This window comes from Nicotiana tabacum, chromosome 21 (genome assembly GCF_000715075.1).
Source record: "Nicotiana tabacum cultivar K326 chromosome 21, ASM71507v2, whole genome shotgun sequence".
Classification (NCBI taxonomy): Eukaryota; Viridiplantae; Streptophyta; class Magnoliopsida; order Solanales; family Solanaceae; genus Nicotiana; species Nicotiana tabacum.
This window is the reverse complement of record NC_134100.1, coordinates 95,893,710-96,031,525: the sequence shown is the minus strand read 5'-3', so window position 1 is coordinate 96,031,525 and position 137,816 is coordinate 95,893,710. Positions and strand designations below refer to the sequence as shown.

The 137,816-nt window shown below is 36.2% G+C and overlaps 7 protein-coding genes, 1 long non-coding RNA gene and 2 pseudogenes across 12 annotated transcripts; 3 read left to right on the top strand and 7 right to left on the bottom strand.

The window, feature by feature from the left end:
- The first annotated feature begins 16,787 nt into the window (after positions 1-16,787).
- Positions 16,788-18,630, top strand: LOC107784066 (uncharacterized). Its single transcript, XR_012704564.1, has 2 exons — positions 16,788-16,958; positions 18,361-18,630. It is a non-coding gene; the product is annotated as an uncharacterized LOC107784066 (long non-coding RNA).
- A 9,032-nt stretch (positions 18,631-27,662) lies between these two features.
- LOC107784067 (putative late blight resistance protein homolog R1B-16) lies at positions 27,663-37,485 on the bottom strand (annotated as a pseudogene).
- A 4,960-nt stretch (positions 37,486-42,445) lies between these two features.
- LOC107784068 (putative late blight resistance protein homolog R1B-17) lies at positions 42,446-73,255 on the bottom strand. 3 transcript variants are annotated; one of them, XM_075241529.1, is made up of 8 exons: positions 72,901-73,253; positions 71,318-71,367; positions 57,795-57,835; positions 54,759-57,642; positions 47,650-47,706; positions 47,237-47,334; positions 42,628-42,720; positions 42,446-42,492 (listed from the first exon to the last, which is right to left on the bottom strand). In XM_075241529.1, the coding sequence occupies exons 4-5, from the start codon at positions 57,610-57,612 to the stop codon at positions 47,696-47,698; spliced, it is 2,865 nt and encodes a 954-aa protein (XP_075097630.1). In that variant the 5' UTR covers positions 57,613-57,642; positions 57,795-57,835; positions 71,318-71,367; positions 72,901-73,253; the 3' UTR covers positions 42,446-42,492; positions 42,628-42,720; positions 47,237-47,334; positions 47,650-47,695. The 3 variants fall into 3 exon arrangements, with proteins under 3 accessions (XP_075097630.1, XP_016460618.1, XP_075097631.1); XM_016605132.2 differs by lacking the exon at positions 47,650-47,706 and having other exon boundaries at positions 72,901-73,252; XM_075241530.1 differs by lacking the exons at positions 42,446-42,492; positions 42,628-42,720; positions 47,237-47,334; positions 47,650-47,706 and having other exon boundaries at positions 55,000-55,184; positions 55,430-57,642; positions 72,901-73,255.
- Positions 73,256-76,204: 2,949 nt separating this feature from the next.
- Positions 76,205-85,515, bottom strand: LOC107784070 (putative late blight resistance protein homolog R1A-3). The gene is made up of 4 exons (XM_016605134.2): positions 85,224-85,515; positions 84,043-84,088; positions 77,889-80,699; positions 76,205-76,490 (listed from the first exon to the last, which is right to left on the bottom strand). The coding sequence occupies exons 3-4, from the start codon at positions 80,657-80,659 to the stop codon at positions 76,478-76,480; spliced, it is 2,784 nt and encodes a 927-aa protein (XP_016460620.2). The 5' UTR covers positions 80,660-80,699; positions 84,043-84,088; positions 85,224-85,515; the 3' UTR covers positions 76,205-76,477.
- Positions 85,516-87,271: 1,756 nt separating this feature from the next.
- LOC107784071 (protein BUNDLE SHEATH DEFECTIVE 2, chloroplastic) lies at positions 87,272-90,293 on the bottom strand. Its single transcript, XM_016605135.2, has 5 exons — positions 90,066-90,293; positions 89,210-89,310; positions 88,332-88,395; positions 87,630-87,726; positions 87,272-87,508 (listed from the first exon to the last, which is right to left on the bottom strand). Exons 1-5 carry the CDS (start codon positions 90,121-90,123, stop codon positions 87,430-87,432), a joined length of 399 nt encoding a protein of 132 aa, XP_016460621.1. The 5' UTR covers positions 90,124-90,293; the 3' UTR covers positions 87,272-87,429.
- Positions 90,294-95,468: 5,175 nt separating this feature from the next.
- LOC107784072 (protein BUNDLE SHEATH DEFECTIVE 2, chloroplastic) lies at positions 95,469-100,608 on the bottom strand. Of its 3 annotated transcripts, none has more exons than XM_016605137.2 (5): positions 100,398-100,608; positions 98,813-98,907; positions 96,694-96,757; positions 96,059-96,155; positions 95,469-95,920 (listed from the first exon to the last, which is right to left on the bottom strand). In XM_016605137.2, exons 1-5 carry the CDS (start codon positions 100,453-100,455, stop codon positions 95,842-95,844), a joined length of 393 nt encoding a protein of 130 aa, XP_016460623.1. In that variant the 5' UTR covers positions 100,456-100,608; the 3' UTR covers positions 95,469-95,841. The 3 variants fall into 3 exon arrangements, with proteins under 3 accessions (XP_016460623.1, XP_016460625.1, XP_016460624.1); XM_016605139.2 differs by having other exon boundaries at positions 96,032-96,155; positions 100,398-100,603; XM_016605138.2 differs by having other exon boundaries at positions 96,056-96,155; positions 100,398-100,603.
- A 3,419-nt stretch (positions 100,609-104,027) lies between these two features.
- LOC107784073 (uncharacterized) lies at positions 104,028-106,916 on the bottom strand. Its single transcript, XM_016605140.2, has 2 exons — positions 106,181-106,916; positions 104,028-104,768 (listed from the first exon to the last, which is right to left on the bottom strand). Exons 1-2 carry the CDS (start codon positions 106,787-106,789, stop codon positions 104,409-104,411), a joined length of 969 nt encoding a protein of 322 aa, XP_016460626.1. The 5' UTR covers positions 106,790-106,916; the 3' UTR covers positions 104,028-104,408.
- A 1,960-nt stretch (positions 106,917-108,876) lies between these two features.
- On the top strand, positions 108,877-114,249 carry LOC107784064 (polygalacturonase QRT2-like). Its single transcript, XM_016605127.2, has 11 exons — positions 108,877-108,918; positions 109,558-109,607; positions 109,815-109,949; positions 110,061-110,198; positions 110,645-110,815; positions 111,586-111,612; positions 111,793-112,000; positions 112,084-112,165; positions 112,897-113,005; positions 113,333-113,449; positions 113,645-114,249. Exons 2-11 carry the CDS (start codon positions 109,578-109,580, stop codon positions 113,888-113,890), a joined length of 1,263 nt encoding a protein of 420 aa, XP_016460613.1. The 5' UTR covers positions 108,877-108,918; positions 109,558-109,577; the 3' UTR covers positions 113,891-114,249.
- Positions 114,250-121,212: 6,963 nt separating this feature from the next.
- LOC107810633 (putative late blight resistance protein homolog R1A-3) lies at positions 121,213-124,730 on the bottom strand. The gene has a single exon (XM_016635426.2). The coding sequence runs from the start codon at positions 124,479-124,481 to the stop codon at positions 121,728-121,730; it is 2,754 nt and encodes a 917-aa protein (XP_016490912.2). The 5' UTR covers positions 124,482-124,730; the 3' UTR covers positions 121,213-121,727.
- A 6,666-nt stretch (positions 124,731-131,396) lies between these two features.
- LOC107810560 (putative late blight resistance protein homolog R1B-16) lies at positions 131,397-134,353 on the top strand (annotated as a pseudogene).
- The last annotated feature ends 3,463 nt before the right edge of the window (positions 134,354-137,816 follow it).

Below are 137,816 nucleotides of genomic sequence, written 5' to 3'. Positions count from 1 at the left end.
CGGCCGTCTAGATAGAGACCGCCTGAACAAGGCCAGTACACGCTGTTAGAATTTGAGTTAGGGCCTCCTGAAGGCCTGGAATCACAATAGGAATAGGTGGTGCCTGAGCTAGTGCATCAACAACTGGAATCTGGTCCTGATCTGGGCAACTGGTAGATCTGCAGGTACTGCCACAGCTGCGGTGCGGGCTGCACCTCTGCCCCTACTACGGCCTCTACCGCGGCCTCGGCCTCTCGCGGCCCTATCTGGTGGTACTGGTGACTGGCCCTCCTGACCGGTAGTACGAGTCCTCACCATCTGTGAGAGAATGAAACAACAGATGTTTAGTTACTAGGATCAACAGATTCGCATGACAAAGAATTCAAGAATGTGGAGTTTCCTAAGGGTTATGCAGCCTCTCGAAGATAAGTAGAGACATCTCCGTACCGATCCGCAAGACTCTACTAAACCCGCTCATGACTCGAGAGACCTATGTAACCTAGGCTCTGCTACCAACTTGTCATGGCCCAAACTAACCCTGTCGTGATGACGTCTATCGTGAAACTAGGCAAGCCGACGCATTTCCAAACAAACCGATATTTTTATTTCAAAGAAAGATTTCAAGGCTATTTAACATAAAAACCTTTGTAAAGGAGTTCAAATCAAAACAAAAGTGCGGAAAAGAAAAGCCCGACATCGGGATGTCACTAGTCATGAGCATCTACTACAATTTGTCTGACAATATCGTGACTAACATAGTTTGGAAAATAGCTAAATACAACTAAAGGAAGATAAGAGGGAGAAGAGCAGGGTTGCGATCGCCATGCAGCTACCTTGCTATCCCCGAGAAAATCTGCAACCGGAATGGTCAACAGCCTTTACCGTGTCCAGCTACACTTGGATCTACACACAAGGTGCAGGGAGTAATGTGAGTACGCCAACCCAGTAAGCAACAACAGTAAATAAAGACTGAGAAGTTGTGACGAGCAGTAATGCAAGTAAAGTTCATATCACAAAAATTAATTAAAATACAACATGCTTTTAAAACCATGGTTTGGATCAAATCAGCTCTTTTAAATCCAGTTCCAGTAAAATCATTTAAAGATATTTTCCAACAGTTTCAAACGCAGGCTCAATGCAAAGGTGAGCAAAAATGATAAAATCATAATCAACCCCTCGGGCAACATCACTCGTATACAGCCCCTCGGGCATACCTCATAATCACTCGTATACAGCCTCTCGGGCATACCTCACAATCACTTATGCCTCCCAGTCACTCAGCACTCGACACTCGGCACTCACACTCAGTAGGTACATGTGTTCACTAGGGGTGTGTACAGACTCCGGAGGGGCTCCTTCAGCCCAAGCGCTATATCAAGCCAAATCATGGCATAAATCAATCAGGCCCTCGGCCTATATCAAACATATTGCGGCGTGCAGGCCGATCCCATAAATATCCTCACAAATCAGGCCCTCGGCCTCACTCAATCATAAACCTCTCAAGACACTCGGGCTCTCAGTAAAAATAGGGTAACTCAACCCAAAACAACATTTATATGCATCAAAACAGAGTAATAAAACTGAGTTATGCAGTAAACAGGTATAACCATGACTGAGTATAGATTTTTAATCGAAATCAGTGAGAGGATAGTAAGAAAAAGGTCCCTAAGGGTCCAAACAGCACTGGCACAAGGCCCAAACATGGTATTCCGCCCAATTTACAGAAACGCATTTCTAAAACTCATAAGTATCATATAGTTTCAACAAAATATGGAACTTTACAGTTGCTACGGGACGGACCAAGTCACAATCCCCAATGGTTCACGCCCACACGCCTGTCACCTATCATGTGCGTCACCTAAAAATTGTAAAATGATACAAAATTCGGGGTTTCATACCCTCAGAACTAGATTTACCATCGTTACTTACCTTAAACCTATCAAATCCCTACTCCGCGATGCTCTTGCCCCTCGATTTGGCCTTCAAATGATCCGCATCTATTCACAATCAGTACAATATTATCAATTTATTCTAAAGGAGTGAATTCCACAAGAAAAACTATAAATTTAGACCAAAAACCCGAAATTTGGCTCAAACCCGACCCCCGGGCCCACGTCTCGAAACCCGACAAAATTTACAAAACTAGAAAGCTCATCCACTTACGAGTCCATACATACAAAATTTTTCAAAATCCAACATCATTTGGTCCCTCAAATCCTTAAATTAAACTCTCCAAAATCCCAAGCCCTAACCCCTCATTTTCACCCCTAATTTCCACTGCCGACCGAAATCGCCAAATTTCCAACTTTCGCCAATTCAAGCCTAATTCTACTACGGACCTCCAAATCATATTGCGGATGCACTCCTAAGTCCAAAATCACCTAACGGAACTAACGGAATCATAAAAATTCAAATCCGAGATCATTTACACATAGGTCAACATCCGGTTGAATTTTCCAACTTAAACTTCGAAATATGAGACTAAGTGTCTCATTCCACCCCGAAACTACTCCGGACCCGAACCATTGGCTCATTTATAGCCTCCGTAATTGCCATGTACTCTGCCTCAGTAGTAGAACAAGCAACTGTTGACTGCCAAGTAGACTTCCAACTAACTGGTTCATTTGCAAAAGTGAAAACATAACCAGTAGTTGATCTATGCTTGTCCAAATCACCCGCATAATCTGAGTGACAATATCCAACCATATACTGACTATCTTCCTGCTCAAAAATCAATCTAACATCTACAGTATTACGAATATACCGTAGAATCCATTTCACAGCTTGCCAATGCTCCTTTCCTGGATCATGCATATACCTGCTTACAACTCTGATAGCATGTGAAATATCAGGTCTTGTGCAAACTATTGCATACATTAAGCTACCAATGACATTCTCATATGGTACTCTTGACATGTACTCTCGTTCAACTTCATTGTTTGGCGACATAGTCACTAATATTAAAGTGAGGAGCAAGCAGAGTGCTAACCGACTTCGTGTTCTCATTCATGCCAAATCGGTCTATTACTCTTTTCAAGTATTCTTTCTGAGATAAATAGAGTTTCTTTGAATGCATATCTCTTTTTATCTCCATGCCAAGAATTTTCTTCGCCTCACCCAAATCCTTCATCTCAAACTCCTTTCTTAGTTAAATTTTCAACTTCTCAATTTCCTCTTAACTTTTGGAAGCTATCAATATATCATCAATGTATATGAGAAGATATATGAAGAATCCGTCTTCAAACTTTCACAAATATACAGAATGATCGTATTTGCTTCTTCGATACTTCTGCCGCAACATAAACTTGTCAAATCATTTGTAAGATTTTTTCAATCCGTACAACGATTTTTCAAGTTTGCACACCATATTTTCCTTTCCAACAACTTTGAATCCTTCTGGCTGAGTCATATAGATTTTCTCTTCTAAGTCTCCATATAAAAATGCAGTTTTTACATCAACTGAACTAGTTCCAAATTCAATTGTGCTACCAAAGCCAACAAAACGCTAATGGAGGAGTGTTTCATGACTGGAAAAAATACCTCATTGTAATCGATTCCCTCCCTTTGAGTGTGCCCTTTGGCTATCAATCTTTCTTTGTAACGAACATCTTCTTGGTTAGGAAATACTTCTTTCTTTGCAAATACCCATTTGCACCCAATTGCTTTCTTTCCCTTTGGGAGATTGGCCAGTGTGCGATTCTGATGAAGGGATTGCATTTCTTTATTCATGGCAATCCTCCACTTATCTTCTTCTGAACTTTGGATTATTCCTTTATAAAGGGTAGGAACACCATCAACTACAATTGAGGGTGCACAAGCCACTGTCTCTATGAGACCAACAAGTTTCTTTATTGTTCTTTTTGGCTTGCTGGTTACTATTGATTCAAGTTGTTTTTGGGGTTCCTGAGTTAGAATCTCCCCTTCCACTGACTCTTCTTCCAGGGGAAAATCTTCTATTGTTTTCTCGTTTTCTCTCTGTGTTAGAAAAATTAATTTTCCCTCAAACTCCACCTGGTTTGAAGCACCATCAGTTTGTTTGACATCTTCAACTGTCACTTTATCTGCTATTGCAGATTTATCAAAGGTAACATCTCTGCTGAGTATAATTTTTATTATCTCTGGACACCATAAGCAATATCCTTTAACTCCAGAAGTAAACCCCATAAATATAACTTTCTTTGCTCTCGAATCCAATTTTGACTCTTTCACATGATAGTATGCAATTGAGCCAAATACATGCAAAAACTTATAATCTTCAGCAGGTTTTCCATACCATTTTTCAAATGGTGTCTTGCCACCAGTAGCGACAGATGGTAATGAGGTGGCATGCATATTGATGTTAAGCCAAAATAATATACTTTTAGTATATTACTCGCCTTACATGTTGTTAGTTTAGTGGTTAATTGTGTGACATTTGAGTTAATTATGTTGTTTTATGTGAGGAGAGGAAGACAAAGATGAGTGAAGGTTACACAAAAAGAGGACGAAAATGAAAGAAAAGAGCACAAAAATGACAAGTACCCAAACTGTGCTACAGACCAGGTTTCGCGAGGTTTATAGCCTGGTTGACCGCGCTATAGACCAGGTTTCGCGAGGTCTATAGCCAGCTTGACCGTGCTTCAGACCAGGCTTCGCGAGGTCTATAGCCAGCTTGACCGTGCTTTAGACCAGGCTTCGCGAGGTCTATATCCATGTAATTAAAAATCGCTGGTTAAATGACTCCGACCCGGATTTGAACTCAAGGACTTCAACCCTAGCCTGTAAATACTCCCTAAACATGTCTGAATGAAGAGAGCCATTTTTAGGGCAGATTCAACCAAAGGAGACGTTTCTGGAGATGGGATTTCGACCTAAGGAGGCAAGAACACACCAGGAGAAAGGCAAAGAATTCTTCTATGAGTTTTTCACTTCCTTCTTCCTATTTTCATTGTTGGTTATGAATTCTAGTATTGTAGTTTTGCATACTATTATGAATAGCTAATGTGTTATCTAGAGTTTTGATAGAACCATGTTGTCACGACCCAAAATCTACCACGGGTCATGATGGCGCTTAACGTCGTCATCAGGCAAGCAAACGGTGATTTACCAATTTAATTACCCGTTTTAGTATTATTTTTTTTTAAATAAAAAAATTTCCTTAATTAGACAGTGTAAAGTAGAATTTACGGGGTAAATGAAAGTAGCTTCACGATCCACGATAATAAATAACCTGAAAGAACCCCCAAAATCTGGTGTCACAAGTGCATGAGCATCTACTAGGAAATATGATAAATTCAAAATCTATCTGAAATACAAATTAGACATGAGTATGTAAATGGCTCTGATGGAGACTCTGTATGTTGTGGATTCGTAACATGAAATGCAGCTCACCGTAAGTCCCCGCGATAGCTGCGCTTCTACGCCCAAAAGATCACTAGACATACATGTACCTGCACAAAAATGTGCAGCAAGTGTAGCATGAGTACATAAATCAACGTGTACCCAGTAAGTATCAAGCCTAACCTCGAAAAAGTAGTGATGAGAGGTCGATATCGACACTTACTAAAGGTTCGATAAAACAAAATAACAAAAGTGTAAGCAGATATGAAGTGTCCGAAAATAGTGGAATAAATCTGTAAGGTTTAAAATCATCCAATTATTTCTTTTAAAACATAAATTTCTCCATCTTGTATTTTACATTAATATCTCATAAAAATGCAAAGTGTCAATACCAACTAAGTAAGAAATACCATAATATGCCGGTCATCATTGGAAGGTTATCTTGTGAATATTCGAACTATTAACGATAACGCATGATTCTGCCGAGGTTTTTCGGCCTGATCCAGAGTATCGTGTATACTGTCGAGGGACGTGCAGCACGATCCATAGATGCATCTATACTGCCGAGGCGTTCGGCCCACTCCACAAGAAAGGAGGACATTTTCTAATGAACCTCCGGAATGAGTAGTTACCACAAGGCTAACACATAAGGATGTACAATTTCTATTAACGGTCAAGTAATTTACACAAAAATTCAAGTATGTGAAATTTCGGTCTTTTACTATTTCCTATAACAATTTCCAATATAATTCTAGTACTTTAATTAATAAAGGAAGCAACCATTATAAGTAATTCATGATTTGAGTTCTAAACTACCCGGACATAGCATAATTAGTAGCCACGCACGGACTCTCATCACCTCGTGCGTACGTAGCCCCCACAATTAGTAACAATTATTAATTTAAATCACCTATAGGTAACTTCCCTCTTACAAGGTTAGACAAGAGACTTACCTTGTTCAGAAGCTCCATAGCCAGCTCCAACGCCACTCTGACACCTCAAACCAATGCTTGTTGATCCAAAACTATGCAAACGAGGTGTGAACCAATCAAAATATGTTATAATACCCGCAATTAATCAATTTAAACAATTTCCAACTCCGCTCGAAAATTCGATAAAAGTCACCCTCCGGCCCACGTGACCGGATTCCGAAATTGTTTGGAGATAAACTTTACCCATAACACCACGAACTCAAATATATAATTTATTCCAAATTCCATATCCAATTTCGTGGTCAAAATCCAAAAATACCAATTTCTAGTTGTTTCTTCAAAACCCCAAATTTTTACTAATTTCCATGAATTTACAAGCCTAAATTCGTATATAAACCAAGTATTTAACTTGCAATAGGCGGGAATCACTTACCTTGCATTAGATGATGAAAATACTCCCTTGAAGAGCTCCAAATATCGCTCAAGCCGTGTGGAAAATGGGTGAAATGAACCCAAATCCTATTTAAAACCAGTCTGCCCAGCACAGTCACCCCTTTTCTTCACGAACGCGGTACTGTCCTCGCGTTCGTGAAGCACAACCAACTTCAGCTTCAAATCCTCCTTCGCGAAAACGAAGAGGGGCTCGCGAACGCGATGCCTTTCCAGGCCTGACCATCGCGAACGCAGCACCACTCCCGCGAATGCTTAGGTCAACATTTTCCAGGTCCAGTTTACCTTACGCGAACACGAGACATGGCTCGCGAACGCGAAGCTTAACTACCCAGCCCTTTGCGAACACGACTCCCCGATCGCGAACGCGTAGAGAAAAATGGTCCAGTCAAAACTCCTTCTTCGCGAACGTAGGACTCCCTTAGCATTCGCGAAGGACAAAACCAGTACCAGCAACAACAGTAGCATAACAGCCAAACTTGGTCCGAAACCACCCCGAATCATACCCCGAGGCCCCCGGGACCCCATCCACTCTCACTAACAAGTCACAATACATAACACGAACCTGCTTGAGGCCTCAAATCATATCAAATAACATCATAACCATGAATCGCACCCCAATTCAAGTTTTATGAACTTTAGAACTTCAAACTTCTACATTCAATGTTGAAACCTATCAAATCAAATCCGATTGACCTCAAATTTTGCACACAAGTCATAATTGGCATTACGGACCTACTTCCACTTCCGGAATCGGAATCCGACCCTGATATCAAAAAGTCCACTCCCAGTCAAACTTCCCAAAAACCTTCAAATTTCCATCTTTCGCCAAATGACTCTGAAAAGACCTACAAACCTCCAAATCCACATCCGGACACGACCCTAAGACCAGAATCACTATACAAAGCTATTCCCAGGCTCGAAATCCCAAACAGACATCAATAACATTAAAATCCACTCCAACCCAAACTTAGAAAATTCTTAAACTTTAAAAATGCTAACTTCACGTAATAAGCACCGAAATACTCCCTAGCTACCCGATTCTCGATCCGAACATACGCCCAGGTCCGAAATCATCATACGAACCTATTGGAACCTTAAATTTCTAATTCTGAGGTCATTTACTAAAAATCCAAACCATAGTCAATTTTCTAACTTAAAGCTTCCGAATTTAGAATTTTCTCCCCAAATCAACTCCAAACTTCCCGAAATTCAATTCCGACCACACGTACAAGTTATAATACCTGAAGTGAAGCTACTCAAGTCCTCAAACCACTGAATGACGCGCTAGAGCTCAAAACGACCGGTCGGATCATTACATTCTCTCCCACTTAAACATACGTTCGTCCTCGAACGAGCTAAGGACTGCTCCGGAGTTGTTTAAAATCACTGTATAATACCTTGTGCACCTACCCATGCCACCACATTCTGATTGGATACATTAGCTCGAGCCAGACCAAAGATTCTCCCTATAATCTTAGTTAACAAACTTTAGAAAAACCAAGTTCCCACTTCTGAATTCCTTTACAAGGCCTGACTCAAACACACAAACACCGTACCAATCACCACGCACTGTACCAAAATATGATTGTGCACTTGTGCCGAGATCACCCCATGTACCATATAAGTCCGCTGCCCATAATAACATCCTCCGACCCTAATAGCTTTAATTTCACGAATCTGTAGCCCATAATACACTCCATAACATATATAAGCCCTGCTCCAATACTCGTAATACTACCACGATGAAAGATATGCGTAGAAACTCATAACCGCTTGCCGAATTAACAAATCATGGAGTCTCTCCTCCTGACAAGGACCATTACCTCATTTTGAACTGAATAGCGATATTTGTTCTTTAATATACCTTATATAAATCTGATTGTACTGATTTCAGGTCCAATAGTCTCGTCTCACCCAGTATAAGCTACACAGGCAATAAGCCACCTCAAACACAGACCAAGATCTCGTATGACGCCAACAATGCGCCAACATGCTACAAATTCAAATGCGATACATAAAGAAAAGCTAACTCTGGAATGGAACTTCCCAGCCCGTGTAACGAATAAAAATGCTCGAACAGACGCTATAAACTCTTCTCAGAGAATGAGAAACAAAATACACAGAAACAAATATACGTAACTGTACTCAACATTTCACTGTTGCGGTGTGTAACCCGATCCAAATAGTATACCCATGGCAGCATGCCACCCAATCCGCACAAAATAATCAAGAAGAAAGCACACATATCCAGTCGTAACGCTTATACTTACGAAATGCCCAATATCGACCAGAAGCACGCCTAGTGCATAATACAAATCCTGGGGATACGAATAGTGCAATACGCCACAAACCCAAACACAACTACTACAACAACAACAACAACCCAGTATAATCCCACTAGTGGGGTATGGGGAGGGTAGTGTGTACGCAGACCTTACCCCTACCATGAGGTAGAGAGGCTATTTCCAATAGACTCTCGGCATCCTTCCCTTCCAAGAACTCCCCACCTTGCTCTTGGGGTGACTCGAACTCATAACCTCTTAGTTGGAAGTGGAGGTTGCTTACCATCAGAGCGCGATAAATGACCTGCATCTCGAGAGCCATCCTGCTCATATGACACCACAAGCCACACAGGACCTCAACACGTAGGCGAATAGTCAAGTCGTCTCAATCCGGAAGAACTCCCATAGTTCACGACCAAGGGAAATAGAGCGCCTTCCAGGGACAAACTCTCACATTAACGATAGTACCATAACCTCCGTACTTGGTTCCAATTATAACCATTAAATGACTAGTAGGTTACACTTATACAAATTTACTCGTGGGATACACTCCCACAACCTTCCGCACCAAGTGACAAGGTTTGCGCCTCCCTACCACCAACCGTACTAATTCTGTAAGGAAAACCGAAATCCACAAATCCATACACAATGCCTCTTTCAGAGAACACCATTCTCAGGAGACACTAAGATAACACCAGCTTACTCTAAACATCTAAATTTTCTTCCCTGCTCATCCAAGCTCATGACAATTTTATCAAAACCAAACCGCAACCTTGACCTTTAACTTCCAGTTCCCATGCCGATCACTGCACCTATCATGCTGCTACGCGATAACCCACATATTCACTATAACCCTTGAACTACTAGTGGAATAAGTCACTCTATTGGCTAGAAACCTTTCACTTAGCTCATTTCCGAGGAATCAATGTAACACGCAACTGAATTCCCAGACCGCGGAGATATACCAACCTCAAGTCGCGATCTAAACTGCCATGACTTCTCCGAAATCCGTTTACATAACAAGACGGTTTGAATTAAATATCTCTCGAATCAATCAAGTTATGGTGGTTGTCAAGCCCACGAGTACAACCACAAACCATATGTATAACTTCACGTTGAAGGAACTGATCACTGCCACAATCATGCTGATTTAACCATTACTAACCGACCAACTTCTTCAAATTCACTCTTGACTTGCCTTAAAAATACTAGCAGCTCCATTCAAACATAATGAACTAAATCCTCACTCATACCGACTGACCCGCATCACGAGACCACATCGTCTCAATACTCATAACTCGTCTCATACATTCCTCATGCGCACAATAGCATTCCCAACTGGCATACCTATTTCGCAAGACCTCTCGCAATTTCGAAGCTATTTCTTCCTTTCCTCCAATACTGCACCGCATACCCGATGATAATATAAAACACTCCAAGTCCCGTTTACAATCCCCTGCAAAAACTTGATCCTTAACCACACAACGGACTCGAAATCCTTAGGTACTGGACTTAAATTCTTGAACTTACTGGACCATTGTTAAGAGTCACCCTCTCTTACCCAGTCTCGAATGTAACCAAACTTCATTGCTCTGCTAGCACATGAATACCCTCTTAAAGAAGAAACCGGTTGAATTCTTTTCCTTGTACATTACACCCACAAGAAGCATAAACTCCGAGTCTTCCCAAAACATACACCTGAATCAATAAGACAAAGTTTGGCACACATTCATCAAGTTCCGTGCTCGAATTACTCCTGATGTTTTCTTTTCTTGGTCATGAATAGTTCACCAATGCACCGGTAGTCAGAACCCGCACAAGCAGACAACCACGCGATCAAATCGTAGATGGTGGGGCTCCCCCTCTTAGCTTTAAGCTACCATCACATAATATAGATCCCGCAATGATTCCTCCTTCTCAATTACCGTGATCTCACACCGTTAACCCGCTAAATTTCTTGAAGTGTTTTGTTAAATCTCTTCATGAACACTCTGAATCATCAGCCACGATCTCATATACGACCTCTTTCCACGATGTTGTATAGGTCTGTTCCTTCCTCATTAACATTAACTGAGAGTTCAACAATATCATCCAAACTCAAGTCATATCGCATCTGAAATGATAGTCAAATCTTCACACCCCTCTTCATTTCAAGCAACTTCTTACGGCCATATTAAACCTTTCTCCGTACAGTAACCATCATTACCAATAAGTTACGTAGACCAAATCACCTTCCATCATGATTTCCAAACCGTTCAACACTTTCTCAAGGTACGTGGCTATCCTACCACAGAATCCATATGCTACTCTGCCTCTCCCACTTCGGTCAAACCATTTCCTTTAAGCAACTTCCCGACTTTCGCTTCTCATACTTGACCTACTAGTAAATTAACCACCGCAAGACACCTCCCACATGTCCTTCCTCATTCTGCGTTACCCGTGTTACATCAAATAAAAATCCATCTCTGTAAACCTGAGCTAATGAATTATTGTCGGCTTTACGCCTCCTGGAAGATCATCTTCCTCGAGCTGTCACATTAGAAATACCAATTCGACCCTGAACCGCTGCACACCGCAGCTCAGGCACCATTTCATAACACCCCGTCCTGAAGGCAAATCAAAAAGAACCTAGCACGGGCAAACCGAAAATGCATTCAAATAAGGACGCCTCTTCCGCATTACAATGAAAATTCCACCATGCTCGAAAATACCAAGTCTCGTTACTCCATCAGCCCAAACCTGAACATTCATAGTCCGATCGCTTTTTCTTTGTTGGAATTAAATATTGAACCTTCAAATCATGCACTGAGATATCCTCATTTCAAGTCATTAACTAGCTTGACACGTAGACAGGCACCCTACCATTACACCAACACCGTGCATAGCCTCAAAACTGTAGGAATTACCGATACTGAGATGAAATGACAGAACCTCCTTTTGCAAGAAGACAATAATAACTTGTTTGAATACACATGGAGAAATATCCTGCTCCACGTCTATAGTACCACTAAAACTCCTTGATGCCCAATTGACACGAGCGCTCAACATTGTTTAAGAATGAGTATGCTCCACGTTTATAGTACCACTAAAACTCCTCGATTCCCAATTGACATGAGCGCTCAACATCGTATAAGAATGAGTAGGAAGGAAATAAAGGCACAAGCCTTAATGGAATCAAACTGCACGATAAAGGAATCAAGAAGGGAAATTCTCCTAACAACCCTGTAGCCTCTCGAAGATAAGTACAGACGTCTCCGTACCGATCCGCAAGACTCTACTAGACGTGCTCGTGACTCGTGAGACATAAGTGAACCTAGTGCTCTGATACTATGTTGTCACGATCCAAAATCCACCATGGATCATGATGGCGCCTAACGCCTTCATCAGGCAAGCCAACGGTGATTTACCAATTTAATTACCCGTTTTAGTAATTTTTTTTTTAAATCAAAATTTTTCCTTAATTAGACAATGTAAAGTAGAATTTACGTGGTAAATGAAAGTAGCTGCACGATCCACGATAATAAATAACCTGACAGAACCCCTAAAATCCGGTGTCACAAGTGCATGAGCATCTACTAGGAAATATGATAAATGCAACATCTATCTGAAATATAAATTAGACATGAGTATGTAAATGGATCTGATGGAGACTCTATATGCTACGGATTTGTAACATGAAATGCAGCTCACAGTAAGTCCCCGCGATAGCTGCGCCTCTACGCCCAAAAGATCTCTAGACATACATGTACCTGCACAAAATTGTGCAGCAAGTGTAGCATGAGTACGTAAATCAACGCGTATCCAGTAAGTATCAAGCCTAACCTCAAAGAAGTAGTGACGAGAGGTCGAAAAAGACACTTACTAAAGGTCCAATAAAACAATATAACAAAAGTGTAAGCAGATATGAAGTACACGACAATAGTGGAATAAATCTGTAAGGTTTAAATCATTCAATTATTTCTTTTAAAACATAAATTTCTTCTACATTAATATCTTAGAAAAACGCCAAGTGTCAATACCAATTAAGTAAGAAATACCATAATATGTCGGGCATCAGTGGAAGGTTATCTTGTGAATATTCGAACTATTAACGATAACACATGATTCTGCCAAGGTCATTCCGGCCCGATCCAGAGTGTCGTGTATACTGTCGAGGGACATGCGACACGATCCATATATGAATCTATACTGTTGAGGTGTCCGGTCCGCTTCACAAGAAAGGAGGACATTTTCTTATGAACCTCCGGAATGAGAAGTTATCACAAGGCTAACACATAAGGATGTACAATTTATATTAACGGTCAAGTAATTTGCACAAAAATTCAAGTATGTGAAATTTCGGTCTTTTACTATTTCCTCTAACAATTTCCAATATAATTATAGTACTTTAATTAATAAAGGATGCAATCATTATAAGTAATTTATAATTTGAGTCCTAAACTACCCGGACATAGCATAATTAGTAGCTACGCATGGACTCTCATCACCTCGTGCGTACGTAGCCCCCACAATTAGCAACAATTATTAATTTAAATCACCTATGGGGTAAGTTCCCTCTTACAAGATTAGACAAGAGACTTACCTCGCTCAGAAGCTCCATAGCCGGCTCCAACGTCACTCTGACACCTCAAACCGATGCTTGTTGATCCAAAACTATACAAACAAGGTGCGAACCAATCAAAATATGTTATAATACCCGTAATTAATCAATTTAAACAATTTCCAACTCCGCTCAAAAATTCGATAAAAGTCACCCTCTGGCCCACGTGACCGGATTCCAAAATAGTTTGGAGATAAACTTTACCCATAACACCACGAACTCAAATATATCATTTATTCCAAATTCTATGTCCGGTTTCATGGTCAAAATCCAAAAATATCAATTTCTAGGTTTTTCTTCAAAACCCCAAATTTCTACTAATTTTCATGAATTTACAAGCCTAAATTCGTATATAAACCAAGTATTTAACTTGCAATAGGTGGGAATCACTTACCTTGCATTAGATGATGAACATACTCCCTTGAAGAGCTCCAAAAATCGCCCAAGCCATGTGAAAAATGGGTGAAATGAACCCAAATCCCGTTTAAAACTAGTATGCCCAACACAATCACCCCTCTTCTTCGTGAACGCGGCAATGCCCTCGCATTCGTGAAGCACAACCAGCTTCAGCTCGAAATCCTCTTTCGCAAACGTGAAGTGGGGCTCGCGAACGCGATGCCTTTCCAGGCCTGACTATCGCGAACGCAGCACCACTCTCGCGAACACGTAGGTCAACACTTCCCAGGTCCAGTTTACCTTACGCGAACACAAGACAGGGCTCATGAACGCGTAGAGCATAATGGTCCTGTCCAAACTCCTTCTTCGCGAACGCAGGACTCCCTTCGCGTTGGCGAAGGATAAAACCAGTACCAGCAACAACAACAGCAATAGGATAACAACCAAACTTGGTCTGAAACTACCCCGAATCACACCCGAGGTCCCTAGGACCCCGTCCAATCACACTAACAAGTCCCAATACATAACACAAACTTGCTCAAGGCCTCAAATCACATCAAACAATATCAAAACAACGAATCGCACCCCAATTCAAGCTTTATGAACTTTAAAACTTCAAACTTCTACATTCGATGTCGAAACCTATCAAATCAAATCCGATTGACCTCAAATTTTGCACACAAGTCATAATTGACATTACGGACCTACTCTCACTTCCAGAATCGGAATCCGACCCCAATATCAAAAATCCCACTCCCGGACAAACTTCCCAAAAATCTTTAAATTTCCATCTTTCGCCAAATGACTCTGAAATAACCTACAGACCTCCAAATCTACATCCGGACACGCCCCTAAGACCAGAATCACCATACGGAGCTATTCCTAGGCTCGGTATCCCAAACGGATATCGATAACATCAAAAACTACTCCAACCCAAACTTAAGAAATTCTTAAACTTTAAAAATGCCAACTTTACGTAATAAGCATCGAAATACTCCCTAGCTGCCCGATTCTCGACCTGAACATACGCCCAGGTCCGAAATCACCATATGAACCTATTGGAACCTTAAATTCCTGATTCTGAGGTCATTTACTAAAAATCCAAACCTTAGTCAGTTTTCCAACTTAAAGCTTCTGAATTTAGAATTTTCTCCCCAAATCAATTCCAAACTTTCCGAAATTCGATTCCGACCACACGTAAAAGTCATAATACCTGAAGTGAAGCTACTCAAGTCCTCAAATCACTGAATGACGTGCTAGAGCTCAAAACGACCGGTCGGGTCGTTATACTTTTGTAGGACATTCTTGTTATGTTTTTATATAATTGAGCCTTTGTATTTCTCTACTTGTTCAACTACATATTTATTATTGTTGATTGAATTACCATCAATTAATTGTGCCTACTTAGTATGTATTACTTGGAAAAGGGTACATATTTAGGTAGTTGTTGAACAACATCACTCCTAACGTATGTGAGAAATCAATACGGAGGGTTTAAAGGTGAGATTAGGAATAACGAAACCTTGGTGAGATCTTAGTGAGCGGCGAACAACTAGCGTAGTTTGAAAGAATATGCCTAGTAAATTGTGGTAGTTGCTTCGAAGAGAAATACGACACCCGAAGTACTAACGATCGGTAGAGACTACTTAGGCGAAATTATAGAAAATATAGCGGGAAGGATTCTGACAATTGGGGGAATCACAACTCTAGACCTCTTTAGTCTTGTCGCAAATTCTATCCTTTAATTTTACTGCTTTATAATAGTTGTTAATTAATTAGTTAGAAATAAACATTATAATCTTTATAATTAGGAAATCGTTTGGACTTGTGTTTCTTAGCAATACTGAACAATTGTAGCTAAGCCTTAGTTCTCTGTGGGATTCGACTCTGGACTTGTAAACCGACTTATATTTGTAACAACCTCTTAGTCCTTTTTATATGGCATAATTAGGCATGATCAAATTTTTGGCACCGTTGCAGGAAAACTAACGGTGTAGCCGTATGTGTACATATTGCTAGGTTTCAAGTTTGAACTTTTATTTTTTTTTCTTGTATTTGATTTTTAAAATTTTTGTTTTACTTGTTAATTTGAGAAATATGGCATCGTGGAATTATGGGAGTTTTGATATTGGTAATTCTACCGTTGATCTTCCTTGTGTGTATTGTGGAAGAAACCACCTGTGACAAAATTGTCAAAATATTCCTGAGAGCGAGTTATGTGCACCAACTCAATCTTATGTATGGAATGTATGTGATATGTGTTGTGGTCAAGATGATCACTTTTGTGGTTGTGCTTATATTTCTTATATTCCCCCAACCCCTTATTTTGATGGTTTTTCTTTTTCTTGTGAAGTTAATAATAACAAAGAACCCAGAGATGATGACCTGAAAGAGATCAAGGATACGCTAAGGTACCTTGTGGAACAAAATAATGAGAAACAACTGCACATATAAAGGCAAGATGCTACTATTCCCTAGGGGTAGACATAAAATCCGAAAATCAAATTCTAAACCGGGCCGAATTAATTCAGTATTTCGGTTTCAGTTTTTTTGGTATTTTGGTATAATTTGGTACGGTATTTCGGTATAACGGTATGGTCCTCGGTATTAAGATTTTGATATTTCGGTATATCGAAATACCGAATTTATAACGTATTCCATGTGCTTCCTAATTCCTATCCTAGTCCTACACTGCCCTAGCCCAGTCCAAAATTTTAAGTTTATTTCTAGCCCAATAACTCAAGACAAATCCCAAGTCCATTACTCTCTTAGTCTCTTTCCCTTGTTTCTAAGGATTGAAATTAGAATTAGGTTTCTTTCAATTCTCAAGAAAGAAGTGAAGATCAGATCGGCTGTGAGCTTGTGGCTGCGACTGCGAGTACTGCGATAGAGATGGCGTCACGGCGACTTCACGACCTCGGCACCGAAGACTTTCAAGTGTGACGGCTTGTTTCCTCATTTTTGATCTCCATTCTTCAATCTTCAACTCTTCAACAGGTTCACAACTTCTCCATTCTTCAATCTTCAGTTTGTAACTTTGTATTCTGTAACCAATAGCTTATTTTTTGGGTGCAAAAGGCTATATATACTGTAAACAAATTTCGTCCCAACTTGCTAAGAAATTAAGCCGAATGCAGAAACTTAGAATGCCTTTTTAGTTAGAGCAGAACATTTGATGAAATATTCTTGTGTTGATCCTTTTAGATAAGCCTAAGAGCTAAGGTATGTGATAAACAATTGAATATCTGAAATTGTTGTACTTTGAAAGTTATTAAGGACCTCTTCTATATCATTCCAAGCAAATTGCAACCAGGCAGGATGTGTGAGGCAAATATAAATAAATTCTTTTATGCTTTGCTTTGAACGCAATGTTAAAAAGATCGAAAAATTGGCCAAACCAAAATCAGATTCTAAAGCTTTTATGCGAATCACTTTGCAAGTACCATTAAAAAAATAAATTGTATACATGGAATACTGGAATCTCTGGTTTCTTCCCTTTTCATTTTCATGCATATAACACACAGGAAGAACTGGCAGTAATTGTTGAGACATGATTCGAAACTAAGCCAATAGTATTACAGGTTGTGTCTCCATCTGCGCTTTAGTATAATTAAAGGTGCAATATTTACTGCTAAGAAAATAATTAATAAGGAGTATATCAGTATATCTAAACTCAAATCTAGTCTCAATTTGTGTTTTACTGTTTGTATTAGTTTTAATTTTGTATAGATTGTAGATGTAAGTAGAGTAAGTGATGCCGATTCAACTGAAAGATTACCTATTACGGAAGATAGCAACACCAACACAATTGATACTCAAGATTTCAAGAAAAGAAAAGCCATAGAACCTAGATCCGAAGTTTGGAAACATTTTGATAAATTTGAGTTGGTGAAAAATACATGCTCCTAGATTTCCTATTCTTTCAGAGTTGGCTCGTGATGTGTTGGCCATTCCAATTTCTAGTGTAGCGTCGGAATATGTGTTTAGCCTCGGTGGTCGTATTCTTGATTTATTTAGGAGTTCATTGACTCCTAAATGCGTGCAAGCTCTTGTTTGTGTTCAATATTGACTTAGAGAAGAGAAGAATCATATTAGTGTTGAAGAAGACTTGGAGTATCTTGAGGAACTCGAGCTTGGTAAGCTTTAATTTTTTTGTGTGTATTTTAGTTCAAAATAATATATTACACTTGTTTATTTATTTGACATATTTGGTCGAATTATCTTTAGATATGGAAAATAATGAAAGCACTACTACCATTGTTTGATCACTTTGATATATAGGTTCAACTTGAGTGGTGAGTTTAATACTCTATTTGTTTGATGATATACTTTTGTAGTTTTGATCTTTTATCATCAAAAAATAATATTCTAACTTATGATTTTATCTTCTTTTTTTTAGGTTCAAGTTCAATCATGCCCTGTGCTCCTAAAGTACGCTCTCATATTTGGGAACACTTTGAGGTGGTAGAAGATAACAGAGAAGTTCGCACTATGTTGATGTTGTTGTTGCTTGCCGGCTTATTAGTTAAACTTACAACTTTATGTTTGGCAGAATGGCAGTAGCCAGTAGGTTTGCAAACTTTGCATAATATTGCTGTTGTGACTTGTGAGCCTATGGAACTTTAGTTGTTATTACTTATTAGTATAAACTTAAATTCTGTTTGGCAGGTTTATGCCCTCTCTGTTTTTGTTGCATTGTGTTTAATGATGCTGCTACTCGTTAGTGGTTGTTGCATGATGCATCTATATTTTTGTTGCATCTGTGTAAAGCATAAATTTGAATTAAAAATTTTGTTGTTGGGTTAGAAATTCTGTTGCTCAGAGTTTTCAGTATGATTTTGTAGTCCATTTTTGGTTTTAGTGGTGCTGATGCCTCAGGATTTGATTCATTTCGGAAAGGTTTTCCTTTTAGTCAGAGTCTTTCCTTTCATATTAGTATTAAATTTAGTCATTAGCATTTTGCAGTCCAAAGGAAATATATTACTTATTAGTGGCGTTGAATGTTGATGCCTCTGAATTTCATTTCCTTTCAATCAGAAATGAAAGGAAAGATTTTCCTTAATTTGGAATGCAATGCAATTTTGTTTCTGCTTGCTAAGTCTCTTAGAACTTAGCAGTTAGCAGTACGTGACATATGAATATGTATCAAACCAAAACCGTACCGAACCAAAATAATAAATACCGAACCATACTGAATTACTTTGGTACGATATTTGGTATACACAATTGATAAATCGAATACCGAAATACCGAACCGAAATTCCTAATACCGAACTCAAATACCGAATGTCCACCCCTATTATTCGCAACCTGGAGGCACAAGTGAGTCAACTAGTTGAAGCATTTAATGGTCAACAAGCCTATAATATGGATAGTAGCCAAGAAAAGCATGAATTAGATACCCAAATTGAGGTTCTCATGGAAGAGGTCAGAGTAGAACACCAACAATCTAGCCAACTAGAATTTGAGGATGCCGATATTGAAGAAGTAATACTAGAGTCAACCAGGGACGTTGAAGATACAAATTTAGTTGACTCTAGTGTGATTGTTGTTGAGGAGGTTGAAAATCTTGAAGTTCATATATTTGAGTGCATTGGACCTCATTCCAAATACTTCTCTACATTATGTTCAGATGGTGAAATGGAAATTGAACCGTATGAGCCAATACAAGAGTCAAAGGACGAGGTAGATGAGCACTATATTCTGAAATTTTTAAGGTCGTCTAGGCAAAGTGACACTTCTCGGTTGAAAGCCAAAAAATGCATAAAGAATTATTTAATTTTTAGCTCGCAACAATTTGTATCGCCCCAAGAGCATGATCATAGAGCAGAATCAAAACTTGGGGTCCAATTCATAAGTTCGAAGTGGAGGCAGAAAGTGATTCACATCGTGCCGCGACGTTAAATCAAGCGCTTGTTGAGAGGCAATCCAGCTTTACTGCTTTTTTTATTTTATTATTTTTATTTTATTAATTATATTATTTTTGTAGTGTCGATTTTTATTTTTTTCTAGGAGTATAGAAAGTAAAGCTATTGAAAGGATGCAACAGCAAACCAGATGGTTGGAACTAAGTGTGAGGTACCCGCACGAAGGACCAGGCCTAGGAGAAGTCTAAGTATCTTATGAGCTGCTAGTGCTTCGGCCATTGGCCTACCAGGGAGTTTCTTTTATCCTCTTAATAAGTATGGTGTGCATTGGGGACAATGCATAATTTTAAGTGTAGGGTGAGGAGAATATCCTAGACTTTCTATACTATTTTAGCTGTGTTAGTTTAATTGAACAATATTTTTTTAGAAAAATGAAAAAAGATTGGACTTTTCCCGACGATGGATATCCTAGACAATTTTCTTGAGGGTTTAAAGTCTGACAAAAAAATAATTTTAAAAAAATGAAAAATAGAAAAATAAAAAAAACATATCTTTTTTTTTTAGGTAGTAATAATCCCCCGTGGTTTTTTTTTGTGCCTCGGTTCTTTTTCATGGGATGTAGTTTGAACCGTGTCATAGTTTTTAAATTTTTAGAGTAGAATAAAATTTAGAGAATAAAAGAAGGAAGATGAAATATCTAGGCGCCCTTTTGACTTGTTTGATGGTACCATATTTAGGCTCTAGCATGTGTATTACCTTCCCAATAGTTTGAAATGCTTATGATGCCTTGTTGAGTTAGATAGCATGTCTATTGACGCCTATGTCTCGTTTTCTTGGCTTGTGTCACTTTGTGCTTAATATTTAATATTTTGTGGCTCCGTGAATACTTCTATTATTTGAGAATCGAAATGGAACCGTCCTTAGTGAGTCATGTGCCATGTATGGTGAGAAATTGTATAGTCCGTGTCATTGCATTGGAGTCTAGAACTTGCCCGACATGTGAGTTGAAGCGAAATTTTAGGTTTTGCTTGGTTTAAAAAATAATTTTAGGCTTTCTTTGATCTTTTTGAGCTTAATGCCTACCACAAATAAAATTTATCCCTAGTCAATCCTTTTGAGCTTACAGACTTTTATTTGACAATCACATTACAAGCCTATCCCCCTTTGTTCTTAGTTGCCATTGTCTTGATCCTTTTACCTCTTAAAGCACGTTAATTGTAAAATGAGCGCTAGAATAAGTAAGGAGGGAACTTGGGTGGCTTTTGAGCGGAAGAGAAAAGGTGCACACGTTTTGCAAAAGAATACACTACTAGCGGGAATAGCAAAGGAGAGAAAAATTACAAAATAAAAATAAAAAATATATGTAGACGAATAAATTGATATATTATCCTTTCTAGTATGTGTGAAGTAAAGTAGTGCTTAAAGAAAAATAGGGAAAGCTCTTGGGATGATATTGTTTGTGAAATTGAAGTTGGGATTGAGGAATTTGTGCTTAAAGTTAATTTTGTGATGTATTAAAGTGCTTAGGAGGGCTAGCCAATATTCCAAAAATATATCCTACCCATCATATAACCCACATTACAGCCATGAAAAAGTCATAATTATTTTTAGATCGAGCAAGCCTACATTAGTAAAAGTTTACATAATGGGCATGCCTATAGTACTTTATGCATGCATGTGACGTCTTTGTGAGAATGAGGAATTTCTTTGATATATGTGAGTCCTTAAAATATATTTGAGCATTTGATCCGAATGTGTGGATTCAACTTACTCTCTTGTTCTTGTGGTGAGGGCACATGGTTTCGCAAGGGATATGTGATGTTATTAGATGTCTCTATGATGTTAAATGTTCAAGCCAAGAATGCATTGTGATATTGAGTCGGTTTATGAGGCTAGGTTTGTTATAGGCATGTTGTCTTGTTGTTAAATAAATTTTTGAAGTATGACACAGAGTAAAGGAAAGTGTGTGTAGAAGGCATATGCTAAAGTATAATTGTTGTAATCAACCATAGTCATAGGTATGGTGTACTTCGGATGTTTTAAAAGAAAATAAAGTGCTCAAGGTTAGTGTGAATTGGTGGTTGACTTGAGGACGAGCAATGTTTATGTTATTGCCTCAGTCCAAAATTCTTTTCCCAAGCTAGCATTGGACAACATACACCGAACTTTCTCCAGCAAAGTCTGGTTCATACGTTCTGCAACCTCATTCTGTTGTGGTGTATTACTGACGGTGAAATGTCTCAAAATGTCATCATATTCACAAATCTAATTGTAAAGATCATTTTTGTATTCTCCATCGTTGTCTGTGTGAAGACACTTTATCTTTCTGCCTGTTTGAGTCTCTATCATTGCCTTCCATTTGAGAAAAATTCCTAACATCTCATCTTTGGTTTTCATCGTATACACCCACACGCTCCGGAAAAAGTTATCAATAAAGGTTACAAAATAGTGTTTCCCACCTAACGAAGGTATTTTGGAAGCACCCCAAACATCACAGTGAACATAATCTAAAATACCTTTAGTATTATGGATTGTTGTTCCAAATTTAACTCTTGTCTATTTGCCCTTGACACAATGCTCACAAAACTCTAAATTGAAAGTCTTTACTCCTTTTAACAATCCTTGATCTGATAAAATTTTCAAGGATTTTCCTCCAGCATGTCCCAAACGCATGTGCCATAGCTTGGTTGCTTCTGCCTCCTTGTCATCATTGGATGTCACTGTTGCTGTCCCAATAACTGTACTACCTTGATAGTGGTACATGTTATTATTTCACTGAATTCCCTTCATTACCACTAGTGCACCAGAATATATTCTCATTACCCCATTTTCTGCAACGACTTTGAGCCCCTTTGACTCTAGGGCTCCTACAGAAATGAGATTTTTCTTCAATTCCGGCACGTATCGAACATCTGTTAATGTTCTGATCAATCCATCATGGTTTCTTAATCGGATTGAACCAATACCATATGCGGTAAGAGGATTGTTATTTGCATTGTGAATAACTCTACATTCTCCTTGTTGAAAATCAACGAACCAGTCCATGTTGGGACACATATGATAGCTACAAGCTAAATCCATCAGCCATATGTCAGATGGTTTGAATAGCTCAGTTGTAATTAGTGAGAAATTAGAGCCATCACAATCAGCTATATTTGAATCCATGACAGCCTTCCCATTGTTAGGTTTGGCCTTATTTTTTAACTTTGGATAATCTTTCTTCCAGTGTCCCTTTTCTCGGCAAAAGGCGCATTCATCTTTGTTGGGTCTGGATCTTGACTTCGATCTTCCTTTGTTTGTTCTTATCTGGTTTTTGATAACTACCTCTCACGACCAGTGCTTCTCCTTCTCCCCTCTTTTGCTTTTCTCTCTTTCATTGTTCATAAATGTACAAGGCAGAACAAACTTCTTTGAGAGATACTTCATCATTCCTATGAAGTAGAGTAGTTTCGAGATGCTCGTACTCATCGGAAAGTGAACTTAATAACATTAAAGTCATATCTCCATCACTAAAAGTCACGTCCATATTCTGCAAATTTGTCGCCAACTTATTAAAGCGGGTGATATGATCATGCATTATAGTACCAGGAATATATGTGAAGCGTAACCGTCTTTTTTTCATGTAAAGTTTATTTTGACTGTTTTTCTTCAAGAATTTATCCTCCAATACATTTCACAATTTACTTGCAGAAGTTGCTTTTGTGTATGGATACTGTTGTTCTCTTGCGAGGTAAGATCGAATGGTACCACAAGCAACGCGGTTGACCTTCCAATCTTCTTCTCTGGTATTGTCTGGGTTTTTTTCTTCTATGACAATATCTAGCCCTTGTTGAAAAATCACGTCAAGAACCTCAGCTTGCCACATCCCGAAATATCCCAACCCGTTAAAAATTTTAACTACAAATTTCGCATTTGACATAATTCTTGTCATAAGCAAAGGTGCCAACGACGTATTATTGACACTTGATGTGGACTCTTCATTTTTATTATCTCTTATTTTTTTCTATAGATACATTTATTTGCTGACAATACAGAACACCAAAGTAATTCTTTTCTGATGTGGAAGTTCAGACTATGCTGCAACCACAGAGCATACTCAGATAGAACCTTGGCTCTGACCAATTGTTGCGGAAGCCGAATATATAGAGAGTGATTAAATCACAACTACTATATTTAAAAGTATCTAATAAATAGTAAGTGAGACAATAATAAAAAAAATACCAGAAGTTTACGAGGTTCGGCAAAATTTAACTTTTGCCTAGTCCTCGAACTCAATCAACTCAAACTTTATTTCACTCCAAAACTACAAGTGAAATACTACAAGAGAGAAAGAAGATTCAAATGCCTTAGGAGATAATAAGGCAAGTGAGAGATATTTACAAATGAACAAAATTATTGTATTTATAGAAGGAAAATGGCCTTAATAATGTCATGCATGACATCACATTAAGTGTGATCATGCAATGTAAATGCATGAAAAAACTATCTACCAATTTTCTCCTAAAAGGAGGCTTCCAAATGTTCACACTAGTTCACATTAATCTTGTAAAATTCAACATGGGTTATCCAGCTTCTTGCTTTTGGCTTGTTTTAAGCAGTTTTAACTTATTTTAAGCATTTTTTAACATACCAAACACAAAAAAAAAAAGCTTTAAAAAAAAGAGCTTAAAAGCTTATTTGGCTAGTTTAAAAGCCAATCCAAACACCCTCTTAGTCCCAAAATCAACTTATAGCCTGTTTGGCCAAGCTTCTTCAAAGGCAAAATCACTTTTTTTTGAAGTACTTTTTTCAAAGTTGAAGCGTTTGTCCAAGCTTTCAGAAGGAAAAAAATGCTTTTGAGTAAAAGCAGAAGCAGTTTTGGAGAAGCAGAAAAAAATAACTTCTCTCCAAAAGCACTTTTGAGAAAAATACACTTAGAAGCAATTTTTAAGAGTTTGGCCAAATATTAATTGATGTTCAAAAGTACATTTCAAATTAATTAGTCAAACACAAACTGCTTCTCACCAAAAGTACTTTTCAGAAAAATACTTTCAAAAAATATTTCTCAAAATAAGTAGCTTGGCCAAACGTGTTATTAGTGTATTGAAATTATGATGTGAGAATTGTAACTATAGAGCAATGTGTGACCGGAAGTTGTTAGGTAACAAACACAACATTTTAAAGACAAAGATTCAAGGGACAAGGGCCAAATTTGCCCCTTTACTTTCTAAAATAGTCTACATTTAACCTCTGTTATACTTTGGGGACAAAAATATCCCTACCGTTAGCAAAGTTATTAAAAATACCCCTATTTTTAAATAGAACTCCAGTTAGGACGGAAAAAACTTAAAAACATATTTCTGCGACATGGCTACGTATGTAGCCATATATTTTATTTTTATTTAATATATCACTTGTCTTCTTCCCCAAATTCGATTTCCTCCATGGCTGGGCCTCAAGCTTCTTCTAGAACAATTTTAGAGAAAAAAGAAACTTAATAAAGCAGAGATTTAGCACAATAAAAATTGTAAGCAATAAAATGCAATAAAAATAAATGTCGAAAAGCATAGATACCGGTGAACTGCGATTTTCCTCTGGTATCTACCAAGTTGATAAACTTGTGCTTACTAGAAGAGAAAACAGAAGGCATACTTCCATCATTTCCATTGTTGAATGAGAAAATCTGACGTGGCACCTTCTTAGGAAGAGTTTCAATTCCCAAAATCTCCTCCTTAAGCTTTATGGTGGAAGAATCAGAGTATTTTTTGTAACAATATTTTGATTTAGAAATTTCTAGCCATTGAGTGTCTTACTGCTGGAGCTTTGGTCCTACGACAAAGGTCTCTTGAGGAACGAGAGCATTGATTTCTACCATTGTATTTCAAATTGATGAGGCTATAGAAGGAGAGAGAGAGAGAGAGAGAGAGAGAGAGAGAGAGAGAGAGAGAGAGAGAGAGAGAGAGAGAGAGAGAGAGAGAGAGAGAGAGAGAGCATAATTGGCGGGATAGGAACTTGTTATTTTTAATTTTAAAATATATGTAAATCTCTCAAAACTTGAGGCGAACTGAGTTGTGTATTTGATGTTTTTAATTTGTAATTTGATGCCTAATTTTGTTCTTTGTGAAGGCAGCAGACGTAATTGAAAAAAGAAAATATGCTTGAAAAGATTTTATCTGAAATTGTTGTAGAAGAAGCTTGGGGTCCAGCCATGGAGGAAGCCAAATTTGAGGAAGAAGACAAGTGGTATATTAAATAAAAATAAAATACATCAGCAAAAATATTTTTTTAAGTTTTTTTCTTTCGTCCCAGCTGGAGTTCTGTTAAAGATAGGGGTATTTTTAATATGAAAAAGGGTTTAATATGCCCCTCTACTATTACAAATTGTTTAAAGTTGTCCCCATTATACTATCGGACCATAAAACTCCTCATCGTCTTACTATCCGCACACAATTATCCTCAAGTGGACGGAGGGGACACATGGCACTCATCCGTACCTTTTTTACATCTGGTATGACTCGCCCGACCCATATTACCCGATACCCAAACCCTTAAAAACCAACACGCAAATCCGAGAATTTCAATGGGATCTGGCGAGGTTCTTTTTTCCGACGAAGTTCAAAAAATACGAAACTTCTGATTTTTTAGATCCAATAAATTGGAAAGAAGAAAAAGAAAATAAGTAGAAGAAAATGAAGGAAGGGGGTAAGGCAGTGGTGCTTTTTTATTTTTTTGAAAAGGATAACAAAAGTAGGTAGTAGTGTTTTGGCCAAGATTTGTAGTAGATCTCGCCGGTTTTCATAGAAGAAGGAAAACAGTGAGAGAGAGTTGAGATAGTCAGTGGTGTTGGCTTTGTGAATTTTTCGGCGAGTTTCACCGGTTCCGTTTGCTTATTTGGTGGAACAGGGTTGTTGTTTGGATGATGGAACACGAAGAAAAAGAAGAAGAGAAGAAGGGAGATGAAGAGGGGGGCAGTACAGTGGAGGTTAGTACTACCGGAGGAATTTTCCGATGAGCTGCCATGTTTTCGAGTGGTTTTGGTGTGAGGTGAGAGAAGAGAAGATTAATCATTTTTTGAGTTATATTTTACGGGTTAATTGGTTTGGGTAATATGGTATCGGGTCGAGTCTAATGATACTAGATGTAAAAAAGGCACGGATGAGTGCCACGTGTCCCCTCCGTCCAATTAAGGATAAATGTGTGTGGATAGTAAGACGGTAAAGAGTTTTATGGTCTAATAGTATAATGGGGGACAACTTTAAACAATTTGTAATAGTAGAGGGACATATCAGACTCTTTTCCGTTTTTAAGGATGTTTTTGTCCCCAAAGTATACGGAGATTAAATATAGATCATTTTAGAAAGTAGAGAGGCAAATTTGGCCCTTTTCCCAAGATTCAAATATATCTCATTCTAAAATCAGTGGTAAAATTGGTTAGAAGAGAATTAGCAGATGATAAATTGAGATCAAAAGAAATGTAAAATAAAGATAATCCAAAACTCTCAACAAAAAGTCCTCAGTTTGACAGGTGCTGTCTTCCAATTTCTCCTTTTTTTTACTCTGTATGAAGGCCAGTGACCTTTCTCAGCTGCTGTTAGGGGGAGAAGCTGAATAAAGTTGCAGAAGTAAAATCCTTGGCATCCTTTCTTTTACAAGTTTTCAACTTTTTAACTATAGTCATTCTTTGGAAGAGTGAAAGGGTCACCACTAATGAGGGTCCCCTAATCTTAGATAGGTCGTCTAAGGTTCGCCGTGGTTCATTGATGATTCAGCGTCAGAATCATCAGCATCAGCAGCTGCAGCATTAGCAATAGCTGTATGAAGTCACACTACTACAGAAATAAAGTATCTTGGGACCTTTTCTTTATACAGGCAAACACTATTTTTCTATCATAAATGTAGTAACATTATATTAATAGAAATAAACCACTCATTATAAAACTAGTGCTAATACTACTGGTGTCAGAATCAGATATGACACAAAGGTTCCCAAAGCAAGCTAGATTATTACAAATACTATCCGAATAAGTTTTTCAAAAGAGATATTGCTGCTTTAGATCCTTCTTTAGCCAAAATGCGTGCAAACTTGTTCCCTCCCCGTAATTATATCGGAGAATTGGGTGTCCCCATCTTCTACATTACCAACCTGCAGCCATGGACAATTAGTTTATATTAGTGAATTGTTTTGTAATAATTGCATAATTCCAATGGAGGGTGTTTCAATCTCCAAAGGTTGTAGATTGTGGGCGTAAGCAATCTCCAGTCCGTGTCTTAAAGCAAAGAGCTCAACATGAGTATGAGTTATAGCATAAATATGTTTGTACACACCGAGTGAATAAGAATGTTTGTACCCGTTCTCCTTACAATTTCGGAAGACATCTCCTATCCCTCCCTGATTGCTATCGCTATTGAAAGCACCATCTATGTTAAGTTTGTAGTAGCACGCAAGAGGAGGATGTCATTTAATATTAATGGTTCTATTATTTTCAGTACCAGTAGTATTCTGGGAGAGGGTAATATATTCAATGCAACGAGTGCATGGAAGCCTCAAAACAAGGGCATTCATGACCATTTTATTTTTAATTATCATATTTATCAAAAGAAATTTCACTAATCGAAATAGTTATTTGGTCATATTAGAAGAAAATACCTATTTTTGACAACTACGATTTGCTAATTGTTTTAATTAAATATTCAGCAAAATTTATATTCACGCAATAAAAATGAAAAGTCCACTTTTCTTGTTCATTCAGAATAAGAGCATTCAGAAAATACTTATTTACGACTACAACTTGAAGAAAGTCAAGCAAAAGCACTGCAATTGAACGAGTACAACTGTATAACGTAATGTAACCTTGTGGAAATGAGAAATGAGGGTAACCTTGATAAGTATATACTTACATGGATTGTATGTATCTGAGATACGAACATCCACAGGTTTGTTTCCGATGTCTTCTTGTTCTTGTTGAATACGTGCAGCAGAAGCCTCAAGTTGGGCTGTACAGTAACTTAACTCAATTAGTTGTAGTGAGTCCATATCTGCAAACTCAATGGGCATCTCTTCCAACTCAGTGCAATATGTAATCACGAGGCGCTCAAGGACAGGAAAATTGTCATTTGTGGCTTTCCAGTACTTGAGATGATAATTATGCTTAATTAGCAAAAGCTTCAACCGAGTAAAACCCCCTGCAATTGGATGCCACTCTTGGCCACAACAAGCATTTAACATTAGCTTCAGCACCTCAAGGTCGGGCAACTCACCTACGATATCCATGTCCTCCCACCTTAGACAAGTATTGTCCAGCTTCAACTTCTTGAGCGTTGCTGGAAAAGCTTTTGCACTTGGAATGGTCATTGGCACTTTATTAATCTTCGTCTGCAGCGGTACTGAAACTTTAAGACTCAATGTTTCAAGTTGATGTAGATTCGCAAGATTGTCAAAAAGTCTAGATCCATGAAATGTTTTAAACTCATATTCATCTGCATAGATTCCTAATTTTTTAACATTCCGAATCCCTGAAATAACCTCCTTTGTGCAACTACTTACACACAAACCAGAAACAGTGTGTATGTTTGAAAATTCCGAGCACCTCTCTTCGTCAACAGATATACTTGGAGGATTTAGCAAATCAAACTGATACACTCCGAGATGCCTTAATTGCCACAGTTCCCAAATTTGTTCAGGAAAGTGTATGTACGTCGGACGATACCCTTTAACAATGAATGTTCATAGACTCCATAATCTGCAAATTTCTGGAGGTATGTCAAACCTCCCACCACGGGTGGACAGTACTAGGTACCTCAAAAAACTGAGGCACAGTATCGGTGGAGGGAAAATATCAAGAGTTATGGGACTCAAGTCCAAAATTTTGAGAAAATTGCAATGAATAATATCTGGTTCGAGAATAAAAGTTGAATAAGTACTATACAAAGAGAAAATAGAACGAACTAGATTGCCCAAATTTTCGTTGTCACCATCTGTCTGCTGCGTTATCAATTGAGGGACAAAAAGGATCCTATAATGATCAGAGTAAATATAGTCCGGATTACCAGGTACCAGCTGTCTCAAGGAAAAAAATACTTCGTTTTGAACTTCTCTCAAGCAAAACTCATATACTAGATCATGAACCTTACATGATCTAATTTGTTTTTCATCCAAACTTTTCTTGCATACACGAACTAGACATCTGTCGATGAGATCTTGTAAACACTTCTCAGCCTCTCCTTGTGAGTCATTTTCCAACTTCAGGAACCCTTCAGCCATCCATAAACTCACTAGTTTCTTCACTGGAATCTCACTGTCTTCTGGAAAAATTCCAAAATACAGAAGACATGCTTTTAAATCACTGGTCAAGTGATTGTAACTCAACCCAAGCACATGTAAACATTGTTTATCAGGATCATCTGTGACAAATGACATTACATCTCTAGCAACGATTTTCCAATCTTCTAGTGTCCTCTTAGATTTGGACAGAAGCCCAGCAACCACGATAATAGATAGTGGCAGCCCTTGACATTTGTCTACAATATGCTTCCCAATAGTCACGAACTCATGTGGTAATGATACATCTGCAAAGCCCGTACATTTAAAAAGTTTCCAACTCTCATCTGGATTCATAAAATCCATCTGCAAAGAAAGATTTCCTGTACCAGCATAACAAGCTACTTCAGTGTTACGAGTAGTCAACAATATTCGACTGCCTTTATCTTCACTTGGAAAACATTGTCTCACATCATCCCATGCTTTACTGTTCCACATGTCATCCATGACAATTAAATATCTCTTACCCTTTAAACTTTTCTGTAGCATGTCTGCTAGCTTTGCCTCATCTTTCATGTGAACTCTCTCATCTTTTTTTTCTTTTGTAAAAAGCAGAAGGCTTACATAGATATCTTTCACATTGTATTGGCTAGATATAGTAGCCCAGGCACGAACATCAAAATGAGATCGAATGGATGCATCATTGAAAACTTCTTTAGCTAAAGTTGTTTTACCAATACCTCCCATCCCGACAATTGAGATGACCTTGGGTTCACCAGAGAAGCCTCTAGTCAGATTTTCTAACAACCTTTTCCTTTCATCATCACGCCCCACCATATTGTTCTTCAAATTCGGGATATCTTTTGTTGAACTATCTAGAACCAAGGATTCCTTTGATGCTATTTTGCCTTTATCTTGAATCTTTTTTGTTTCTTTCCGGACACGATCAATGTCCTCTGCTACTTGCTTTAGGCAATCACAAAGCCTCTCATGTGCCTTTTCTTTCTGCATTTCATCATTTGCCACTACAGCTTCAGTCAGTGTCATTTCAATTGTGTGTTCAACTTCTTCTGCAACATCTTTTATCTGTGCTTCCAAATCTGTCATTTCCCCAGAATCATTGCTTTTCTCAAAATTCTTGAGAAATACTCCCAAGGAACTAATATTTCCATGAAGAGCAAGAAGTTCTGCTATGTTGTCACGGATTAGAGATTGCGCTGGTGAATTGCTTGTAAGGAGCAGTTCTATTTTTCTCGTAAGAGAAGCAACACTAGCATAAGCCATATCTATCGTATTCCAATTATGACCTCAAAGCTGCAAGTTGAACGAAGTCAATGGTGCTATAAATAACATGATCAGTAAAGTTGTAAAAAGGGAGGCAAAAATAGAGATAAGAGCACACTGATCTGGGCCAGTAAAATTGGAAGTTTTTGGGTACCTTTTTCATAGACATTGCATCCATCTCTTATTCATATCATGAATGTTACCACACATGATTTTTTTTCCATATAATCATTGCTCTCTAATCCTTGAAATTCCGTTAAAGATTAAGTAAATAATACAATATACACATACGATAATTTTTATTTGTGAAGATCTCTTAAAAACTATTTATCCCCATCCCACTTAATTTAATAGTATTTACATTCACCCTCAAAATTTCAAGCACTTTTCTACTGTAAGGTTGCAGTGCAAATTCAGTTGCAACACCCCGATCCTCGAGCCAGTCTTTGTACACTTACTCCGTCAAAACAGGCTACTCCCACTTGAGCTCCAATAAAGAAATGATTGATCAATGGCCTTGGAAATTAATCTGGAGAACTAAGCTGCCACCAAAAGTTATTTGTTTTAGCTGGATCACTCTAAAGGGCTCTTGCTTAACACAAGACAATCTCATCAAGAGAAATTTTCGGCTACCTAATAGGTGTTACATGTGCCTCTGCAAGTCTGAGTCAATTAATCATTTGTTTCTTCACTGCTCAGTTGCAACAGACATTTGGAACATGTTCCTAGCTCTTTTTGGTGTGCAATGGTCTATGTCATGTAGTGTTAGGGAGGCTTTTGTGAGTTGGTGCTCATCGAAAGTTGATAAAACCATAAAAAGGATCTGGGCTATGGTTCCTGCTTGTATTTTGTGGTGTATATGTACCGAAAGGAATCGAAGATGTTTTGATGGGGTCTCAACTGCCAATCATTCTCTTAAAGCCAAATGTTTAGTTAATCTTTTTAGTTGGGTTAATCTTACCCCTGTTTATAACACTGAATCCTTTTGGAATTTATCAGCTCCTTAGTCTTATGATAGAGCTTTTATTTTGGGCTGATACTTTCTGTTTCTTTGTAACATCTGCATCTTCTTGATACCTTTTGATAATAATACTCACTTGCTTCATCGGAAAAAAAAAAATGACCCGACAGGTCGTTTGCGCTTTAGTGTTCCATTCGGTGGTTTGAAGTCTTGAGTAGCTTAATATGATGTATTATGACTTGTGTGAATCGTCGGTTTTGGTTTTCACGTTATTCGGAATTGATTTGTAAGAATGATTCTCAAATAGGAAGCTTTAAGTTGGAAGAGTTGACCAAGTTTGACTTTTTAGTACTTGACCTCGGATCGGAGTTTTGATGGTTCCGTTAGGTCCCGGATGGTGATTTTGGACTTGAACGTATGCCTGGATTTGCATTTGGATATTTATAGAAGGTTTCGACACTAAATCTAAAGGTTTGGAAATGTTCATAAGTTTGACCGAGAGTTGACTTTGATGATATCGAGTTCAAATTGTGGTTTCGTGAATTGGAATAGCTTCGTTATGTCATTTGGGACTTGTGTGCAAAATTTAAGTCCATTCCAAGTTGATTTGATAAGGTTTGGCATGAGTTTTGGAAGTTGAAAGAATCAAAATTCATTAAGTTCGATTTGAGGTGCGATTCGTGGTTTTGATGTTGTTATGCGTGATTTGAGGCCTGGAGTAGGTCCGTGCAGTGTTATCAAAGGCGAAAAGCGCAAAAAGCTCTAAGGTCCGTTGGGCTTTAAGTGCAAATAAAGCGTGGGCTTTGATGAAAAAAGGTGCAACAGGAGAAAAAGTAAAAATATGCATGTAGTCTAACAATATTCATTATAAGCATGAATAACAAATATATGGACAAAGAAATTTAAAAAGAAATTCACGATAAAGTAAAATATCAATTGTTTAAGGTCGCATTTTAAGGATTACACTCATTGACAAGGAAAAGTATGCCTTAGAGCTTTGATGCGACACTAAAGTGCCCACAAAACGAGGCGAAGCGCTCAACGTGTTTTGAGTCCCGCTTAAGCGCACTTTAAGCGCGCCTTTGACAACACTGGGTCCGTGTTATGTTATGGGACTTGTTGGTATATTCGGAGGGGGTCCCGAGAGGATCGGGTGAGTTTTGGATAGGTTTGGGTTGTGTTGCGCTCATTTTTTATGTTTCGGCGTCGTTTCTATAAGCATAAATGACACCACATTAAGTAAATGAGCTCCAATTTCTGTTTTGATTTAAGTATTAGATCTGTATCGTAATTTTGGAACCATAGCAACTGGAATCATCAAGTTTCGACATCGCATGAGTAATTATGGTCATTTTACTAAGAATTGGGTTGCCAGTTTTTTCAGATTAATTACGAAATTGGCACTGAATTCGTATTTAAAAATCTACGCTATTTCCAAATATTGAAACCGACATATCTCTTTCATTATAAGGTCAAATGGAGTGATTCAAAAGCTTAACTTGACTGGAATTTCCCAAGGAATCCATTGGAGGCATCAAAAGCGAGTTTCAGGATTATTTGGCACGAGAAACGAGGCAGAAAAGCTGGGCAAAACATATAATATCGAAGATTTGTTCATTTTGTCATATTTTGAGTTGGGGAGCTCGGATTTGGGAGATTTTGGAGGCGATTTTCACCACATGAATTGGAGCAAGTGTTCTATACTCGGTTTTGGTTATATTTCATGAATCCATCTTCATTTTTAGCATTTGATTGATGATTTCAAAGTAAAATTTGGGGGTTTTGTCTAAAATTTGATAAAGTGAATTTTTGAGTTTTGAACATCGATTCGGAGTCGGATTTGAATGAAACTAATATGGTTGGACTCGTAACTGAATGGGTTGTCAGATTTTGTGAGTTTTGTCTGAAGTGTGGACCCGGGTTTGATTTTTTGGTTGACCTTCGGCTTTTGATTAAAGATTCCACCTTTATCGATTGAGTTTGTTTGCTTTGGCATTATTTGATGTTCTTGAGCTGCTTTTGGCTAGTTTTGAGTCGTTCGGAGGTCGGTGCGCGCGGGATGGCATTTCTAGAGTATTGTTTGGCTTGCTCGGTATTGGATTCGGCTTGTTCGAGGTAAGTAACACTACTAAACTTAGTGCTGAGGGTATGAACCCCTGAATGTACATGTTATGTGTTTGGTGTTGAGGCGACCCACATTCTAGGTGACGGGCGTGTGAGCATGCACCATGTGAATTATGACTCAATTGATTATGTGGTACTGTGTAGTGACCTAATCTTCTTTCTATCCATGAACTTTCTACGTGCTAGAGTAATTGAGATGTGATCCATGTTAGAAACCATGTTTAGGCTATATGCGTATCCTGTTGGGACCCACTGAGGTCATTTCTGTTGTTGAGTTATTTGCTTAAATTGCAATTACATACTCAGTCATACTCATTCATTGCATATCATATCTCAGTCTTTGTTATCATTTGTCTCACATCATATTATCATTATTTGGGCCGATTGGCATGAGATTTGTGAGGCCGAGAGACTTGAGAGATTGATGATTGAGTGAGGTCGAGGGCCATATTGTGAAGATGTTTATGGGATCGGACTGCACGTCGCAGCAGGCTTTATTGATTCATGCCATGATTGGCTTATATTAGCGCTTGTGTAGGATCCGCCCCTCCGGAGTCTGACATACCAGCAGTGAGCGCAAATACCTACTGAGCGCGAGTGCGGGTGCCGAGCGCAAGTGCTGAGTCAGACTGAGCGAATTGATACTCCGAAAATATGCATATGATTTTATCACTGCGTTGCACTACAGTTGGCATGCATACTTGGCATGTAGGCATTGAGATGCATTTCCTCATACTGTACGACATTGTGACATTCATGACTTCACATGCACATCGACATGTAGGCATAGAGATGTACTATCCTCATGCCATCTGATAATGAAACATCTTATCTGTTGTTGAACGTTTTTGGGAAAAATCACAGTTTTCTGATATACTCACATTTTTAGTGATTTCGGTGAAAGATTTGGGTTTTACTGTTATACCTGAGAAGCATGCATATTTTCTGTAACTGTGAACGAGTTGAACATCATATCTTTGAGTATTATTTGTACGGTTTTAATTATATTATTACGTGTTGTTCCTGGATATTGGTGTTGGACTCTGACCATTGTCCAAGTTTGTCACTACTTTCAGCCTAATGTTAGGTTTGTTACTTATTGAGTACATGTGGCCGGTTGTACTCATACTACACAGATTTTGGAGCTGATGTTGATGTGTATCGCCGAAGCTGGCATTGAAGATGTACATGTGTTCCGGTTGTAGCTGCCTCTTGTTCATGGTAGCCTTAAATTTATAAAAATCTGTTTATATACATTTCAAACAGATGATGTATTTATTTCATACTAGTTTTGTAAACTCTAAATCTTAGAAGCTCATGATTTGTTCTATCAGTCCTTGGGAATTCTTTATATAAAAGTTCAGTTATATTATAATTATTTCTCTCAGTAACTCTAATTTGAATTGGATTGTTGTTAATTGGCTTACCTAGCGGGTTGGGGTAAGGTGGCATCACGACTTGTTGGATTTTGGGTCATGACAGTCTTAGATGAAAATTGAAGAATATCATGTCAAAATGGCCATGTGGGAATGTGTTTTTAACGCTTTAAGGAACGAACGAGAGCTTTGGAAACAAGGAAAGCTGGAAAAATAAAGCAATCGACAAGAGAATAAGAATGAATAAGACATGACTCAACTTCAAAAAGGTTTAACTCTTAGTGGGCGTTTGGACATAAGAATTGTAAAATTCAAAAAAAAAAGTGAATTGTTTTTTCAAGTGAAAATGGAGTTTGAAAATTAGAGTTATGTGTGGACATTAATATAATTTTGGGTTGTTTTTGAAGTTTTGTGAGTGATCTGAGTGAATTTTGAAAAATAACTTTTTGGAGTTTTTTAAATTTTCGAAAAATTCCAAATTTGATCTTCAAGTGAAAATTGGAAATTTTATGGCCAAACACTGATTTCGAAAAAAAGTGAAAAGTTTTCGAAAAAAATAAAAAGATTCTTATTTCCAAATGGGCTCTTAATCTAGAAAGAATTTATCATGACTTCTAAAACTTTAATTCAACTTTCCTATGGTTTGGTCATCAATACACAAAGTTATGGCCCATTCACTAAAGTTGCACGGTGTAGAAATGTATTGCACTTGCCTAGGATAAAAAATTAAGGGGAGAGGCGGTCTAGAGTGCCTAGTCAATAGCAGTACAGTTTTTCTTGTACTTTAAGATGAAAAACTTTCTAAAGTACATCAACAAGCAAATACTAGTATGTATATGTAATGGAAGAAACACCAAAGAAAACTTGCCACATATCGCAGCCTATGTTGTCTTTAAGTGGCTTTTCCAATCAATAAAATCTGGAAAGAGAACTATATATACTTGAATTTTGGATCAAATTATACATCCATATAGAATTCGAAGGCATTAAATTCCACGATGAATTCTTTTGTCCTAGGTACAAAAGTCGAAACTTTACTTCTAGAACTAGTGCCTAGTGAGGTAAACACTCTTACATCGACTAGGATATCTTTCTGATTCAAGAAGTTCTGCAAAAATTGATGTATAATTTCCAAGTACTCTTTAAAAAAAACAAAAAGGGGACCAAAACACATTTACAAATAGAAAACATATCGATGAACTAGCATCAGTAAGTCTATAAGACACAAATAGTATCGAGTCACAAATTTATAATTTTGTTTTTCTCATTACTTGTAAGTGCTAACACATTGATATAAGTTAGTCTGATCTCCACCTTAGATAGACTTTCCAAAAGTTTAGATCTATCCTAATATTAGATTTGCTCTTGTGCTAGGACCTAAAACCTAGATCAACCCCCTTGTACAAGGATGATATACAAAAGTTTCAAGTAATAGAAAGACAAGAAGGCTAACTAACCTTCAGATAAGGAAAACAGCAGTGCTGAAAGGCAACTGCGAAAGCAAACACATACTGTAACAAATACTTGGAGAAATCAATACAAGAAACACGAATATCAATTTATTTATTTTTTATAAGGAAGAAACACGAATATCAATAACAATCAACAAATGGACGAAGCACAAAAAATATAGGATAGTAACCTAGAAAAAGGATATGAGAAGACAAAGAAAAAGGGCATACCTCTAAAGGGCTGCAAGTGTAGGCAATCAAGTTACCAAGTGAATTCTATATAAAGAACAAAAGAGTTGACTGGATTAAAATGTACAACAACAACAACAACCCAGTATAATCCCACTAGTGGGGTCTGGGGAGGGTAGTGTGTACGCAGACCTTACCCCTACCCTAGGATAGAGAGGTTATTTCCGATAGACCCTCGGCTCCCTCCCTCCAAGAACTCCCAACCTTGCTCTTGGGGTGACTCGAACTCACAACCTTTTGGTTGAAAGTGGAGGGTGCTCACCACTAAAGCAACTCACTCTTGTCTTACATTATAAACCATTGTGGTTATATATTGAGTCAAATCCAGGATTTGAAGCTTATGGATTACTATAGCAACCTCAAGTTAATATACAATAATAACGGGTTGACAACCAAATATTTATGGATATTTTTTGTGGATTTCTTTATACATATATATGATCCGGGTAAAAACTACATGTGAACCCATTGGTTACACTTTAGGCCCGCCTCTGACTATATAGTCACATTCACATTAGCTGGTTTATGGAGACCGGAGATTAATAAATCAAAGAAAGAAGTGAAAGACAAAGGACGATGACATACCTCTAGTGACTGAAATGGTGTCTTCAATCATGTTACCAACAATTAAATTTAATATAACGAAAGAATGACTTTGACTTTAAAAAATGGGATGACAAGTTCATTGAGGAAATATAATATTATACCACATGGGTGTTAATATATATTATAAACCATATTGTTTACTCTCAAGTAGCTGATAGGCAAATTATATTAGCTAAGACATGTCTTATCTTGTAACCAAAACATTTTAGAGTGAACAGAAGAAAATTCAATATATAGAAAGAAACACTGGACTTCATAGAAATGGGGTTTCATCTGGGGAAGAGTGTTTATCTATATTATTTGAGGATTGTACAATATAATATAAGAAACCATGTTAGTTAGCAACCAACCACTGGCTTAATCAATTAGCTGGTTTATCAGAGAGTCCAATTCCTTTTTTTTTTATAAATTCCTTTTTTGATTCTCTTCCTTCAATCTCACCCTTACACTATGACAACTACGAAGCCAAGGATCGCAATTTGACTATATTTGGTAGAACAAATAGGTGTAATATTGAGATAAAATTGAGTAGTAATGGGAAATAAAGAGAAGGGAAAAAGTTCAAAATCACCTGAACTATTATATTTACTTTGAGCTCCATCAGGCACATTTTGTTCATTAAAATTGCACGTAAACTGACACTTTTCCGGCTAGAGTAAAACAGAGATATGAACAGGTCTGGGGTCAAATTCAAAAGCTTCTTATTAGTTTTTTTTTTTCGCAACCACCGCTGCCAGCTTGCCACCACTACCACCACCATCAAAAGTTTCTCCTCTTTTCTTGTTTCGGGTCTTATTGAAAAGCTCGTCCATTGCTCAAAAGATTCAATAGCTTCATTGGATTATTAACTCACGGGGTTAGGAGAAGAGTCCCACTTAAAATCTAGCTTGTGTATCAATTAAAACAGAATAGGGTGGAGGTGTGAGATTTGTTCGCCGGAGAGAGAGACTAGGACGGATGCGGAGGTGGAGACGGGGAAGTTGTTTTCCGGCGGGACCTCCGACCAGGTCAGTAGATCGGCGGTGGAGGTATGGGGCATTCGCACAGGTATTGCTCTCTCCATTTGAGTCTGGCTGGCAGCTGAAGAGTGTTGAGTTTTTCTATTTCTTTTTTTTTTTTGTTTTTTTTTCTGTTTTTCATATATTTTTATTTTATTACATTAAAGTTATTGAGTTTTTTATAAAGAGAAAACTAATTAATCTACTAAGTATTTTAGAAAGTCATTAATAGATTTTTGCAACCTAAAAATCACTTAACTTTGATTATATTACGAAAAAATCTCAAAGTAACTCGCAAATTTAGTATTGTCTATTATAATTAATAATATGTCTGGTCAAAGAGGTCAGAACTGCTTAATTTCAAAAAAATATATATATATATATATATGGAGAATACAGTGTTTAATCAAAATTTTAGATTAAAAAAATACTATTGTTATTGAGTAGTAGCAAAAATTAGTTTTCAGAAGCTAATATAAAGTAATAGTAGTAGTTTTTTTTTCCTAAAACACTTTTGAAACTTTGCCAACACAATTAGCAAAAGTATTTTTTAAATTGATTAGTCAAACAAAATTATTACTCTTCAAAATTATTATTTTTTTTGTGCAAATTACTTGGTACTTTTCAAATAAGCAGAGACTATTACATAAGAAAGGTAGTTTTCCAAGACACGGGATTTTGAAGCATAAATACAAAAAGTTTGCATAATCCTTAGGTAGCTCATTGATGATTACTTTGAGGGGTACTCCGCCTTACAAAACAAGCAAAACTTATTGGGTGAAATTTAAATATAGCAAGATTTATAACTGGTAATTGAAAAATAGTCATTGTTTCAAAATTAATCGAAATTTAGCCATTTTCATGTAAAGATAAATCTGAACAAAAATACTGTTCAAAATCCGAAAATATTCTACCATAATATTCTTGAGTTTGAATTGTTTACATGTTTCAAGTACCTTGGGTCAATTATTCAGGGGATGGGGAGATAGACGAGGATGTCACACAACGTATAGGAGTCGGGTGGATGAAATGGAGGTTAGCATCTGGAGTCCTGTGTGACAAGAAAGTGCCACAGAAACTTAAAGGCAGGTTCTATAGAGCGGTGGTTAGACCGGCCATGTTGTATGGGGTTGAGTGTTGGGCAGCCAAGAATTCTCATACCCAGAAGATGAAAGTGACAGAAATGAAGATGTTGAGATGGATGTGCGGGCACACTAGGCTGGATAAGATTATGAATGAAGATATTCGGGAGAAGGTGGGCGTGGCTCCCATGGACGACAAGATGCAGGAAGCGAGGCTTAGATGGTTCTAGCACGTGCGAAAGAGAAGCATAGATGCCCCGGTTAGGAAGTGTGAGCGATTGGCATTGGCAGGTACGAGGAGAGGTAGATGGCGGCCTAAGAAGTATTAGGGTGAGGTGATCAGGCAGGACATGGCGCGACTTCAGATCTCCGAGGACACGACTCTGGATAGGAAGGTGTGGAGGTCGAACATTAGGGTTGTAAGGTAGGAGGGAGTCGAGCATATTTCTATGTTGTTCCGGGGCGAAGCTAGCCTGATAATGTTTCGATGTGGTTTGTTAGTGGTTTACGTAGTTTCCTCACTATTTCCTATGGCATTATTGCTGCTTATTGTTATTGCTTTTACGTCTATTTTTCTGTTTCTTACTATGCTGATACTATTTTTCCGGCTTCTATTGTTGTCATTGATCTATTGTCTATTATTTATTTTTATTTTTCTTGAGCCAACGGTCTTTCAGAAACAGCCTTTCTACCATCCGGGATAGGGGTAAGGTCTGCGTACACTCTACCCTCCCCAAACCCCACTTGTGGAATTTTACTAGGTTGTTGTTGTTGAATTGTTTACATATGAACTTTCAGCATAATATGCTGGAATTTTATAATGTGCTGGAGTTCTATCATAATATACTGGAAGTTTATATGCAGGAGTTCCATAGTCCAGCATATTATGCTGGAACATTTCGTGTGCTGGAGTTCCAACATAATATGCTAAACGTTTATACGCATGAGCTCCATAGTACAACATATTAGGCTGGAACTTTTCGTGTTTCGGCAAAACAGTGATTATTTTTCAATGACTTTGCTAATGTTAATTATTTTCCAATTACCAATTCAAAAAGACTAGCCCTTGCTATTTTGACAAACTTATTGGTTTAGTTTGCTTTTAATGTTTGAGTAGATACTCTGTCAAAAGTAGCTCCTAAAGTTTTGTTAACTCCCAATTACGATTTGCCTCCAATTAGCCATTTTAAGTCTTACGTATTGCAGTCAACATAAATTAAAATTATTTGGGGATATTATTGAGAGTCACTTTTGTTATGGAATACTTTATTCTATTGTATGGTGCAAATTCGAGTTTAGTCGAACCCAAATACAATTATTGAATAGAGCTTAGATTACTATTAAGCTTTTTGCACCACATACATCTTAAAACAAACTTTTAAAAATAGAGGAATTTTAGTAGGCGTTTGTCCACAAAAATCTTGAACTTTTTAGTGAGTAATATCCAAATATTTTCTTACTAAAGTCAATTCATTGCCCGAACACCAATCCAAATATTTCCTACCAAGAGGTCAACTTCATTGCCCGAACACGATTGGTGCTGACCACAATAGGTGCTACAATATAGCAAGAGGGGGCGGGTATAATCTAGTATCTTCACAAGCTTATTGTCCCAAAAGAACATGCACCTCTGTAAAATCACTAACTTGCTTAAAATGCTGTGATTAGCAAATAGGGTGGCCAAAATGTAAGTCCTTTGTCATATAACAGTATTTTCTTAACGCAAAGCTTCTTTCACTTATTTCAGAGTAAAGCTTCTACAATATAAAGCTCAAGAAATCTTGAACATCTAAAACTGGAACGGAAATTGATATTGCAATCTATTTATCAAATACTTTATCGGAAACAGCCTTTCTACCTCTCACAAGATAGGGGTAATGTCTATGTATACCCCACTTTCTCCAAACCTTGTGAAATTTCACTGGGTATGTTGTTTGTTTATCAAATACGTCGTTGTGCTTCGCCTGGGATCAATGGTGTCAACCTACCTAAGGGCCGATGGACCACAACTTTTATGATTCAACTAAATCCAATATTTTAGATACGAAGCATGAATATGTATATGAAAAATCACAAACATTTCAATAAATATTAAATTCTGAATCCATAATCTCAAAGATATAATGAGTTCAATGCAAATTTTTTAAAGATTGAACCCATCAAAGTGTACATTCTGGATATGCCTCTGAACCTACCCGAGAATAGTGTATATGAAGTCTACTCATCGAACATACTCATAAATCCACCAAGAAATCCAGCACCGCTGCAGTCACCACATAACATATCTTTTTTACCTCTGAAGAAAAAAAAAAATTGCAAACATGAAGGATATGATTAATCAGACGGCATTGCAGCATTATTCGACTTGCTTAAGAACAAAATTACAATGTGAAACCATAATCATCAAAAGAACAAATGATAGTACAAGCACCTGCACAACCAACATAGTCCACCAGCTTTGAACCGTTGAAATGATCAACAGAGTTAACCCCTGTACCTTGACATTGTGAGCACAACACTGCACCTGAGAGCAATATAGCATTTAAGAAACAGAAAGTGCTGAGCTAAATCAAAGTCGAAATGGATGATTTCAGGTCTGTGTAACCAATATGTATATATCTATTTCTCAAATAATCATGAACATAAATAATAAGTATAAGCAAGAAAAATAACCATAAAGGCAAGTTTAAGTATGTAACACGGCAAAGAACCAGTAAGGCTGCAGCATCAACAAAAGTTCTCTGAACTAGGAAATTCTCACCTAGATACATTGTTATTGTCACATAAAATTTGATGTATAATTTGACAGAAGTTCATAAAAAGGCGGTTCTTCCATCTAGTTCTCAACATCAAGAGTCAAATTACACTACTCCACCAGATGCAAATATCATTTTAATAAAAGAAATTCAAAGCAGAGAGGAAAAAACAAACATTATGCTGATGTAATGCTTTCGCTAGTACCTGGAGCTTACAACAAGAAGTTGTTTGACGTAGGAGTTCTACAAAATGCTTGGTTTCCACTCACTCACTCTCACCAGAGGTGCAAATAAATGAATGATTTTTTAGAAAACCAGAATCTTTATGAACTTTCATTTGACTGCAGATGCTGAGTTCAGGAACACAGGATTAGAAAGGTCAGAAAGTTTAGCAAAGGATTATGCCAACCCAGAACCATCAACTCCCGGTCTCAACTATGCTCGTTACTTAGAGGAACTATCAGAAAAGGATTTGCAAGCATTTATTTGCCACTTCTTACAACACATACTTTGCGCATTCACCTGGAGATCGCGTAATAGGGAGAAAGGTCAGTAATGTGTTAATTTAGGCGAAATACATAGACAGCCCTTAAAGTTGGCTCCAATTTTCATTTTGATACCTCAACTAAGGTTAGTACCTATTACACAATTTAGCTATACTCAAGATGTGCCTATTAAACCCCCACGGCTGACATGATATTAACCCCCCCACAGCTGAAAGAGCCCTAAAAAATAAAAAATAATTGAGTTGTCAAAATGAAAACTAGAGCCAACTTTGAGAGGCTATCTATGAATTTGGCCCTTAATTAAGTTTTTATCTCAAGCTAGAATTTCATCTTGAAAATCTGGAATGAGCAGAAGTTTAGCTAATTCTTAAGTTATCATGTGAAGGGGCTCCGACGCCAAACTGTCACGTCGAGAACACATTATTTTGGTTCCCAATAAATTCAGTCATTGCTCCCGTTTATATAGATTCATATCCTCATCCCCTCTTCATATTTTTCTTTTCTCCACTGGAGGTGCGTTTAAACATGGATGCAAGTGGAAGTTGTACAGTAACAAACAAACTAAACAGTGTCGCATGCATGAAGAATTGAATAGATAACAACAAAAAACATGCACCATGGCACCTTCCCTTGGATGTGACGCGTCAGTACGTCTATCGCCCAGGCAAACAAAAAAGGGCTGAGTGACGCGTCAGTACGTCCATCATCCAGGCAAATAAAAAAGGGCTGAGTGCCGACCCCTGGTACAACCCCATCACGACTGGGAAATGATCTGAGTCCCCTCCCACTATGCTCACCCAAGTCTTAACTCCATCATACATATCCTTAATCACCCTAATGCATGCAACAGGTACTGACCTCTAGCCTCCAAACACGTCCACAGAACCTCCCTCGAGACTTTATTGTAAGTCTTTTCTAAGTCAAAAGAATTGAATTGTTCTCCTTAGAAAATAGTTGGCAGACATAAAATTTCCCTATTAAGCTGGAGATCAAATCCTTTCGATCTCCAGTCATTACAATCTCTTTCGCAAACTAAACACCGTTTCAAGGCCTGGTTGCCAGCTTGTTGTGCACACTATTGCAATGTTTCAAAGGTAAGAAGAAACAATGAATTCGTTGGGGCTTTCAGTGCAAAGCACAAATACAACACGAGCTTTAAGGAAGAAAGGCACAAATGAAATAAAAAAAGTATACATGTAATAAGTATAAGCACAAATAACAATTGTATGAACGATGGAACTAAAAGATACAATCAAGTTAAACAGTCATTGTTAAGTGATGCACTCCTCAAGACAGATTTCATGGGTAAAGAGACGCACCTTAACCTAAACCGAGGCACTACCTAACTGAGGTGCCTCAAACTTCTAGACTTTAGCGTGCCTCAAACGAACCTCTAACTATATTATTGTATCAATGTGATTTATCATGGAATATTTTCACTTTCAAATCGTTCAAATCATGCACCATAGAGATAATTGTATGCTTTAGTCAGCTTCTTGTGCATAACAAGATTTCATTACCTTACTCTCAGTCCAAATAGTTACGAGTAACCTGTTTGGTTTCTACCTATCACATCCCAAATGTAACATGAAAGGCACCCGATAGGCCTAAACTTCAGGTGAACCATAACATTTTAGACAGCCTTCAAGCAAGCATTACCAGTATCTAATGAAAAATCAGATGAAGTGTTCCCTGTAAGACTATCCATAATTTAAAGTCTCAGCTAAACACGTAACAACAACATGCATCAAGAGTTGCCCATTACACCATATAATATGTCCCAACATCAAATTTATAATATCAATAAACCATAGATGAGGCACAAAGTTTTGGATATGACCCCGATATATATAGCCGTAAGTGTCATGGGTAGTCAACAATATTCGGCTCTCATTGTTTTCACTTGGAAAGCATTGTCTCACGTCATCCCATGCTTTACTGCTCCACATGTCATCCAAGACTACCAAAATACCCCTTTCCCTTTAAACTTTTTTGTAGCATGTCGGCTACCTCTGCCTCATCTTCCTCTTCCATTTCAACTATGTCACAGCACATTGTAGAAAGCAGAAGGCTTAGCAATATTTCTTTTACATTGTATTGGCCAGATAGAGTAGCCCAGGCACGAACATCAAAATGAGAACGGATTGATAAATCATTGAAAACTTCTTTTGCTAAAGTTGTTTTACCTATGCCTCCCATCCCGGCGATAGGGATGACTTTGGGTTCACCAGAGAAGCCTCTAGTCAGATCTTCTAGAAACCTTTTCCTTTCATCATCACGTCCCACCATATTGTTCTTAACATTCAGGATATCTTTTGCCGAACTTGAATCTTGAACCAACGATTCCTTTAAATCTTGTTTGCCTTTATCTTGAATCTTTGATGACTCTTTCTGGACACGGTCAATGTCCTCTACTACTTGTTGCAGGCTATCACAAAGTCTCTCATGTGCCTTTTCTTTCTGTATTTCACCATTTGCCATGACAGATTCAGTTAGTCTTTGTTGAATTGTAAGTTCAACAACATCTGCAACTTCTTTTATCTGTGCTTCCATATCAGTCATCTCCCTAGAATAATTGCTTTTCTCGAAATTCTTGACAAATGCTCCCAGGGAACTAATTTTTTCATGAAGAGCTAGAAAATTATCTCTATGATCACAAATTAGAGAATTGGATGTCAAGAGCAGTTCTATTGTTCTTGTAAGAGAAGTAACACTAGCATAAGCCATATCTACTGTTTTCCAATTATAACCTGAAAGCTGCAAGTTGCAACAAGTCAATGGAGGCTAAAAATGAAAACCAGACCTAATGTAAGTGCAATAACAAAGCTTTAATCTCAACTATAGTTTATATTGTCTATATGAATCTTTATGTTCATAAGGTTCTATGCTTAGCTAAAATCAACGATAATTTCAAAATACTGTAGATCTTTTGATACAATATCTACCTACTGTCCACACGATTTTAGGTCTACCTAGTGTCATTTTAGAACCTCTAGTTACACCTATGTACTAGTGCACTGCATGGTCAAACTATCTCTGGCAACATTCTCTAGATTTACCTCTATATGTGTTGCTTGCATCCTTTTTCTGATATGGCCGTTCCTTATCTTGCCCAATCTATTTATGGTCTCACATCATCTTAGCATCGCCTTTTAGACAACGCTAGCTCATTTGTGGATATACCGGACCCTAGATGTCCAACATCACACCCATATAGAACTTGCCTTTCACATATCATTCTATCTTAAAACACTCCCATATTATTCCTCCCTTTCAACGATCATATTGTACTCTTACGTGTTACAACTTTATCTATTATGCCATTTTAAGGGAAGACTGAGCTTAAATATCTAAACATTCCACATTTAGGCAACGTACAGTCAACACGCTAGGCCCACTTCCTAGGCTCTATTTTTGTACTGTACAAATTAAACTTAGGACTTGGATGGAATCCAACATATTTATATTTCTTTATTTATTACCAGTTAAATACTCGATATGAATCTCTATCTCTATGCATTTTCCAAAAGCTAGAATCTATCCTAATTAAGAGTAAATTTCATAGGTGGTCATTCAGCTTTGTGTTATTACCCAAAGAACTTGTTTTTTCTACGGTGAAAGATACTCGAGAAAAGTAAAAGCACATTGTTGCATCAATGGATCACATAGTCAAAGATGAATACTCCAGTGAAACATAACTGCGAAAACTAAACCAATAGATCACCAATATAAATGCATATTTATTGTTTATAAGCATCTGTTACTGAAATGACTTTACCAGCTAGATTGAGTGTGATCGTGTCAACCATCGATCTCCTCCTCCTCCTCCTGCTCCTCCTTCTCCTTCTTCTTCTCCTTCTTATTCATAATCATCATCTGCAGAAAGGTTGGGAGAAACTGAATGAAGTCACATAAGTAAAATATAGTGGGGTCTTTTATTTATAAGACCCAAAACTACAATTGTCAGATTATAAATCCGTAAAAATAGTACGGGCCCCAAATCTTCAAAGGCAAATAGTCATCTACAACTACAATACATATTAACCACAGCTAACACCATTTTGATCTGTATTGCTTTCTAACTTTTTCTTATCAAATTAATTTATTTGGTCATTATAAAAGATACATACACTTTAAGTTTCCAAAGCAAATATTGGAAGTTCATTCTGGAATATGATATATTATACTCACCTGGATCATCGTACAAAAAACATCAACAGGTTCATTTCCAAGGTTTTCATGCTATTCCTGAAATTTCTCAGCAAAAGCCACGAGAGAAGAATCTTAAACTCTATAGGAATCTTAAAGTCCTTGGCTAATATTCTACTGAATTAGATTCAGTTATGCTTTTGTAGGAAAGAAACGTGACGGGTCAATTATAAATTTGAGAAGCCACAACCATCTACACCAGCCTTAAGGGGGGAGATAGGTGAGATCCATCAATTTCAGTTTAATTATGTACTTCTAAAAGATTTTTATTCTAAAAGATTTTTAACAGTGAATCAGAAAATTTATGTATATGTAGCATTATAATTTTTTACATAAACTACGATGACTCTGTGCGAGAAAGGAAACAACTGAAGTTTTTGGAAGCACAACTGAAGCCTCTAGAGGGAACTCAAGGTATAGAAGACATAAAATTAAGTGTGAACAGTTTGACTATAATACACAAAAGTACAAGTATTACTTAAGATGTACTACATACGTGATACAATGTGTGAAAAGATTGACTACAACACAAGCCTTTGTGTAAGAAACACATACTATATATAGATCCAAATGCAAGGGAAGCCCTTAAGCTTCAAAAGGCAAACACACAAGTACCCGACCGGTCATTTTGAGCAATTTGCATTTCGCTCGGTAGTTTGAGGGCATGAGTAGCTCCGTATGATGTATTATGACTTGGGTGAATCGTCGGTTTTGGTTTTCAAGTTATTCGGAATCGATTTGGAAGAATAAATTTCATGATTGAAGCTTTAAGTTTGAAGAGTTGACCAAGTTTGACTTTTTAGTATTTGACTTAGAGTTTTGATGGTTCCGTTAGGTCCGGATGGTGATTTCGGACTGGAGCGTATGCCCGGATTTGCATTTGGATATTTCTCGAAGGTTTCGGCGCTAATTGGCGAAAGTTGGAAATTTTGAAGGTTTGGAAAGTTCATAAGTTTGACCGAGAGTTGACTTTGATGATATCGGATTCGGATTGTGGTTCCGGGAATTGGAATAGCTTCGTTATGTCATTTGGGACTTGTGTGCAAAATTTGAGTTCATTCCGAGTTGATTTGATATGTTTCGGCGCGAGTTTTGGAAGTTGAAAGTTCAAAAGTTCATTAAGTTTGATTTGGGGTGCGATTCGTCGTTTCGATGTTGTTATACGTGATTTGAGGCCTCGAGTAGGTCCACGTTATGTTATAGAACTTGTTGGTATATTCGGACGGGGTCCCAAGTGGCTCGGAAGAGTTTCGAACGAGGTTCAGATCGTTTGGATCATTCTTGGTTAAGGCTGAGGGCAGGTCTGTTCTGGTGCGACTGCATCTGCGGAGGGCTGAACTCTGTTGGGGTACTTAAGAGGGAATTCAGCGGCTTAGGGGCCTTAGGGCGGTGTGGTTTATGCTAGGATCTCGTGGGGTGAGTTTTGGTTAAGGATCGTGGTGTTCTGGCAAGGAGAAGTGTCAACTTGAGGTAATTCGAAAGGAACTCGGAGAAATAGGACAGCTTGGTAGTAGGTTGGATCAGCACGGTAATGGATATGATCGGTTCTTTGGGTACTTATGATGTGGTGAATCCCTACAGATGTTTTATGGCAATAATCTTGGGTTTGGCAACCTGCGTGGCTTGGTTGAGTTAGAGATATTGAGTTCTGATGACTTGGTTATGTTCAAATGGGTTTCAAAGAGTTCTCGATGGTTTTTACCACGGTTTGAGATGGATATTTCCTACCGGCGTGAGGAGCATGTTGTGTATTGTGATTTTCTCCAGGATGGGATCAAATGGAAGGTTTTCGACTGACCGAGTATGTATTCTGCTTGTGACTCAGAGTTGATTGTGAGATTCTCGTACTTTTCATATGATGACATGATAGATGCGATGTCCTGTGTGGGATTGAGATTTGCGTGTGCAAGGTCACGGTTTAGTTTTGAAGGGAAGGTCATAAATTCTTAGACAACATGGATGGTTTCCGATGTTTAGATGAATGCTATAACTACTTGGTATTGCCTGAGAAGGGTGAGCATCCAGAAGTCGCACTGAGTTTTGACTTACGGATGCTTCATTGGTATTGTGGTACTCGCCTGGTTGATCGACTGCTGATATTCATATTTTGCTATGTGGCATGGAAGAATTATTGAAGTATTCCTCGTGGGATGATCGTTTATGAGAGATGTGCTAGACAATCGGGCAGTGGAGTTGGGATCAGATATGGCGATTCGTGTGTTCTATGAATTTGGAGACTGGGAGTTCTCAGAAACAGATTGTTTCGTGGTTGTGGACCGTGAAGATGTGGCCAAAGCTAGCCAGATAATAGCATGCGTTATGGTTAGGTCATTGTGGACTTTCGGAAGGTTAATTATCTATTTGTGGATGACCAGGATTGATTTGGAGGCTCATTGGTAGGCCTAATGAGGATGTGTACTTTGTACTGCTATTGTTGAAGGATGTGACATTCGGCTAGAATTGATCTCATTCGTATCTGGTATGTTCCATGTACTACTCTTCTATGCTACGAGGGTTTGTGATTTATTGGTTATATGCACACATTGTGCGGTTCTGTTTGGGGCCTTGTAGCGGAATCCGAGCGAAATGGTGATTGGGGTATGGAATGGTCGATTGCGCCTTGGTTTTGGCCTTTTTCCGGTTGTGATGTATTGTGTTGTTTGCTTCTCCGTAGTTATGGTCATGCACTTCGTGTACTAGATGTTGAATTGCGTGTGGTTGCTGATTTTGAGCATTGTGGCTTGAGGTATTTCATAGGACCGGTGTTTGGATGGGGTCACGCCTTGCAGCGGAGTTATATTGGGATATGATTCTTTGTGTCAGATTCGTGTGTCTTGGTTCTACTACGTATGATGGGTTCATAGCATTGCTATTGTGGTGGTACTTATTGAGCTTGCGGAACAGTTCTCTCATTTGAGTCATTTTTCATTTCTGGGTGCATGGATTGTTGCTTATTGGTGCACGGATTGCACGGTTTGTGGCTTTAGGTTGTATTGGTGTGGCATGTCGATAGAATGATTGTGTTTGATGAGCTGAGGTCATTAGGCCTAGAATGTGTACTATCGGACTTGATTACAGTATGTATGGAGGAATAATATCGGAAGTCGGCTTAGAAATTGGCTATAGTTCTGGTCGAAGGAGAGGGAACTCCATGACTTGTTGACCTGATGAGTGGTTATGAGTTTCTGCGTGTTTCTTTCATCATCGGCAGTGTACGAAGGTTTTCAATGAGGTTTTATTTGACATGAGGTTTATTACCGGTATTAGGTTTGTTTTTGGCAGCTACAGTGGTCAGAAGTTATTGCTATAAGCATCTGAGTTATGTGGTATATCGTGTGATGGCATCTTGGGCTTTGGTTAAGGCTTGATACAGCTAGTTCAGACTTATACAGTATGTAGATGAGAGATTCGGGTCTTGTAAGGAATTCCGAATCTTGGAAATTGGATTCCAAGGCTTATGGGCTAAGGTTGAAATAAAGATCTTCAGTTATGTTGTGAAGTCAGGGTTATATGGATTAGGGTGACGTGGGATCAACCCCGAGTACGTGCATGGTAAGGTTACACGACGATTTGATGGCTCTGGAACGACTCTGGGCATGATCGAGGACGAACGTATGTTTAAGTGGGGGAGAATGTAACGACCCGACCGGTCGTTTTGAGTAATTTGCACTTCGCACGGTAGTTTGAGGGCATGAGTAGCTCCGTATGATGTATTATGACTTGGGCGAATCGTCGGTTTTAGTTTTTAGGCTATTCGGAATCGATTTGGAAGAATGAATTTCATGATTGAAGCATTAAGTTGGAAAAGTTGACCAAGTTTGACTTTATAGTATTTGACCTAGGATTGGAGTTTTGATGGTTCCGTTAGGCCCGGATGGTGATTTTGGAGTCGAGCCTATGCCCGGATTTGCATTTGGATATTTTTAGAAGATTGCGGTACTAATTGGCGAAAATTGGAAATTTGAAGGTTTGGAAAGTTCATAAGTTTGACCGAGAGTTGACTTTGAGGATATCGGATTCGTATTGTGCTTCCAAGAATTGGAATAGCTTCGTTATGTCATTTGGGCCTTGTGTGCAAAATTTGAGTTCATTCCGAGTTGATTTGATATGTTTCGGCGCGAGTTTTGAAAGTTGAAAGTTCATTAAGTTTGATTTGAGGTGTGATTCATCATTTCGATGTTGTTATACGTGATTTGAGGCCTCGAGTAGGTCTGCGTTATGTTATAGGACTTGTTGGTATATTCGGCAGGTCCCGAGTGCCTCGGAAGAGTTTCAGACGAGGTTCAGATCGTTTGGATCATTCTTGGTAAAGGCTGAGGGCAGGTCTGTTTTGGTGCGACCGCATCTGCGGAGGGCTGATCGCAGATGTGACCCTTTGGTTGCAGAAGCAAAATCAGGCTAGAAGTGGCGAGCCGCAGAAGCGGAATGTGGGGCGCATCTGCGCGTCCGCAGAAGCGTAATTGCGAGCCGCACAAGCGGCGTGTGGCGCAGAAACGTGTGTGGTTGTCGCACCTGCATGTGCGCAGAAGCGGGGAAATTCTGCAGGTGCGATAGGCTAGTCTTCAGTGATTTCTCGCAGGTGCGAGTCGTTTGCCGCAGAAGCGGAGGTCACAGGTGCGACTACTTGTTCGCATCTGCGAAAGGTCTGAGCAGAAGCTATTAAATCGAGGGTTTGGTCATTTTATTCATATTTGGGCTATAGACCTCGAATTGAGACGATTTTGGAAGCGATTTTCACCATATGGATTGGGGTAAGTTTTCTCTACTCGGTTTTGATTTTATTTCATGAATCTATCTTCGTTTTTGGCATTTGATTGAGGATTTCAAGAGAGAAATTAGGGGGTTTTGTCTAAAGTTTCATAGAGTGAATTTTTGAGTTTTGGACATCGATTCGGAGTCGGATTTGAGTGAAACTAGTATGGTTGGACTCGTAATCGAATGGGTTATCGGATTTTTTAAGTTTTGTCGGGTTCTGAGTTGCGGGCCCGGGTTTGACGTTTTGGTTGACTTTGAGCTTTTGATTAAAGATTCGACCTTTATCATTTAGAATTGTTTCCTTAGGTATTATTTAATGTATTTGAGTTGCTTTTGGTTAGTTTCGAGCCGTTCGGAGGTCGGTACGCACGGGATGGCATTTTTAAAGTATTGTTTGGCTTGCTCGGTATTGGATTTGGTTTGTTCGAGGTAAGTAACACTTCTAAACTTGGTGCTGAGGGTATGAACCCCTGAATATACGTGATATGTGTTTGGTGTGGAGGTGACGCACATGCTAGGTAACGGGCATGTGGGCGTGGACCGTGTGACTTGTGACTCGGTTATTTCTATGGTACTATGTAGTTACCAAATCTTATTTGTATCTATGAAATCTCTATGTGCTAGAGTAATTGAGTTGTGATCCATGTTAGAAACCATGTCTAGGCTCTATGCTTATCCTGTTGGAACTCACTAAGGTCATTTCTGCTGTTGAGTTATTCGCGTACATTGCAATTACATACTCAGTCATACGCATTCATTTGCATATCATATCTCAGTCTTTGTTACCATTTATTGATACATCACATCATCATTTTGGGCTGATTTTCATGACATTGTGAGCCCGAGAGACTGGAGAGATTGATGACTGAGTGAGGCCGAGGGCCTGATTGTAAGGATGTTGATGGGATTGGGCTACATGCCACAGCAAGTATTATTGATTCATGATGGGATCGGGCAGCACGCCGCAACAGGTATTATTGATTCATGCCATGATTGGCTTATTATAGCGCTTGGGCTGGATTTGCCCCTCCGGAGTCTGCACACCCACAGTGAGCGCAAGTACCTACTGAGTGCGAGTGCCGAGCGCGAGTGTCGAGTGATTGGGAGGACTGAGTGACTGGGAGGACCGAGTGAATTGACACTTTGAGAGTATGCATATAGTTTTATCACTAAGTTGCATTGCATTCGACATGCACACTTGACATACTGGCATAGATATGTATTTTCCTCATGTTGTACGGTATTGCGTCATTCATGACTTCACATACCATTGACATATAGGCATAGAGATGTATTTTCCTCATGTCATTTGAAAATGAAACATTAACCTATTGAAAGTTTTGGGAAAAATCACATTTTTACAAACTCATATTTTAGTGATTTCGGTAAAAGATTTGGGTTTTCACTGATATACTTGAAAAGCATGCCTATTTTCCCGAACCGTGAATGAGCTGAGCATTTTATCTCCGAGTTACTTCTTTTATCACTTTATTATGTTATGAATTGGTGTTGGACTCCGACCTTTGTTCCAGCTCGTCACTACTTTCCACCTAAGGTTAGGTTTGTTACTTATTGAGTACATGGGGTCGGTTGTACTCATACTACACTTCTGCACCTTGCGTGCAGATGTTGAATGTTGATGTTGTTGTGTACGGCGGCAACTGGATTTGAATATGTACCTGCGTTCCAGTCATAGCTGCAACTTGATCTTGGTAGCTTTAGAATTTTAATCTATTCAAACAGATGATGTACTTTATTTCATACCAGCTTTGTAAATTATAAATCGTAGAAGCTCATGATTTGTACTACCAATCCTTGGGAAATGTATGAAGGTCTGTCTCAATAAATCTCATTAAATTAGATAGTTGTTAATTGGCTTACCTAGCGGGTTGGGTTAAGTGCCATCACAACTAGTTGAATTTTGGGTCGTGACAACACATCACCTGCAACTACTCAAAATAAGGACATTCAAGACCATTTGAATTATTTTACTACTCAAATTATCAGTTTTATTTAATTAACTTGGCTATTTATTATTTAGCCATAATAAAAGAAAATACTTATATTTTTTTAACTATGACTTGATAACTTTTTATTAACTAATCTGCAATAGTTTTATAATTTCACAATCAAAAAGATCGAAGCATTCTCCTATCCAAATGTTATGTGTATTAATCAAGAATAAAAAAGTATTTAAGAGAGAGAGAAGAAGAAGCAAGGTAGGAACTGCAATTGAACGACTATAACCTTGCGGAAATGAGAAATAAGTGTAACCTTTATAAATATATGCTAAGCAATTATGGGAAGCTCATGCTGGAATATAATGTTATACTCACCTAGATCATTATAGAAACGAACATCCACAGGTTTGTTTCCGAGGTCTTCTTGTTCTTGTTGAATCCGTGCAGCAGAAGCCTTGAGCTTGGGCTTGCAGTCTTTTAACACAACTAGTTGTAGTGAGTAAATCTCTGCAAACTCAATTGGTATCTCTTCCAAATATCTGCAATATTGAATCTGGAGGCGCTCCAGGACAGGAAAGCTGTCATTAGTGGCTTTCCAGTACTTGATTTTATGATGGTGAATTTGCAAAAGCTTCAACCGAGTAAATCCCCCAGGGCTTGGACACCATATTTCCCCTTTACAAGCATCTTCGTGCAGCTTCAGTCCCTCAAGGTTTGGCAGTTCACCTATGATGTTCAAGTCCTCCCACCGTAGATTAGTCCTCAGCAATGTTAACTTCTTGAGCGTTGCTGGAAAAACTTCTGCACTTGAAATGGTCATTGAAAAAACTTCATTCCAAGGTACATTAATTTCAAAACTCAGTGTTTCAAGTTGATGTAGATGGACAAGATTGTCGAAGAGTCTAGATTCTTGGCAAATTTGATATTCATCTTTCTCTCCAAAGATTCTTAATTTCTTAACATTCCGAATCCCTGAAATAACCTCCTCTGTGCAACTAGATGGACTCAAGCCGGAAATAGTTTGTATGTTTGAAAAACCCAAGTACCTCTCTTCATCAACAGATACACTTGGCGGATTCGGCAAATCAAGTGATTCCAGTTCGAGATGCCTTAATTCCGTTAGTTTCCAAATTTGCTCTGGCAAAGATGTGAAGAATGAAGCAATGAATGTTTGCAGATTCCATAACCTACAAAATTCTGGAGGTATATCAAAATACCCGGACAATGCTAGGTACCTCAACCAAATGAGGCATAGTATCTGTGCAGGGAAAATTGGAAGCTCTATGGGACTCAAGTCCAAGATTCTGAGTAAACTGAAATGAAAAAGCTTTGATGTGAGAGTAAAATATAGAGCAGATGAACTGTGAAAAAAGAAAATAGAACGAGTTTGTTTCAAGAGATTAATGTTGCCAGCATCATCTGTCTGCCTCCTTATCAAATGATGATGTCCTGGTGTAAGAAGGGCCTTGTAATAACCATAGTCACTTTCATCATCTTCAATCCGTCGCTTAAACGGCCCCATTATATGCTTCATCGGCCGGAATCTTTCGTTAGACAACATGTCACCATCTTCACCTTCATCCAAATCATTACCTTCATCCAAACCATTACCTTCATCCAAACAATCACCTTCATCCAAATCATCTTCCCATTCAGCATAATCATATTCATCTTTATCCAAATAATCATAATCATCCCAATTGTCATCTTCATCCAAATTATAATCTCCATTGTTATCAACATATACAATGTCATTCATGACAAAAACATTTTGGCTTTCAGCTAATTCTCTCAAACAAAGCTCATATATTAGATCATGAACCTTACATGATTTAATTTTTGATTCATCTAAACTTATATTGTTGACTAGAACTAGGCATCTGTCTATAAGATCGTGCAAACACTTCTCAGCCTCTCCTTCCAAGTCTTTTTCCAACTTCAGAAAGCCCCCAGCAGTCCATAATCTCACCAATCTCTTCACTGAAATCTCACTGTCTTCCGGGAAAATTCCAAAATACAGAAGGCATGCTTTTAGGTCACTAGTCAAGTGATTGTAACTCAACCCAAGCACATGTAAACATAGTTCATCTGGATCATTTTTGACAAATGACTTGACATCTTTTGCAACATTCTCCCAATCTTCTATTGTCCTTTCAGATTTGGACAGAATCCCAGCAACCACGACAATAGTTAGTGGTAACCCTTGACATTTGTCCACAATTTGCTTCCCAATAGCCTCAAATTCAGATGGTAATGCTTCGTTCGCAGACGCTGCACTTCTAAAAAGGTTCCAACTCTCATCTGGATGCATGAAATCCATCTGCAAAGAGAGATTCTCTGTACCAGCATAACAAGCTACTTCAGTGTCACGGGTAGTTAACAGTATTCGACTCCCATTGTTTTCACTTGGAAAGCATAGTCTCACATCATCCCATGCTTTACTCTTCCAAATGTCATCCAATACAATTAAATATCTCTTACCCTTTAAACTCTTTCGCAGCATGTCTGCTAGCTCTGGCTCATCTTCCTTGTAATATTTGTCATTCATTTCTTTTCTTGAACTCAGAAGGCTTAGCAAGATTTCCTTTACGTTGTGTTGGCTAGATACAGTAGCCCAGGAACGAACATCAAAATGAGACCGAATGGTGACATCATCGAAGACTTCTTTTGCTAAAGTTGTTTTACCAATACCCCCCATCCCGACGATCGGGATGACCTTGGGTTCACCAGAGAAGCCTCTAGTCAGATCTTCTAGCAACTGTTTCCTTTCATCATCACGTCCCAACATATTGTTCTCCACATTCGCTAAACTTGAATCTTGAACCAGCGATGGTTTGTTTGATGCTTGTTTGCCTTTGTCTTTAATCTTTGTTGACTCTTTTTGTACACGATCAATCTCCTGTGCTACTTGCTGCAGGCTATCACAAAGCCTCTCATGTGCCTTTTCTTTCTGCATTTCATCATATGCCTCTAAAGATTCAGTTAGTCTTAATTGAATTGTAAGTTCAACAAAATCTGCAACTTCTTTTATATGTGCTTCAAAATCTGTCATTTTTCCAGAAACATTGCTTTTCTCAAATTTCTTGGCACATACTTCCAGGGAACTAACTTTTTCATAAAGAGTGAGAAATTCTTCTCTGTGGTCACAAATTAGAGATTGCATTGGCGAATTGGATGTCAAGAGAAGTTCTATTGTTCTTGTAAGAGAAACAACACTAGCATAAGCCATATCTACTGTTTTCCAATTATGACCTGAAAGCTGCAAGTTGCAAGTTGCAAGAGGTCAATGGTATTAAAGATAACATGATTTGCAAAGTTGCAAACAGGGAGGCACGAACTAAATAAGATCAGGTAATTTAGTAGGCTTTGCCATCACAAGTTCAATCAAATGAAGAGTAAATGGAAACTAACCTTTCAATGGCAGATTGGCAAGTTGGAAGTAGCAATACCAGCTGCAAATTAAAAAGACAAAATATAATTAAGGAACAGACATATGACTTATGAGTATCAACAAACAAACAGGTAAAGCACAAAAGATAGAGTACACAACAAGATAAAATCAAAGAGAAAAATGGCATATATACCCCTGAGTGGCTGAAATGGTATGATCTGTAATCTATAGTTGCCAAGTAAGTTTATTAAAAATGGGATGAGAACTTCGATTAAGGTTTGCATATGGGGAAGCGGCGTTATTTGTTTTATCCGAGGAATGCATCACATCACATGCGCGGCAATTAATTATAGTACAAAATTTACTGCAAGACGGCCATGCATCTGACATCACACTAGGACCTAGGTATCTAACGACAAATTCTGCATTAACATTAGCTGTAAGTTTCGATGGGGAGTATTAATTAGTCAAGAAAATCTATATACCTATCTATATACTATCTATATAAAAGAGGGCACGAAAAAGATGACTTGGACCTCTCTTAAACCAAGAATTACATTTATCTTTTTTCTCAAATTTTTCAGTTTTTCCCTACTTTTTCTGCATATTCCCATCTATTATGTGATATTTAAAACAACCCAAAAGTCATGTCCCAGTCTCTTAATCACACCTCTACCGGAAAGTCACGTCCCACAATCTCCTCTACAATCCTAATTAACCATTCCATAGCTGTCTGTTTGCTTTCCGTTGCTGCCTGTCGTTTGCACTAGGCAATTTATTTAATTGAATTTATCAATTCATTATTGCTGACTGCCTTTCTAATAAACCCAAATAGCAGCAATTTATTTTTAGTAATCACCACAATTAATATTGCAAAACTCCTCAACTACTCTAAATATTGAATAATTAAGGGCATAAACTGATCCAACAACCAACATGGATGTGAAACAGAACACATGATCTAAAAATTTATAAAAACAAATACAGGTTCATATGCTTGAGGAGGCAATCAAACTGTAATCACCGAGAAGCAATTGCACTTCGCCTGCTAGCAAAACTCCATATTAAAGTTGGTTATTCGGAGGAAGCAACATTTTACTGAAGTTGGAATTATTCGGAGGAAGCAACATTTTACTACAAGGATTCAAGGAGGAGTGAAGATGTAGAACGGAGATCCAAATATCAAGTCTAAATGTTTGTGGGCAAACGTTATAAAGTTCCAAAGGCAATTAAAGATTGAAGAAAGGAAATGATATTCCAACGTTGGTAAAATGAAGAAGGACCTGGCGATATATATTAAGGAAAATGGAATATTGTGGTTCCGAAGAAGCGCTAGAGGAATACAGATCAAGAAATACACAAGCTATGGTCATTCCACAAATAGGTATTTGCTGAGTTTTGAAAAAATATCATTTCTTTCTTCTCATTTTTCTTATTTGGTTGTTGAGAAAATTGTCTAAGAAACTTGAAAAAAAAATGCAGGTTTTTTCTCGGTATATGAATAATTCTTATCCTTTGCAATATACCATTACTATGATTTTAAAAAAAAACAAATTATCTGCTTTTGGATGTTACACTTTTCATTTGTTTGGCGAAGAAATTTGTCGAGAAGAGTGGATATAATTATCGAATTGTTGATAACTTTGAAACTGGCTATTTGAATTGAAGAAGTTTCTCCACTTTGACACTGTAAATAATATCTTATATCAAAGAGCGCAAGTCTATTCGGGATGATAGTTAATGTGATAATTTTTAGTTTCCAAGATGTGAATAAAAGGGAGAAAGTTAAATTTAGAAATCATCCCCAAAGTTCTAGCAAGTTCAATTCTTGGAATGTCTCCAAGAACGGATAGGATGAAGTGACAACTATAAACAGTCATTTCTTCGAATCATTTCAGTTATATGCATAATATATTAGCATAATTCCATCCATTGAGTGAATATGTCCTCAACAAGTGCTATAAGGCTTCTCGCATATGAATTTTGGGATATCATCAATGTGAGGAAAAGCGATGCAGAAGCAGGCAATTTTTCTGCGTCCATACTAAAGTATGAGAAATATTGATTTTAATATCCATTTGTTACACGCATTATATATTGTGTTATTTTTCATGAATGTCTAATTTTTTTAAATATTTTTATAGGAAGAAGAATGGCTTTGAAAAAGCTAAGTTGAGACGTAGACCGTGACAGGTCATATGTGATTTTTGAACTATTAGATACCGTGGGATGAATTTGCCACCTGAAGTCCTGAATTGCTGATTGACGTAATCCAAAGAATAGAGGTCCGTGAGATCTCATGGCATGGTTTTTTGTTTTTCATTTCTTTTTTGTCTTCTTTCCTTTTTAGGTTGTTTTTTCTTTCCAAATTTTACTTTAGATAAATAAAAAATTATCAACCATATGAAAACAGAAGTTTCAACATTTTCTATAGATATTCTATGAAAAGAGCTTAGAGGAAGAAGAAAAAGAGTGGGCAATATGTCAGGTTTAAACCACCAAATATTATACGGGCAAGTTACACTATCTTTTCTCTATTTTATTGTTCTTAATTTTCAAGTTAAAAAGCACAATTTAAATGGATTGTCTTATATTTAAAATGAAATATTCCTCAGTAAAAGAGTCATGAAAAGTATAAAGTGACTTTTTCACAAAGTACAAAAGAATATTTGGACTCCTTTTATTTCCTTTTAAAACTTATGAAACTGATTTTTAGTCATATTTTATATCTATTATCATGATCGCGCGAAGCGCGGATAAATATACTAGTATACTATAAAAGAGGGGCAAAAAGTGCTGACATGGCACCTCTCAAAATCCTGGATTCATATTTATCTTTTTTCAGATTCTTTTGCTTTTTTATTCGTTTTTTTCATTTATCTGCTACTCCCTCCGTCTCAAATTATCGGTCATATTTCTCTTTTACACGACCCTTAAGAAACATTAATTAGAAGAGGTTTTGACTATTTAACTCTTATTTATGTCTTAATATATAATCTATCTTTATTGAATATTTATTCTATAATTACTATTAAGGGTAAAATGAGAAAAAAATAATTAATTTTGTCTTGAACTTCTAAAATGATAAATCATTTGAGACAACTATTTTTAGAAACTACACCATATAATTTGAGAAAGAGGGAGTACATAAATAATAAACTGAAAAGTTGTCACAATTAATTCTTATGCGTTATGACGTTTCCATCTTCTTGTAGCGGTTATCATTCCATGGAAGAGTCTTGGTGATTCAGAGGCCAGTTGGGCCAAACCACCTTAAGTGAACCCATCTGAAGTAGTATTCTTCATTCACTTGTATTGAGGCCCAAATGTAATTTAATGTGTACCCGGCCCACATGTATATAAATAGTTTTCTCTGTATATTGTAAAGACAGATGAATTCATTTTCTAATAAGAAGATTTCCTATTCCTCTCTCTTCATGCGACAGTTACCAAAGCTAGGGTTTAGCATCAGTGATTCATCTCGAATATGGATGTTTACATGGTATCAGAGCCATGAAACGGTAGATCGAAGCTAGTTACTTGGGTCTACAGTGGTCTTCTTCGATATTTTTGATGCTTTTCGATGGGCTGGTTGTTCGTCTGCGGTGTTTTTTTCCGACGATTTTTGGTGATTTCTTCTTTCCTGGCTGTTGTGGTACTGAAATTGATACACAAAATGCATGAAGTCCATGATGCCACATCAGCTGATGAGTAGACTAATTTGAAAGTTAGTTATGTTAGTTGTTAGTTAAAATTTGAATGTTAGCTTTTGGCGGGAAATTTGGTTAGCATGTTTTAGCTCATTTCCATTGCTTTGTTTTTGTAATTTCAGTAGACTATTAAGAAGTATAAATAGCAAGTTGTAATCTCCTATTAGGTACTTTTGAGTGTAATGAAAATTCGAAATCCCCTCTCATTGTTCTAGCCTTTTTCTGCCTTCTTCTCGATTCTATCTTCTTCTCCCTTCATTCTTCTTCTCTCTCTACTTAATTCTCTGTCAATTGTCGAGTAGATACCAATTTTGGTATCAATTGGTATCAGAGCTAAATCATGGGACCACGCAAAGCTGTTGATATGGCCTCTCTAGACTTGTAGGAGCAGTACGAAGATTTAGCTGCTCGGTAGTTGGATCTCCTTTCAATTCTCGATCAGAAGACACGGGAATTGCGAGCTGATATGGATCATCGTCATGCTGAAATGTTACAAATGGTTGGAGCCCTCAAAAACTCGATTGATGGAATGCAACTTCATCAACAGTCTCGCGATAGTAGTTCCACTTCAAATGCTCGAGATAATGTACTGCAATCAGGTCAGGGAATTTTAGGCCCCAATCCTTATCATGTTCATAACAGTCGAAGTCATAATCTACTGTTTCCTAGATTAAATGGTGAAAATTTGAAAAGCTGGCTATAGATTGATCAATACTTTGATGTTGATAATACTACTACGAATCAGAAGGTCAATATAGTTTCTATGAATTTGGATGATGATGCTCTAGCATGGCACCAGTCGTATATGAAATAAAGAGATTCACCTATCCTCCCTCAATGGGAGGAGTATATTGAGGCTTTGATTGAAACATTTAGTGAGGAATATACTGATCCTATGCTCGAACTGAAGCAGTTGAAGCAGACTAGTTCAGTGAAGGAGTTCCAATTTGCTTTTGCTAGGCTATTAGCTCAGTGTGATCTAACTGTTAGCCAGGCTATCTCTTGCTTTTTAGGAGGACTGAAGGAGGAATTAGTGAACCCTGTCAAAATGCATGAACCTCAGACCTTGTCCAAAACTTATCGCTTAGCTCGATTAGCTGAAGCAACCTTAGCTGCTAATGCTAGAGCTCTAAGGTGTAGCACTACTTCTGTGTCATCTACTCACCTCAAAAAGCCTTCTTATGAGCCATCTTCCCTCAAACACAATCCTAGTCCTATTACCTCCACTCATAGACTGCTTTACCTCCTTCAACCAGTGCTAATGTTCCTAGAAACAGAAGAACTATTTCTCCCGCAGAAATGCAGGCTAGAAGGGCACAGGGTCTTTGCTATTTTTGTGATGAGAAATACACTGTTGGTCATAAATGTAACCTACCTAAACAACTGTTTGTGATGGATCTGGAAGTTTCAGAAGGTGAATGTGGAGAGGTTGTTAGGCAGGAATCTGAGGGGGGTCCTTCAGGTGAAGAATGGTCAGCTGTGGAAGGGGATACCCCTATGATATCTCTATGTGCTTTAAGTGGATTTCAAGGAGCTCAAACAATTCATGTTACTGGATATAGTGAGAAGAGGCCAATACAAATCTTACTTGATGGAGGTAGTACACACAACTTTATTGATGAGGAGGCTGCTAAGAGGCTGGGGTGCCAAATTTGTCCTACCCGTGTGAGCTATGTAAGCCTTAGTAACAACAATTTAGAAGCCACTACTGGGGTTGTTAGGAGTTTTGAGTGGATCTTGCAGGGTACTACCTTCCCACTGACTTAATTGTATTTCCAGTTGGTAAATATGATCTTGTTTTAGGGGCTTTATGGATGAAAACACTAGGTCCCATTACCATGGACTATTCTGAGCTAATTATGGCCTTCAATTATCAAGGGAAGTCTCACTTGTTGAGGGGAGTGTCTGAGGAATGTAAGGTTTTCGGTCCAAAGTCCTTGAATAGATTAAAAGGGGGGGGATATGCAATTCTTTATGTTGCAAGTGAGGGATAGCATTCCTAGCTCACTTACTGATAGCACTGTCAAGCTTTGCGCATGGCCAAATCTGATAGTGCTTCTCATATTGACCAGCGGTTACATCAATACCGATTGATCTTTGTTGAGCCTACCTCACTACCTCCTCAAAGGGGAGCTTTTGACCACAGAATACCCGTCCAACCTGGTTCTAACCCAGTGAATGTTAGGCCCTACAGGTATTCTTCTATTAAGAAGGACATTGTTGAAAAGTTGGTTAATGAAATGCTACAGCAAGGGGTCATTCAGTACAGTAACAGTCCCTTCTCTTCTCCTGTGGTCCTTGTGGGAAAGAAGGATGGATCATGGAGACTATGTGTAGACTACAGAGAGCTGAATCACTGCACAGTCAAGGATAAATTTCCAATACCTCTTATAGATGATCTATTGGATGAGCTTGCTGGGGCTACTATTTTTTCTAAAATTGATCTCAGGTCTGGATATCATCAAATAAGGATGCTACCTGAGGATGTTCCCAAAACAGCTTTCAAAACACATTCTGGGCACTATGAGTATTTAGTAATACCTTTTGGCTTAACTAATGCCCCCTCTACATTTCAATGTCTCATGAATCACTTGTTTCAGAAGTTTCTAAGGAAATTTGTATTGGTGTTCTTTAATGACATTTTGATCTAAAGTGTTAGTTTGCAAGATCATGTGGGGCATTTGCAGAAGGTATTTGATACCATGGTCACTCACAGTCTATTGGCCAAACAGTCTAAGTGTGCCTTTGGAGTTTCAAGGGTGGAATACTTAGGGCATTTCATTACTGTTGAGGGAGTGTCTACTGACCCTAGGAAAATTGAAGCAGTTCAGCAATGGCCAACTCCCACTACTCTTAAGCAACTAAGAGGATTCTTGGGCCTAGCAGGTTATTACAGGAAGTTCATTAGGGGATATGGCCTTATCAGTAGACAACTCACTGACTTACTCAAGAAGGATGGTTTTTTATGGAATGCTAAGGCTGCAGATGCATTTGCAGCATTGAAGTTAGCTCTTACTTCTGCTCCAGTGCTAGCATTACCTAACTATACTCTTCCATTTGTAGTTGAAACAGATGCTAGTGGCACAAGCATTGGTGCTGTTCTTATGCAAGATGACCACCCTATAGCTTTCATTAGCAAAGGGTTAGCTCCTAGGCATATGGCTTTGTCTGTGTATGAAAAGGAGTTGTTGGCTTTGGTGTTTGCAATTACCAAATGGTCTCACTATCTTTTGGGTCAACATTTTATTGTGAAGACTGATCAAAAAGCCCTTAAGTACCTCTTGGAGCAGAAGTTACATACTGACTTGCAGATTAGATGGTTGACTAAATTGTTACCCTTTGACTTTGAAATCCAGTATAAGAAGGGCAAGGAGAATGTGGCTAATGATTCTTTGTCAAGAATGTCAGGAGTTGAGCTGATGACCTTAATGGTTTCTTCTGTACAAGCAGATCTTTGGGGTGAAATTCAAAACAGTTGGTTCAATGACCCTGAGTTACACAGTCTCATCAACTCCTTACAAACCAAACCACAGAAACACTTCACTTGGGTAAACAATCAGCTTAGGAGGAAGGGTAAATTGATGGTAGGAAATGATTTGGGCCTAAGGACTAAGCTTTTGCAGCTGTGGCATTCATCCCCATCTGGTGGCCACTCTGGCATTGATGCAACCACTAGAAAATTGATGGCTTACTTTTATTGGAAGGGCATCAGAACTGATATCCTCAACTATGTGCGCAATTGTTCTGTGTGTCAAAGGAACAAGTATGATACTTCTGCCTCAGCTGGTTTATTGCAACCTTTGCCTCTCCCTACAGTTCCTTGGACAGATATCAACATGGATTTTATTGAAGGTTTGCCCAAATCAAAAGGAAAGACAGTTGTTTGGGTCATAGTTGATAGATTGACCAAGTATGGCCATTTCATTGCTTTGGCTCACCCCTACACTGCCCAATCCCTTGTGCCTATCTTTCTTGACCATATTTTCAAATTACATGGGTTCCCTACTACCATCACCAGTGATCGTGATCCTATTTTTATTAGCACATTTTGGAAGGAGTTCCTTTCTGGTCAAGGAGTCCATTTGCACACTTCCACAGCTTATCATCCTCAAACTGATGGCCAAACTGAGGTTCTTAACAGATATTTGGAGACTTATCTACGTTGTTTCTGTTCTGATTCACCAGCTGATTGGTGTGCATTCTTGCCTTTGGCTGAATGGTGGTATAACTCATCACAACATTCTGCCATTCAGACTTCACCCTGTGAACTCCTTTATGGCTACCCTCCTCCTCTTCACCTTCCTTATCTTCCTGGTGACTCTCCTTCTGATGACATTGAGAACATCATGCTGCTACGAGAGTTTAAATTGCAACTAGCTAAATACCATCTGGCACAAGCTCAACAGCGTATGCAAGATCAAGCTAATGCTCATCGCACTGACAGGCAGTTTTCAGTTGGTGATTGGATCTTTGTGAAACTTCAACCGTATAGGCAATCCACTCTATCTATCTCTCCCTATCATAAGCTTACATCTCGCTATTTTGGTCCTTATCCTATTGTTGAAAGGATTGGAGCAGTTGCTTATAAGTTGCTGCTACCACCTGAGGTCCAAATCCACCCTACTTTTCATATATCCCAACTCAAGTTTTGCCCGGTCCTTCCTTCTGAAATTGTCCACCCACCTGTCTTGGATCTCTCTAGTCCTCTATGTCCTACTCCTGAAGCTATACTTGATCGCAGATTGGTCAAAAAGGGTAACAAGGCAGTCGTACATTGTTTAGTCAAATGGCAAGGTTTGGATGTTGCTGCTGCTACTTGGGAATATGCTTCCCTCCTTAGGACCAGATTTCCTTCCTTCACCTTGAGGACAAGGGTGTTTTTCAACAAGGGGGTATTGATACACAAAATGCATGAAGTTCATAATGCCACATCAACTGATGAGTAGACTAATTTGAAAGTTAGTTATGTTAGTTGTTAGTTAAAATTTGAATGTTAGCTTTTGGCGGGAAATTCGGTTAGCATGTTTTAGCTCATTTCCATTGCTTTGTTTTTGTAATTTCAGTAGACTATTGAGAAGTATAAATAGCAAGTTGTAATCTCCTATTAGGTACTTTTGAGTGTTAATGAAAATTCGAAATCCCCTCTCATTGTTCTAGCCTTTTCTGCCTTCTTCTCCCTTCATTCTTCTTCTCTCTCTGCTTAATTCTCTGTCAATTGTCGAGTAGATACCAATTTTGGTATCAGAAATCTCATAGATTTTCAAGCGTTTGAAGAAAATCGGTATTGCTCTCTTACCTTTGTGTATTTCTTTGGCATTTTTCTGTTTGATTGTGAGTCCATCTTTATTTGGGTACTATGGGGCCAACATCTACCTCTGAGACCAATGCTATTAGCAGTGATGATTCTGCTGTGCCTCACTCATCTCCCTTGTATCTACTTCCCTCTGATTCACCTGGTACCGTACTAGTTTCTACGACTTTTGATGGTACAGCTGGAGAAGGGGCATGTTGCTAGGATTGTCTTGTAAAAACAAGTTGGGAATCATTAAAGGCACAATTCTGAGACCTAGTCCTACTTCTCCTTTATTTGAGCCCTGGATTAGATGTAATGATATGGTTGTAGCCTGGATCCTCAACAGTTTAGATAGAGAAATTAGGGAGACTGTTATGTACACTGAGTTTGCTGAAAAATTGTGGAATGAGATTGAAAAGAGGTTTGGTCAGGCGAGTGGAATAAAGATTTATCAAATTCGAAAGGAGATCTCCTCAATTTCCCAGGAACAGCTAGTATTTCTTCATATTTCAACAGAATTAAGAAACTGTGGGATGAGCTTTCCTTCTCCCTTTCCTATCCAGACTGTGTTTGTGGGTGTAAAGAAGGATATCAAAAATTAGATGAAGATCAAAAAGTTCATCAGTTTTTAATGGGGCTCAATGAGTCCTACTCCACAATTAGGCGCAACATTCTGCTCATAAAGCCATTGCTTGATGTAGATAATGTCTATACTATGCTTATGAATGATGAGAGTCAGTCTACAATTCAAGCTGCTTCTCCTTGGATGATTTTTCTAGAGCTACTTGGACTCACCTTTTGTCTTCTAAGGGTGGTGCTTTCACTGTTTTGCAATCTTTTATATTCATGATTCAAACACAATTTCATTCATCAGTGAAAGTAGTGAGGTCTGATAATGCTTTTGAATTAGGGTCTAGTTCCACAACTATATCTTTCTTTTCTGCCAATGGTATTTTGCACCAAACATCCTGTCCACACACACCTCAACAAAATGGTGTTGTGGAAAGGAAGCATAAACATCTTCTTGAAACTGCTAGGGGTCTTCTTTTTCAGTCCAAATTGCCTGTTAAATATTGGGGGAATGTGTCTTAACTGCCACATATTTGATCAATCGATTTCCTTCACCATAGCTGAAAAACATATCACCTTTTGAACTTCTCCATGGCCATGCACATATTATCTCTCACTTGAAGACCTTTGGTTGCCTCTGTTTTGCTGTTGTTCCAAGTCATATAGGGATAAATTTAGATTTAGAACTATTACTTCTATTTTTTACAGTCCTGGGAAGAAGGGATACAAACTTCTCAATCTCTCTAATTCTCACATTTTTTCTCTAGAGATGTTATTTTTCATGAGAATATTTTTCCTTATTCTACTCCTAGCTCTGCGCATCTTTTTCCCCCTTTTATTCCTTCTTCTTCTCCCCCTGTTTCTTTTCCTGATGTTACTACTTCTAATCCGATTGTTTCTTCTACTGCTTCTTCCTCCTCCTCCTCCTCCTCCTCCTCCTCCTCCCCTTCCCCTTCTCCTTCTCCATCCCCTCTTCTGAATCACTCTCCAGTTCCTATCCCATCTTCCATTGTTCCTGCCTTAAGAAAATCCACTGGAACTTCCCATCCTCCTGTTTACCTTGGTGATTATGTTTGCAACTCTGTCTCTATTCCTAGTGTTTGTTCTGTATCTTCTGAAGGTTACTTGCAAGAGCCTCAATTCTATCATCAGGCTGCTTCTCAACCTGCTTGGCAGGAAGCTATGATGAAGGAATTTCAGGCCTTGAAAGCCAATCAGACTTGGGATATAGTCCCTTTACCTGCTGGTAAGAAAGCAATTCCCTATAAGTGGGTGTACAAAGTTAAACAATGAGTTGATGGGTCAATTGAGAGGTATAAAGCAAGGTTAGTAATAAGGGGGGATAATCAACAAGAGGATATAGACTTTACTGACACTTTTTCTCCTGTAGTCAAGCTAACTACAATTAAATGTCTCTTATCAGTGGCTGTTAAAAGGAATTGGGTTGTCTACCAACTTGATGTCAATAATGCCTTTTTACATGGGGATTTGGATGAAGAAGTTTTCATGAAAATTCCCCAAGGTCTTACAGTCACACCTTCTAATTCTACTCATGTTACCTCTTTAGCTTGTAGATTAAATAAGTCACTCTATGTCTATGGTTTGAGGCAAGCCTCTAGGCAGTGATATGCCAAGCTTTCCTCTGCATTACAGCCAAGGGTTTCCATTCAAGCTTGAATGATTATTCCTTGTTTAGGAAGTTCTCAAGGTCCACCTTCACCATTGTTGCAGTCTATGTAGATGATATTTTGCTGGCTGGAGATGATTTATTTGAAATTAGTGCACTTAAGCAGTTCCTTGATGCTCAGTTTCGCATTAAAGATCTTGGAGAAATTTATTATTTTCTTGGCCTTGAGATCGTCAAGCAACCTCAAGGTTTCTTGATTAGTCGGCATAAGTTTACTTTAGATCTCCTCACTGAGTTTAAATGTTCTGCAGTCAGCTCTATTGTTTCCCCTCTAGATCCTCATGTCAAACTTTCTGCTGAGTCTGGTGCCTTGATTCCTGACCCTTCTGTCTACAGGAAATTAGTGGGTAAACTAAATTTCTTACAACATACTCGTCCGGATATTTCTTTCACAATACAACATCTGAGTCAGTTTATGTCTGCTCCTCGAGTACCTCATTTGGAGGCTGGTTATCATGTATTAAGGTACTTAGCTGGCACATCTGAGCTGGGGATATTCTTGAACAATAGTGCTGATTTTTCTCTGAAAGGTTACTCTGATTCTGACTGGGCTAGCTTCTCTGATAGTAGAAACTATGTTTCTGGTTTTGTTCTGCCACTTGGTGGTTGTCCTATTTCTTGGAAGTCCAAGAAGCAGCCCACCATAGCATTATCATCTGCCGAAGCTGAATATAGGGCCTTAAGGATGTTGGTAGCTGAGATATCATGGCTGATCAGGCTATTAGGTGAACTTGGCGTTGAAAATCTCTGTCCCGTTGAGGTGTATTGTGATAATCAAGCAGTTGTTCACATTGCTAGGAACCCGGTCTTTTCATGAACGCACCAAACATATCGAGGTAGATTGCCATTTTGTCCGGGATGCATTAGCTGCTGGATTATCTCTTATGCGTTCAACCTTTCAGGTTTTTAGTAATAAACCTATTATATTTTTAAAGTTATGGGTTCGAAGTTACTATTTGTTATAACTTTAAATTTTTATTCATAAACTTGTGCTCTATGTCGAAAGTACTGGGTTCAGATGAACCCGGTATTCCTATGATGCATCCGCTCCTTCCTGTTCTTATCCGGTTTGGCTGACTTTGTATATTAATGACTCACTTCTAGTTTGAAAATTTGAGTTGGATCTTCGAACTCGAAGAACACCGAAGCTCCATTGTTAAAATCCTTATTGCTGGATTGGAAGAGTGGATCGAAATTCATGGTTAAAGTAGCTATTGGATCTACGAGTTTTGTTGGGTTTACTGATATTTTGAGGTACATTTCATTGCTGAAAACGTAAGGCGAACACCGAAGATATTAGAAAACCTCCATTGTTGGAGTTCAAGTTTCTCAAACCTGAAGTGAGTAAATTTTACAAATTTTTGTGCAATATGAGTATGACTTTAATAGTAACCCATAAAATTTCTCTAGTTTTTACTATTCTTTGTGATAAAAAACTTTCTAAAGTACATCGATAACAAATATAGTATTAATATTCGGCATAAATTTTTAGTATTAATATTCGGCATAATATTAAAAAAAATTATGCCACATAATGCACCCTAAGTTCTCTTTAGTGGCACTTTCAATCAGTAATATACGGAAATGGAACTATACATGAAACTTCAGGACAAATTAAATCTCCAAATAGAAATTAAGCAATAGATTTCCACGTTGAAATATTAGTAAGATGCTAGCTCATGTTGTATTCCAATAATGATTTGTTTTTGTTTCAGAAGTGAATTGCAAATGTTGATGTATTATTACTAATTTTTAGGTACTTTTCTCAATAGATTAAAAGAAACAAATACATTGCAAATAAAAACCATAACAATATTATAATATACGAGCAACAGAAACTCTGTAACAGTCTCAAATCGCAAAACTATTATTTCCCCGCTTTTCTTTCCCGTTAACATCTTGATATAACTTTTAGGACCTCTATGGTTATGCATTTTCTGAAAGGGACTTTTCTCAAAAGATAAATATGACTTCATTCCCCAATTTTCAAAAATTCAATGACCATTTATGCGAAGGGGAGCTGTGACGTAACCGGTAAAGTCGATGCCATTTGACCAGGAGGTCACGAATTCGAGTCGTGGAAACAGCCCCTTGCAAATATGCAAGGTAACGCTGCGTACAATAGATCCTTGCGGTCTGGCCCTTCCCCGGACCCTGCGCAGAGCAGGACCTTGGTGCACCGGGCTGCCCTTTTAATGACCATTTAAGCAATGAACTTGTACTATATATATATATAGTGCAAGGAGGTAAAACATTAAACAAGAGTAATTAAGGGCAACTAACCTTTCAATGGCAGATCAGCAATACAGGAGAGTTGGGAAGCAGCAAAATCACTGCAACAAATATACACAATTATGTTATGAATATCAACAAACAAATGGGTAAAGCACACAAAAGATACAGTGCGTAACCAACATAAAATCAAGAGAACAAGGAACTGAGAAAAGAAAGGAAAATAGCATAACTCTGAAGGGCTGCAAAGGTTTAGGCAACCAAGTTACCAAGTGAATTCTATATAAAGAACAAAAGAGTTGACTTTATGTGAATTCCATGAGAATATAATATTATACGGCATAATATATTATAAGCCATGTTGGTTATAAGTTTATGGATTCCTACAACGGCCTCAAATTAATACTCCTTCCGTTTCAATTTATATAAACTTATTTCCTTTTTAGTCCGTACCAAAAAGAATGACCCTTTCTTTATTTGGAAATAATTTACCTTTTTGCAGTGATTTATAGTCACACAAAATATATGTGCCTCATTTTACACCACAAGTTCAAAAGTCTTCTCTTTTTTCTTAAACTCCGTGCCCAGTCAAATAGGTTCACATAAATTAAAACGAAGGGAGTATATAATAATAGCTCTCAAATATTTATAGATATCTAGTAGATTTCTCAAAACATATATAAGATCGGGGTAAAAGCTATTGAGTTCACACGTAAACCATAGGTTTCATTATAGTTCCGTCTCTAATTATATAGCACCTTCACATTAGCTGGTCTATGAGGATTGGAGATTAATAAATCAAAGAAAGATGTGAGATAACAAACAAGATGGCATACCTCTGAGTTGCTAAAATCGTGTCTACGATCATGTTACCATCAAGTAAATTTTATATATAAGGAAAGAAAGACTTGACTTTGTTAAATGGGATGACAACTTCAATTAAGAAATATAATATTTATGAGCCACATGGGTGTTAGTATTTTATAAACCACGTTGGCATGGTATCACCAAATGATTCTATATAAAAAAGAAAGAGTTGACTTTATAAAATGGGTCACAACTTCAATTAAGGATATACAATATTAAGCCACATGAGTGTAAATGTACGAAGAGGAAACTTGGAACAACGGTCCGTGTGACCTATAGGTCACGAGTTTGAGTTGTGGAAAAAGTTGTCTCAGTGTGACCTATAGGTCACGGGTTTGAGTCGTGGAAGCAGTTACTAATACGTCTTCCCTTAAACCAAAATATTTTAGAGTGAAAAGAAGAAAATTCAATATATAGAAAGAAAGCGTGGACTTCATAGAAATGAATTTCCATCTAGGGAAGAGTGTTAATCTATAAAATGAATTTCATTTTTATCTTTCAAAAGTTCTTTATTAATGTTTTCTATTGTTTTTCAAAGAAATAACTGTAGCCCACAGCAATCCTCTCCCCAATCTCCTTTTTTTCTTTTCTTTTTTCTTTTATGATTCTATACCTCCAATCCTCATCCAATCACTCTTACACTATGGTAACTCTGAAGCAAAGGATGGCAATTTGACAATATTTGGTACAACAAATATGTGAAATATTGAGAGAGAATTGAGTAGTAATAGAAAAAAATAAAAAGAAGGGAAAATGTTCAAATTCACCTGAACAATCGGATTACTTTGGGCTCCATCAAGCACATTTTGTTCATCAAAATGGCACTTAAACTGGCACGTGATAAAAGCCATTTTTCCCTCTTCTCCGTGTTTCTCAACATTTCGCCGGAAGATGTGGGAGTTGTTCGCCGGAGTGAGATCCATCGCCAGAGGCGGCGGTCGAGGCGGCGGAGTTGTTCGCCAGCGGGACATCCGACCACGTCGGTAGATCGCCGGTGGAGGTGTGGGGCATTCGTACAGGTGTTGCTCTCTCCATTGTTAAGAGTTTGCGTCAGTCCGGCAGCTGAAGATTGTTGAGTTTTTCTATTCCTTTTTTTTTTTTTCTGTTACCATTTCACGAATGGTGCGTTAAAATTGCTAAAATATTTTATAAAAAAAAAAAAAAGGTCACTTACTTTTATCATATAAATCCACTAAAAAGAATTCGTACCAAAAATTCACTTCATTTTTGCCAAGTTAATAAAAAATTCAGACTATAATTCGCAAACTAATGTCAATCTATATACGGATACGGCCTAAAAATGTCACTCAAGTAACAGAAATGGCTTATCTATGTCATCCGTTAAAAAGTTGGTTCATTCATGCCACTAACGTTATACTTTTAGCACATTCATGTCACTCAACTAACAGAAATGGCCTATTTATGCCATCCGTTTAAAGGTTGGTCCATTCATGCCGGTCACATTATACTTTTGGCCCATTCATGCCATTCAACTAACAGAAATAATCTATCTATACCATTCGTTTAAAAGTTGGTCCATTCATTCCACTGACATTATACTTTTGGCCTATTTATGCCACTGTCTACTAACAGTTCTATTTTCTGATTTTTCCGTAATAAGAATTAATTTTTCGACCCCGACTTTGCCACGTGTCTTTATATTAGTGGTTCTTCTTTACTTGACCCTACATTTCTTTTAACCATGATTATGTATAATTAACCATGCCCAACTCGATAAAATCCAACTAGTCGTGATGACACCTAACCCAACCCGCTAGATAAGCTAATTAACAACTATCCAATTTTGGGTTAGGTGTTAGTTGTTAATTGGCTTATCTAGTGGGTTGGGTTAGGTGTCATCACGACTAGTTGGATTTTATCGAGTTGGGCATGGTTAATTATACATAATCATGGTTAAAAGAAATGTAGGGTCAAGTAAAGAAGAACCACTAATATAAAGACACGTGGCAAAGTCGGGGTCGAAAAATTAATTCTTATTACGGAAAAATCAGAAAATAAAACTGTTAGTAGACAGTGGCATAAATAGGCCAAAAGTATAATGTCAGTGGAATGAATGGACCAACTTTTAAACGAATGGTATAGATAGATTATTTTTGTTAGTTGAGTGGCATGAATGGGCCAAAAGTATAATGTCAGTGGCATGAATGGACCAACTTTTAAACGAATGGTATAGATAGATTATTTCTGTTAGTTGAGTGGCATGAATGGGCCAAAAGTATAATGTCAGTGGCATGAATGGACCAATCTTTAAACGAATGGCATAGATAGGCCATTTATGTTAGTTGAGTGGCATTTTTAGGCCTTTTCCGATCTATATATATAAGAGAGACATTGATCAGGTGACGTGGCATTCTTCTGAGCGAGGATTTCAACTTATCTTTTCTCTCAAATTTTCACCCTTTCTCTATTATTTTGCCTCTTTCCTATTTGTTAAAAATATGTTTTATCCTTCCGTTCACTAAAAAGTTGTGTCCTTTCATTAACCCTTTCCATTAAATCTCACTCAATTAATCATCTTATGTTACTTTTCTCACAACCCAAACGTGCACAATATAACCCGAATAGGTATTCCCTTTTCTCGCTCTCCGGGTAGGGGTAAGGTCTGCGTACACTCTACCCTCCATATACTCCACTTGTGGAATTTTACTGTGTTGTTGTTGTTGTTGTTGAATTGTTTACATATGAACCTCTAGCATAATATACTGCAATTTTATAATGTGCTGGAGTTCCATCATAATATACTGGAAGTTTATATGTAGGAGCTCCATAATCCAGCATATTATGCTAGAACTTTCCGTGTGTTGGAGTTCCAACATAATTTGCTGGAAGTTTATACGCATGAGCTCCATATTACATCATATTATGCTGAAATTTTTCGTGTTTCAGCAAAACAATGCTTATTTTTTAATGACTTTGCAAACGCTGATTATTTTTCAATTACCAATTCGAAAACTGACTAACCCGTGCTATTTTGACAAACTTATTGGCTTAGTTTGCTTTTAATGTTTGAGTAGATACTCTGTCAAAAGTGGCTCCTAAAGTTTTGTTAACTCCCAATTGCGATTTGCCTCCAATTAGCCATTTTAAGCCTTACGTATTGCCGTCAACATAAATTAAAATTATTTGGGGATATTATTCGGAGTACTTTATTCTATTGTAAGGTGCAAATCCGAATTTAGTCAAGCCCAAATACTAAGTATTGAATAGAGCTTAGATTACTATTAAGTTTTTTGCACCACATATATCTTAAAACAAACTTTTAAAAATAGAGGAATTTTAGTAGGCGTTTGTACATGACAAATGTCAAAAATCTTGAACTTTTTAGTGAGTAATGTCCAAATATTTTCTTACTAAAGTCAATTCATTGCCCGAACACCAATCCAAATATTTCATAGTAAGAGGTCAACTTCATTGCCCGAACACGATTGGTGCGTAGGTGCTACAATATATATATATATATGGCCGGGAATAATCTTGTATCTTCACGATAGAACTAAAAGATATATATGAACGATGGAACTAAAAGATACAATCAAGTTAAACAGTCATTGTTAAATGATGCACTCCTCAAGACAGATTTCAAGAGTAAAGAGACGCACACCTTAACCTAAACCGAAGCACTACCTAAGTGAGGTGCTTCAAACTTCTAGACTTTAGCGTGCCTCAAAAGAACCTCCAACTATATTATTGTATCAATGTGATTTATCCTGGAAAATTTTCACTTTCAAATCGTCCAAATCATGCACCGTAGAGATAATTTGTATGCTTTAGTCAACTTCTTGTGCATAACAAGATTTCATTATCGTACTCTCAGTCCAAATAGTTACGAGTTATAACCTGTTTGGTTTCAACCTATCACATCCCAAATGTAACATGAAAGGCACTCGATAGGCCTAAACTTCAGGCGAACCATAACATTTTAGACAGCCTTCAAGCAAGCATTACCAGTATCTAATGAAAAATCAGATGAAGCGTTCCCTGTAAGACTATCCATAATTTAAAGTCTCAGCTAAACTTCACGTAACAACAACATGCATCAAGAGTTACCCATTACACCATATAATATGTCCCAACATCAAATTTATAATATCAATAAACCATAGATGAAGCACAAAGTATTGGATATGACCCCGATATACATAGTCGTAACAAACCTTAGTATTAATTACTGTTACAACCCAAGGGAGTCCATGGAGCAACTCTAAAGTTCAAAACAACATGATTAAGCAAAAGAAACTCCAAGTATAGCACCCACAGATGAGAAATGGGGCTCACCAAAACAATCCTCTCAAACCAACAATACCTCAACCGTCGAGTGGCGTCTCAACACCTGGATCTGCATATGTAAAGTAAGGAGTGAGTTCCCAGACTCAACAAGTGATAACTATATCAAAGCTAAGGATTTCATAAACTGCTATAGTAACATACACAACATCATGTAGCCTTGATTCAGATGCACATTTCATCAATAGGAAAATCACAAAATAATGAATGCAAACTTTGATACCTTGATATAATGTAGTGCTACTTAGGTTAGGTAGCTGCCTATAGCCTTGGTAACAGTAATACTTACGGCTTCTCCTAGGGTAGCCTAATAACCTTGATAAACATAGCTACCTAACAGGTAACACATATGACATATCCTTTCATTGACAAAGATATATATCTTTTAGGGAAGGAGTTATAGTTATTTTACATCATCCAAATATATATATATATATAAGAAAATAATTTCAAATATAATATGAAAATGTACTATAGTTCAAAGGTAACACGAATATATTATAGTTTTCAAGGAATGTTTGGTTAATATTTTTTTTTCACCCGCTAGGCTCCTAAATATTTCAGATTTTAAAGAAATTTAGAAAATTGCAATCAAGTAATTAGCACTACTTACCTTAAAATTTTAAAAAATTTCCTATTACAAAAAAGAATTAAAAAAAATAGAACTAATTGCAACCAAGTTAGCACCGGTTGGGTTAAAATTGAAATATTGTTCGACATATAAACACATGTTCAAGTCTTTTGAAATGAGAATCAAATAAGAAAATAATTTATATAAGGTAGTATATTAATCGATAAAAATCAAAATTTTAGTTTGAGTTTCAAGTCATAAATACTAGGAAAACAATTAAATTTACAATTTTGTCCAATGTAAAATAAGTTTTAAAGGGTAAAAAAAAGGTGAAAGACATTTTGCTTAGGGCCTTTGGTACTTTTAATATATATATTAATTAATATAGATAAACTACTTAAGTTTTTTCAAAAATTTAGTGAAACCTCCAAAGCAATAATGAATTATTCAACTACAATATATACAAGCCTTGAAAATACTTATTCTTTACAATTATGACTTGATTACTCATTTTTTATTACCTATTCCGAAAATAATTTGATTCACGTAATCAAAGCATCCAGTCATCCAAATGTTACAATATTAATCAAGAATATACAACAAAAACATACCCAGTATATTCTCACAAATGGGGTCAGGGGAGGATAGTATGTACGCAGACTTTACCCCTACCTTATGAAGGAAAAGAGGCTGAAGAAACTAATCAAGAATATAAAAGTTAAAAAAAAAAAGTAAAAACAAGCCAATGAACTGCAATTGACGAGTATATCTTTAATTTGTGAAATGAAAAACTGAGTGTAACTTGAATAAATATATGCTTAAGTTTCATATATAAGCAATTATTGAAAGTTCGTTCTGGAATATAATGCTTATACTCACCTGGATGATTTTAGGATACGAATATCCAGTGGTTTGTTTCCGATGTCTTCTTGTTCTTGTTGAATTTGTGCAGCAGAAGCCTCGAGTTTGGGCATACAGTTGTATAACTCAATTAGTTGTAGTGAGTTGATATATGCAAACTCAATGGGCATCTCTGCCAAGAAATAGCAAGATCTAAGCACAAGGCATTCAAGGGCAGGGAAATTGTCATCTGTGGCTTTCCAGTAGTTGAGACTTGTACTATCAATTAGCAAAAGCTTCAACTGAGTAAAACCCCCAGCAACTGGATACCATTCATTGTCATGAATAACACTTAGCACCTTTAGCACCTCAAGGTTAGGCAATTCACTTATAATGTTCATGTCCTCCCACCTTAGACAAGTTCCATTTAACTCCAATTTCTTGAGCATTGCTGGAAAAGATTTTGCACTTGGAATAGTCGCATCTCCAAACTTCCACGGGGTAAGAAGTCCAAACCTCAATTTTTCAAGTTGATGTAGATGGACAAGATTGTCGAAAAGTCTAGAATCTTCACAGTCATCTTTATCTCCATAGATTCCTAATTTTTTAACATTTCGAATCCCTGAAATAACCTCCTTTGTACAACTACGTGCAGACAGCCCATAAATAGTTTGTACGTTTGAAAGGACCAAGTACGAACTCTCTTCCTCAGCAGATACACTTGGAGGATTTGGTAAATAAAATGCATTCAGTTTGAGATGCCTCAATTGCATTAGTTCCCAAATTTGCTCGGGAAATATTATACATCTCGAACTAGACCCTTTAACTATGCATGTTTGCAGATTCCATAACCTGCAAACTTCTGGAGGTATGTCAATTAAACCCCCGGACAACGCTAGGTACCTCAACCAAATGAGGCATAGTATTTGTGAAGGGAAAGACTCCACCTCTATGGGACTCAAGTCCAAGGTTCTGAGTAATTTGAAATGAATAATCTCTGATTCCAGAGTAAAATTTGGTAAAGGACAATAATTGGAAAGAGAGATAATAGAACGAGTTCGTTTCAAGAAATAATTGTTATCATCAACATCATCATCTCTCTGCCCCCTTATCAAATGATGAAGTTCAGGGGTAAGAAGGGCCCTATAGTAACCACAATGAATATCATCATGTTCAGTCCATCGTTTACAGGGGCCTATTTTATGCCTGCTAAGATGACGACATTTTGGAGGAACAGGATTTGGTTCATCATCAAGATCAAGTACAATGTCGTGACTTTGAGCTATTTCATCCGAACCATCATCTTCATCCAAATCGAGGTAATGAAATACAATATCATTCATGATAAAATTTTGGCTTTGAGCTTCTCTCAAGCATAGCTCATATATCAGATCATGAACCTTACATGATTTAATTTCTGTTTCATCCCATTTTTTCTCACAGACAAGAATTAGACACCTGTCGACAAGATCTTTTAAACACTTCGCAGCCTCCCCTTCAAAGTCTTTTTCCAACTTCAAAAACCCCTCAGCTATCCATAATCTCACCAACCTCTTCACCAAAATTTCTCTGTCTTCTGGAAAAGCTCCAAAATACAGAAGGCATGCTTTTAGGTTACTGGTCAAGTGATTGTAACTCAGCCCAAGCACATGTAAACATTGTTTATCAGGATCATTTGTGACAAACGACATGACATCTTGAGCAATATTTTCCCAATCTTCTATTGTCCTTTCAGATTTGGATAGAAGCCCAGCAACCACAACAATGGTTAGCGGTAACCCTTGGCATTTGTCGACAATTTGCTTCCCAATAGTCTCATATTCAGATGGCAATTCTTCATTTGCAAACGCCGCACTTTTGAAAAGGTTCCAACTCTCATATGGATCCATGAAACTCATCTGTAAAGAAAAATTCTCTGTACCAGCATAACAAGCTACATCAGTGTCACGGGTAGTCAACAATATTCGGCTCTCATTGTTTTCACTTGGAAAGCATTGTCTCACGTCATCCCATGCTTTACTGCTCCACATGTCATCCATGACAATTAAATATCTCCTGCTTTTTAAACTCTTTTGTAGCATATCTGCTAGCTCTGCCTCATCTTCCATGTAAAATGTGTCACCCATTCTAGAACGGAGAAGGCTTAGCAAGATTTCTTTTATATTGTGATGGCTAGATACAGTAGCCCAGGCACGAACATCAAAATGAGATCGAATGGATACGTCATTATAAACTTCTTTTGCTAAAGTTGTTTTACCAATGCCCCCCATCCCCAAGATCGGGATGACTTTCAGTTCACCAGAAGAGCCCCTTGTCAGATCTTCTAACAACCTTTTCCTTTGATCATCACGTCCCACCATATTCTTCTTAACATTCAAAACATCTTTTGCTGAACTTGAACCTTGAACCAAAGATTTCTTTGATGCTTGTTTGCCTTTCTGTTGAATCTTCATGGACTCTTTCTGGACACGACTAATGTCCTCAGCTACTTGTTGCAGGCTATCACAAAACATCTCGCGTGCCGTTTCTTTCTGCATTTCATCATTTGCCATTACAGCTTCTGTTAGTCTCAGCTGAATTGTGTATTCAACAACATTTGCAACTTCTTTTATCCATGCTTCCAAATCTGTCATTTCCTCAGACACATTGCTTCTCTCAGAGTTCTTGAGGAAAACTTCCAGGGAACTAACTTTTTCATTAAGAGTGAGGATTTCTTCTCTGTGATCACAAATTAGAGATTGTATTGGTGATTTCAACGTCAAGAGCAGTTCTATCGTTCTCATAAGAGAAGCAATACTAGCATAAGCCATATCTACTGTATCTGTGTCCTATGAGATTATGACCTGAAAGCTGCATGTTGCAAGAAGCAAGTGGCGTTACACATAAAATGATATTTGCAAAAGGGAGGCAAAAACAGCGGATCAGATAAATTTCAGGCTTCACTTATCTCAAGTTCTCAATCTCCTTTGTACTGATCTAGACTTGTATAATTAATACTATTATATTCGTAGCTTTTATTCAGGTCATGTATGCTGCTACACACGAGTTTACACTTTTGCGGTATATAATCTTTAGACTTTACTCTCTAACCCTTGAGAAGGGTATGTGCAATTTGTCATGCATCTATTGGTTTGGTGTAAATACCCGACGTGGGTAAGTTTTTACGTAAATAGAGTAATAACCTTTGGAAGTCGCTAATACCTATATTTACTGGTCATTAGTACATGTAAACGATATTTTTATTTGTGAAATCTCTTATAACAATATGTATCGTATTCCCACTTTTTTTATATAGTTTTCCTTCACCCTCAATTTTTTAAATACTTTTGTACTGTTTCAAAGAAAATTAAATGCTGTGATTCCATAATACTTTGAACATGAAGTTCTCTACTTTTCTTTAAAAAACAAAATCGATCAATCAACTATATATGTCGCAATCCCAAACTGCTTGAATCGGCTATATGAATCCTCCGTATTCATTCTGCTCTATTTGAAACATTTTTATTTGAATACAGGTAAATAAGTTGTATATTAAGGCAAATTAAAGGCTTATAACTAGAGATTTTATAAATCTCACACTTACCTCGAATAACACCACAACTCCTAGGAAATATCAGATTAAATGTAAGTACAATAATGACAAATTTTTAATTTCTACTTGTAGGTATCATCTATATGGATCTTTACTTCAATAATATTCTATGCTTAGCAAAATCAACATTAATGTTTGAATACCGTAGTGATTGGACCACATATGAGTTCCGAATTTTACCTATACAATTACAGCATGGTTGAGTTTGTTTGTTAAAAGAATCATCACATTAAAAATTGAAGTTGGATTAGCTAAATGAATTTGAAATCCTGAAAGTTGTATAAGTTATAGTATAGACTAAGATGATCAGTTAAATGTTTCAAACTTCTTAGATGTCAAAAAATGGAAAAGGTATGTATCACGATAATATTGTTTATCGTGAAGGTTTTATTTTTCACAATATAAAAGGTTTCAATTATTGATTTATTCCATATTGCTTAGGGCATTTCAAAAATTATTCTGCTGCCGCTCTTTAGTAGAATATGGTAATAATATTCTGGAAAGGACAAAAGGAAAAAGTCTAAACAGCAGCAAATTTAAAATTTAAAATAAAAAGGACGGAATATCTCAATGGCAAATATAGCTTTTAGAAAAAAATTATTCTCTCTATCAGATGGAGCAGTATTCCTACCAAATCAGGCCTATATTTTACGCAGATGCGAATTCAGGATTTTAAGAGGATGGATGCACTATTATAAATAGACGGATTTAGAATTTAAATTTGATGTTCAACCTTTAGCTTAATTGAAATCATTACACTATTGAAATTATAGGTTTACATTTTTTAGACATTTTCGTGATTTTTCCAAAATCTGTACTCCATGTCGAAAATTTGGTAGTCGAACCCATTAATTGGCTCTATATTACATCCTCAATTACTACTAGTTTTAAGATAAGACATTTCGTTTAATTATTAAAAAAAATTGTTATTACATAAGAAGAACAGGGATTTCAATAGACTTGGAGATTTTAAAAAATAAACCAAATAAAGAAAGAAAAACAAAGAAAAAAGTTCTTAATCAAAAAGCAAGATGGACAAGAAAATTAAATCCTTGAGCACCCATTAACGATTACACCATATGACTCTTTGAGCTTGGGTGCGCACACATATATTTGTATTATTTTAAAGTAATATAACATCTATGCATGGTTCAAGGAGGAGAGCATGGTGCACGTGAACCTGCTTTCATCCCCGTAGATACGCCCATGTTCTAAGAAACGGATCCAGAATTTAAACTCTATGCGTTCAACCTTTCAGGTTTTTAGTAATGAATCTATTATATTTTTAAAGTTATGGGTTCATAGTTACTATTTGTTATAACTTTACTAGATTTTTATACATAAACTTGTATTCTGTGTCGAAAGTACTAGGTTCAGATTAACCCGATATTCCTACACTTTGTATATAACTTGATTGTTTTTCATTCCTTGGCCCAATATTAAAGACTCACTTCTAGTTTGAAAATTTGAGTTGGACCTTCGAACTCGAAGAACACTGAAGCTCCATTGTTAAAATCCTTATTGCTGGATTGGAAGAGTGGATCGAAATTCATGGTTAAAGTAGATATTGGATCTACGAGTTTTGTTGGGTTTACTGATACTTTGAGGTACATTTCATTGCTGAAAACGTAAGGTGAACACCAAAGAAATTAGAAAACCTCCATTGTTGGAGTTCAAGTTTCTCAAATCTCAAGTGAGTAAATTTTACAATTTTTTGTGCAATATGAGTATGACTTTAATAGTAACCCATGAAATTTTCTCTAGTTTTTACTATTCTTTGTGATGAAAAACTTTCTAAAGTACATCGATAATAAATATAGTATTAATATTCGACATAAAATTAAAAAAATTACGCCGCATAATGCACCCTATGTTCTCTTTAGTGGCACTTTCAATCAGTAATATTCGGAAATGGAACTATACGTGAAACTTCGGGCCAAATTAATCTCCAAATAGAAATTAAGCAATAGATTTCCAAGTTGAAATATTAGTAAGATGCTAGCTCATGTTACATTCCAATAATGATTTATTTTGTTTCAGAAGTGAATTGCAAATGTTGATGTATTATTACTAATCTGTAGGTACTTTTGTCAATAGGTTAAAAGAAACAAATACATTGCAAATAAAAACCAATAACAATATTATAATATATGAGCAACAGAAACTCTGTAACAGTCTCAAACGCAAATCTATAATTTCCTTGCTTTTATTTCCCGTTAACATCTTGATATAACTTTTAGGACCTCTATGGTTATGCATTTTACAAAAGGAACTTTTCTCAAAAGAAAAAAATGACTTCATTCACCAATTTTCAATAATTCAATGACCATTTATGCGAAGGCGAGCTGTGGCGTAACTGGTAAAGTTAACCAGCGGGTCACGGATTCGAGCCGTGGAAACAGCCCTTTGCAAAGATGCAAGGTAAGACTGCGTACAATAGATCCTTGCGGTCCGGCCCTTCCCCGGACCCTGTGCAGAGCGGGAGCTTAGTGCACCGGGCTGCCCTTTTAATGACCATTTAAGCAATAAACTTGTACAATATAAATGACATATAGTGCAAGGAGATAAAACATTAAACAAGAGCAATTAAGGGCAACTAACCTTTCAATGGCAATCAGCAATACAGGAGTTGGGAAGCAGCAATTCACTGCAACAAATATACACATGTATATTATGAATATCAACAAACAAATGGGTAAAGCTCACAAAAGATACAGTGCGTAACCAAAGGAACAAGGAACTGAGAAAACGAAGGAAAATAGCATATCTCTAAAGGGCTGCAAAGGTTTAGGCAACCAAGTTACCAAGGGAATTCTATATAAAGAACAAAAGAGTTGACTTTATGTGAATTCCATGACAGTTGAATTAGGGAATATAATATTATAACAAATGGGCATAATATATTATAAGGCATGTTGGTTATAACTTATAAGTAGAGGCAGATCCAGAAATAGAAGTTTATGAATTCTTACGGCGGCCTCAAATTAATATATAATAATAGTTTAGTTCACAGTCAAATATTTAGTAGATTTCTCAAAATATATATAAGGTCTGGGTAAAAGCTATTGAGTTCACATGTAACCCATAGATTTCATTATAGTTCGGCTTCTGATTATATAGCACCTTCACATTAGCTGGTCTATGAGGATTGGAGATTAATAAATCAAAGAAATATGTGAGATTACAAAGAAGATAGCATGCATACCTCTGAGTTGCTAAAATCGTGTCTACGATCATGTTACCATCAAATAAATTTTATATAAGGAAAGAAAGACTTGACTTTGTTAAATGGGATGACAACTTCAATTAAGAAATATAATATTTATAGGCCACATGGGTGTTAGTATTTTATAAACCAGGTTGATTGTATATCAACTTTACATTAATTAATTTTGATGGAGAAAGTCCGTATCCACATTAGATTAATAAAATTTGATGGCTAACTAAAGATTATGTAAGCAAATGTGGTGGCCAATTGTCATAATTCAAAACTTCTCATTTTGTTTTTGCTTTCAAGAGTTCTTTACTAATGTTTTCTATTCTTTTTCAAAGAAATAACTATAGCCCCTATAGAAGAACACTAGAACAGCAATTCTCTTCCCAATATCCTTTTTTTTAATTTTTATGATTCCCTACCTCCAATCCTCACCCAATCACTACGACAACTCTGAAGCCAAGGATGGCAATTTGACAATATTTGGTACAACAAATATGTGTAATATTGAGAGAGAATTAAGTAGTGATAGAAAAAAATAAAAAGAAGGGAAAATGTTCAAATTCACCTGAACAATCGGATTACTTTGGGCTCCATCAAGCACATTTTGTTCATCAAAATTGCACTTAAACTGGCACGTGATAAAAGCCATTTTCCCCTCTTCTCCATGTTTCTCAACATTTCGCCGGAAGATGTGGGAGTTGTTCGCCGGAACGAGATCCATCGCCAGAGGCGGCGGTAGAGGTGGCGGAGTTGTTTGCCGGAGCGGGACATCCGACCACGTCGGTAGATCGGCGATGGAGGTGTGAGGCATTCGTACAGGTGTTGCTCTCTCCATTGTTAAGAGTTTGTGTTTGTCCGGCAGCTGAAGAGTGCTGTGTTTTTCTATTTCTTTTTTGTTTTTTGTTTTCCACATGTCAGTAAAAAGTAATTTCACGAATGGTTATATTATATTTACTTTATTGCGTTAAAAGTGCTAAAATATTTTATATAAAAAAAAAGGTCACTTACTTTTATCATATATAAAGCCACTAAAAAGAATTGGTACCAAAAATTAACTTCATCTTTACAAAGTTATAAAAAAAAGCTCAGAATATAATTCGCAAATTAATGCCAATTGTATTTAAATAAGAGAGTTAATCATATGTCAATGGTAAATACAAAAAAGAAAATTGCATAATCCTTATTCCTTATGGGAGCCCTTTGAAGATTATTTTGAGAATTATTTTGCTTAATTAAAGAAGCACAATTTAATGGCTTGGTTTACTTTAATGTTTGATTAGATATTCTATCAGAGGTAGATTCTAAAGTTTAATTAACTCCTATTATTTTTAGAAAGAAAAAAAAACTCCTATTATTTGCCTCCTATTAGCCATTTTAAGCCTTACCGCATTGCAGCCAACTAAAAAAAATATTGGGGGGGGGGGAGGGGGGTGTATAGGAGTATTATATTTCTTTTAGATATTTTGCACCACATATTTCTTGAAATAGACTTTCAAAAATAGAGATTTTCTAGGCCTACAAAAGTGAATAATATGAAGGATAACTCGAGTTAAAAGTGAAAATAGCACGGGATGGTCAGTTTTCAAACTAATACTTGACAAATAGCCGACGTTTCTAAAGTTATTAAAAATAATCATTATTTTGCCAAAACAAGGAATGTTCCACCATAATATGCTAGATTATAAACCTCCTGGGTATAAAACTTCCAGCATTTTATGTTAGAACGCCGGCACGCGAAACGTTCCAGCATAATGTGTCAACATATTATATTGGAACTCTAGCACATTATGAAGCTCCAACACATTATGTTGTTGATGAAAATAAAAGTACATTATGTTGAAATCTCATATATAAAAAACTAGTTCGATTATTTTTAAAATTGTGACTATATTTCAATTACCATTTGTAAATCTGGTTATTTCTGATTTTTACCGCCTAGTTAAAGAAATACTTTAGGTGAAAATTCAGAGTCCCAATTCAGTAGGTAAAGCTTTTCTCTGAACACTATAAAAAATCTTTATTTTTTAGCTAGTAATATCCAATTATCCAGATATTTTCCAACTAAGAGTTCAACTTCATTGCCCGAACACGATTGGTAAAATCACTAACTTGCTTAAAATGCTGGCATTAGCAAATAGGCTTGCCAAAATGTAGGTCCTTTGTTATATAACAATAATTTCTTAATGCATAAGTTTTTTCACTTAGTTCAGAAATAAGCTTCTACAATATAAACATGGGCGAATGCATCATGGGAGTGTCGGGTTCAACTGAACGCATTACTTTTGACGCGGAACATACATTTAAGTGTAAAAGTCCACCAAAACTATAAAAACTAGCATATATGAACCCAAAACTTTAAAAATACAATAAGTTCAATGCTAAGAACATCAGAGGTTGAACCCATAAAGTTCAAATCTTTGATCCGCCTCAGAATATAAAGCTCAAGAAATCTTGAACATGTGAAACTGGAATAGGAAAATGATAATACAATCTGTTTATCAAATACTTCTTTCTGCTTCTCTTGGGATCAATGTTGACAACCTAGGGGTGGATGGATCATAACTTTTATGGATTGAACTAAAATCCAGTATGTTTGACAAGGAGCACGATATATATGTGAAAAATAACTGAAATTTCAATAAATATTAAATTCTGAATTCATAACCTCAAAGTTACAATGAGTTCAATGCAAAAAATTTAAAGATTGAACTCATCAAAGTGTACATTCTGGATCTGCCTCTGAACCTACCCGAGAATAGTGCAAATGAAGTCTACTCATCGAACGTACTCATAAATCCACCAAGAAATCCAGCACCATTGCAGTCACCACATAACACATCTTTTTTACCTCTGAAGTAAAAAAAGTGCAAACATGAAGGATATGATTAATCGCATTTTTATCGACTTGCTTAAGAACAAAATTACAACAAGAAACCATAATCACCAAAAGAATAAATGATAATACAAGTACCTGCACAACCAACATAGTCCACCAGCTTTGAACCGCCCGTTGAAATGATCTACAGAGTTAACCCCTGTGCCTTTGCATTGTGAGCACGACACTGCACCTGAGAGCAATATGGCGTATAAGAAACAGAAAGTGCTGAACTAAATCCAAGTGAAATGGATGATTTCAGGTGTATATGACCAATATGTATATATATTTCTGAAATAATCATGGGTACAAATAATGAGTATAAGCAAGAAAAAGGCAAAGAACCAGTAAGGCTGAAGCATTAACAAAAAAGTTTTTGAATCCAGATACGCTGTAATTCTCAGATTAAACTTCGATGAATAATTTGAGGGAAGTTCGTAACAAAGGTGTTTTTCCATCGAGCACTCAACATCAAGAGTCAAATTACTACTTGAAACAAATATTGTTTTAAGAAACGAAATCTCATGCAGAGGTAAGACAAACATTATATTGTAAAAGATATAATGGCTCTCTTAGTAAAATCTACGAGTACAAAATTTCTCTCGAAAGTACTGCTTCTGTTACAATCATCTTCATTGCCACAATTCGATAAACATTGAATATACAGAAAGGCAAAATTACGGTATTAAGCAATATTAGTCACTTGAGACTAAAAACAGTACGAGAGTGTTTGTCAAGAGAAGTTCACTGAGCCTTAACATCAATGACGCAAAAGAAAGTCTACAGCAATCCACTTACCATTTCCATCACAATTTTGACAGACAATGCTCCTTACTTTCGTGTCTTTGTCACTGTCAGTGGCCTGGAAAATAGAGAATAATGTCAAAGCTCTGGCATAATACAGCCAACTCAAGGAAATAGAAGCAAAGATGGTTTATAGTTATATCACAAAAAGAGGTGAAAGAAACATTCTAGGAGAAAACCGAAGTTTCAATAGAACTACAGCTAGCATTAAGCCAAGGAGTTTCACCTTAACAAATGAGAGATGAAAAAAGAAAGCGAGAAAAAGGCTACTGATCCCATCAGGAACGAAATTATGCAGCCTGACGCCGTTCACATAAATAGAGAGATAATTGGTATAATGCAGATGCCACCACATTAACAGAGGCGGAGCCAAGATGTCAACTTTATGGATTCTGAATTTTAGACCGACGGCAACTTTAAGGGTTCTGAATTTAGTATTTTGCACATATTTAACGTCTTTCTTAACACAAATAAGTGTTTGAGCAAATGCTACCGGGTTCGACCGAACCCATACCTGGGCTTCTAGCTCTGCCCCTGACCACATAGTTTTCAAATTCCCACGAACAAGTTTATTTGGCGGTTTACCTAGCCAAGTAGTGTTACCACAATACCGGATCAGTTTGAGCACAAAAACTTCTTAAGAACATTCATTGCTCCAGTCTCAAGCCAAGACTATGAGCGCACAAACTTGTTAAAAGCTTCCTCTCCATTCTCAAGTCAAGACTATAAGTCCATGAACCCCCTTTAGTCCACGTAACGGATCTTACCTTAGTGTTTAGGCATAAAAGTAAAAAATGTAGCCATTGTATATCATTTGAGCACATTTAACTGCAAATTTGCACGATTGTCTATACATAGAACTCCAAAATTACCTTCACTTCCACAACTCTCAAGTTACTCTTGGAGCTGTAGGTAACATCTTTGATCCATTGAATCTTTCCTCCAGTGCAATTCCCATTAATCAGATTTAGACCTGACAAGAATATAAAAATCCCAATTACTACACAAAAAATGAAATTTGAATCTTTACAACCTAACATATCAGCATTCTACACACAGTTGCAGACCCACAAACAAACACAAAGAACAGCGAAAATTTCGGTTATTCTCTGAACTTTATAATCCCACATAGTGGGGTTTGGGAAGGGTAATGCGTACACAGCCTTACCCCTACCTCGTGGAGATTTGAGAGACTGTTTCCAATAGACTCTCGGCTCAGAAATTATCCACTATAACAGTAAAAATATTTATTTTTTTTGGTTATATTGAAGTAACTGAACTTTAACCATTACAATACTTACTCAATTTTATCCGTTATAACAGTTCAGTCACAATTGTTTTTGTCACGTTAAAGTAACTAAACTTTAACTACTATAACAATAAAGTTCAGCTTTTTTTAGTGCGACAAAATATAGTTTTGTGACTAAGTGTTATATATAGAGGGTAAACTAACTAAACTTTAACCACTATAACAATTTTTGTACTTTACCCATTTATAACAGTTAGTCATAATATTTTTCACATTAAAGTAACTAAACTTTACCAATTAAAACAATAAAGTTCATTTTTTTTTTACTGTAACACAATATAGTTTCTTGACTACAGGGTAAAGTTCAGTGAATATACAATGAAATTAACCCCAAAATGGGTACAAACCAATAGAATATAAACTACCCATTAAGCAAAAAGGCATAAAAAGTATAAGAATAAATAGAAACTGGAATTTACCTGGTTTATTGACAGAGTTGAATGAAGCTAAAGGTGTGAAACACAGAGAATTTGCCATTAAGAGAATGAATTTAGCTTTTTACTGAATTTAGTCAAAGAAACAATTTTGAGAAGAAAATAAGAAGTGAACTTGGGAAAAGTGAAGCAGTTTCTAATTGAAGTACTGGAAAATGTTGGTTATAACGAAAACTACATGCAGCCGCAGGTTTACTAGATAAGGCTCATTCCTTTTTTGGTCTCTCCCCTCCGTTGATCTAAAATCTAAAAGGAAAATGACTAATATACCCTTTCTCTCCAACGAGCAAATAAGCAATAAAATATCTTCCCATTTTTCGTGTCGTTTTATCCCCCCCCCCCCCCAAAAAAAATTCAAAATATCTGTTGTTTCAAAAAATACTTCAAAAATCATTTTTTATTTTTTAAATATAAAAAAATAACAAAAAACTATATATATATATATATATATATATATATATATATATATATATATATATATATATATATATATAGCAAGGCCTTTGAGAGATGATGTGGCATTCCATATTTCCAGTAATATCATTTTTCTTTTATCTCCTTTTTTTTTGACTTTCTTTCTTTTTACCGTCCATTTTGAGTAGTAACTTATTAAAAAAAATGGTTCATTGGCCATTTTGAAAGAACACGCCTCTTCCCATCCATTGTTAGTAGTCATTTGTGTTTTAACTTTCCATAAATTACTGCTCAAATATAATGTGCATCCCCTCTTAATTAACCTATTTAACGTCTTTACTTACAAAGTACTTCATAAACAGCCTTCTCATATTCCCAAAAAAAATAAACGTCGAAGAAACGTTCACTCGTACAAGAAGTCAGCCTCAAAAAATCTTCAGATGGGGAAAGAGGCGAAGACTATGAATAAGCATTCCATTGAGAGTGCTTTTGCCGCCATAGCTGTTCCTTTTTTCGCTTTCTTCCTCCATATCCTTTAATTAAAGAGGAGTAATATTGTTCTGTTTGGTTTTTGTGGGTTAGAGTCCATGAAGAAACTTGATTATTAAGTAGTGCAGATTTTGTTTTTTGTGGAGAATGTTGTGTTAGGCTTAGAGATTGACAGATTTTATGGTTGTTGCTGAACTCAAGAGATGCTCCTGCCGAGGCAGCTATTGAGAAGATTGAAATTACAGCGGTTGGGGAATTTTTCACTTTCGTTGTAAGATTTGTCTTAATCTTCTTTTATTTGCTTTTTCCTGCTTCGTTTTTACTACTTTTATTACAAGACAAATCATAGTTCTAATCCTCCTACCTTTTGTAAGTTTGTACAATTTCTCAAAGTAGTATTTTCCTTGACATTGATACAGACATGTTAATATGTTATTTTCCAATGTTATGGACATCATTATGTTGTATAATATGTACTCCCTCGGTTTTATTTTATATGAATCAGTATAGGCATTGAGTTTAAGAATCTTTTTTAAAAGTGTGATGTATAATATTTCCGTGCATTTTAACTTTCTTTTCATATAATTAAACCTGTTTAGTTATGCTTAGTTAAGCAAGAAAAGAATTTTTTTTACAATCATGGATCTTAAATATGCAATGATTTTTCTAGAGAAATCTTTTATACGGAGCGATTTCCCCTTCAAGATATGTACCAAAATTTTCCGAGCGAGGATTTTTGAATACCAGATGTTTATACCGAAAAAATAATTTTCGTATAGCTATAAAAGGATAAATAGGAAGTTTAAAGTAAATTTTTTTTTTTACTATAAACAAAAGTTTCATTTTCTTAACAGATTAAAAAAAAAGAGTTCACATAAAATAGAATGGATGGAGTATATTTCTCTGCCATTCAGCAAGTGTTTTTTTGTAAAAAGAAAGAGTATAATGATTAAGAAAATATCAAATTTCAAGAGTTTATTGGTCTTATATATTTTCGTAGATGCTTGTATTGGTTAGTGTTTGAAAGGCAATCAGCAACATTACTTTTGAACGGTAAGATGGACGTTTTGTTTCTTATTTTCTCCTTAATTATTTTTTTGCAGAATCATAAAAATATCCTCTTTTCCTCGTTACTTAAGTTCTTACTTTGATATAAAGTTTCACCTTAGAGGAAAAGTATAATTACATAAACAGAAGACATCTATGGTTGAATAGTCAAATCGACACACATACTTGCTCTAATCAGTACATACTCAAATCTAAAATACAATGACAAGAGCATTAACAATTCCAGACATTGATGTAACAGATGTAATTAATTAATTACTTCACTTTCAAATGCTTAGAGAAGAGAGGTTAAGGAATAACATTATAGAAGATTTTTCTCTGTTAATATGTGTTAACCAATCATAACATGTCATTTACAGTGTAATACTATAACACCGTAGAATCGGGAAGAATATTTTCTTAGTAAAGATTGATTTTTCTTTTATAAAATTTAAGACATTACTATTACTTTCTTATAATTTATTTATTTTTTGTGATCGCGCAAAGCGCGAGTGAATTTACTAGTATAAATATAATTTGTTGTCTCAAACTGTAAACTGTAGAGTATATTCTAGCATTAATGAGGCATCGTTTGCTTTAGACCAGGTAAATTATAATTGGACTGCTAATTTTATGGCGAATTTGGCCAAATTTGTAAAATGCTACTGAAACTAACACAAACCTCTTTGCCCCTCTATTTAAACTACCTCCTCCGTCTCATTTTATGTGACAATAGTTGTGTTTACCCGTAAAATGATACAGTTGAATTTGTTCGTAGTTTCTAGACAAGTGAATTAATTTAATCCAAAAGATAATGAAATAACTGATGAAATATAAAATACTTAGCCTTAAGATGTAGATGGAACGACATAGCTGATGAGTCCAGGAACAGGATTTTCGGGTACAACAATGATGAGATCAAAAGCGAGAAAATAAAATTGTATTAAAATGCTGTATAGAATATAGTGTAAGTTAGCCAGAAAATTTGTGAAATGATAACTGAGTTCTTTATTTATAGCTATGTCTAGGGAAGGAAGGCTTAGGATCATGCCCTTTTTTAATGTCAATTATAAGGGCCATTGATGAAGATGTAACGTTAAACATAAATGTCAAATTCCTTGTAACGGGCCATCATCATTAATGCTACAAAATATTCTGTATTAAATGTTACCGGACGCAAAGCATTTAATACTCCTTTTATGATCGTTATTTCTTCCGGTGACAAGCGGAATAGCTATGTTCGGTGGCCATCCCCATCTTGTGTTTCACGTGTCCTTCCTTTAAGCGGCCACATGTCATGTCATATTTTTCCCTATACGAGTTTGACAGCATCTTTTTATATACCTTCTATCATGTTGTAACAAGTGACTGAGATATTCTTTAAGTCACTAATACACTTTTTATGCATGATTATCTCTAGTTGTATTTTAGAGACAACAGTATAATAATTCTTTTACATCATTTTTCTATAGAAGTTAAACTCTAAACATTTAGTAGCACTCATTAGCTCAGAGACGGATGTAGCCTCTTTTTATAGGTTTGTTCAATTGAACTCGATATTTTGACACGGAACGAGATGTATATGCAGAAGTCCACTACAATTTCAATAAATATATCAAAACTTTAAACCTATAATTTCGAAAATATAATATTAAATAGTTAAACTCATACAATTTAAATTTTAATTTCGCTTCTCAATTAGTTATATCCTAGTATTAAGGATTATCAAGTAAATGCTTTGATGCAACTGAATATTAATGGATCATAGTTTTCTGTGACCTTTCGTCACGTCCATTTTGTACTAAAGTAATGCTTGTATTTATGTTATTCTTTTTCATGATCTGAATTCTGATCCAGAACCAGTGTTATGTGTAAAAGGATTATAAATGCCTTGCCTCATCTGAATTGCAATGTAGCTTAGTTTTCTGGTGATTCACAGACCTATAGTTACCTCCATATATAGAAAGAAAAATAACAAGCTTTTACTAGCTTGATTTGATAATTAAATATTATAAAAGGAAAAAATAAATTAAAAATGATTTTGAGTTCGGCGGGATGGTTTATGACCCAATATTTAGCCCACAATTGACGCGCATATTTTGACGCAAGCAAACATTGAGTATATTAATGACCCGACCTTTTATTAATTCATATATTTTAACCTGCCTAAATGTTGCGCTAGTGTACATTTGACACCCTTAATCACCTAGAAATTAGTAGAAGTCAACATTGTTCTAAGTAAGGTTTGCTATATAAACCTTAGTTACAAGATTTCTTGTAGTGTCATTTACGAATATACATTCTCTTACACGTTTAATTTTTTCTTTTTGACAACCAAGAAACTCCAAAGGCCACCTGAGGCATGATTCAAAACTTAATAGATAATGGGTGTGAACTCGTAAATACTTTACTTAAATATCATACTTTTTGCTCTGCAGTGGGATTTGAACTCGTAATGTGTCCCTAACTCACACATTGCATGTTACACACTTACCACTAAACCAAAGCCACGGGACATGCTCTTTCATGTTTATGATATCTCAAATGATATGCTAATCTGCATATTAAGGGTGATTTCTGAGGCATGAGTAGCCAGAAGAAATTGAGGAGACAAATGTGCCTCTTCAAAAATTAGTCGAGCCAATGCATAAAACCATCATGAATTGAGCTCAACTGCTAAGTATCAATTATTAGTCTCTTCCCATTTATGTAAACCGTTTTTCCTTATTCGCAGTTTTAATTCGCTATATGTTATTTCTTTCGCTTCAGTTATTATCTTATTATTTTGTTGTTGTTACTGCTTGTTATTTCTGTTCCTTTTCATCTTTACTTGTGTCAGAGATCTATCCAAAACAGACTCTCTACCTTCTTGAGGTAGGGGTAAGGCTGCTTCACTCTATCCTCCCCAGACTCCACTTTGTGGGATTACACTGAGTTTGTTGTTGTTGTTGTTCCCATTTATTAAAGCCTTAGTTAGCATAATTACTCAGTATTTGTGATAGTGGAAGATATGAGATACCTGGTGAATTAATTGAAGTACATGCAAACTAGCACAGACACCACAATTAGTAAACTAGGAGAAAGTAGCAAGAGTACAATGTTGAGGCATCATTGTTGGAAATTGAAGATTCTGCAGGTTATATCCAGAAGCCTGAAGTAAACTACCTTGAACTCGAATTCCAGAACCAACATCTTTAAAGGGGTTGAAAAGGGTGAGGCTGTAAGTGAATAAAGAGAAGATGTCTACCTTCTCTGAATTGGGCACAATAACATAAGCAGAATGTTGTCATGTGATCATCAATTCAATGCTTGAAGTTGCACCCTGAGATATCATTTTGAACCTGCTTTAATATCAGCTTTATTATATTTGCTGCCAATGAAGCCTTGACCAGGTCTTACCAAGTCAAGATGAGGTGCAGACAGTGGCGAAGCCAGGAATTTCCTCAAGGGTATTCAAACTTAAAAGAAGTGAAAAAAATTCTCCGACAAAGAATGTTCAATATATCAATATATGTTATGTACCTCTAAAACTTAATATTTTACCTATATACGCTGTGTAATTTTCCGACGAAGGGTGGTCAGTTAACCACCCTTTAAGACATGTAGCTTCGCCCCTGGGTGCAGAGACTATGAGGTTTCTAATTCAGACTCCCAAGGATGTATGTACAAAGGCCACGATTGACTTTTCGAGCACATTACACAAACTGTAATGTAGCTGTTCTTGTAAATATTTCACAGCATCATCTCCTTAGTGCTGTCTTGAGTTTCAGAGCTAGCTATTGTTTCATACTGAGACCAGTGCATATGAAGTCTACTCATCGAACGTACTCATAAATCCACCAAGAAATCCAGCGCCATTGCAGTCGCCACATAACATATCTTTTTTACCTCTGAACAAAAAAAAAATGCAAACATGAAGGATATGATTAATGAGATGGCGGTGTTGTAGCATTTTTCTCAACTTGCTTAGGAATTGAAAACCAATGCGAATTCATAATCACCAAAAGCACATGTGATAGTACAACTACCCGCACAGCCAACATAGTTCACCAGCTTTGAACCGCCCACTGAAATAATCTTCAGAGTTAACACCAATGCCTTTACACTGTGAGCACAACACTGCACCTGAGAGCATTATAGCGTCTAAGAAACAAAAAATGCTGAACTTAATCCAAGTAGAAATGGATTATTTCAGATCTCTGTAACCAATATAAAGGGCAACCCGGCGCACCAGGTTTCCCGCGTTCACGCAGGATCGGGGAAGGGCCGCACTCCAAGGGGTGTGGTGCAGAAAGCCTACCCTGAGGCAAACATTAGTGGCTGCTTCTGCGGCTCGAATCCGTGACCTATATGTTGTTGTTGTCAAGATATAATAGTTCTATCACTAAAATCTAGTAGAAAATTTCCTCTTGAAAATACTGCTGCCCTCACGATAATTCATGAAACCTGATGCAACAGTTAGCATCTAGAGCTAACTGGATATCATCTTCATTGCTATAATGCAACTAACATCCAGTAAAAATAAGTGCCTAATTACAATATTAAGAAATATAGTCGCAATTCAAAGCAGCATGAGAGTGTTCGTCAAGAGAAGTCCACTGAACCTTATCATTATTGACGAGAGAGAATTCAAGATCCAAAAAAAATGCATCAATCCACTTACCATTTCCATCACAATTTTTACAGATGATGCTCCTTGCTTTTGCGTCTTGGTCGCTGTCAGTGGCCTGGAAAATAGAGAATAATGTTAAAGCTCTGGCACGACATAACCAACTCGAGGAAATAGAAGGAAAGATGGTATAGTTAGATCACAAAAAGAGGTGAAAGAAAAATTCTATGAGATGAGAGACGAAAAAAGAAAGCGAGAAAAAGTTTCTGATCCCATCAGGAACGAAATTAAGCCGCCTGACCCTGTTTCACATAAATAGAGAGATGAATTGGTATTATACAGATGCCACCATACAGCATTCAAATCCCATAAACAAGTTTATTTGGTGTTTTTCCTAGCCAAGTAGTGTCACTGTAATCATCTATCTCAATTCTTTTCAATACCAGACCAGTTTGAGCACAGAAAACTTCTTAAAAACATTTGTTGCTCCAAACTCGAGCCAAGACTATGAGCACATACAACAACAATAAAACCCAGTATAATCTCACAAGTGGGGTCTGGGGAGGGTAGTGTGGGTAGTGTGTACGCAGACATTACCCCTACCTTGAAGGTAGAAAGGCTATTTCTGATAGACAAGACTTTGAGCACATAAACTTCTTAAAAGCTTCCTCTCCATTCTCAAGTCAAGACTATCTCCAAATTATCATCAAACAAGTTTTACTTGATTAGTTATTAACTTTTGTGATTTTCCCCCTTCTAAGTTCCAAAGTCTTCACTCCTCATCTATCTACTGTATTTGCTATAATCATTCACCTGAAATTTGTGGTACCAATTGCAGTCACTTTCACAACAGAAATTAAAAACATAGTTATAGTTTCAGGCATTTGGCAAGCATACCATAGGGAATATTTTCCCCAACAATAGATGGCATAATACTTAGAAAAGCAGTGAGCTTCAAAGATGAAGTTCACTCTGCCATATCTCATATATACAGCAATATCCTAGAAAATTTCCTAAGTGTACCTACATAGTTATCGCTGTGTGACCAGGAGGTCACGGGTTCAAGCCACGGAATCAGTATCTTCCAGAAATGCAAGGTAAGGCTCCTTTTAATTGGACTCCTAAATCAATGGCCAAAATCATAGGAAAAGAAGATTCCTTTTGTTTTTTCAGTCAACAAGTTATAATTACAAAAAGATAGAGTTTAATTATTAATTATATGTTACATTAATGTTGAAGTAGCTATATATAGCTAGTGCTAATCACTATCAATGCGGGAAAAAGTTTGCCTCTATGGTTACGGTGGAAGTCTTTTTGCGAGCAGATTCAAGATTTAAGTTATATGGGTTCAACTTAAAGTTTTTAGTATTGAACTCATTGTATTTTCACAGTTATGGGTTCATACCTACAATTTATAGCAATTTTAATAGATTTTTACACATAAATTTATGTTCTGCGTCAAAAGTACTAGATTCAAATGAACCCGATAGTAATACATTGAATCCGCCTCTGCACATGAATATCTAAGTTGGATTTTGTTCATTACTTTTGATCAAATCATTTTTTAACTTTATATGTGGGATGATATCACTGAATTGGCTACGCAACACATAAGATCAAAATGAAAATTGGTTTCTTGGAAAATTATATGTGGTTAACACCCAAAACATGACATATCGGTTTTATGATATTTCCTTTTTAGAGAAGAGTAAACATTGAATTTGGTCAGCTATTTGTGTCCTTTCCCGAACCCCGCGCATAACGGAAGCTTAGTGCACCAGGCTGCCATTTTCTGTACCTACCTAGTTGTCATACAACCTCCACAATTGAGTTATATATGTCTAAAGACATACTAGATTTGTAATTGCCCTCGGTGACTTGGCAAAAAAAGAGAGCAGCCCGATGCACTGAGCTCCCGCTATACGCGGAGTTTTGGAAGGGCCGGACTACAAGGGTCTATTGTTCGCAGTCTTACCCTGCATTTTTGCCAGAGACTGTTTTCACGGCTCGAACCCGTGACCTCCTGATCACGTGACAACAACTTTACCAAGGCTCCCATTCGCCCTAAGAGGCTAGGCATAAAAGTGAAAAAAAGATGTAGGAATTGCATATTGATTGAGCACATTTAACTGCAACATGCACAAATATCTATGCATAGAAGTCCAAAATTTACCTTCACTTCCAAAATTCTTAAGGTACTCTTGGAGCTGTAGGTAACATCTTTGATCCATTGAATCTTTCTTCCAGTGCAATTCCCATTAATTAGACCTAACAAGAATATAAAATCCCATTAATTACTGCATAAAAGGTTCCAAAAAAAATTGAATCATTTAGACCAAACATATAATGTTCTATAGAAAGTTGCAGACTCAGAAACAAACACAAAGAGTGATAAAATTCCGTATGTACACTGAAATTTATCCCTGAAAAGTTTAATACTAAACTAGTTGGTTACGACAAAGCATTACTAGACAGAAATTACATCAGAAAATAACCTGTCATGAGATCTTTTACAAAAAACTTATTGGCGAAGACTTTTGATCATTACAAAAAAAAAATGGAATTAGCTACGGACTTCGTCGCTAAATTGCTCGTAGCTAACGTACTTTTTTGATAATCTGTAGCTAAACAGGATTAGCGGCGGGTATTTCTATTTAGCTACAGAATTTGGCAGTCGCTAATTTGAAAGATGAGAAATTTTTAGGGTATATACTATTAACCATGCATTTAGATATATTATATCCTAACAATTGTCATGGTTAAAAGTCTAAGTGGAGATTATTTGGATATATACTATTAAACATGTATTTGGGTATAATATTTATTATGAAATAATTATTTATTCAATTTTAATTAAGATTTAAATAGATCATGTATTCGCATGTGTCCTTTACTTATATAATAAATAATTTAGTGTACAAAGTTTAGCTTATACACGAAAGATTAAAGTATCGGTTCTTATTAGTTATAAAGATTATGTTCGCAATCTAATGATGGAATTAGAGAAGCCTCGGAATGACTGTAGTACAAGATTAAATAAAATTTATCTTGATTATTTGAATTGTATAATTCGACTTCTTGTGCTAGTACATTTTGTATCTTTTGAACAAACCAACCGAGACAAGTATTTTATATTGACTTAATAAAATAAATTCTCTAGCCATTAAATGTACTTATGCTCTTAATTTTGCTATGATTATTATTAATTGTGTGCATTATTTATTATTTTAATTTATTAAAAGATGAGATGCCCGGTAAATTAGACTATAACAATATACATGTGAAATAATAGTTAGTTGATGGAATTTATATCTCGATCTAGAGATTAATGATACACCTTTATGAAAGCTTATAATTACTAGTAATGATTTTAGTAACTAAACTTTACTTATTATAACAATAAAGTTCAACCTTTTTAATGTGTCAAAATATAGTTTTGTGACTAGACTTTTATAGAGGGTAAAGTAACTACACTTTTACCACTATAACAATTAACTTTACCCATTTATAACTGTTTAGTCACAATACTTTTTATCACTTTAAAATAACTAAAATTTACTCACTATAACAATAAAATTCTGCTTCTTTAATATGACACATTATAATTTTGTGACTAGACAGTTACAGAGGGTAAAATTCAGTAAATATACGTAGAATTAACCCAAAAAAAAGGGTACGAAAACAATAGAATATAACTATCTATTAAACAAAAAAAAACATAAAAAGTACAAGAAAAACAAGAACTGCAATTTATGTACCTGGTTTATTGACAGAGTTCAAGGAAGTTATAGGTGTGAAACATAGAGAATTTGCCATTAAGACAATAGAATTTAGTTATTTCTAAACTGAAGAAGTTTCTAATTAAATGTTGTTGGTAGTAACGAAAACTACATGCAGCCGCAGGTTACTAGATAAGGCTCACTCCTTTTTGGTCTCTTTGTTGATCTAAAATTTAAAAGAAAAATGACTAACATAACCTTTCTCTCCAGCAGGCAAATAAGCAATAAAATATCTACCAACCCATTTTTCATGTCGTTTTATCCCCAAAAAAAATTCAATAATATAAAAATACAAGAGAAAAAAATATAATATTAAAAAGTATTAAAAAAGATAAAGGTTGATAATTTAGAGGGTAAAATGGATATTTGATCATTAAAAGTTCGAGAAATCTAGCCGAGTGACTTTTTGAGTACTATAGAAAAAGTTAAGTGGCTTTTGTTACCCAAAAAAAAAGATTTTACTAAGTAATTACGAATAGTTGAATGACCAATTGAATAATGGACTCTCTCATTTTACGTATCATTTTAGCTTTTAGAAAATCATGAGTCCAAGACATAATTATCTTATTCAATGTTACTCTTTTTATTAAAGAGGTTGAAAGTGATTAATAATACTTTCTTTCCAATTAATAGGAATGATAAAGTGAGAGGGAATAAGAAATAAATAAGGGTAATTTTGTAAATTTATTCTTATGCTTAATGTTTTCTTAATGGACAAGCTAAAACCTTAAACGATACTTAAAATGGGATGGAGGAAGTGTTGGATTTAACTTATATGTATTAGTTGTATAAAGAAAATTTTCACTATTAATGTATTTTCAAATATGTTGTAACACGTGACTGGGATAATTTTTCAAGTTAGTAATATCACTTTTTATGTACAATTATCTATATTTGTATTTTGGAGACGTGATAGTATAATAATTCTTTTACATGTAATCTCTTTTTATAGGTTCGTTCAATATTTGAAAATAATTTAATTTTTAAATTTTTATTTTTTTATTTTACTCGTAATAAGAATCTTTTATAACACATAAATGTTATGATCTCATAAAACTTTTACTTTTTAAATTTTTAAGACTAAAAGTTTTAAAAATATTTTTTTTCCTCGTATCAAATCAAATTACGTCATATAAATTATAATAGAGGGAATAGGAGTTAGTAAAAGTCAAACCTTGCTCTATGTCAGGTTCGCCAATTCGCTTTTTCAGTGCTGATCTAACAGATACTCATCATTTGTGAGCTATGGAGGCTAAAAAAATTCAGTTTTCTGGTTTATTTTAAAGAGAAATGCAGACAAAACCTGAAACAAGTGCACTTTTCCCTAGTAATTTTTGTAAGTATTTAACCGTGGTTGGAATTTGGAGATTGTCTTTTTTGGGTCACAAGTAAAAACTCCAACACTTACTTGTGAAGATCATTGTTGTATTTCTGGTTGTTTGTTGCAAATAGAACTAGAAGCAACTGTATGAAGTTATGGTGGAGAAATGAGGTCCTTCAAAATCACAAGACAAGCAATTATCTAAGAGCAGACATTGTAGCAAAGGTATGAAGCTCAGAAAGTTGAGCTCAATTATTGATATAAACCTCACTTATAACATTTATTTCCATGTAATTTATCAATGTACATTGTCTTTCATGTTTTTCAAAATGTGAAAAACCACAAGCTGAAGCAGTGCTCATTTCATCTTCCTTAATGGCGTAAGTATATGTTTTCTTTTCCGATATGTTCTTTACTTTAGCTCTGTAGATGGAATTGTAATAAAAGTTTTCAAGATTATATAATATATATATTAAGGAGAATAACCACCCAAGGGTTGTGGCCTAGTAGTCAATGAAGGCGATTTCTTTCCCTGTGTCTAATACCTGGTGGTCAGAGTTATCAGATACATGTGTTGTTACTAGAAAGTAGCAGGTATCACATGAAATAGTCGAGCTGCACAAGCTGACCTGGAAACGGGAAACCGCTGGCATCTCAAATTTATAGGACAAAAGTGCATCTTCAGAAATTACTAAAGCCACAAGTAATATGAGGTGGCAGCAAAAAACCAGCATAATATGCTAAGCTCAACTGCTAAATATCAGTCATCAATGGAAATGGCTAGGAGAAAGTGGCAAGAGTTAAATGTTGAGGCATCATTGTTGGAAATTGAAAGCACTGCAGGTTACATTCAGAGGCCAGAAGTCAACTAGCTTGAAACTGAATTCCAGGACCAGCGCACTAAATTGGACACAGTAACATGAGCAACATGCTATCATTTGACGGTCAATTCAGTGCTTCAAGTTGCACTCTTTGAAATCATATTGAACATGCTTTAATATCAGCTTTACAATTTTCTGTTAAACATTGCTGCTAATGAAGCCTTGACCAGGTAGTTACCAACTACCAAGTCAAGATGGACCTGCTGAGAGTCTGAGACCATGAGGTTTCAAATTCCCCTCCCATCGAAGTACAGATTTAGGTCTATTTTTTGTGTTGGTGCTCTCCCTACTAGTATGTGCTTACAGCGTTAACTTACACCAGTTGTTGCATTGTACAGCAACAAAAAAACCCAGCATAATCCCACAAGTGGGGTCTGGGGAGGGTAGTGCATATACAAACCTTACCCCTACCTTGAAGGTTGAGAGGTTGTTCCCTATATATCCTCAGCTCAAGGAAAGATGAAAAGAAAGCAATTGTTGCATTGCGATATTATAAGTATCTCTTTGTTAACCCCCACCCTCCCAAAAAAAAAGGGTTACTGAGGCGCTTTATAGCACTTGAACTACTGTATCAAAAGATTCTGGGAATGGTTACCTGGAGTATTGTTGAGTTTCATAGCTAGCTCAAATTGTTTCAATGGAGAGTTTTACCTTGAAACTTGTATATTCCATACCTGGCTTTACACTATATTACTGCTATATAAATCTATTCCCTGGCTAAGTATGTGTGTTCTTAATAATGAGGAGAGGATGCATGTTCTTACCTTCTAACAGAACCGCCTCGATTTCCCAGATGCTGTAATTTTCTCTGTGCTTTATAACGAGATAGAACATTTGTCATAGTTTGCTGCCATAAGTGTCTATGCTGGAGCCAATGAGCTGCTAAATTAAAAAATAATTAAGGCTTTATAGAGCAGTGGAGTTCAGCAATTAGAGCCTCAATCACACTTCTCTTTCCTCCTCTTTTACAGACTGAATGTAGCTCAATGTGAAAACAGCCACTCACAATAGAAAAGTTAAGCTATCTTTAATGCCATAAAGCAGATGGTTAAGAGGAATAAGTGTTTAAGAGAACTCCACCTAACAACTAATTTGACCTCATTAAACACAGAAGTACTAACCTAGAAAAAATGCTATTAATGAAGGTTTATCATTAAACACCACTAATCAACCTTTTTTCAGGGCCATTAATGTGTTGACCAACACACTTGCATCACTCACACAGTTTCAAAGAAGACAATATAAACAGAAAGGGTAAAAGAAAGAGGGGGGGGGGGGGGTGTCAAAGCATGACATCATTCATACACTATATTGAAGTCATTAAAAAGAATTGTAGTTAGTTGTACTTAATGATCAACATGTTCACCAAAGTAAACAGAGAGAAAAAAGGAGCAAAAGACACAGATCAAAGCAACAACCTCTACAAGAAAAGTATTATAAAGAGCCTGTGCACACATTACATATTGGGTAACCAAGCAAAAAGTGTGAGAAAACATCCTGCCACTATATTCCTACCTTCTCTTCTCCTATCTGTTTATCCAACCACAAACCTACCGGCAAAAGTTGGTTTTGTTACAATCCTCTCAACATGGTCTAAATCAGGTTGCCAATTCACAAAACCTGAAAAAAGTAGAGTTCAACTTTGAACAAATGGCGTGTCAGGTCCTCGGTCCTCCAACCATTCTAAACTTATCGTACCAAAAAATATGATAGTTGGTCGTTAAAATCGATGTATCAGAACTTTTCAAGAGTTGTAGCGGAAGATTGTTTGTAAAATGAGTAACTTTGTCAATTTGTTTTTGTGCAGTGCGCATCTGTACCGTGTTGAGTGCAATGGTTATAGCCCACACTGTGGAGAAACTCTCGGATTTCTTTGGCGCTGCTATTGCTGGCTTGTAACAAACGCTCATCTTCCTCATAGATTAGGTAAGGTGCTTCGCCTTTCTTCCTCGATAATAATTTTGACGCTCCCTTAAGTACATGATATTCCCAGCCTTGAACATCTATCTTTAGCAGCAGAACAGGCTCTTCTTGGACAACTTCGTCAAGAGGAATAGTTTTTACTTGAACTTCAATCTCTTCATTTGACTTAAAAGCCAACTTGGCACCCGTGGCTGAGACTGCACTATTGTCGAGCCTACCAACCAACTAAAAAACAAATACATGAAAAGCAAAACTTTCAGTAGGGTAGCTAACAAAATAACAAATAGCATAATAATTAATGCTGAACAATAGGCAGTCCCCTCTTGTTTCTTTTTCTTTTTCTTTTTCCTTTTTCCTTTTTAGATGTTAAAAGGTCAATAACAACTACAAAACCTAATAGTAGCATTGTTTTTTATTGTTTGGGTAGAAACTATAGAAGTTTAAACCCGAACCACCGTGTCATTAAGAGAGTATGTGCTACCAGCAATATAGCAATCTAGACTGGGTTACGATCTTGCCCAAGTTTTGAAGGTGCAATTCCATATAATGACGAAAAAGGAGTAGTTGCATGCTAATATAATTAAGATAGGTCTTCCAACAGAAGAGATGGATAAACGCAGTCATGGTCTATATAAGTTGGCTAGAGACAACAAAAATCTAATATCGAGCTCTGGTACCAGGGATATAACTGAAGAAGAGTCTGAATTTCTCAAGCAGAGGAAATACGAGGTTAAACATCATATAAAAGAGTGGTAGTACTCGTGAGCTCTAAGTTTCACTTTTCAATAGTACATCTTCAAATCATCATAATCCCAAAAAGGAAGACATTGAGAATCATCAACCAGCTCCCTAAATGAAAATCGAATGAGAGTGTCATTTAGTTCTCTCATACCTTTCTCGGCCATTTGGCTAAGATCAACTATCATTTAATTCTCTCATTCAAAATTGTGCATTCAGATTTTTATCTCGCATAGCTCCACATGATAAAAGAAATACAATCAGAGAGTGACTATTCATGATTTCATAATCGAATCAATTCAGACCAGTCAATCGGTCAATGTAGATGGTAAAGCTCAGTTCTTTAACTCCATTATGTCCGAGGTACACAAATGCTATTTAGCAAAATTAGTTACATTATCAAATTTTACATCAATAATCAAGCTAGATACAATAACACTGCTAAAAGAAAAAACCAAAAACAAGAACAAGAACAAGAACAAGAACTATGCCTCAGTTCCAAACAAGTTGGGGTCAACGATATGATCCTCTTTCTTTATTTAAGCTCAACTCGCATCATCATCATTACCAAAATAAAAAATAAAATACAAGTGATATACGATTAATCCAATAATACATGACTTAGCTAATAATTAAGGAAACTATACAACAACAAACAATAACAACAACGACGCCCTGGGTAAACCAGAGTGCTCACCCGAAGGTCGTAGCGGCTGCGGGTTTCCCCTCTTACCAAAAAACAACAACTACGCCTCAGTCTCAAACAAGTTGATCGGCTATATGAATCCTCACTTACCATGGTGCTCTATTTAAACTCATGTCAGACCAATATTATATAAAACAATACAATTAACAAAATCCTAAATACTCATATAAACCAAATTAAATTATAAAAATACCTTGTGAAAGGTAATATTCCCGATATGATCTGAGGCAGCAGCTTCATAAACTTCAACTAACTCACCAACTCTATTAAAATAAACACCTTCACAAATCTTCTGCAAATTTTCAAAAACAGGTTCAAAGGCCAAAACTTTAAACCCCATAACAGCAGCAGCAAAACTAGCCATTCCTACATTAGCTCCAACATCAACAAAAATACCCTTTTTACCCTTCATCTTTTCCAATAATTCCTGTACAGTCCCAGATATATCAGGCTTCCTAAATGGTTTCCCTTTAAGTACCCTTTGAATATTCTTATGGGGTTTTTCTGGTAAATTCCCAAAATCTGAAAGTGAAAAAAGAAATGGGTATTTAACACCTTCAACTATACTAGCTATTACAGGGTAAGCTTGTGGTGAATTGTAACAATCAAAGGGTTTTATTAAAGGGTTATTAAAGATTGGATTTTTAAGGGATTTTACGGTTTTTTGTGGATTTTGGGGTTGTTGAGTTTGTGATGTGAGGTAAAGGAAAACGAGAAGGAGAAGTGAAGTAGAGATGAAGAGCAGGAGATTTTTGGGTGTGAAGATCTTGATTTGTTGGTTTCTTCTCCAAGAATTTGCCATTGATATTTTGTGAAGAAATTGTTGAAAAATTTTCAAAACAAGTTTTGAAGTGTAAAGATTGGATCTTGATGTGAAGTGTATTTTTTTGCTGGGAGTGAAATTGAACTTTGAACAATGTAGAACAAGAGGAGGTAAAATATATTTAATGTGACTACTTTTTAAATAATTGGACAAATGTTAAATATTTAGTTAAATGTAAATTTTAGAAATCTAAAGTATAATTATATGTTTAACAACTTTTATAGTATTTTAAAAAAAAGAGCTAATACCATAATCTACTTCTAATCTCTTTTGTGATTAGGTTCCGGCTGCTAATTTTTCAAAAAATTTAATGTTATTGTTACTATATTGGCAATGGCATGTTTAGGACTTAGAACTAGAATTTTGAGTAAAAATGGCATGACATAACCATTCGTACTTTTACTCTTTAAAAAGAGGAATTTGTATATTTATTTAAAGTAACCACTATTACGGCGGAGATAAAAGCTAAGACAAAAATATCATAACTGAAATACGGAAAATTTCAGCATAATATGCTGGATTATAGAACGCATGTGCATAAACTTTCAACATATTATATTAGAACTCCAACACATTATTAATTATAACGCATTATGCTGAAACTAATAAGTAAAAAAAATATCAGATTTCAGCATATTATGTTGAAATATTTCTGAATTTTAAGGGTATTTTTGTTCAGATTTTATTTTTACATTAAAAATGGTTATATTTCAATTGCTTTTTAAACTATAACAAATTTTTACGCTATTTATATTAGAATTCTAACACATTATTAATTCTAACGCATTATGCTGAAACTAATAAATAAAATAAATATCAGATTTCAGCATATTATGTTAAAATATTTCTGAATTTTAAGGATATTTTTGTTCAGATTTTATTTTTACTTTAAAAATGGTTAGATTTCAATTGCTTTTTAAACTATAACAAATTTTCACGCTATTTCTAAAATTTTCACAAATTTTGAGAACTTGGATAAAAGTACACTGGACCAAGACTGACCTCTCTCAAGGCTATTTGGGCCGGTAGTCCAATTAATCCAGAAATTTTGAAAGGGATCTTTACACAAATTGGCGGGTCATATTCATTATTTATTTTTTTAGTTATATACGTATATTACATATTTATTATATACAATTATACACATATAATATATAAGTATAATATATATATATATATTATTATCAATTATTTTTAATTTAAATGGTTGGATGAACGAATTAGATTAATTCTTTTAAAACTCGTCATGGATCAATCACGTGGAGACAAGACCAAAAAAGGAAAGTTATGAGTATTAAATTCTTTTTGTTTCGCTAGAGAGTATTAAAATATGACGAAATTAGAAAGGGGGTAAAAGGAGTTTAATAAAATAATATAGTAGTGGGTAAGCTTTTTAAGCCTTTGAAGCAACAATTGCTTGGCATATAAGTTCAAGCCATTCTAAAAACTAATACTAATATTCAAATAAAGTACTTTTAAATACTAATATAATAGTGGGAAAGCTTTCTACTTTTGTCATGAAAATGTATCCAAATGAAGTATTTATAATATTGAGTATTTATACTGCCGACCTCAATTAACTTGAGATTGAGACATAATTGTTATTGTCACCTTATCATGGAAAAGTAAACTAATAAAATCACTGGCATTAATTCTTAGAGATAGACCATTTTAGTCATCATTTTTCTTGTAATCCTTAATTTAAATCTCAAACTTTAGTTATGTTAGTTCACTTCCATATAATCGCCACATAATGCGAAAAATATCAAACTAAAATAGTAGAAATGGTGATGCATATTCTTTCAACTAATAAATATTCTTTCTCTCTTATGATAACATAAACAATAAATAAAGTGTCGGCTTTGCATGCTTGGATTGGCAAATTCTCCAACTGTTCTTCTTATGAATCAAACTTAATTTGTACTCCAAATCTGACATATATTCTTATCTTAAACTGTTCCAAATTTGTAAACCTGGGTTATGTTGCTTTCTTTTCAATCTTTTCCCACAATGGCAAAAACCTCATTTATAAGACTCTCCTACTTCTACAGCTCTACACAAAGAAATCACATCTTCATTCAAGATCATATCCTACTACATTTGAACTTGTAAGTTTTATATATATCTTAACTATTTTTTTATTTTTTTTTGGAATTTTGAAACAGAAGTATTAATCTAAATAGTTATCTATCCAACCACTTAAACTAAAAATAGCCGGCGGATATATATAATATATGTAAATCGGGGTCGGAGGAAGAGTACAACCTACAGTTTCTGCCGAACCAAATAGTTTTGGTACAAACAACATATTTGTCTTAAGAAATTCATTAAATATGTATAAATTATTAATTTAAAGCACCTTTAAAATCTCAAAATCATAAATTCTAAATCCCGACTCCGCCTCTATGTTTAATTCATATATAATATGTGTATAACCGTATATAATCATGCATGTATAATCTATGTATGCCGGCCAAAAAAAATAAATAGGGAATCTGACGGGCTATTTGTGTTATAATTCCTTTTAAATAATCTTTTCTTCTTTTTCATTTCAATTTTTTTTTTTGAAAATGTGCGTCCTAATACGACTTTAAATTTTCGAAGTATTTAATGAAGTAGTAGGCTAAAAAAGCTGCTTAGCTTTCCAAGATTGTATGCATTACTACAATTTTGAGAAATGCAATCTGATATTTTTTTTCCCTTTCTTTTCAATAACTCGTGATATTAATTGTTTGGTTATGGCACAGATAATTATCATCAGTTTTCAATGTGTTCCTCTAACTCTTCATATACCATGGTAAGGATTCTTGAATCTTGAAGCTCATTATTCCTCCTATATATTTTTTTCATTTTTATATCTCTTTTATTAAATAACCATTTAGATTAATTAATATGACAATAATTCTTATATATTTGTTTTTCTTGAGCTGTTTAACTAGTTATATATACATTGCCAAATTAATTTAATTTTTACTTTCTTGATCTTCATTTTTTTTCTTTGTAGAAAACTTTGGTTCTCTTGTTCATTCTTGGCTTGACAAATTCAAGAATATCCTATGCAAGTATAATTGGATATGCAGGAAGTTTTAATGTCCTGGATTATGGAGCTGCTGCTGATGGTATTACAGATGATTCTCAAGTAAGTCTTATTATATTTTTGTTCTTCCTTTATTTTCCACTAAATATCAAATAGGAGTATGTTCTTTTTTGCTCTTGAAATCAAGAATTAAAGAATTGTTTTCTTTTTCAGGCATTTCTTAATGCTTGGAATGATGCATGTTCATCAGCTGGTGGATCTCCTGAAGTGATTATTCCTCCAAATATGATATTTTTACTTAGTCCTGTCACATTCAGAGGTCCCTGCAATTCTGAAAACATCTATTTTGTGGTATGAAAAACATAAATTACTCTTTAATATTCAGAAGAATTTAACTTCTCTACATACACAATGTATACATGATGTAGAATTTCTTTTATATTATCAGCTCACTTAAAAGATAACTACATGTAACTGCACATAATAATCAACTGGATACCTGAAAATATTAGGCATATAACTTACTATTTAAATTATACAAATAGATTTTAAGTTATATACGCAAACGATTAATTTTAAACATCATTTGCATAATTTAGCTTGTTGTAGGAGGTTGTATGCCCTAGTTTTTAGTAACTAGTTCCACTTATTTTGGCAGTTATTTGTAGTTATTGTTTTTTATGTAATCTGATTGTGTAAAAATTCTTTACATTGTCAGTGTATATAAGTTAAATTCTAGCTATTTGCAGAACTCAAACTTACAGTGAAATGTGTGAATCTTTATGACTCTTCTGTAGATATCAGGTAGACTTGTTGCACCAAGCTCACCTGGTATATGGACCGGGCAGGATGCGAGTCAGTGGCTGGCGTTTAGAAATGTTAGCGGTCTAATTGTCGATGGCTCAGGAACCATTGATGGGCAAGGACAAGGATGGTGGGATCAATCATGTAGATACCACCCTGACATGGTATGTCACAGGATACCAGATAAGCTAACATTCTTTTATCGATAACAGTGTTTCACGAATAAGTTTTTATGCACCAACGCTAGATGGATAGAAATCTGATACAACATAGAGAGAACCACACCCCAAAAGCTAGCTATTGAGGTGGGAGAGCCCAAGGCTATATAAACCCTACATAAGCACTTTGTAGTACCGATGAGGGACTCAAGTTCCATTCCTTGCAATAGACCATAACAAACCACCACGCTCCGGATCCGTCGTCCTCAACGGCTGTGCGCTAGACATTTCTAGCCTCAGGTGAATATGCAATACCAGCATCACCATCCAAGGCTTGGTGGGCACAGAGGTGGTGAGTGGCTCTGATACCAATGATAGCAACTAAAGAAAAATAGAAGAAGAAATGAGAATCCTAAAGAGCAAAGTCACAGAATTGCTCTTTAACAGACTTCCCAAGATAGTCGAGTTGAGTTCTGAGTTTAGAGAGAGAGAAAGTGAAGATGTTATTGATAAGAATCAATTGTCAATGCATTTACAATCCCTTACTAAAGGGCACTGTGCACGTGCCTCTCACGTGTGTCAACTAACTCCTAACTAACTTGACAACTGGAATGAAACAACTAAAAGAAATCAATTCACTATTATTCTGGATCATATCAAAATCACTTACAAGTTTTTTGTTTCCGAACTATCGTTAGTTCTATTTCCACTATTGCTTTTATTAATGATTCTTAACTTCGACATGGATTAACTTTTATTTATTCTTTACTTTTCAGGAAGGATGTACAAGATTAGCTCCTACTGTAAGTACTTCCTCATAAAAAAAATATTTTCCTCGAAAATGACTTCTGTTATACCAAACATGCTAAGTATGTTTATAAGTTCAAGTAGGCCATGATTTAAATAGAAGGTAAAGAAAATTGTTGAAAAGTAGCAAGACTACTTATATCTTCACTTCTTACTAATTTGTTAATATTCCACAGGCCTTGAAGTTCATTTTTTGCAGTCAGAGTTCTATTAGTAACATTTACTTTGGCAACAGTGCCCAAACTCATATACTTATAGAGAGATGCAATGGATTCAAAGTGGATAGTGTAATGATTGAATCTCCAGGAAATAGTCCAAATACTGATGGAATTCACATTCAGTCTTCTCAATATGTGGCCATTACCAATTCTAAAATAAGCAGTGGTATTCTTAACTTGTCAAATATTGTGTGTTATACTTTAATTATTTCTCATGTATTGACTTAGTTTTAGCTTTGTGATTAATAGGGGATGATTGCATTTCAATTGGAGATTACACTTCTAATGTCCAAATATACAATATCCAATGTGGACCAGGTCATGGTATAAGGTTGTCTCCTCATCAGTGCTTTGTAGTAGCTTAAAAATCAACAGTATTTTTATCCCCTTGCAGCCACAAAAACCATGTTATGATCTTTCTTTTTATTCGTTTTAACTATCCAGTTTCTGCAACCCACTGGCCTGACTAATCCAGATATCCGCAGGATAGGCCAACTAAGGGAGTTAAGTACTCCCTACCAAGAAATTCTCCATTCTTGGGGCTCGAGTCCAAGCCCCTGATTAAGGGCGGAGGGATCCCAACCATTCCACCACATCCTTTTGTCATGAAGTTCTAATATTCTAATAACAATAAACTATACTATGATGAAAAAAAGGCGGCAAAAGACTATAAGAGTACCTAAGTTTAAGTTGGCTTGAATAAAAGAAGTGATCTTTGGAAGTTAAAAAGGAGAGAAGTTCATTTATGGGATAAAACTTTGACTATATTGTAATAATTCCATTAGGATTTTGGCTCAAAGACTTCAGTTAGCTCAAAATCGAACTCAGCTAACATGCTCTAGAATGCTAGATTAACTCCTTTCTTATGGTAAATGAATCTTATTGAAAGCTAAAGACAATAGAATCTTCAGCAGTTATAGCAGTTGTTATCTTCTAAATCTTTAGATAAGAGGAGTTCAGTATGTCATGTTTATTTAGATTAAATAGGTAAGTATAACTTGCCAAGTAAACAGATTTTAACTTCCTAATACTGATGAATCTTTATACTGTGCTTGTATTTAGTATTGGAAGCTTAGGAAAAGGTGGTAATTTTGCTCAAGTAGAAAACATTCATGTGAGCAATGCTTTCTTCTATGGAACTACAAATGGAGCTCGTATCAAGACATGGCAGGTATCCATAGCAGACTTAGCCATTGAAAAAACTGAACATAAAACGGTACAACACTACTGAAACTTCAAACATGAATTTACTCTTACTAAACAGACTAATCAAAACGAAAGGCAGATTCAAGATTTAAACTCAATGGACTCAATGTTCAAGGTTCTTAGCTTCATACTCATATGTACTTTTGAGATTACGGGTTCATAATTTAGTATTTGTTGAACTTTTAGTAGTTTTTCAGTATATCTCTATGCCCCATTTCGAAAATAATGGTTTCAATTGATCCCATAGTATATGAAATCCACCCGCCGCTTACTATTAACTTCTTGTGAATAGGTTGGCAGAGGATATGTACGAGATGTTATATTTGAGAATCTTGAATTTAACTCAGTCAAGAACCCCATTATAATTGACCAGAATTACTGCGATGTTCGAGGAGCTTGCAAGGAAATGGTAATACAAATTAACATTGCTAAAAATACATATTCAGCTTAATAGAAACTTGTTTGCACCTGATGTTCACACCAAACCAATGAATGCACGACAATGGCCTTTCACACTTTTTTATGCTAAGGTTAAATTTCTTGGTTTGGTGTATAGTATAACACTGAGTAAGGTAATAAATATTCATTACCCTTTTCATGATAGGTAACTGGAGTGCAAATCAGCAATGTTATTTACCAGAATATATTTGGAACATCGAGCACAAATATCGCCATAAATCTGAACTGCAGTATGTCAGTGCCATGTACTGATATAACAATGCAACTAATACAACTAACATCAGCGACACCAGGAACAGCGACACCAGGAAGGGAAGTCACTGCTTATTGTAGGAATGCTTATGGCCAAGAATATAGTATTGAACCTGGTCCTTGTATCTCAGAATATTGAGATTTTTAATTTTTCTCAACACCTACTTTATAGTGCTAACACCAATAATTCTTTGTTGTGTGCATAACCAGAAAAGGAAAGGAAATGACAAACAAAATGAAACAAACTTGTCAGTGTTGTAGCACAGTAATCATTGTACACTCAAATTTTTGTTTAGCCTTCATTTAAGGTTAAGTTATGTACTGCTAATTTTCTATGTAGTACCATAGTTGATGTTGGATGAAAATGAGACTTGCAAGTGTTGAAATTGTCAAAAGTCCCACATCGGTGGATGACAATTTTGAATGGGAATTTCAACCTATAAAAGGAGGCCTAATGTTTAGGATTTAGGTACACCTCTCATTTGCCTTTTTTATCTTCTTAAGGCATTTGTATCTTCTCTCTTTAGTATTATTTCACTTGTAAAATTGGAGTGGAATAAAATATTGATTGTGTCCGAGGAAGTAGGCAAAATTGGCCGAACCTCGTAAATTCTGGTGTTCTTTTATTGTTATCTTATTGTCTTGTTTATTATTTAGTGGTTGTCATAATTTTTGGTATAATAGTTGTGACTCATTCATACTATATACATTTGGCTTCCGCAACAATTGGTATCAGAGCCAAGGTACTGTCTAAGTATACTCTGTGGTTGCAGCATAGTCTGATCTTCCACATCAGAAAAGATCTATCTTGGTAACTGAGTCAAGGTTCTGTCTGAGTATGCTCTGTGGTTGCAGCTTAGTCTGATCTTCCACACCAGAAAGGAAATAATCTTGATTTGTGTCGTCAGCTACTAAATAATATTTGTGTCAAAATGGAAGACAATAAACAAGAAGAATCTACATCAAGTGTCAATAATACGTCATCGTTGGCATCTTCGCTTATGACAAGAATTGTGTCAAATGCGAAATTTGCGGTAGAAATTTTTGACGGGTCAGGACATTTTGGGATGTGGCAAGGCGAGGTTCTAGATGTTCTTTTTCAACAAGGGCTAGATCTTGCCATTGAAGAAAAGAAGCCAGATGTTATTGGAGAAGAAGATTGAAAAATTATCAATCGTGTTGCTTGCGGTACCATTCGATCCTACCTTGCTAGAGAGCAGAAATATCCATACACAAAGGAAACTTCTGCAAGTAAATTATGGAAAGCATTGGAGGATAAATTTTTGAAGAAAAACAGTCAAAATAAATTGTACATGAAGAAGAGACTGTTTCGCTTCACCTATGTTCCTGGTACCACAATGAATGAACATATCACCAGTTTCAATAAGTTGGTCACAGATTTGCAAAATATGGATGCAACTTTTGATGACGGTGACTTGGCCTTGATATTGTTGGGGTCACTTCCTAATGAGTACGGGCACCTTGAAACTACTCTACCTCATGGAAATGACAAACTTTCTCTCAGAGAAGTTTGTTCGGCTTTGTACAGCTATGAACAAAGAAAGGGAGAAAAACAGAAGGGCGGAGAAGGAGAAGCACTAATTGTGAGGGGTTGTCCTCAAAATCAAACGAGGACTAAGAAGGGAAGATCCAAGTCGAGATCTAGACCCAGCAAAGATGAATGTGCCTTTTGTCGAGAAAATGGGCACTGGAAGAAAGACTGTCCGAAGTTGAAGAATAAGGCCAGACATAACAATGGAAAGGCCATTATGGATTCAAATGTAGCTGATTGTGATGATTCAGACTTCTCATTAGTTACAACAGAGTTATCAACATCATCAGACATATGGTTGATAGACTCAGCTTGTAGCTATCATATGTGTCCCAACAAGGACTGGTTCGTGAATTTTCAAGAAGGAGAATATGGAGTCATCCACACAGCGGATAACAGCCCTCTTACCTCATATGGCATTAGTTCAATAAGATTAAGGAGCCATGATGGAATGATCAGAACATTAACAGATGTTTGATATGTACCGGGTTTGAAGAAGAATCTCATCTCTGTGGGAGCCCTAGAATCAAAAGGGTTCAAAATCATTGCAGAAAATGGAGTAATGAGAATATGTTCCGGTGCACTAGTGGTAATGAAGGCCAATCGGAAGAACAATAACATGTACCGCTATCGTGGTAGTACAGTTATTGGGACAACAACAGTGACATCCAGTGATGACAAAGAGGCAGAAGCAACCAGGCTATGGCACATGCGCTTGGAACATGCTGGAGGGAAATCCTTGAAAGCTCTATCTAATCAAGGATTGTTAAAAGGCGTAAAGACTTGCAACTTGGAGTTTTGCGAGCATTGTGTCAAAGGGAAACAGACAAGGGTTAAATTTGGTACAACGATCCATAATACTAAAGGCATTTTGGATTATGTACACTCTGATGTTTGGGGTTCTTCCAAAACACCTTCATTGGGTGGGAAGCACTATTTTGTAACCTTTGTTGATGATTTTTCCCGAAGAGTGTGGGTGTATACAATGAAGAGAAAAGATGAAGTGTTGGAAATTTTTCTCAAATGGAAGACGATGGTGGAGAATCAAATAGGCAGGAGGATCAAGTGTATTCGCACAGACAATGGAGGTGAATACAAAAATGATCATTTCAATAAGGTCTGTGAAAATGATGGCATCGTCCGACACTTCACTGTCAGACATACACCACAACAGAATGGAGTGGCAGAACGTATGAACCAGACTTTACTGGAGAAGGTACGGTGTATGTTGTCCAATGCTGGCTTGGGCAAAGAATTTTGGGCTGAGGCAATTACATATGCATGCCACCTCATTAATCGTCTACCATCTGCTGTTATTGATGGCAAGACACCATTTGAAAAATGGTATGAAAAATCTACTGTAGATTATGACTCTTTGCACGTGTTTGGCTCAATTGCATACTATCATGTGAAAGAGTCAAAATTGGATCCGAGAGTAAAGAAGGCTATATTTATGGGGATTACTTATGGAGTCAAAGGATACCGCTTATGTGTCTAGAGACAAGGAATATTATATTCAGCAGAGATGTTACCTTTGATGAATCTGCCATAACAGATAAGGTGACAATTGAAGATGTCAAACAAACTGGTGGTGCATCAAAACAGGTGGAGTTTGAGGGAAAATTTATTTTTCCTACACAAGAAGCAGAGGAGGAAACTCATGAAGATTACCCTCTGGAAGAAGAGACAGTAGAGAGGGAGATTCCAACTCAGAAACCTCGACAACAACTTGAATCAATAGCAACCAGCAGGCCAAAAAGGACAATAACGAAACCTGTTCGTCTCATAGAGACGGTTGCGTGCTTGCGCAACCTCAATTGTAGCTGATGGTGTTCCTACCACTTATAAAGACGCAATCCAAAGTTCAGAAGAAGATAAGTGAAGGATTGCCATGAATGAAGAAATGCAGTCCCTTCATCAGAATCATACATGGAAATTGGCCAATCTCCCGAAAGGAAAGAAAATAATTGGGTGCAAATGGGTATTTGCAAAGAAAGAACGATTTCCTAACCAAGAAGATGTTCTCTACAAAGCAAGACTGGTGGTCAAAGGATATGCTCAGAAGGAGGGAATTGATTACAATGAAGTATTTTCTCCAGTTGTAAAACATTCCTCCATTAGAATTATGTTGGCTTTGGTAGCACAGTTGGATTTGGAACTAGTTCAGATGGATGTAAAAACTGCGTTTTTACATGGAAACTTGGAGGAGGAAATCTACATGAATCAGCCAGAAGGATTCAAAGTTGCTGGAAAAGAAAATATGGTATGCAAACTTGAAAAATCGTTGTACGGATTGAAACAATCTTCTAGACAATGGTACAAGCGATTTGACAAGTTTATGTTACGGCAAGGGTACAAGAGAAGCAAATACGATCATTGTGTGTATTTGCGCAAACTTAATGATGGTTCCTTTGTATATCTTCTCCTATATGTTGATGATATGTTGATAACTTCCAAGAATTCGGAAGAAATTGATAAGTTGAAGATTCAACTGAAGGAGGAGTTCGAGATGAAGGATCTGGGTGAGGCAAAGAAAATTCTTGGCATGGAGATAATAAGAGATAGACGTTCAAAGAAACTCTGTTTATCTCAGAAAGAATATTTGAAGAGAGTACTACAGCGTTTTGGCATAGATAAGAAGACTAAGCCAATTAGTACGCTACTTGCTCCCCATTTTAAGCTAAGTACTACTATGTCGCCAAAGGATAAAACTGAACAGGAGTATATGTCAAGGGTACCATACGCAAATGCTGTTGGTAGCTTGATGTATGCAATGGTTTGTACGAGACCTGACATTTCACAAGCCGTTGGAGTTATTAGCAGATATATGCATAATCCAGGAAAGGAGCATTGGCAAGCTGTGAAATGGATTCTACGGTATATTCATAGTACTGTAGATGTTGGGTTAGTTTTTGAGCAGGAAGGCAATCGGTCTGTAGTTAGATATTGTGACTCAGATTTTGCGGGTGATCTGGACAAACGAAGGTCAACTACTGGTTATGTGTTTACTTTTGCAAAGGCACCAGTTCGTTGGAAGTCTACTTTGCAGTCAACAATTGCTTTGTCTACAACAGAGGCAGATTACATGACTATTACAGAGGCTGTGAAGGAGGCAATTTGGCTTCAGGGGTTGCTAAAGGAGCTTGGTATTGAACAAAAAAATATTACAATTTTTTGTGATAGTCAAAGTGCTATTCAATTAGCGAAGAACCAAGTTTATCATGCAAGGACGAAGCACATTGATGTTCGATATCATTTCGTACGAGAAATCATAGAAGAAGGTGGAGTCACGGTGAAGAAAATTCATATTACGGAGAACCCTGGTGATATGCTGACAAAAGTGGTGACTGCGGTCAAGTTTCAACATTGTTTGGATTTGATCAACATTGTTGAACACTAAAGATTGAAGATGAAGACACAACCAAAATTTGTTATTGAGAGAAAATTGAAGATGTGAAATTTTGCCAAGGTGGAGATTTGTTGAAATTGTCAAAAGTCCCACATCGGTGGATGACAATTTTGAATGGGAATTTCACCCTATAAAAGGAGGTCTAATGTTTAGGTTTTAGGTACACCTCTCATTTGCCTTTTTTATCTTCTTAAGGCATTTGTATCTTCTCTCTTTAGTATTATTTCACTTGTAAAATTGGAGTGGAATAAAATATTGAGGAAGTAGGCAAAATTGGCCGAACCTCGTAAATTCTGGTGTTCTTTTATTGTTGTCTTATTGTCTTGTTTATTATTTAGTGGTTGTCATAATTTTTGGTATAGTAGTTGTGACTCATTCACACTATATACATTTGGCTTCCGCAACAGCAAGTGGTTTTCGCTTGATGAAAATTTTAGAGCTAACTACAGCCTGAGTTCTCTAAACTATTTCTTTTAACAATTTTTTATTTAAAAAAAAAAGAGACAAGAGATGGGGCAGGACAACTTATCAAAGAAAAAAAAGGCAGGGCATTCACCTGACCTCACTGAGTCTAAAATAGTGAAATTTAAGCAATTGTCCTCGATCTTCACATCAATCTATATGAAGAGATAATCTAGTGTTGATGTTAAGTTTAAAAACCATGCATATTTACTTGTACAGATTTTTCAACCTTTGATCCTTCCTCCTCCAGATGTATTTCCGCCAAACCTTAAGAAGTTAGAGTTTAGTTTAAGCATTTGGAAGGATTTAAGCATTGTTGGTAAGTTTCCCAGTTTTCTGGTACTTGGATTTGATACCTTAAGATTTTGCAGAAATAACCACACTTCAGCTAATTGATATACGCATCTGTAAGGAGTCAGTTGTGAATTCTGCCAAGAATATTCAAGAGGAAATTGAGGACAACTATGGAAGTTCTATTGAGGTCCGTTTTCGTTACCTCCTTTAGGTCGTATTTTTGATTGAATTGCTTTTATAATTATTACTTGTATTCCTATGTTCAACTTATAGGATTATTAGTAGCAAATGATATACTTTTTGAGTTTTGAAATACTTAGCTGACTTGTACATTCACCAGACAATTTATTTTCAACAGGATAGTAAGGCATCTTTTCACTTGATTCTTGTTATGTGAATTAATGCATCCTATTTATGAGATAAGTAAGAACATGTGACTATTCTGTGCTATTAATAGCCTGTTTGGCCAAGCCGGAGAAATCAGCTTATTTTGAGAAGCACTTTTTTCAAAAGTGCTTTTGAAAAAAGTACTTTTGAAGAGAAGCAGTTTGTGTTTGGCTAATCATGCTGAAAAACACTTTTGAGAATTAATTTGTGTTTGGCCAAGCTTTTCAGAAAGTGTTTTTAAGTATCAAATTACGAATAAGGACATGAATAAATTTACTTAATAATTAATATTATAAGTAAATAAATAATCTTAAAAATTTGTTATTACAGACAATAATTAAATCTTTTCATTTTATTTAAGTAAAATATGAAAATAAAATTTAAAAGTACTTAATTATTTTAATATAAGTTAAATATATTAAAAATCATTCAACAAATATAAAAGCATCCACCCCTAAAGTCACTATATATTAGAAAGCTATCTTAAAAATAATAAGAAATATTTATACATTAATATCCTAAGTATTAGGTTTAACGGTTATTTTGGTATATACTATATTTTGTTAAGGGTATTTTTGGTAAGAAGAAAAGTCAAAACTGTTTTTGCTTTTGGAAAGAAGCTACTTTTTTCTGCTTCTCAGAAACTGCTTCTGCTTTTTCCCAAAATTATTTTTTTCCCTCAAAAAAGCTTGGCCAAACAACTCAAGTTAGGAAAAAAAGTGTTTTTGAGAAAAAAAAAAAACACTTTTGGCCTCTTGAGAAGCTTGGCCAAACAAGCTATTAGTTGTCTTTCAAAGTTTAGGTCTAGGGCAGCCCGGTGCACTAAGGTCCCGCTATGCGCGGGTCCGGGGAAGGGCCGGACTACAGGGTCTATTGTATGCAACCTTACCCTGCATTTCTGCAAGAACCTGTTTACACAGCTCGAACCCGTGACCTAACGATCACATGTCAGCAACTGATCTACGCTAAGGCTCCCCTTCTCTTTCAAAGTTTATGTATAATAGCGAAAGAAAGTTTAACTTCCTTACTTGTTTATACAGGTCTAGTTTCTCTTATAATCTACCAACATTTAGAAAAGACTGAACAAAAATCCAATTCCAACCTACCAATATTTAGAACAAACACAACCAAAATGAAAAATCTATGGAAATTTGAAAATTCCAACTCCAACCTAACTGATATGGACCTCAACAGAACTCGCATAGTTATCTTCAATGTCCTGTTGAATCTGCTTGGCGGAATTCCCAACAGATTTTGCACAGTCCGTTACATCAATTAGAGCAAGTGTGGTTCCTCAAATATTAATAGTGCGAAGTAGCTGACACAGGGCTTGGTCCTCGTCGCTTGTTTCTGCAGGAAATAAAAAAAGAAAATCCACAAAGAGTGAAAAATAAAATGTTAGATTTCTCGAAATAAATGAACAAGAAAAAATTATAGCAAGAATGAGCATGCAGGTATAACATGTTACGCATTATTATTTGACGGATTTAACTTATAGAAGATGATTTTCACACTATCAGTGTGATTTAACTTATTAGAGCAGGATATTGCTCTATTATCTAGGTTACTATATTGAGCTTACTATGAAGAGCTATATGTTGTTGTAGATCAATTTTACACAACGATATAACAAAATATACAGCAGTGCGCAGAACTAAATTCTTAATGGACATGCCAGCTAATGAAAGTATGGCTACTAGAGCAGCAAACTAAGAATCATGGACATTTAAGAGGATTATTAACCTATGAATCTAACGTATGACTATCTGTTTACTATACTCTTGACCAAACAAGCCTTAGCATTTATATTTTTGACACAAAAATACAACCACAAGCAACAATTATAAGAAGTAAATCAAGGAAGAAGATGTCTTACTGAGGCTCATGGATATTGACCTCAACAAAACTTGCATAGTTGTTTAGAATATCCTCTTGAATTTGTTTGGCGGAATTCCCAACAGATTCTGCACACCACCTAATATCAATTAGTGCAAGGGTGGTTATATCTGCAAAATCTTGAGGGATTGAATCCAAATCCCAGCAATGTTCAAGAAATAGCCGTTCAAGGCATGGAAAGTGATCACAACTGGCTCTCCAGTAGCGAACCTTCAAACGTTCCAGTAGCAAAAACTTCAAGCTAGGAAAACCATCCTTAACTACCTTCCACTCCATGCCTATGCAGGCACTAATTCCCAGTTTAAGGGCCTCGAGTTTGGGCAATTTACCAACAATGCTCAAATCCTTCCACTGCAAACAAGTCCCGTAAAAAGCCAGTTTCTTGAGGTTCAGCGGAAAAGCATCTGGAGGAGGAAGGATTGAATATGGAAAAGTTTCTGTAGGAGGAAGGGCCCGAGATAGTCTATCCAGAAAAATTGCTCGTCGTTTTTGCCTCGTGAACCTCAAAAGGCCTGAAGATGTAATGCTTTCCAGAAAGCAAGCATAACATGAATAAGTAAGAACAACATCTAATTCCTCGAGCTTATCTAAGTAGTGAAAATCATAGAGGTCCTTGCGACTACAAAAGTCTTCCCAGATGCCACATATTTGCAGCTTCTTTAAATTGGGAAATTGTCTAAAGACGGACCTAGTACAATGCCAAGGATTCAATCCAGACAGACATTGTAAATTTTTCAGAACCAAACTTTTCTTAGGCTCATGATACTGCAAGTAATTCCAGTCCAAATGGAGGTGCCTCAATTGTGGCATCGTCAAAATTTCGTTTGGTAATACCAGAGGATATTGCCGGGCATTAGGTTGTAAAAGTCTAAGTATAAAAGTTTGCAGATAACATAGGCTAGCTATCGATGGAGGAATGTCTACTGCAAAAGATGAGGAAATCTCTTCTCCTAGATAATGCTGCAAGCCAGGAGAAAGCCTCAAAGCTAGGTATCTCAAGTGAATTAAATCAAGAATCGAACTGGGAAAAGCAGAAAATCCCATTAAAGCAAGATCTAGTACTCTTACTAGCTTGAAATGCAACAACTTTGGCATGAACATATTCACTCTATAACAGATAATAGAACGAACCTCATTTTTAGGATACCTTTCCAGTATTTTCTCAGTAATAGACTCATACTTGATCACTTGGATACTGATCCGACCTCGACTCTTTGAGGAAAAATGCATAGATTGCACACATGGATTTTGATACTCCTCTTCCCTTGTAACATTGACAATGTTCATGCTTCGAGCTTCTCTCAAGCAGAGTTCACGGGTCACATCATGCATTCCACAAATCTCAATTTTTCCATCAAAACTCAAATTGCGGATGGAAATTAAACTTCTATCTATAAGTTCTTTTAGACATTTTTCTGCCACTTTTTCTATGCTTTTCCTCTCTTCTACCTTCAAAAATCCCTCTGCTGCCCATAATCCCACAAGTTTATTGACTAAAATCAGTTCATCCTCTTGGAAGATTGCAAAATATAGAAAGCACGGTTTTAGGTGATGAGGCAAGTAATGGTAACTTAATGCAACCACCCTCATGCATTGGACATTAACCTCTGTGTTTACCGTTGAACTTACATTCTTGACAATACTTTTCCACTCATCCAATGATTTACCAATTTTGGAGAGAAGTCCAGCAATCAAAACAAGTGCTAGAGGTAATCCACCACAATTTAGTGCAATTGTTTTTCCAAGTTGTTCAAATTCAGGGGAAAAACAGTCTTTCACAAAGACCTTTTCGTACAACAAACTCCAACTTTCATCAAAATTCATGAGGCGCATATGATAAGGAGTCTTACCTGAGCTAGCACATTCAGCCACCTCCACATTCCTAGTGGTCATGAGTATTCGACTCCCATTGTTACAGTCTGGGAAACATCGCTTTATATCATCCCATGCTTCTCTAGTCCATGTGTCATCAATGACTACCAAGTACCTCCCGCATTTTAGAAGCTTCTGTAGTCGGTCTGCTAGTTGATCATCGTCTTGCTGCTCCTGAAATTCATTGGTCTTTCCACTTATAGAAGAAAGAAGGCCTAGAAGCACATTTCTCGCACAATACTCTTGTGAAACAGTTGCTTTTGCCCGAATGTCAAAGTGAGACATAATGAATGGATCACTATAGATTTTGTTAGCCAAAGTTGTCTTGCCGATGCCCCCCATCCCGACAATTGAGACAACTTCTAGTTCCCTTGCTCCTCTAGCAAGTTGATCCTGCATCATCTCGAATTCATTTTCAAGGCCAACCATCTTATCCTCAGGCTCTAAGCCATGTCGTGACGGACTGACAAGAGACAAATTTTGTGCTTTAAGATCTTGGATGTTCTTGAGCTTGTTTTGAATTGCCATCCACTTCTTCATCGTTGAATCAATGCGTCCTACTACTTCTTTTACGAGGGAATAAAGATTCACAAAAGCTCTTCTTTGTTTTTTTTCATTTTCGGGCAAAACAATATTTCTTGATTCCAAGTCAACCTTATATTCTGCTTCGTCTGCTAGCTCTGCGATTTGCGCTTCCAAGCTTGTTAATGCCTCATGATCACCTGTTATATTACAGGGTTTCTCCATAATAGTTCTCAACGATTCAAGCTTTTCATAGAACAATTGCAGGACAAGTCCAGTCGATTCCATTGATTGTTGTATGCTGTTCATAAGAGAAGTAATAGCAGCATAAGCCATGTCTCTCTTTCTCTCTCTCGTATGTATATGATGCAATATGGAGTTTTTGTATAAAGAACACAGAATCTCTCAAAAAGAGCAAGGTCTCTCTCTTATTTCTTGAATGGGTAGTATACTCTGGTGAAAAAGGTGGTGTTTGATAAGAATTAAGTTTGCTTACAGATTCTAGTTTAAGATAAAAAAAAAATGAGCTGTAAGCTTTCATTGGTTGACTGAAAATTTCAGTAGTTAAAAGATGACCTGTTAAACATAAGCAGAATAAAGGATAATTACATGAATAATTAATAAAAGGAGAAAGGCTGAGTATAAATGCAGAACAGCAGAAGTAGTAGAATCATAATTTATAATCCTGCTCTGCACGTCTTGGCTTCTTTTTGAATAATCAGTTACTATTTAATTTCATACAACATGTTGCCAGTTCATGATTAGGACGTAACATTAAATTACGCCAACACATACAGCTTGTGTTAAGTCAAACCTTCCTTTTATCAGGGAGAAAACTACCGAGGGATGTGATGGAATGAATGTTACTCACTTGCATGGACTCTCCGAAAATATATCGATAGGTGCGTGTCGGATCCTCCAAAAATAGTATAGTTTTGAAGGATCCGACACCGGTGCGGCAACTGTTTTGGAGAGTCCGCGCTACATAGCTATTATGTGTTATTTGGATGGTTGTTGCCTATTGTATTGTATCGTATTGTTACTTTAAATACAATGTTTATTTTGATTGTTACTTTAATTTTATTATATCGTGTCGTTAAATCCACCACTTTATGGAACGATCTATTTGGTGTGGTTGCGTTGTTAATTGTCCTTCCTTATTATTAAATAATCCTATTTTATCTTTTATCCTATCTTTTTATATAATAATTCTACCTCGTACCTTACTTTTTCTTTATAATATTACAAGTTTATTCTTCATATTGTGGGTGCATGAATTAATAAAACGACGACAAATAATGCAATCTATTCAAACATTGTATATATCAAAATGATATAGTACAATACTATACGGTACATTATGAAAGGATACATAATAACCATCCAAACAAGCAGCGGTCTTTCAAAGTTAACGTATAATAGCAAAAGAAAATTTCATGTCCTTACTTGCTTATACAGGTCTAGTTTCTCTTATAATCTACCAACATTTATAAAAGACTGAACAAAAGTCCAATTCCAACCTACCAATATTTAGAACAAACACAACAAAAATGAAAAATCCAATTCCAACCTAAGTGATATGGACCTCAACAGAACTTGCATAGTTGTCTTCAGTGTCCTGTTGAATCAAAGCTTGCTGAATGCATGATATGATCTGTGAACTCTGCTCGAGCGAAGCTCGAAATATAAATTTTATGGTGTTATGGAAGATCAAAATACATGTGAAGTTGTGAACAATCCATGCATTTTTCCTCAAAAAGTCGAGGTCGGATTAGTATCCAATCAAAGCATTCCAATTTTGTTGTCAATCAGTTGGCACATAACAGAACAGGAGAAAATTATAACTAAGTTACACATTTATTGGACGGATTTAAGTTATATGTAATGATAGTTTAATTTTTTTTACACTATTAATGCAATTTATTATAGCAAGTTATATTCCATTATCTAGGTTACTATATCGAGCTTGCTATGAGGAGTTATATGTTGTTGTAAATCAGCATTACATGATGGTATAAAAAATTTATACACCGGTGCACAAAACTTAAACTCTTATCGGACATGCCTACTCATGAAAGTATGCTACTATTTATTTCCATAAAGAAAAAAAGGAAAACAAAAAAGAATCTGACTTAAGACCATATTGTAACAGAAGGCAGATCAGTAAAAATTTAAGAAACAGAAGAGAAATAAGAACAAAAATATTCTGTACAACAGTCCTATAATCAAACTGAAAATAGATTAACTAAAGTAAATATTCTTGGCTTTCATAGGCCTAACAATAGTAACCTCAACAGATGTTCCATAGTTTTCTTGAATGTCCTGTTGAATCTGCTTGGCGGAATTCGCTACAGATTTTGCACTTTGTCCAGAGTAAATCAGAGTAAGTGTGGTTATATCTGCAAAATCTTGAGGGATTGAATCCAAACCAAAGCAACGTTCCAAAAACAGTTGTTCAACGCATGGAAAGTGATCGCAACTGGCTCTCCAGTAACGAATCTTCAAACGTTCCAGTATCAAGAAGTTCAAGTGAGGAAACCCTTCATCAACTACTTCCCACTCGTCGCCTAAGCAGGCATCATTTTCTAGTTTAAGAACCTCGAGTTTGGGCAATTTACCATCTTAAGTCCATCCACGGCAAACAAGTCCCACTAAAAGTTAACTTCTTAAGTCTTTGTGGAAAAGTATCTTGAGGAGGTAAGAGCAAATGTGGCAAAGCATCATCTGCAGGAGAAAAGGGCAGAGATGGACTCTCCGTCGAAAACTTTAGCCTCCTCAGAAGGTCTTGTGAAGTAGAACCTGAAGGTGTAATCGTTTCCAGAAAGCAAGCAGCATCTGCATTTCGATAAGCAAGACAAAATTCCAATTCCTCTAGCTGATCTAAGCAGCGAAAATCATAGAGGTCTTTACAACTACGAAAGTCTTCTCCAACGCCACGTATTTGCAACTTCTTTAAATTAGGAAATAGTATAAAGAGAGATCAATTACAATACCAAGATTCCATCCATACAGATACTGCAAATTTTTCAAAACCAAACTTTTCTCTGTTGGCTCGAGATACACCAAGTAATTCCAATCCAAACGGAGGAGCCTCAATTGTGGCATTGCCAAAATTTCCGATGGTAATATCAAAGGATATATATAAAAGTTTCCAGATGACATAGGCTACATATCTGTGGAGGAATGTCTATCAAAGTTTTCAGATGGCATAAGCTAGGAGAAAGAGTCAAAGCTAGGTATCTCAAATGAATTAAATCAAGTATCTCACTGGGGAAACGATCACATCTCATTAAAGCAAGATCTAGTACTCTTACTAGCTTGAAATGCGACAACTCTGGGAACAAATTCCCACTAAAACAGATAATAGAACGGACCTCAATATCAGGATACCTAGCCAATTGGACACTGATCCGACCTCGACTAATAGAGGAAAAATGCATGGATTGCGGACATGGAGTTTGACCATTCTTACGTCTGAGAACATTCACAAAATTCATGTTTCGAGCTTCTCTCAAGCAGAGTTCACGGATCACATCATGCATCCAACAACTCTAGATTTCTCCATCAAAACTCAAATTGTGTATGCAAATTAAACCTCTATCTATAAGTTCTTTCAGACATTTTTTTGCCACTTCTGTCAAAAAGAAGTTCTACAAAATTAGCATATACTAATACACATTAAAAGTGGATATAATCATTGTTTTATATTGCATGACCTCGAAACACTCAAAAATGAACTCGAAAGTCAATGAGTATTGGTCACTAGTAGTGTACTCGCTTTTAAACCTGTCTTTTTTTTTTCTTAAACAAATTTTATATCCTTTTTCCAAGCCACCATCACATCCCGACTACTAGGGGTGTTCATAAAAATTCGAAAACCGAATCAAACCAAACCGAGCAAAAAAATAGATACTTTTTGGGTTTGATTTGGTTTTGATTTTGAATTATAAAAACCGATCAAATTTGGTTTGATTTTGGTTTTAATCAAAAAATAACCGAAAAATCCGAACCAAACCGACTATAAAAGTGGCTATTTAAATTTATTATTACACACATATATATATGTATATTTTTATATAAAGTATATATATATATATATGTGTGTGTGTGTGTGTGTGTGTGTGTGTGTGTGTGTATGTGTGTGTGTGTGTGTATGTGTATATTTTATATAAAGTTTCTAAATTTTATGGTCCATTTTAATTTGTACTTTTAGTCTAGTTTTTTGCTATTATAATAATTTATTTTTTTGCCTTTACATTCTAGTTGTATTTTTCTTTTGAATCTATTTCATGTTAAAAAATAATTTATTTTTAATTGAGTTCTTAAATAATTCATTACTATTTGATTCAATTATCATCAATATATCTTGGTAAATGATAGATTTCTCAAAAAGTAATTGGTTTGATAGTGTTACGTAGTCTCCAGGATATGTGTTTGGTAGTGTATGTCTCATCTTTAAGAAAAAACCCGACAAAAATTTTTAAAAAAAATCGAAAACCTAACATAAACCAAATCGATAAAAAAATGACTTAATTGGTTTGATTTGGTTCCAATACTTAAAAAATCGACTTATTTAGTTTAGTTTCTTTTTAGAGAAAAACCAATCCATACCAAACCATAAACACCCTTACCGACCATTGTAGCACCCCAAAAATTCTATCATGAAAATACATACTCTTAATTCACACACTCGTATGTACTTTCCTTACCCAGCTATGCCTCATTAGTGTACTCTATTTTAAGCCCATCTTTTTTTTTTATCTTAAACAAATTTCATGTTATTTTCTCACGCCATCACCACGTCCTAACCTATGTAATACCCAAATTTCACCATGAAAATGCATACATACTCTTAATTCACACACTCATAAATATTTTTCATACCCAGCAGTACCTCATTAGTGTACTCTCTGTTACGCCCGTCTTTTTTTTTTTTTTTCTTAAACAAATTTTATGTGTTTTTTAAAATCATTTTAAGAGCCGTAAAGTATGTAAATTTTTTGAATGATATAGAATAGGATTAGATTCATAAACCAATTAAATAAGTGAGCATAGTTTTTTCATGCAAGATAATAATTGTATAGTGTGAGAGACAAACTTGTTCTTATAAGTTTGTTACATAAAATTAGAAAAGAGGGAGGTTTTTGTATAGGAATATGATTCTAAAAAGTTGAATGCCATGAATCGAGTGATAAACAGAAAATTAACATAAGTTAGGCTCTAATAGGACACTAAACTTAACTAAAAGGCTCACATATGCCACTCATAAAAGGGATTGAGGGGAGGGACGGGTAAGTAATGAAGGATTTTAATATTGATGGAATTGTAGTCAATGAAGATTCAAATTATAGTCAATTGAATTCTGTAATTGCAGAGCATCTAATGATCGATACCTCCGCAAAAATCATCGAAATCAAATACAATGTCAACGAACGTTGTCCTCCAATGGAAATTCGGAACGATATGGGAGTTTGAGTATATATGGCGACGAAAAAGGAAAACAAAAACTTAGGAATGTATTCACTGTGTATAACAGTGTGTGATTTCGATTTGGAATGCATTATCTCTAATTTGAGCACATCGCAGGTTTGCTCTGTTTTTTCAATGCTGGTATTTTGTCAATTTCACATGTTCTACAATTTTACTACAACTTATCTACATTAATACTACATAACAAATGTAGTTCAACTGTTATGTCTATTCAAGTATTCAATTTCACGTGTTCTACAGTTTTACTATAACTTATCTACAACAATACTACATAACAAATGTAGTTCAACTATTATGTCTCTTCAAGTATTCTGTCAAATACTGAACACATAAATATATACAGAGGCCTGAATTGTAGATACTTTTAATTGAGTGCAGGTTCATCTGATTATCGTATGTCTAACGTGGTACAATTGTCAAACAATTGTAAAACAATTGGAAAAGTATCAGGAACGGTGGAGTTGATTGATAGGCCAACATCTCCGGCAATTGTAGAATATGAAAGTATCATCATAACAGAACATACGCCAAATGTCATTGAAGTAGGCCAAGTTTACCAAGACAAACAAACAATTGTCAGTACAATAAAGCACTATTATGTCATAATAAATTTCAATTTAGGGCGAAAAGGTCTAGTACAAGAAGGTAGGAATATTTCATTTGTCAAATTTATATTTTTGTATAATTTGTAGTTTTTTTTGTATATAAATTATTTAATATAAGATTTTTATGCTTAAACAACCTCGTATTTTGTAGCTACATTTTTCATAACATTTTTTGAATTATTTTTATTCTGTAGCTACTGCCTCGTATGTGTTTGGGATAATTCTATATGGCACTTCAAGTCCACCAGCATAAACGAATCAACATTATTCAAGGTTCGAAAATTCAACAGCTTGCACACATGCTCTTTGATGGACAACACATGCATACAACGCAAACCTACTGCCATGGTAGTTGGCAGCATAGTGATGCCAAAATATGCGGATCCTAAGACAATATAAATACCAAAAGACATGCAAACTGATATGTTGTCGGATCATGGTGTAAACTTAACATACATGCAAGCTTGGAGAGCAAAGGAAAAGGCTTTGGCATTTTTGAGAGGTCATCCTGCTGATTCCTCAGTCGTTTGCCGAGTTATTTGTATATTCTGGAGAAGACTTATCCGGGGTTGGTAGTGAAATTGCAGAAGACTGAAGATGAGTGATTCTTGTACGCCTTTATTGCACTTAGTACGTCCATCAAGGGTTGAGAGTATTGTAGGCCAGTTGTAGTAGTTGATGGCACCTTCTTGAAGTCGGCTTATAGGGGAATCATGTTAACAACTAGCACAATGGATACAATATATATTGTAGATTAATTGTAGAAATATTGTTACAAAGTTATTTTTCAGTCAGTATTTTTTATACTCTCAAGTTTTATTATTGAAATTGATTTTTTTTTGCCACCTGTGTGATAGGCAGCATATTACCACTAGCATACGCTGTTGTTGATTCAGAAAATGACGCATCATGGAGGTAATTTTTTGAGCAATTCAAACATGCATATAGTGAAAAACCAAATATGTGTGTTGTTTCGGACCGGAATGAGAGTATCTTGAAGGCAACATCTACTGTTTATACCGGCATACCGCATTATGCTTGCATGTGGCATATTTGGACAAATGTAAGGTCAAAGTTCAAGAAGGGTCATCTAAAGTTAAGCGAATTGTACTTTTCCACGGCACGATCATACACGCTTGATGAATTTAATGAAAGAATGTCAAAGATTGAAAAGATCGACATGTATGTTAAAGCATACCTATGCGATATTGGCTATCACAGATGGTCTCAGGTAGATGCTACGGTGAACAGAACGTGGAGGATGACATCAAACATTGCAGAGTCATTGAATGCGGTAACAAAAGATGCAAGAGAGCTGCCCGTAGTAGAACTATTAGATGACATGAGGACTCTTCTTGAACGTTGGACTAATGAAAAGTTATTGAATGCAAAGGGTACGTTCACATACCTTGGGAAAAAGTACAACTAAGAGGGAGGACAACATGACTTACTGGATGTAATTTGCAAACATTCTATGATAAGCTTGAATTGTTGATCACTATTTTGGAGAAATATTGCAAAATAACAGACGATCTTGAGGCATTAACAAGCTTGGAAGCGAAATTGCAGAGCTAGCATACAAAGCAGGAGACGAGGTTGACTCAAAATCAATAGAAGTTCTACGCGCAAAAAAAGATTCTTTACGAGGCAGAGCTTTCTGGAAACTCTATTGTTTCCTGGAACAAGTGGTAGAACACATTGATTCCACGATGAACAAGTGGGTGGCTATGCAGAGAATTAGGTACGCCAAAAGCAAAGATCTTGAAGTACAAAATTTGACTCTCGCCAGTACATCTCAACATGCCTTAGAGCCCGAGAACATGATGGTTGGCCATGAAAATGAATTCGAGATGCTGGTGGATCAACTATCTAGAGGAGCAAGGGAACTAGAAGTTGTCTCAATTGTAGGGATGGGAGGCATCGGCAAGACAACTTTGGCTAACAAAATTTACACCGATCCATTCATTATGTCTTGCTTTGATATTCGTGCAAAAGCTACTGTATCACAAGAGTATTGCGCGAGAAATGTACTCCTCGGCCTTCTTTCTTCCATATGTAGAAAGGCTGATGAACCTTATGAGGAGCAAGATGATGGGCAACTAGCAGATCGATTGCAAAAGCTTCTAAAAGGTAGGAGGTATTTGGTAGTCATTGATGACATATGGACTAAAGGAGCTTGGGATGATATTAAACTATGCTTCCCAGACTGTAACTATGGAAGCCGAATACTCTTGACTACTCGGAATATGAAGGTGGCTGAATATGCTAGCTCAGGTAAGCCTCCTTATAAAATGCGCCTCATGAATTTTGATGAAAGTTGGAGTTTATTGTCCGAAAAGGTCTTTGTAAAAGACTATTTCCCCCCTGAATTTGAACAACTTGGGAAACATATTGCACTGAAATGCGGAGGATTACCTCTAGCAGTTGTTGTTGTTGCTGGACTTCTTTCCAAAATTGGTAATGCATGGGATAAATGGAAACGTGTTGCCGAGAATGTAAGTTCAGTGGTAAGCACAGATCTTAAAGTCCAATGCATGAGAGTGTTGGCTTTGAGTTACCATCACTTGCCACATCACCTAAAGCCATGCTTTCTGTATTTTGCAATCTTCCCCGAGGATAAATTGATTTTTGTGAATAAACTTGTGAAATTATGGGCAGCAGAGGGTTTTCTGAAGGTAGACGAGATGAAAAGCATGGAAGAAGTGGCTAAAAAATGTATAAAAGATCTTGTGGATAGAAGTTTAATTTTCATCCACAAGGTGGGTAGTTTTGATGGAAAGATAAAAGCTTGCGGAATGCATGATGTGATCCGTGAGCTCTGCTTGAGAGAAGCTCGAAACATAAATTTTGTGAATGTTATTATGGATAATCGAATTCCATGTGAAGAATCCAGGCATTTTTCCACAAAGCGAGTTCGGATCAGTATCCAATCTGTGCAATCCAAATTTGTTGCCAATCAGTTGTCTATGTTTCGTAATAATGAGTCATGTTCTGTTTTCCTTTTTAATGAAGATCCCTCAAGCTCAAAAATGATGCAATGAGTTGAAGCGTTTCAAGGTACTAAGAGTACTAGATCTTGCTTCACAGACGTTGCATGCTTTTCCCAGTTGTGTAGTTGAACTATTTCACTTGCGATACTTAGCTTTGAGTGTTTACTCGTACACTAATGATCGAGGTATTTACATACCTCCATCAGTAGCTAGCCTTCAGTATTTGCAAACTTTAGTACTTACGTCTCCATCATCTATCCCGTGGAAGTATTCTCGACCTTTCATATTACCATCAGAAATTTTCAAGATGTCGCAATTGAGACACCTCTCTTTAGACTGGAATTACTTGAATCAACATGAGTCTAGAGGGAAAAGTTGGATTCTGAGAAGTTTGCAGTATATGTCTATCTGGAATCAACATGAGTCTAGAGAAAGTTGGATTCTTAGAAATTTGCAGTGTCTGTCCGGGTGGAATCCTTTGTCTTGTACTTTATCAGTCTTTAGACGACTTCCCAATGTAAAGAAGTTGCAGATATGTGGTGTCCAAGAAGACTACATAAGAAGTAACAAGAACAAGGCTTTTCATCATCTTTGCTACTTGGATCAGGTTAAGGAATTGAAATTTAAGATTAGAAAGATGGTTTCTAATGGAAGGCCATTGTATCCTACATCTTTTACCTGTACTCGTTTGCCTTGGGATGATTTGGGGATTCTTGGTAAGTTGCCCAAACTCGAGGCCCTCAAACTTGGATATGATGCCTGCATTGGTACAGATTGGATAGTAGGCGACGACGGGTTTCCAAACTTGAAGTTGTTGCGACTGAAGCATTTGTACTTACACCACTGGAGAGCTAATAGTGATCACTTTCCACGCCTTGAACGACTAGTGGTTAACTGTTGTTGGAGCATGTATTGGATCCCCCTAGATTTTGCAGAAATAACCACACTTCAGCTAATTGATATAAGCGACAGTGCAAAAACTGTTGGGAACTCTGCCAAGAAGATTCAGCAGAAAATTGAAGACACTTATGGAAGTTCTGTTGTGGTCCGTATCAGTTAGTCCTTTCAGTTTAAGCCTGTCTTTTTACTTGATTTACTTTTATTACTATTACTAGTGATTATACCTCGCGCGAAGATATTAAAATATTTTTGCTAACTTTTATTAAAATAAATTTATCTTCACTAAACTGGTAAATGACCTTGTACAACACGTAGCATACCATTGCACATATAATTTTTTAAAATACACTTTTACCTTCAATATTGTTAGGGGTATACATAGGTCGGGCTTATTTGGATTTTGTAAATTATCAAACCAAACTAATTGTATCGGATTTTTAAATCTATAGACCAAACCAAACCAACAAAAGTCGGGTTTTTCAATATCGGGTTTTCTCGGGGTTTTTTCCCGATAAACTTATGCTCCAAATATTTCTATAGTCCTAAATACAATTTTATCAATAATAACCATATTTTTATTTTTTAGCATTGACCTCATCTATGCTAGTCAATAGGTTGTATGGTTCCACTTTATAAAGGTCTCTACTTTATAAATTATTTTTCACTTTACACTAAAATGCTAATAAAAGCTTAAAGCAATTGACATGTCCAACTTCAATTGAACCTTAGATAAATAATTAGAAAGAGCAGGTTGGAGTATCATGGACAAATCAATTGCTTTAAGTATTGTAAAAAGTCTAATTTCTCCAACTGTCAAATCAACTGAACCTTAAAGAAACAATGTAATACAAAAGCTTCTTAATCGATTAAAAATCATGCACCAACTTTCTTTTAATTAATTATCTTAAAGTAGTAAAAATTCCAAAAATAATCATGAAGCAAATTGTAGTCAACTATCCCTCTAAACAATCCTCAAAGGTGAGTCTGCATATTCCGAAAGAAAAGAAACAATTAACATATTTAATATTAAATAATATAAAAAAATAACTATACTCATTAGCAATTGAATATAAATTATTACCTTCTTCAACTTGCTCAATTTTCTGGACTTCCTCTAACATGTCTTCAAACTTATATTCCTTGGAAATACATAAATGTAAGAAATAATGTAGGAAATACATCACTCTTAATTTTACATAGTCCATATTATTTAACCAAATGATTCAAAATATAAGTAAAAAAGTTTCAATATCTTTTTAAGTAACAGTCAATTAATCATGTTAATAATCCAAGCGAAATAAAATAAATAAATAAATTCGATAATAGGGAGGAATACAACAGATTTGCAAAAAAACTCGCTAATCGAAAAAAAAAAATCTTAGTTAATTGGGAAAAAGCAAGGCGTATGTATGTAGTTAAAAGAAAACATGTAAAATGAGAAAGGGAAGAGCCTTACCGATGAGAGCAAAAGAGAATTGATAGGGTTTGAGCTAATTGTGGGTTTTGGAATGGAACGATAGGGTTTCTTGCTTTTGGAGAAGAGACAAAATGATTTCAATTGTTTAAGTATTTTAGAACAGCTTTAGGACTAATCTAGTTTCGCTTTAGGACTAGGTTTTGGTTTGGGCTCAATTATTCTTTTATAGGCCAGACAAAAACAAATATTTACATGGGCTATAAAACTAACTTAAAATATTATGCTAAATACAGAAATTATAAAAAAAATTAAGAAATATTTATAACTTACATTCTAATAAATATTTTTATCTATCTAATATATAAAATATGTATACATGTAATGTCGGATTGGTTTGGTTTCGGTTTGACTTTTTTTAGTTAATACCAAACCAACCCTATTATGGTCGGGTTTTATTTTTTTCAATACCAAACCAAGTCAAACCAAACCACTAGTCGGGTTTTTTTTCCGGATTGACTCGGATTTTCGGGTTGGTGCGGGTTATCGGTTTGGTTTGTACACCCCTAAATATTGTTTAAAATGCGATCTTTACACTTAAGTGAAAGCCAAAACTTCAAATAAAGGACCTATAGCTTCAAGCTAAATAAAACGCTCCTCCATCTTAACGACACCAATACAAGCATCTACCGAGTAATTAACTATATTTAACTCGTCAAGATTGAAGTTATATAAATATACTCTTCTATCATACAAAGAGAAAACTTGATCAGATCTTTAAACACTTGCAAGTGAAAGCCAAAACGTCGAATAACATATAGCTTCATCTAAATAAAATGCTTCTCCGTCTTAATGAACCCAAACAAGTATCTATCAAGCAAGTAAAAATATTTAACCTGTTAAAATTAAAGTTATGTAGATATACTCTTTTATATTACAAACAGAATAATTCATGAGATCTTTAAACATTCTAGTGAAAGACAAAACTTCAAATATATTAAAGTTTCATAGTATCAGATACTTGTATATGCTCCTGCTACAATTTTTCATGGAGCCAACAATACATCCAAGTCAATGATTCAACAGATAATAAAGACTCCATCTTCACATGATCTAAAATTTTAAAAATATGCTTCATTCAAGACACATTCATACTATGCACAAGAACGGTGTACCACAACACTCCCAAATTTATATGCTTTCAGTAGTTATTAAACTCAAGAAAACTTATTAAATTTTAGTTAACATTTGGAATAGAAATCACTGAAATTTATACTCTCATAGGCAGATACTTCTCAATCTGAAAGTTCACTTTCATGGAAAATTAAGCATTTTGTAGTCCATTAGTGAGTGACCTTGAATGCCTTGGAGTATACGTTAATCAATTCCTGGGAAGCAAAAAAGATTAACTCCGAAAGGTTGAGGCCAATTGATTTCTTTAACAACTCATAGTTTTATAAATAGTACATGAAAAATAAAGAGATGAAGAAATTCACATTAACCAATTAATTAAGTTTTAAGTTGCCAACATGTCTAACCACTAAACTGAATCATTAAAATCGTGCATAATTAATCAACAAACATATCTCTACCACTGATTTTAGCCTAACTATCGGATAGACATGGAATTTTTTTTTTATAATAGGTGCAAACCTGGGTTGAAAGTTGTCCACGACCATCTCCATCACTAAAAATTGGAACGTTGTTAATGTCTATTGCTCCTCATTTTCAAACTCTCTCATAAAACTGTATCTTAAGAGCCTTCCACCAATTTTAAGTGTATCTACAAAGCAAAGTCCATTAAGATTACCAGAAATGCAACAATAACAAATTCGAGAGAAAAACAGTTAACAAAGAGAAACCTCCAAGTTTTTTTTTGTTGTTGTTGTAGATGAAAATTCTAGTGCATTCTTGTTGTCAGTATTCAATAGTTCGTATCTTAGTCTGAAAAGAAAAAAATATCATCTTGACCTCACTACACATTCATAACAAATTTGATTGGAACATTCAATTAAGAGAACTCATACTAATGAGTCATAGTCATTGCAAACACGGAGATCCACATCAATCTTGTACTTGGTTGTTCTCTCAAAAAGAATTGTAGAGTGTAAAGGGTGTCTCTAGATTTGAATTGCTCGTATGACAAGCTTTGTAAGTTGCATTCCAGGATGAAGATAGAGAAGTGATCCATAAAAAAACTTTGATTACCAACTAATAGAAAATGCAATGCATAACCTATACTTGGTAACAAAATCCCAAAAGTGAATGCATA

Coding starts and splice junctions, on each gene's coding strand:
- LOC107784072 (XM_016605137.2), bottom strand. CDS start 100,455: ATGGCAAATTCTCTATGTTTCACACCTATAACTTCCTTGAACTCTGTC. Junction 96,758..98,812: donor TAAGAATTTTGGAAGTGAAG/GTAAATTTTGGA, acceptor TCTATTTTCCAG/GCCACTGACAGCGACCAAGA. Junction 96,156..96,693: donor TAAAAATTGTGATGGAAATG/GTAAGTGGATTG, acceptor TAATGCTCTCAG/GTGCAGTGTTGTGCTCACAG.
- LOC107784073 (XM_016605140.2), bottom strand. CDS start 106,789: ATGGCAAATTCTTGGAGAAGAAACCAACAAATCAAGATCTTCACACCC. Junction 104,769..106,180: donor GGAATATTACCTTTCACAAG/GTATTTTTATAA, acceptor TTTGTTTTTTAG/TTGGTTGGTAGGCTCGACAA.
- LOC107810633 (XM_016635426.2), bottom strand. CDS start 124,481: ATGGCTTATGCTGCTATTACTTCTCTTATGAACAGCATACAACAATCA.
- LOC107784070 (XM_016605134.2), bottom strand. CDS start 80,659: ATGGCTTATGCTAGTATTGCTTCTCTTATGAGAACGATAGAACTGCTC.
- LOC107784071 (XM_016605135.2), bottom strand. CDS start 90,123: ATGGCAAATTCTCTGTGTTTCACACCTTTAGCTTCATTCAACTCTGTC. Junction 88,396..89,209: donor TGAGAGTTGTGGAAGTGAAG/GTAATTTTGGAG, acceptor TCTATTTTCCAG/GCCACTGACAGTGACAAAGA. Junction 87,727..88,331: donor TCAAAATTGTGATGGAAATG/GTAAGTGGATTG, acceptor TATTGCTCTCAG/GTGCAGTGTCGTGCTCACAA.
- LOC107784068 (XM_016605132.2), bottom strand. CDS start 57,612: ATGGCTTATGCTAGTGTTGTTTCTCTTACAAGAACAATAGAACTTCTC.
- LOC107784064 (XM_016605127.2), top strand. CDS start 109,578: ATGTGTTCCTCTAACTCTTCATATACCATG. Junction 109,950..110,060: donor GTATTACAGATGATTCTCAA/GTAAGTCTTATT, acceptor TTTCTTTTTCAG/GCATTTCTTAATGCTTGGAA. Junction 113,006..113,332: donor CTCGTATCAAGACATGGCAG/GTATCCATAGCA, acceptor TCTTGTGAATAG/GTTGGCAGAGGATATGTACG.